Here is a 122198-nt window from a genome sequence, read left to right on the forward strand (position 1 = left end):
AAACAAACCAATAACCTTTCAAAATACTTCAGTAATATGTCTAGATTATTGCACATATTTCTTGGATTTTCAATTATCGATGCAGCTGCAATTTTAGCAACACGCTTCATAAAATCCGCTTACCTGCAGCGAGACAAACTGGCAGCAGCAGCCTGAAGATCAGTCCGCACACCACCTGGGAAGCCATTCCTTAAGATGTATAAAATATAAACAGGCAGCTGTCTTATTGTGATACGCTGCTATCTGGCATTGGGGAATCTTAATGCACCCGTCCAGCTCTCTCCAAAGTCCAGGTGAGAGGGCATTGTCCCGTTGGTGTCTCCAACATCCTTTTTAGAAGTCCAAATCCAAAACAGCGCTTTTGGTAAGTCATACCCAACAGCGGAGAAAAGTTTAGCCACAGCTGCTTCCTCTGCCCTTAGTTTCGACACCCCATATCCAAGACCCTAAACATCTGGGCCAGTTGGATAACAAACGTTACACGGAGTAGCACACCATTTCTAACAGGGGAACAATGTGGTTGTAACAACGATGTTGCAGTTTATCCACACTAGGCTACCTGTTGATAACGGTTGGACCACGCTTATAGTAAATAAATACTTCACCGTGCTTAAAACAGAAAATAATTATGAAATACTGCCAGCAAGTTGCAAATTCATAATCTCCGTCTGGATAGTTAACGGAGTTAGTCAAGCGTCCTGTTTCTTAATTCTCCTTCAGTTTTGTAAGAGAAGACACTTGGAAATGCGTAAAAGCGTGACTATAATTTCTTTCGGAGTAGCCTTAACAGACATCGCGCACGACCCAGCCCCGCACAGCTCTATGCTTTACCTCATATGATTACACTTTTCTCCTCCTCAATGAAAACTTCACAAGACCACCCTGTAACTGACAAATGACTCCACCATTCAGAAGTCAGGCAAGAATTAGGGAAAGATGTCTAGTCCCCAATGAGGAGGAGCGGGAGGCAGACGCAGGGCAGGGCTGTGAGCGTGTAGCCTAGCCTAACATGTTGCTCGCCCCTCCTCTTAGAGAGCCGCAGGCGTGGCTACCGCATTCCAAGCCCTCCTCTGGGTCAGGTAACTCCAACCCTCACAGATTCCAAGCTGGGCCGATTTTACGCGACTAACGGGAAAATGGGAATAAGGGTTGAGCCTTGCACAGGGACAGGTCATGGACTAGTAGTTCACTATTATATAATTTTGATATGATCTACACAATCTATATAATGTTGTTATAACCATAGAGATAGAGCATGTTTACACACACACACACACACACACACACACACACACACACACACACACACACACACACACACACACACACACACACACACACACACACACACACACACACACACACACACACACACACACACACACACACACGTTACCAGTCCAAAGTTTGGACACATTTACTCATTACAGGGTTTTTCTTTATTTTTACTATTTTCTACATTGTAGAATAATAGAGAAGGCATCAAAGCTATGAAATAACAGTTATGGAATCATCTAGTAACCAAAAAAGTGTAAAACAAATCAAAATATATTTTTGTATTTGAGATTCTTCAAAGTAGCCACCCTTTCACTTGATGACAGCTTTGCACACATTACATTACATTTAAGTCATTTAGCAGACGCTCTTATCCAGAGCGACTTACAAATTGGTGAATTCACCTTCTGACATCACACTCTTGGCATTCTCTCAACCAGCTTCATGAGGTACAGTAGTCACCTGGAATGCATTTCAATTAGCTGGTGTGCCTTGTTAAAAGTTCATTTGTGGAATTTCTTTCCTTCTTAATGCGTTTGAGCCAATCAGTTGTGTTGTGACACAGTAGGGTGGTATACAGAAGCTAGCCCTATTTGGTAAAAGATCAAGTCCATATTATGGCAAGAACAGACATGATGGTCAGTCAATGTGGAAAATGTCAAGAACCTTGAAAGTTTCTTCAAGTGCAGTGTCAAAAACCATCAAGCACTATGATGAAACTGGCTCTCATGAGGACCGCCACAGGAATTGAAGACCCAGAGTTACCTCTGCTGCAGAAGATAAGTTCATTAGAGTTACAAGCCTCATATTGCAATCCAAAACTATGCTCCATGGAGTTCAAGTTACAGACATATTTCAACATCAACTGTTCAGAGGAGACTGCGTGAATCAGGCCTTCATGGTCGAATTGCTGCAAAGAAACCACTACTAAAGTACACCAATAATAAGAAGAGACTTGCTTGGGCCAAGAAACACCCACGATGGACATTAGACCGGTGGAAATCTGTCCTTGGGTCTGAGTCCAAATTTGAGATTTTTGGTTCTAACCGCATTGTCTTTGCGAGACGCAAAGTAGGTGAACGGATGATCTCCACATGTGTGGTTCCCACAGTGAAGCAAGGAGGAGGAGGTGTGATTGTGAGGGAGTGATTCGCTGGTGACACTGTCTTCGATTTATTTCGATTTCAAGGCACACTTAACAAGCATGGTTACCACAGCATTCCGCAATACGCCATCCCACCTGGTTCAAGACAAAGGAGATGATTGTGGACTACAGGAAAAGGAGGACCGAGAATACCCCCATTCTCATTGACGGGGCTGCAGAGGAGCAGGTTAAGCTCTTCAAGTTCCTTGGTGTCCACATCACCAACAAACAGACATGGTCCAAGCACACCAAGACAGTCGTGAAGAGGGCACAATAAAACATTTTCCCCCTCTGGATACTGAAAAGATTTGGAATGGGTCCTCAGGTCCTCAAAAGGTTCTACAGCTGCACCATCGAGAACATCCTGACTGGTTGCATTACTGCCTGGTAGGGCAAATGCTCGGCCTCCGACCATGAGGCACTACAGAGGGTAGTGGGAACGGCCTAGTACATCACTGGGGCCAAGTCTCCTGCCATCCAGGACCTCTATACCAGGCGGTGTCAGAGGAAGGCCCTAAAAATTGTCTAAGACTCCAGCCACCCTAGTCATAGAATGTTCTCTCTGCTACCGCATGGCAAGCGGTACCGGAGTGCCAAGTCTAGGCCCAAGAGGCTTCTAAACAGCTTCTACCCCCAAGCCATAAGACTCCTGAACATCTAGTCAAATGGCTACCCAGACTATTTGCATTTCCCCCCCTCTTTTACACTGCTTACTCTCTGTTGTTATCATCTATGCATAGTCACTTTAATAACTCTGTTTTTCACAGGACACTGACCCAAAACACACCTCCAGACTGTGTAAGAGCTATTTGACCAAGGAGTTCTGCATCAGAAGACCTGGGCTGCATTCCAAACACTTAACAGACACACCCTCTCCCCTCAGCCCTCAAATTAAGTGGATACTTCTGATGACGTATCATGACGTCTGACGAGTAGGGCAATGGGCGGGGGAGAAAGGAATGATTTTTAAATGGACAGCCCTTGCCCGGAAATTCGTCATTAGTTCATCCCGCGATGATTGTGTTTTCAGCCACCAGTACCTTGTGGGTGCTTTATATGCATTACAGTCAATTATGATTGCATGTATACTTAAATTAACTATGTAAATATTAAGATACGTCTACTGTATGATAGCTAGTAAATTAATTAGCTAACTAACGTTAGCCTGCGTAGCTACTTCTGAAGAAGGAATATGTTTTATTTCTACAGTTTCCAAAAGCTAACTAAACAAAAACATCATTACTTTATGAGACGTGTTTGTGCATTAGTAGCGCATTAGTAGCACAATTTCTAACTTATTTACATTTGTTTTTACTTAAACTTGTACGTCCATACTGAAGTTGAGGTTTTAAGTTTTGGCGGACTTTTCTTAGCGGATGTACAATCATCACAAATTGAATTATGGGGCGTTTCAGGCCCCAAAGTGAACTTAATTGTACACTCACAAACAATGTTAAAAGCAAGGGCTGAGGGGCTTACGTTGCAAACTTCCCTTGCTTGGCTAATCTTTTGGACCGACGACAAATATGGCGACGTGGATTCCCCCAAGGACATAGGGCTGAGGGTTTAGGGCCGAGGGCTGTCTACTTTGAATTTGAAACGCAGCCCTGGTGTCACGTTTACTCGAGGCCCCCTCTCCGGTGCTAGACATCATTACTCACACCTACCACCATCGTTACGCGCACCTGCACCTCATGACACTCACCTGGACTCTATCCCCTTTCTGATTACCTCCCCTATATCTGTCACTTCCCTTGGTTCTGTTTCTCTTTCATGTCTCTTCGTGTTTAGTGTTTTGTACTATGTTCTATTTATTATAAAATTTGCACTCCCTGTACTTGCTTCCCGACTCCCAGCGTACACGTTACACATGGCTTCCACAATCACCTGACATCAACTCAGAGATGGTTTCGGATGAGTTGGACCGCAGAGTGAAGTAAAAGCAGCCAACAAGTGCTCAGCATATGTGGGAACTCCTTCAAGACTGTTGGAAAAGCATTCCTCATGAAGCTGCTTGAGAGAATGCCAAGAGTATGCAAAGCTGTCATCAAGGTAAAGGGTGGATACTATATAAAATGTATTTTTTCATTTGTTTAACACATTTGTGGTTACTATATGATTCCATATGTGTAATTTCATAGTTTTGATGTCTTCAATATTATTCTAAAGTGTAGAAAATAGTAAAAACCAAGAAATTCCCTTGAATGAGTAGGTGTGACCAAACTTTTGACTGGATTTGTGTATTGTATATTGTATATTGTCACGGATCCTCCGGAAATGCTGCTCACTGATCCTTGGTACTACATCTCGTCCCGTGTATTGTTATTACGGGTCTCGTCCTGTGTATTTATTAGAGGTTTAACCTCGCTCTTTTGTTTGGGTTACATCCCTGTGTTTTTGTATATGTGTTTATTTTGAACTTCGTCCCCGTGCCTTTTAATGGCATGTTGTATTTTTTGGGGTGGAATATTAAAACCCCATATTATTCTTGCGCCTGTCTCCAATCATTTATACAGCGTGACAGAATAATCGACCCTAAATGGAGACCGCGGGGATGGCCCGTCCAACACCGCTGCGTCCAACACCGCCACAACTTCGGCAGTAGCAACTGGCCCGTCCGACGCCGCCACAACTTTGGCAGCTGTAACTGGCCCGTCCGACGCCGCCACAACTTCGGCAGTTGCAACTGGCCCGTCCGACGCTGCTGTAACTGGCCCATCCGACGCCGCCACAACTTCGGCAGCTGCAACTGGCCCGTCCAACGCTGCTGCAACTGGCCCGTCCGACGCCGCCAAAACTTTGGCAGTAGCAACTGGCCCGTCCGACACCGCCACAACTTCGGCAGCTGCAACTGGCCCGTCCGACACCGCCACAACTTTGGCAGCTGCAACTGGCCCGTCCGACGCCTCCACAACTTCGGCAGCTGTAACTGGCCCATCCGACGCCGCCACAACTTCGGCAGCTGCAACTGGCCCGTCCGACGCTGCTGCAATTGGCCCGTCCAACGCCGCCAAAACTTCGGCAGTAGCAACTGGCCCGACCGACGCCGCCACAACTTCGGCAGCTGCAACTGGCCCGTCCGACGCTGCTGCAACTGGCCCGTCCGACGCCGCCAAAACTTTGGCAGTAGCAACTGGCCCGTCCGACACCGCCACAACTTCGGCAGCTGCAACTGGCCCGTCCGACACCGCCACAACTTTGGCAGCTGCAACTGGCCCGTCCGATGCCTCCACAACTTCGGCAGCTGTAACTGGCCCATCCGACGCCGCCACAACTTCGGCAGCTGCAACTGGCCCGTCCGACGCTGCTGCAACTGGCCCGTCCGACGCCGCCACAACTTCGGCAGTAGCAACTGGATCGTCCGACGACGCCACAACTTCGGCAGCTGCAACTGGTCCGTCCGACGCTGCTGCAACCAGCCCGTCTGTCCGAGGCCGCCGCAACTTCGGCAGCTGCAACCGGCCCATCTGTCTGACACTACCGCAACTTCGGCAGCTGCAACTGGCCCGTCTGTCTGACACCACCGCAACTTCGGCAGCTGCAACCGGCCCGTCTATCTGACGCCACCACAACTTCGGCAGCTGCAACGGGTTCGTCTGTCTGACACTACCGCAACTTCGGCAGCTGCAACCAGCCCGTCTGTCTGACACCGCCGCAACTTCGGCAGCTGCAACCGGCCCGTCTGTCTGACACCGCCGCAACTTCGGCAGCTGCAACCGGCCCGTCTGTCTGACGCCACCACATCTTCGGCAGCTGCAATGGGTTTGTCTGTCTGACACTACCGCAACTTCGGCAGCTGCAACCGGCCCGTCTGTCTGACACCGCCGCAACTTCGGCAGCTGCAACCGGCCCGTCTGTCTGACACCGCCACAACTTCGACAGCTGCAACTGGCCCGTCTGTCTGACACCGCCGCAACTTCGGCAGCTGCAACCGGCCCGTCTGTCTGACACCGCCGCAACTTCGACAGCTGCAACCGGCCCGTCTGTCTGACGCCGCCGCAACTTCGGCAGCTGCAACTGACCAGCACAGCATCCCTGTGGTCGTCCCCGAGGCCTGTGTCATTCCGCTGCTAGTGCAATGCATCGGGGTACTGTCACGGATCCCCCCAGTACTGCTGCTCATTCCGCGCACCAGTTCCGGAGGCCTACGTCACCAGCCTCGAGGCTTCCCTGAACTGTCTAATTACGCACTCCTGGTTCCCATTTCCCCTGATTGGTAATTGTATATATGTGCCCTCTGTATCCCATTGTCCTGGTTGTTATTGTTCCCATGTCTGTTGGTCTTGTGAGTACCTGTGCTTTGTTGTTTTGGCTTTCGTGCTGCATGTATTGTGTTCTCGTTATTACGGTCCCGTGTATTGTTGTGCACTTGTTATTACAGGTCTCGTCCCATGTATTTATTAGGGGTTTAACCTCACTCTTTTGTTTGGGTTACATCCCTGTTTTTGTATATGTGTTTGTTTTGGGCTTCGTCCCTGTGCCTTTCATGGCATGTTGTATTTTTGGGTGGAGTATTAAAACCCCCTATTATGTATTCCTGCGCCTGTCTCCAATCATTTATACAACTTGACATAGATAGATATTTATTAATACTCCGACATTGCTCAACGTAAATGTTCTTTAATTGTCTTCCATTCTTTTACTTTTTAGATTTGTGTGTGAGATATTACTGCATGGTTATTGCTATGAACACAAGCATTTCGCTACACCCACAATAGCATCTGCTAAATATGTGTATGCGACCAATACAATTTGATTCATATTATCTATGGTTATTGCATATACAGACATTTCTCATTCAGTAATTGTTAGGCCTACACTAATTGTCTAAAAATAGGCTAGTTGAGGATTATATTAGGAATAGGCTTTCATGCATATGGTTATGATTTTGTACTTCACTTATTGTATGAAAATAACATGTAGGCCCATGTAGGCTACACCTACATACAATAAATCATAGCCTAATCTATGGCTCAGCAACAGTAATCTAGTTGAGGTATTCATAGGCTACAAAACAGTTTGTGTAACAATTTATTTGAAGTAGAGTACAGATATAGGTTCAAACGCATTTGCTTTGTGTTGTTACACAACTTAAAACAAATAGCGCAGTAGCAGGCCTATTTGGTTTTAGAAGAACGGTCATGTATAGTGAAAGTCATGTATAGGCTACAACAGCGACATCTATCGGAATTTGAGTGGTGCAACACGAGCGCTTTGGAGCCTTGCTACAGTATCTGTGTTCCTTGGGACATCCCTACCCCGTTGAATTTGCATTTTAAAATGGTTAAAAGTAATGAACTGTCATGAAATGTGATATTTGGATGAAATCAGATCAAAGTATGAAAAATGACAGTTGCTTCTACATTGATAAAGTTGGATCATAAAGTTACTGGTCCCCTCCCCCATGTCAAAGACTTGGATTCAGGAGGCGGGATTATCAAGGGGATAGTGACATCACCCTAACTCTCGTTTTAATACACCAATGGTAACATGAAGTTCTCTTACCTAATTTAAATAAGTACCTTCTTGTAACCAACATCTGAGAAGGTGTGTTTGCAGAGGGGCGTGGTTTATATGTAAATAGCTACTCCACTCGTGCCAAAATGTGACTGTAGGGTTTGAGCAAATATAATTAAAAGTTTACACTATTGATCTATGGCAAAGATACTTATATGTTTCCCTTTTCATCTATGTCTTGTGTTAGCTAGTTACTGACCAGCATGGAACAAAAGGGGGGGAGGGGTTGTTCAAAACTCTGACACAGTTGTCATGTCAACACATCTGTCAGAGCTGCTGTGAATTGCATCACAAGAGACAGGCCAAACGGGATATGTATATTAAAAGAAAGTACATAATTGATGCAGTTTCAAGGTCTGAGCTTCTTTAAGTAATTTTTCTAAACTTTTGGGCATTTCTATCTCCCAAAAAGACGATGGGTGTTCCAGGGACAGGATTGGAGAGCCCTGGGGGAAAGGGCAAAGGTTAGGGTTTAGGGCAGGGACGTCACAAGGATTCGAGACAGCAGTAACCTTTCTACCTGTCACTGTCATCTGAGATATTCTCTTTCCAGAAGGCCTATAGGCCTATCCAGTTGTTTTTATTTATTTAACCTTTATTTAACTAGGCAAGTCAGTTAAGAACAAATTCTTATTTACAATGACGGCCTACCCCGGCCAAACCCTAACCCAGACGACGCTGGGCCAATTGTGCGCCCCCCTATGGGCTGTACCTAGTGTTATGAAATCTATATCAGTTGTATTTTCTTGGAATGTAATTTGGTGAGAGAACAGGGATTGTTAGTAGCATAGTCTAATATTGCTAAGCAATGCTACTGTACCACTTCTTGACCATCTAAAAGTGGAACGCCCGAGTGGCACAGCGGTCTAAGGCACTGCATCTCAGTGCTTAAGGTGTCACAACAGTCACCCTGTATCATGGTTTAGGGAAGACCCAGATGCAGACAGTTTCAAAGTAACACGTTTATTACTAGAACAGGGGGCAGGCAGTCTCAGGTTCAGGGCAGGCAGAGGTCAGTAATCCAGTGTGGTGGGACAAGGTACAGGATGTCAGGGCAGGCAGAATGGTCAAAACCAGGAAAACTAGAAACAGACAGGAGCAAGGGGGAAAACCGCTGGCAGGCTTGACAAACAAAACAAACTGGCAACAGACAGAGAACAAAGGTATAAATACACAGGGGATAATGAGGGGAGATGGGAGACACAGGTGAAGCAGATCAGGGTGTGACACCCTGGTTCGAATCCAGGCGGAATCACAATAACTGGCTGTGATTGGGAGTCCCATAGGGTGGCACACAATTGACCCAGCGTCGTCCGGGTTTGGCCAGAGAAGGCCGTCATTGTAAATAAATATTTGTTAACTGGCTTGCCTAGTTAAATAAAGGAAACACAATAAAACAATGTCATACAGCTTGTGAGAGCAAAGCAAGGCCTACCTTTAAACTCAGTGCCTCTTTGCCTGACATCATGGGAAAATCAAAAGAAATCAGCTAAGACCTCAGAAAATAAATTGTAGACCTCCACAAGTCTGGTACATCCTTGGGAGCAATTTCCAAATGCCCGAAGGTACCACATTCATCTGTACAAACAATAGTACGCAAGTATAAACACCATGGGACCACACAGACGTCATACCGCTCAGGAAGGAGGCGCGTTCTGTCTTCTAGAGATGAATGTACTTTGGTGTGAAAAGAGCAAATCAATCCCAGAACAACAGCAAAGGACCTTGTGAAGATGATGGAGGAAACCGGTACAAAAGTATCTATATCCACAGTAAAAGGAGTCCTATATCGACATAACCTGAAAGGCCGCTCAGCAAGGAAGAAGCCACTGCTCCAAAACTGCCATAAAAAAGCCAGACTACGGTTTGCATCTGCACATGGGGACAAAGATGGTACTTTTTGGAGAAATGTCCCCTGGTCTGATGAAACAAAAAGAGAAATGTTTGGCCATAATGACCATCGTTACGTTTGGAGGAAAAAGGGGGAGGCTTGCAAGCCGAAGAATACTATCCCAACCGTGAAGCACAGGGGTTGCAGCATTATGTTGTGGGGGTGCTTTGCTGCAGGAGGGACTGGTACACATAACAAAATAGAATGCATCATGAGGGAGGATAATTATGTGGATATATTGAAGCAACATCTCAAGACATCAGTCAGGAAGTTAATGCTTGGACACAAATAGATCTTCCAAATGGACAATGACCCCAAGCATACTTCCAAAGATGTGTCAAAATGGCTTAAGGACAACAACGTCAAGGTATTGGAGTGGCCATCACAAAGCCCTGACCTCAAACCTATAGAAAATGTGTGGGCAGAACAGAAAAAGCGTGTGCGAGCAAGGAGGCCTATAGACCTGACTCAGTTACACCAGCTCTGCCAGGAGGAATGGGCCAAAATTCACCCAACTTACTGTGGGAAGCTTGTGGAAGACTACCCAAAACATTTGACCCAAGTTAAATAATTTAAAGGCAATGCTACTAAATACTAATTGAGTGTATGTAAACTTCTGACCCACTGGGAATGTGATGAAAGAAATAAAAGCTGAAAGAAATCATTCTCTCTACTATTATTCTGACATTTCACATTCTTAAAAGAAAGTGCTGATCCTAACTGACCTAAGACAGGGAATTATTACTCGGATTAAATTGTAAGAAACTGAGTTTAAATGTATTTGGCTAAGGTGTATGTAAACTTCCAACTTCAACTGCATGTTAGCTGACATTGGCTAATTGATTGACTGTCAGTGACTGACAGAAGAGAAAAACTACTGATGCACTAACTTACACCTTGTATAAGTGACCTACTCTCAACAGTAAAATGAGACCCCGACTGAGTTCCTGATGTTCGCTTACGCCTTGGGCCGGCCCTGTGCGAGGAGCCATGTGAGTGTGAAGTGAATTAGATACGGCCATCATCACAAGGATAAGGCATCACACACCAATCCAGTGAAAACAGAACCAAAGATCTGCCTACTGTTGAACCAAAGAGCTGCCTACTGTTGAACCAAAGAGCTGCCTACTGTAGAACCAAAGAGCTGCCTACTGTAGAACCAAAGAGCTGCCTACTGTAGAACCAAAGAGCTGCCTACTGTAGAACTAAAGAGCTGCCTACTGTAGAACCAAAGAGCTGCCTACTGTAGAACCAAAGAGCTGCCTACTGTAGAACCAAAGAGCTGCCTACTGTAGAACTAAAGAACTGCCTACTGTTGAACCAAAGAGCTGCCTACTGTAGAACCAAAGAGCTGCCTACTGTAGAACTAAAGAGCTGCCTACTGTAGAACCAGAGCTGCCTACTAAAGAACTGCCTACTGTAGAACTAAAGAGCTGCCTACTGTAGAACCAAAGAGCTGCCTACTGTAGAACCAAAGAGCTGCCTACTGTAGAACTAAAGAGCTGCCTACTGTAGAACCAAATAGCTGCCTACTGTAGAACTAAAGATCTGCCTACTGTTGAACCTGCCTACTGTAGAACCAAAGAGCTGCCTACTGTAGAACCAAAGAGCTGCCTACTGTAGAACTAAAGAGCTGCCTACTGTAGAACCAAATAGCTGCCTACTGTAGAACTAAAGATCTGCCTACTGTTGAACCAAAGAGCTGCCTACTGTAGAACCAAAGAGCTGCCTACTGTAGAACTAAAGAGCTGCCTACTGTAGAACTAAATAGCTGCCTACTGTAGAACCAAAGAACTGCCTACTGTAGAACTAAAGAGCTGCCTACTGTAGAACTAAAGAGCTGCCTACTGTAGAACCAAAGAGCTGCCTACTGTAGAACCAAAGAGCTGCCTACTGTACTGTAGAACTAAAGAGCTGCCTACTGTAGAACCAAAGAGCTGCCTACTGTAGAACTAAAGAGCTGCCTACTGTAGAACCAAAGAGCTGCCTACTGTAGAACCAAAGAGCTGCCCACTGTAGAACCAAAGAGCTGCCTACTGTAGAACCAAAGAGCTGCCTACTGTAGAACCAAAGAGCTGCCTACTGTAGAACTAAAGAGCTGCCTACTGTAGAACCAAAGAGCTGCCTACTGTAGAACCAAAGAGCTGCCTACTGTAGAACCAAAGAGCTGCCTACTGTAGAACTAATGAGCTGCCTACTGTAGAACCAAAGAGCTGCCTACTGTAGAACCAAAGAGCTGCCTACTGTAGAACCAAAGGACACGTATGTGGATCCATATTTGTACAGACACACAGTACCAAGAAAAACATGTTTCCCAGTGATAACTACCGTACATCACAGTGCTATTCTATCAAAGAAAAACATGTGTCAAACAAATGAAAGGAACCACAAAATGCCTTAGACAATGTGTAAAATGAATATCCTTTCTTGTGAAATGCTTGTGGAAAAAAACACTATGAAAAAGGTGCTGTCGAACAGCACAGTCAATGAGAAACAGGTGAATACAACTTGCAAAAAACAGAACATAAATACTTTAATTGTTTATTTATTCATTTAAGATTACATATTGAATAAGTAAAGGTGCTGAAAATAACAGTGATTTTAGTGGCAGTGATTTAGGTCTTAAAAACATGAACAACCATCACTACAAGCCAAATCTCTAGCTCCCATACAAACCTGCTCCATCTACAGTATTTTCATTGCGTCATTGAAAACACTTCTACATTTTCCACCATTTTCCTATTTTCCTGTCTGTATGAGGATCCATATTTAGAAAAAGTTGTTTAAAAAAAGAAGGTTAAACATGGTTAACTTCAGTCAGTGTATAAACCGCAAGAAATTAGCGATAAATCATACAAAACCGTTTCATTGAGTTTCAGTAGTTAACGCAATGTAACAGTGTGTTTCATAATTAAAGGGACATTTGACTCACAAATAAATTAATACCTAGAACTTTACTGTAGATATATGCGTTGGATGAGGTCCAATTTGGAATATGATTGATCTACTCCTTTAATTTCCTATAATACATTTCTATCATGGCCTGGTACCACGTATGGCAAAGACTGTCAAACAATCTAGGTAATAACTACTGTAAATGTAGTCAAAAATGTATAACTTTCCTGTGTGTATATTATTACATATACACACATGTTAAACTGTAACAAGAGTTTGCATATTGAAGGAGGAAAATGGTGTTTCTTGCAGAGTACACCGCAGACTGTGAAAAGGACAGTGTGCTGCAGGATTTCATGATTTGAGGTAAAAGGCGGAGGAGAATCCACTGGAGAGATGGAGGTTGACTTTCACTTTTGCACACCGGGGTCACTGTCGTCCCGCTCGTAGCTGATTGGCTGCAATTGCTGGACGATGTAATTGGCCATCTCGTGGGTTCCCGCAGCGACCACTCTTCGGGACATGAGGTCAAGTGGACCCCCTGGAAAAAAAAAAAAATACATGTTATGTAACAAACACACTCATATAACCACATATTAAAAGAAACTATAAAAAATAAAACTATAGATAAATACATTAATCAGTCCTAACCGTCAGCACCAAAAGCCTCCCCACTAATAAATAAAAAATTAACTATTTCAATCACATTTCTATTCAGGCACCATAGCGACCCACTACTTGACTGTTGGAACTGGTTGAAAGGTTGAATGGAGTCTCTTCCAACATTACAGGGAAGGAACTGATAGCTTGGCTTCGCCTGGCCTCAGAGGGCTCTTGTTCTCTCTGGGCTACCAGAAACTGAACTGCAGCACACCCAGCAGCTGACCACATGATCCTGACCTCACGCCCAGACCAGTCCCTCATACTCTCAACAGTGGTCCTTTTGTGCAACACCCCGGAACTGGGGAAGAAGAGATGAACGAGGCGGGCAGTCAGTCACTTCTTCAGCCGGATATCAAGCTCATCCTCACAAAGGCTTCGGAAGTCCATTCACTCATACAGTATCACTCAGGGGATAGCAGCCATCATGTCAAATACAATACATTTTGGATTCTCTTTTTAAAAGTCAGTGTGTCCATCACAATAATGACAGCCTATAAGAACTGCTTTAATCATACTCTAGGGACTTTTCCATAATAACAGCATGCATTGTGGGGCCTCAATAGTTATTTTCTCAAGTGAAAGCTCAAGTTAATATATCCATCTCATCTCTGCCTCCTCCAGGAGAACCGTACAGCTGAGAGCTAAGTTTGAGACCAGATAACAGAGGACAGTCAGGACAAATTATTTAAACAAACATTGACTGCTTGTGAAACCGGTCCCTATCACCTATCGACCATCATTGACTAGCAGTAACATATTGTATTCTAGAACCCCCACCTGAGGTGTCTATGACGATCCCCCCGGCCTCTCGGATGATGACAGCTGCGGCGGCGATGTCCCAACAGTGCAGGCCGTACTGATAGTAGGCCTCAGCCGCCCCTGTGGCTATCAGACACAGGGCCAGGGTGGAGCTGCCGATGATCCTCACCCTGGAACACAAGAAGTAGCCTAGGGCTGTGTGTATCAAGCGTCTCAGAATAAGAGTGCTGATCTAGGGTCAGATCCCACCTGTCCATGTAATCTTGTTCATTGTTATCTAAAAGGCAAAACTGATCCTAAACCAGCACTCCTCCTCTGAGACATTTTAAATGTACGGCCCCTGGTCCCAGATCTGTTTGTGACAATGGCCATAGGAGTTGGCGAGAAAGATCAGACAGATCTGGTACCAGGCTATTCAAGGAAAGTCTAGGGCCAAAATACATCACTGTATTGAGATTTGGAGCGCGCCACATATACCGTGATGTGAGGCCCATTTGACCAGGCTCATGTTCATTAGGGAACACAACGGAAAATGAGTGTCAAGGTAATCCCTCCCTGTTTCAGTCTGTTTTCTTCCGTTTGGTGCCTAATGAAGATGACCCAGAATGACCACTGAAAGTATTGGAGAACAAACGGTCAGTTCTTACCCATGAGTTGGAGCACTCAGTAACTTCATGATGTTCCCTGAGAAAATGTTCAGTGTTGCTGGGTCCCGCTTGGCTCCGATCTCAGTCAAAATGAGCGCCTTGGAGACATCTAACAGTCGTTGGGAATAGAAAAACAGCTCTAGATTAGGATAATGGATACAGTACAGGTGTGGGAACCTAACTTGATCACTCTTTTGCTGCTGAGAATTTTCCTGCACCGCAGGAGACAGATCTTTGTGATTTACATACATTTACTGAAAAACCACAGTTATATTAACAGTATTGCACATTTCATGTAGTCTAATTTTGGCGAAATAAATACCCTAACCACAAATGTTTGAGTCCTATTACTGCAGGATTCTTTTGCTGTGACAATACAGGTCAAATGAAGATTCTATATCTGTACATTTTGGTAAACCAATATAGTTTTTTAACATAAATTAATCAACCAAGCTTTTGATAATTCTACATTGTACAATGTTTTTAGTTGCTTGCTTTGGTAGTTTAACACATTACAATCCAAGGAGAAGTTGACTTACCTTTTTCCTTTGATACTTGGATCCTTACACCATTGCAAAATGCCCCATGGCCTTTTCTAGCTGTGTATAATGTTCCATCGAAGCAATGGTAGATCACTCCAAACTCAAGCTACATTTGAAAACAAATTAATAATAATAATGAGAATATTTTCAACTTGATAACTTCTGTTTACCCACATTTCTCATGCTTACCTCTTTCTTGACAGCGAAACCAATGCTAACTGCAACCATGGGGAAGCTGAGAAAATCAAATCAAATTTTATTTGTCACATACACATGGTTAGCAGATGTTAATGCGAGTGTAGCGAAATGCTTGTGCTTCTAGTTCCGACAATGCAGTAATAACCAACAAGTAATCTAACTAACAATTCCAAAACTACTGTCTTATACACACAAGTGTAAGGGGATAAAGAGTATGTACATAAAGATATATGAATGAGTGATGGTACAGAGCGGCATAGGCAAGATACAGTAGATGGTATCGAGTACAGTATATACATATGAGATGAGTATGTAAACAAAGTGGCATAGTTAAAGTGGCTAGTGATACATGTATTACATAAAGATGCAGTAGATGATATAGAGTACAGTATATGAGATGAATAATGTAGGGTATGTAAACACTATATTAGGTAGCATTGTGTAAAGTGGCTAGTGATATATTTTACATCATTTCCCATCAATTGCCATTATTAAAGTGGCTGGAGTTGAGTCAGTGTGTTGGCAGCAGCCACTCAATGTTAGTGGTTGCTGTTTAACAGTCTGATGGCCTTGAGATAGAAGCTGTTTTTCAGTCTCTCGGTCCCAGCTTTGATGCACCTGTACTGACCTCGCCTTCTGGATGATAGCGGGGTGAACAGGCAGTGGCTCGGGTGGTTCTTGTCCTTGATGATCTTTATGGCCTTCCTGTAACATCGGGTGGTGTAGGAGTCCTGGAGGGCAGGTAGTTTGCCCCCGGTGATGCGTTGTGCAGACCTCACTACCCTCTGGAGAGCCTTACGGTTGTGGGTGGAGCAGTTGCCGTACCAGGCGGTGATACAGCCCGCCAGGATGCTCTCGATTGTGCATCTGTAGAAGTTTGTGAGTGCTTTTGGTGACAAGCCGAATTTCTTCAGCCTCCTGAGGTTGAAGAGGCGCTGCTGCGCCTTCTTCACGATGCTGTCTGTGTGGGTGGACCAATTCAGTTTGTCTATGATGTGTATGCCGAGGAACTTAAAACTTACTACCCTCTCCACTACTGTTCCATCGATGTGGATAGGGGGGTGTTCCCTCTGCTGTTTCCTGAAGTCCACAATCATCTCCTTAGTTTTGTTGACGTTGAGTGTGAGGTTATTTTCCTGACACCACACTCCGAGGGCCCTCACCTCCTCCCTGTAGGCCGTCTCGTCGTTGTTGGTAATCAAGCCTACCACTGTTGTGTCGTCCGCAAACTTGATGATTGAGTTGGAGGCGTGCGTGGCCACACAGTTGTGAGTGAACAGGGAGTACAGGAGAGGGCTCAGAACGCACCCTTGTGGGGCCCCAGTGTTGAGGATCAGCGGGGTGGAGATGTGGTTGCCTACCCTCACCACCTGGGGGCGGCCTGTCAGGAAGTCCAGTACCCAGTTGCACAGGGTGGGGTCGAGACCCAGGGTCTCGAGCTTGATGACTAGCTTGGAGGGTACTATGGTGTTAAATGCCGAGCTGTAGTCGATGAAGTACATCATCAGTAAATCATCTGTGGTGATAGTATTCTATCGACGACTGAGCATTCATCTTTAATTTTTATTAACAGCTATGTTCTCCTGACTTCAACATGTATAGTTCCAAATCTCTAATCTGAGGAAATGGCTGTTGTATATACATTTCTGAAGGAATCTGTATTGTACCTGTGAACAAAGTTGCAGGTCCCATCGATAGGGTCTATGATCCAGGAAGGGTCGTCTGTGAGGATGCATTTCTCCCCAGCTGCAGACGATTCCTCTCCAATGAACCTGTCAGGTCACAATTTACAGTGACCTTGATTCACGTAACAATAACGTATTTGCATACCCCATGGCTGTAGGGAAGCACCATTCACTACCACTCAGAAGTGTCAAAATGAGATGCCTAAATTCACTGGTGTGTTAAAATTCTTCAATTCACAAAGCAAAGTTAGCTATTAGCTCACTAACCCTTACAAGGAGATTATTTTTGATGATTCAGTTTACAACTACTCGCTTGTGAAGAGAGAGGCCAACGCTTACTATTTTTGACTCATTCCATTTAATTGCCTAGACAATTCCCCTCAACCCTATTTCTTTAGAATCCACAGATCTGAATGGACTGTAAAGGACGTTGTCAATATAGGGATGGCTACATGGCTGTGGCTCCACCTAGCCCTCCAATACAGCTAACACGTATTCAGTTAACACAAGAGATCTTTCAGATCTGGAAACGCAAAGGGACAAGGTTAAGGGGCTAGCTAAGGGCCAAAATGGAACCACCCCTGTATTGGGAAGATACCATTGGCATACATGTTTGAGTAGACAATTGGAATTCTTATTTACAATGACGGGCTACACCAGCCAAACCCAGACACCCTGGTTCGAATCCAGGCTGTATCACAACCGGCCGTGATTGGGTGTCCCATATGGCGGTGCACAATTGGCCCAGCGTCGTCTGGGTTTGGTCCGGTGTAGCCCGTCATTGTAAATAAGAATTTGTTCTTAACGGACTTGCCTGGTTAAATAAAGGTTCAATATTTTGGGGGGGAAGATACCATTGCATACCTGTGTGAGGGGAACTTGTCCCTGAGGGTGGAGATGATGAGCTCTTCCACCTGCTGGTCTGCCTCCGTCACCAGGTCAGTTGGAGTGCTCTTCGTGCTCACACTCTTCTCATGTTTCACTGCCTCCTGTACTACCTGGAGGGAGAGGGAACAAGTAACATATAACACACACCACCAACATTCAAGACTGGGAATCAGGACATGGGCTTTCCAAGCAATTTTTGAGGGTAAACCCGGTTTATACACTATCAATATATTAATGAATAGGCCTATTTTGAAGATTCTAATCTATGCAACAAGCTTTACTGGTCCCACGTTTTTAAATAGGTATCATATACGTAACAATGTGTACCTACACTGAATTACATGCGAGAGCATTTCACTAGACTCGCATTAACATCTGCTAACCATGTGTATGTGACAAATAAAATTTGATTATCTGTACCTATAACTGCAGTACCACAAAAACGTGGTCTTAGAGTCACTTCACATAAAGCGAGCCAGGTTATCTTGTCCACTGTTACAATGTCTGCTTTGGTCTGCCTGATTAAACAGGATAGGAAGATCGGAGTGGCAAGTTCTGCCAACCTCAATGTGTCAACACGGTGAGGCATAGCAGGTCATGAACATGCGCTGTGTCTAAAGTATAGCCCAAACGAAAGTCAATTGAATAATACCGCCATCTGCCGGCCAATTGGGCTATCTAAAGTAAAGTGCAATGGGTAAACTTACAAGTATGCATCAGTGTGCTATTCTAAATAGTCTGCACTGTATTGAAATGATTAAACACTTGTTGAAATACAGTGTTACCATGTAGCTTAAAATGTTGAAATACAGTGTTACCATATATATTTAAGCTACATGGTAACACTGTATTTCAACAAGTGTTTAATCATTTCAATACAGTGCAGACTATTTATAATAGCACACTGATGCATACTTGTAAGTTTACCCATTGCACTTTACTTTAGATAGCCCAATTGGCCGGCAGATGGCGGTATTATTCAATTGACTTTTATATATTTAACCTACATGGTAACACTGTATTTCAACAAGAGTTTAATCATTTCAATACAGTGCAGACTATTATAGCACACTGATGCATACTTAGGTCTGTGGGGCAAAATAACCCCTGCAGGTCCTCAATACAAAATAAAATAAGAATATGTTCTTAACTGACCTGCCTAGTTAAATAAAGGTAAAAAACAAAACAAAAACATTGTAGCCTTCTAAATGTAGCCAGGTTAAAAACATTTTAACCAGGTTCGAAACCTTGTAGCCAGGTTTGCAAAAATATAAAATGTCGTTTACCTACATTAAAAAAACGTTACAAAGAGCAACAGAGACATCATGGAATTGATGGATTACGGCGCCCTTGATTTACCTTGCCAGCTCTACATGCAACTTCTACAGCAACATCCATGCACTCCCGCCAGCACTTGTCGCTTTCCGAGGTTGCCATTTTATAATGAGGAACAGATGCTATTGTTTTGCCGTTTACATCACCTTATTCTAGACATCCAAGAGTCAGCAAATTATAACCTATTATGTGGCTTGCGTGCGGTGTAGGCTACGGTCTCTGGTATGGTCCCGTAATGGCCGTTGTCCTCTGTCGACTTACTCGGTGCTGCAGACGGGTGCTCTCGCCTCCTCTGTCCTGTTATTGAGTGGATTTGTGCGGCCTAGATCTCCGACATTCGATACAACAACATTTGTAAATAATGTACGATTCTACATCGGATGCGAAGGGCCTTGATAGACGCAAAAACAAGTCTCTAAAATAGTCCCGTCAACGCCGATGAGACATGACCAGTCTGTTCGGAACTAAATAAAAACAACTCCATGTTATTGACAGCCATTGTCAACCTGTAGACTATAAATAAATCCAAGAAATAACATTTGGCGAGGAAAACTCTTGATTAAACAATATTGTATTTAACTCAAGTTAGCTCGGCACGTAGAATGAAATATATTGCAGGTAACAACGATGTATCCAGAAGATGATGCCAGACGCATTTTCTCCAGTAATAACAAAAGAGATGCCGCAGTGAGAAAGGTAAGCGGAACTACCACTGCACCACGTGATCATGCCTAGCATGCTGTTGCCGCGGTCAACAATGGTTGTCACTTGCAACACCCTTTTGCTAGAGGGATAGCCTACAATTGTATCCACGACCAAGAATGTCTCCTAGCCTGGTAGACTGCATTACATTTGTGCTTGAAGATCAAAGTGAGGTCTCTCAATGCATCGAAAATATTTAGTATATGTACAGTGCATTCCAAAGTATTCAGACCCCTTGACTTTTGTTACATTACAGCCTTATTTTAACATTTATCAATCTACACACAATACCCCATAATGACAAAGCAAAAACAGATTTTTACAGAAATATACCATTTACATAAGTATACAGACCCTTTACTCAGTACTTTGTTGAAGCACCTTACCAGTACAGCCTCAAGTCTTCTTGGGTATGATGCTACAAGCTTGGCACACCTGTATTTGGGGAGTTTTTCCCATTATTCTCTGCTGATCCTCTCAAGCCTCTCAGGTTGGATGGGGAGCATTGCTGCACAGCTATTCTCAGGTCTTTCCAGAAATGTTAGATCAAGTTCAAGTCCGGGCTCTGGCTGGGTCACTCATTCAGAGACTTGTCCCGAAGCCACACCTGCGTTGTCTTGGCTGGGTGCTTAGAGTCGGTGTCCTGTTGGAATGTGAACCTTCACCCCAGTCTGAGGTCCTGAGTGCTCTGGAGCAGGTTTTCATCAAGGATCTCGCTGTATTTTGCTCCGTTCATCTTTCCCTCGATCCTGATTTGTATCCCAGTCCCTGCCACTGAAAAACATCTCCACAGCATGATTCTGCCACCAACATGCCCCATATAGACAAAGCAAAAACAGGTTATTTTTTAAATGTTTGCAAATTTATTACAAATAAAAACCAGAATTATCTTATTTAATAAGTATGCAGACCCTTTGCTATGAGACTTGAAATTATGCTCAGATGCATCCTGTTCCCATTGATCATCCTTTAGATGTTTCCACAACTTGATTGGAGTCCACCAGTGGTAAATTCAATTGAATGGACAAAATTTGGAATACTTATTAAATAAGTTTTTTTATTTGTAATATATTTTCAAACAAAAATAATATGCTTTCGCTTTGTCTATATGGGATATTGTGTGTAGATTGATGAGAAAAACAATGTATTTAATACATTTTAGAATAAGGCAACAATGTGGAGAAGTCAAAGGGTCTGAATACTTTCCGAATGCACTGTAAATATGAAAAATAAAATGTTTTTCTTGCATGAATGATTGTAGAGGAGGTCTTCATTGATCACACCTTTGATTGGATAGATATTATGGAAATGATAGATTTTCTGTCAATTTTGTTGGGTAATGTAAGTGTATTGTTTAATGTGAAAACTGTAATCTACTGTCATTTACAGTACTGTAGCATATTACTTTCGGCACTTCTATGGGTGATTTTAAATGCGTATCTTGCATTGTTTGCCTTTGGATTAACTGGTAGATAAAACAACTAAATTGAAAAGATAGCATTATGTTGTGTTTAAACCAATATTAAACCAATGTCATTACATTTCACAATAAACTTAGATTTTGAATCAATGGTTATGTGGCAAAATATGTTGTCACGTTCTGACCTTTATTTCCTTTGTTTTGTCATTATTTAGTATGGTCAGGGCGTGAGTTGGGGTGGGCAGTCTATGTTTGTTTTTCTATGATTTGGGTATTTCTATGTTTCGGCCTAGTATGGTTCTCAATCAGAGGCAGGTGTCATTAGTTGTCTCTGATTGAGAATCATACTTAGGTAGCCTGGGTTTCACTGTGTGTTGGTGGGTGATTGTTCCTGTCTCTGTTTTCACCAGATAGGCTGTTTAGGTTTTCTCACGTTTATTGTTTTTGTTAGTTTATTCATGTATAGTGTCTTTATTAAAGTACCATGAATAACCACCACGCTGCGTTTTGGTCCGCCTCTCCTTCAACTAAAGAAAACCGTTACATATGTTGACAATCCAAATGAATGCACAATGACAGGTTTTGAATAAAAAACTGGCTGCGTTACAATTGTGACCAGTTTGCAGTTTTATATAATTTCTTTAACCTTTATTTAACTAGGCAAGTCAGTTAAGAACAAATTCTTATTTACAATGACGGCCTACCGTGAGTTAACTACCTTGTTCAGGGGCAGAACAACAGAACGACAGATTTGTTTTTACCGTGTCAGCTTGGGGATTCAATCCAACAACCTCTTGATTGCTGGCCCAATGCTCTAACCACTAGGCTACCTGCCACCCCCAAAAGAGAATTAAGAGTTGTGAAAATGTGCAACATACTTGTAAAAATAGTATCAAAGCGATTTAAAAAAAAAATAATATTCCTAATAGGAAGAAAAGAAAATCAGCCAAACTGCTGATGAATGAAATGCTACTCAAATAGGGTCTGACAATTCCTTGAGAAGGATCTTGTCAGGGTGAGCACGCTTGTAAACTATTCTCTCCATAATCCCAATGCAATTCCCAGAGAAGGATCTTGTCAGGGTGAGCACGCTTGTAAACTATTCTCTCCATAATCCCAATGCAATTCCCAGAGAAGGATCTTGTCAGGGTGAGCACGCTTGTAAACTATTCTCTCCATAATCCCAATGCAATTCCCAGAGAAGGATCTTGTCAGGGTGAGCACGCTTGTAAACTATTCTCTCCATAGTCCCAATGCATTGCTGGATAGTGTTGAAGATTTAAGAAAGGACGATTAAAGAGATGGATTTAGAGCAATTTTATTAATTTACTTACAGATCTATGGGTAATATAGGCAAATATATGATAGATATTCCCCAAGGGTTAGAATTAGGTGGAAACACATGCAGAAATGCATTCTACAAGATATTTTGAAAGCAGTGGCTATAGTGGGGTGCCTCAATAGACTAATCCTCCCATTGTGCACCCAGTACATGGTGGGTTAACTGGCTTGACTGGATCTGAAACAATACAGATAGGTTTCTGTCGGAGATTACATAATAGGACTCATGAAACAGCATACCACTCTTCATCCCACTGCTGGCTTGCAGGATGGGAGGCCAGATGCTGCTGGAAGTGGTGTTGGAGGGCCAGTAGGAGGCACTCTTTACTCTGGTCTAAAAAAAATGAACTGTGCAGTGTGCCCTGTAGAGTGCCCTCTTTTAGATGGGACCTTAAACGAGTGTCCTTACTCAGTGGTCACTAAAGATCCCATGGCACTTATCGTAAGAGTAGTGGTGTTAACCGTAGTGTCCTGGCTAAATTTCCAATTTGGTCCTCATACCATCATGGTCACTTAATCATGCCCAGATTCCAATTGTCTCATTCATCCCCCTCCTCTCCTCTGTTTATTTTATTTAATTTAACCTTTATTTAACGAGGAAAGTCCGTTTAGAACATATTCTTATTTCCAAGGACGGCCTACCAAAAGGCAAAAGGCCTTCTGCCGGGATTAAAAATAAAAGTATAGAACAAAACACACATCACGACAAGAGAGACACCACTACGCTACATAAAGAGAGACCTAAGACAACAACATAGCATGTTAGCAACACATAACATGGAAGCAACACCACATGACATAGCATGGAAGCAACACCACATGACAACAACATGGTAGCAGTACAAAACATGGTACAAACATTGTTGGACACAGACAGCAGCACAAAGGCAAGAAGGTAGAGACAACAATACATTATGCGAAGAAGTCACAACTGTCAGTAAGAGTGTCCATGATTGAGTTTTTGAATGAAGAGATGGAAATAAAATGAACTATTCCCCAGGTCGTTGTTGTAAATGAGAATGTGGTGTTCTCAGTCAACTTACCTGGTAAAATAATGGTTAAATATGAAAAATTAAGTATAAAACAGTCTTTTTAATTTCCAAATGAAATTACATGAAATCACATAAAAATAATAGGCCTATTAATATCTCACATCTTGGATTTCCAAAACCTTAAAGAGAATTCTTGCTAATCATGTCACTATGTGTGTCCGAAGTGTATAAGGTCGTTTTTGTCTTTCAAGGATTAGTGTACTATCTAGTATGCATTGAAATACAATGTCATTTGCACTTCAGTGAAATAAGAGATAGAAAGACTCCAGTGGTGGCTGAAACAAGACAGGTCACTTTGGGTCTTCAGGTCACTTTGGGTCTTCAGGTCACTTTGGGTCTTCAGGTCACTTTGGGTCTTCAGGTCACTCTGGGTCTTCAGGTCACTCTGGGTCTTCAGGTCACTTTGGGTCTTCAGGTCACTTTGGGTCTTCAGGTCACTTTGGGTCTTCAGGTCACTCTGGGTCTTCAGGTCACTTTGGGTCTTCAGGTCACTTTGGGTCTTCAGGTCACTTTGGGTCTCTTTCAGTAAGCTATATATATCATCAGGAGGATAGATGATAGAATGGTTGAAAAATACAAATCTTATCATGTTGAAATTAAAACGATGTAGCTTGTCACAAATCAAGGGAAATGCACGTAACAAAGTAACGTACCAGTCAGGCGTGCACCATTGGGAATCAGATCGCTCTCTGAGGAATGTTGCTCGTCCTGCCTTTTTTAGAAGTCAAAACAGCTCTCTCTCTCCCTCTCTCTCTCTCTCACACACACGCACGCACGCACGCACGCACACACACACACACACACACACACACACACACACACACACACACACACACACACACACACACACACACACACAGGCTACACAGTCTTTGTTGTTGACCAGGCTAAACAGTCTATCTCACTCATGCTTTGAATACTTTGTAGCGACATTAAGCACGCAACAACAACAATTGTTGTTGCGACTAGGGTGCGCACATCGCACGCGAGTCGAATTTGGGAGATTGCTGTCGCATGACAATCCTAAACGGACCAAAAAAACTATTAACACCGACAAATATGCGTATTTCTTTGCCAGGGATACGGTTATCTAAGGCACGTTTTTCCATGATTTAGCAGGGTTTAGTTCGCCTCGTCCCGGTGTGGAACAGATTCACATTTCGTTCTCAGACATGCACGGACTGAGTGGCAAATGTAAATGGAGCGTACTTTTCACTCTGTTCTTATCTGTCATTTGCGTGTTAATCTTCTGTGAATATTTTATATATTACCCTGCAATTTTGCATTGTTCGTGGTCGGAGTTGAATGGGAACAGCGGCAAAGGACTCCCCAACCGCCCCAGCTTCGCGCTTTGTTTCTCTCGTGTAACCCACCTGCCAAGGTAGGCTGTGCACTCCTGTTCCAATTTCATGGTTTATGCGTTTATTACTTAGTTATCATACTGATAAGTGATAAAGAAGAAAGTTTACATAACCCTCATATTATTTGTGTGTTTTACATTAATTTAGGACTGTCATTTGTTGAATGTTTTAATGGAAGTGCATTTCAAACGTTTCATTGGTCAAAGCTCTAATGTTCATCTCAGATCATGTGACAGGAAAAATAAAACTCTGAAATAATGAACAGACACAGACTGCACAAATCAAGTCCTTGAAAATAAAAAGCATAAAGCACACATTTTGTTCATAGCTGATTGAGTCTTGACTATTGGAATTTGCATATCGTGGGGAAACATAATTTTGATCCTGTGTGCACTGAACACTTTGGGTTGGATAGTGGGCATTATTAGTGTTTTTAGGACAGGAATATAATTAATTGTCTTAATATCAGATTCTATGAATTCACCATGACATCCACTTCACCAGCTAGGGCAACCAGATGCCCCGCTGTGACTCCAATGTCTCACGTTCACATGGTTCACAAAATAAGTCATAGTGGTCAGTCTCAATAGTTTTCTTCATTGAGACAGGATGCTACCAGGTCATTGATTCATGCATTATACAGCATGATAGACAAGAATACTTTAAATCGGTGGTTGTCTCTTGGTAGTACTGGGCAGTCATGGCCTAAAGATCAGCCTAGTGGTTAGAGCGTTGGACTAGTAACCGGAAGGTTGCAAGTTCAAATCCCTGAGCTGACAAGGTACAAATCTGTCGTTCTGCCCCTGAACAGGCAGTTAACCCACTGTTCCTAGGCCATCATTGAAAATAAGAATTTGTTCTTAACTGACTTGCCTGGTTAAATAAAGATAAAATATTTAAATAATAATATGATCATAACACAGTCATGACCCACATTTCTGCCAGTTGTGACAAATATTGCATTATTTTATGACACCTACATAAGTGTCAAAACCCACATGTATTAAAATTATATTTTTTTCTGCCATGAAGTTTCCTTTGTTGTTGTAATGAATTCTTTACAGTCATGTTTTAATCATATTTGAAATAACATGTAGAAAATACACTTTATGTCACAAAGCATTATGACCATCCTGTGTCACTTTACTTGGACTAAGAAAATACACTTTATGACATTGTCAAGAAGGATTATGACCTTATTAATCATATAAGCCACATTGGCCTAATACATACAGTTGAAGTCGGAAGTTTACATACACTTAGGTTGGAGTCATTAAAACATGTTTTTCAACCACTCCACAAATTTCTTGTTAACAATCTTTAGTTTTGGCAAGTCGGTTAGGACATCTACTTTGTGCATGACACAAGTAATTTTTCCAACAATTGTTTACAGACAAATTATTTCACGTATAATTCACTGTATCACAATTCCAGTGGGTTAGAAGTTTACATACACTAAGTTGACTGTGCCATTAAACAGCTTGGAAAATTCCAGAAAATGATGTCATGGCTTTAGAAGCTTCTGATAGGCTAATTGACATAATTTGAGTCAATTGGAGGTGTACCTGTGGATGTATTTCAAGGCCTACCTTCAAACTCAGTGCCTCTTTGTTTGACATGGGAAAATACAAAGAAATCAGCTGGTCTGGTCTGATGAAATCATCTGGTCTGATGAAACAAAAATAGAACTGTTTGGCAATAATGACCATTGTTATGTTTGGAGGAAAAAGGAGGAGGCCTGCAATCCAAAGAACACCATCCCAACCATGAAGCACGGGGGTGGCAGCGTTATGTTGTGGGGGTGTTTTGATGCAGAAGGGACTGGTACATGTAACAAAATAGATGGCATCATGAGGGAGGACAATTATGTGGATATATTGAAGCAGCATCTCAAGACATCAGTCAGGAAGTTAAAGCTTGGTCGCAAATGGGTCTTCCAAATGGGCAATGACCCCAAGCATACTTCCAAAGTTGTGGCAAAATGGCTTAAGGACAACAAAGTCAAGGTATTGGAGTGGCCATCACAATGCTCTGACCTCAATCCCATAGAAAATTTGTGGGCAGAACTGAAAAAGCGTGAGCGAGCAAGGAGTTCTACAAACCTGACTCAGTTACACCAGCTCTGTCAGGAGGAATGGGCCAAAATTCATCCAACTTACTGTGGAAAGCTTATGGAAGGCTACCCAAAATGTTTGACCCAAGATAAACAATTTAAATGGCAATGCTACCAAATACTAATTGAGTGTATGTAAACTTCTGACCCACTGGGACTGTGATGAAAGAAATGAAAGTTGAAATAAATCATTCTCTCTACTATTAATCTGACATTTCACATTCTTAAAATTAAGTGGTGATCCTGACTGACCTAAGACAGGGAATTTTTACTAGGATTAAATGTCAGGAATTGTGAAAAACTGAGTTTAAATGTATTTGGCTAAGGTGTATGTAAACTTCCGACTTCAACTGTACATGCCTTTATGTCAGTCATCAATCAAAAATAGGGTGTCTTGTCCTGCTTCTGAAATCTGCTCCTGCATTCATCAGCAACAGATCATTGGGTGGGTCTGATATTGATGTGTATACAATTACAATGGTCATTTTATGTGGTCAATTAAAAACATATACAGTACCAGTAAAAGGTTTGGACACACCTACTACTTCCAGGATTTTTCTTTTTTTTAAAACTATTTTCTACATTGTATAATAATAGTGAAGACATCAAAACGATGAAATAACACATATGTAATCATGTAGTAACCAAAAAAAGTGTTAAAAAATAAAACATTTTTTTTACATTTGAGATTCTTCAAAGTAGCCACCCTTTGCCTTGATGACAGCTTTGCACACTCTTGGCATTCTCTCAACCAGCTTCATGAGGTAGTCACCTGGAATGCATTTCAATTAAGCATTCTGCAGCAATACACCATCCCATCTGGTTTGCACTTAGTAGGACTATCATTTGGCGATCACATCCCCACAGCATGGTGATGGCAGTATCATGCTGTGGGGATGTTTTTCCAGCAGCAGGGACAGGGAAACTAGTCAGAAACGAGTGAAAGATTAACGGAGCAAACTACAGAGGACCTCAGACTTGGGTGAAGTTTCACCTTCCAACAGGACAACAACTCTAAGCACACAGCCAAGACAATGTAGGAGTGTCTTCTGAATGTCCTTGAGTGGCCCAGCCAGAACCCGATCGAACATCTCTGGAGAGGCCTGAAAATAGCTGTGTAGCGACGCTCCCCATCCAACCTGACAGTGCATGAGAGGATCTGCAGAAAATAACGTGAGCAATGTATTATACCCAAGAAGACCTAAGGCTGTAATCACTGCCAAATGTGCTTCAACAAAGTACTGAGTAAAGGGTCTAAACTTGATATCAGTTTTTTTATTTTTAATACATTTGCAAAAATGTCTAAAAACCTGCTTTTGCTTTGTCATTATTGGGTATTGTGTGTAGATTGATGAGGGGAAAAAAACGATTTAATACATTTTTTAATAAAGCTGTATCGTAACAAAATGCAGAAAAAGTGAAGGGGTCTGAATACTTTCTGAATGCACTGTAAAGCAAGCAGACAGGCAGAGGCATTGAGTTATTGTTCTATTGTACATTAGAATGGGCAAAACAAGTGACCTAAGTGACTTTGAGCATGGTATGATCGCCGGTGCCAGACGTGCCGGATCCAGAATCCCTCCTGGGCTTTTTACACACAACAGTGTCTAGGCTTTTTCGAGAATGAAGCTACAAAAATAAAAAATCTGGGTGGCGGCAGTCCTGTTGGCGAAAATAGTTTTTTGATGAGAGAGGTCGAACGAGAATGGCAAGAATCGTGCAAGATAACTGGCGGGCCTCAAACAGACAAATTACGGCACAGTACTACAGTAGTGTGCCTATTGGAACGCACAACTCGTCGATCCTTGTCATGGATGGGCTATTGCAGCAGAGGACCACACCGGGTTACATTCCTATCAGCTACAAGCAAAAAGTAGCTGCTCCAGCACAGGAGGATGGTGGGACCTTAATTGGGGAGGACGGGCTCGTGGTAATGGCTGTAGCGGAATAGGTGGAATGGTATCAAATGCATCAAACATGGTTTCTATGTGTTTGATGCCATTCCATTTGCTCCACTTCAGTCAATATTATGAGCTGTCCTCCCCTCAGCAACCTTCACTGGGCTCCAGTGGGTACGCGATCACCAACACTGGACAATTGAGGATTGGAAAAACATTGCCTGGTCCGACGAATCCCAGTTTCTATTGCATATTCTGATGGCAGAGTCAGGAGTCAACGGTATAGGCTGGTGGCATAATGGTGTTTTCCTGGCACACTTTAGGTCCCTTGATATCAATCGAGCAACGATTCAACGCCACAGGGTATCTGAACATTGTTGCTGACCAAACCCAAGAGTATATTTGGGATGAGAAGGAATGGGCTGTTTGCAGCATGAATGTACCGCCGTCCAATCTGCAGCAACTGTGTGATGCCATTGAGTCAATATGGACCAACATCCCTGTGGAATGTTTCCGACACCTTGTAGAATCCATGCCCCGAAGAAATCAGTCTGTTCTGGAGGCAAGGGGGGTCCAAGCCAGTACTAAATGGGTGTACATAATACAGTGGCCACAGTGTATTTGACCACATCTGTATCATTAGCATAGTTCACTCATGTAATGTTTTAAGTGTGGCTGGTAGCCTAGAGGTTAGAGCATTGGGCCATTGACTAAAAGGTTGCTGGTTCGAATACATGAGCCAACTAGGTGAAAATCTGTCGATGTGCCCTTGAGCAAGGAATTTAATCCTAATTTTCTCCAAGGGTGCGTACTTGGTCCAAACACATCAAACAGTCGTGAAGAGGGCACAACAAAACATTTTCCCCTCAGAATACTGAAAAGATTTGGCATGGTTCCCCAGATCCTCAAAAGGTTCTACAGCTGCACAATCGAGAGCATCCTGACCAGTTGCATCACCACCTGGTATGGCAACTGCTCTGCATCTGACCGTAAGGCGCTACAGAGGGTAGTGCGTATGGCCCAGTATATCACTGGGGCCAAGCTTCCTGCAATCCTAGACCTATGTAATAGGCGGTGTCAGAAGAAAGCCCATAAAATTGTCAGAGACTAGTCACCCAACTCATAGACTGTTTTCTCTGCTACCGCACGGCAAGCGGTACCAGAGCACCAAGTCTTGGACCAAAAAGTCTCCTTAACAGCTTCTACCTCCAAGCCATAAGACTGCTGAACAATTCATCAAATGGCCACCGGACTCTTACATTGCCCTCCCCCATTTGTTTTGAACACTGCTGCTACTCACTGTTTATTATCTATGCATAGTCACTTTACCCCTACCTACATGTACAAATTACCTCTAACCTGTGCCCCCGCACACTGACTCGGTACCGGTGCCCCATATTTTCTTAACTCTTCTTGAACTGCACCTTTGGTTAAAGGCTTGTAAGTAAGCATTTCACAGTAAGGTCTACACTTGTTGTATTCGGAGCATGTGACAAATAAGGTTTGATTTGACTACTATGGCCGACTCTTTGAACAACACGTTCCACTGCATCTATCTGGTGTATGTGACAATAAACATCTATCTACTGTTTGTTGACCTTTTCTGTGGGTAGCACTACCCTGTGTACCACCTGAACGATGCAGAGTGCACTGGGAAGGATGTCGCCTCTCCTGAAGAGCGCCACCAGGTGTTCCATGAGCATTATGACATGCTATACCAGGAAGCTTCTCAAAGGGTGAGTTTAAATACACAGAACTATCACTCACACATGCGATTCATCTCTATTGTCTGAAGTGGCATCTGCTTGCTTTCATAATTCATTTTTTTCCAGATCAGTGCAGATGAAGGAAAGGTCCCAACAGAGGAAGCCACTTCAGACTGAGATAAATCCTTAAGAATCATTCTGAAGGGTATCTTTCTGACTGAAAACAATAATAGGTTGTCACTTACAAGCTTGTGATTGGAGAAATATGATGGATTCTTTTGGTTTCACTCTACAGTTACTTTGCTAGTTTCAGCTCCCCCTTATCCTGAGTGGCCACACCCACAGTGCCAGTAAGGTGGTTCATGACAAGCACCCAGAGATCAGCGTTCCTTCCTTCAGCTGGAGAAACTGCAACAACCCCAGCTTCATCCTAGTAACTGTCAGGGTTGGGGTCAATTCCATTTCAATTTAAGTTTACTTCATGAATTTAAATAGTGTTAGAAGGGTAGAGAATCGGGACACAACCTCCCACTCCCTCTCTCTGCAGGGCACCTTCTTTCCTGCTAGAGGAGAGCAGCGTGGTGGCCATCTACTGCGCCACAGGCATGGTTGTCTCCCTCATGCTCATGGCCCACCTCCACTTCTCAAAGAGCTTCATGCTCCTAGCCACCAGCCTCATGGGCAAGCACAAGGGCCTGTGACTGTTATAGTGAGTGTTTCCCCTAGATCAAATAATGATTTCCTTGGCAGGCCACATAAAAAAAGGTTTCAGGTTAGCAAATACACCAAAAGTGTGATTGAAATCAAAGTAACAGTAGGGGACGTCTCATCTGTGTGACCGGCCACCTTTGACCTCACCCTGACCATGTTCATCCCTGAGACCAAAGAGACAGTAATAGGGTTGACACTCCTGACATCCAAACCAACAGCACCTTTTAAAGGCCTTGGTCACTCTTTGTTGGTGCATTTTAATAGCGTGCAATGATATGTTATCCGTTTATTCTCTTTATAAATTATTGGCAACTGAATGTTTTATTTTTTTATCCCGGTGAGTAAGCTATGGCACGGCCATCATTGACCTTTAAATGTGACCCGGACGAAAACAGTCGAGGGAAGACGGCAGAACTGGGTTTCTTGCAACTGTAATTTATGCATATACAAAGTGTACATAAGTATCATTTTCCCAAAAATTCAGTTTAGACAAACCAAAACCAAAAAACAAAGGTCTTCTGATGTGCCTCTTTATTAAAATAAAAATACTTTTTGTATTCCTTAAAGGCCTGAAAACACAAACATTATCACATCTACCTCCTCGCGCTCAGAATAGACTTGCACATTGAAAGCTTCTGTTCAGTGTTAAGAATATCCTGTCTAACTGTGCCCACACGCTCACAATGCCTGTGCCATTGTGAAGGGATCTCTATGACCGAAGGATCACTACTTTATCATCTCGTCTCATTCTATATAAGTTGATGCCTATACATCTGTATGCATACATACGTTCTAGACATTCATAAATATGTATACGCATAGGTACACACATTACTATGTATAATTGTACATATAGATTTATAGAATATATGTATATCTTTATAAATGTATATGTACATATATATTAATACAAAATGCACATGTACAATGTAGATATACAATGCATGAGTACATGTGTGTATATATGTTTTACAGTACATGCATGCTTTGAAGCACACATACACACACATTTACTGGTACGCGCATGTATACATCTCATACACACTTCATATCTAAAAAGATGCTTCCTACTGTAGTAAAACAACGCCAGGTTGCGATTTGGACACGTCAATGGATCTTCCAATGTATTAAAGCTGAGAATCAGAAATAAAAATATACATTTTCACCGTCGAAACGAAAGAGGATGAAGGCATGTCTCTGGCTGCGACCTGCGGTCACTGCGGTAGGTAAGTGGTTAATTTGCATAATGTATACAGGATTTGAGTGTTTGTTTTTTTTACACCGCACAAATTTTTCCGCTGTTTTCTACTAAAGAACATTTTATTTTTTTATAAACCAGAAAAACTAACCGAGAGAGAGAGAGAGAGAGAGAGAGAGAGAGAGAGAGAGAGCGAGAGCGAAACTCCCTGCCTGCAGTCTCTACTGTCAGATAGAGTTTGACATCAAGCTGTACAGCGCAGTCAAAAACATACATCAGAGCTCAATTTACAGGTACAGCCATTATCAAGGCACAAAGATATTCTACAAGAAGTTTTCTCTCAATAAAGTTGTACAAAATAACATTACATTTTGCAGTCTGTACAAGATAATCAACCTTGCACAGTGTGCAAGATAACAAAAACAAAAATATATTATATATATTTATATATATATAGAACTATTGCCCAAGAGGATCTAAGTCAAAAAGGACTGTCTGTGGGCAAATCAAAGTGAGTGTGGTATTTCTCTTTCCATCTAGACACGTGGCAGAATGCTGCTGCCCTACGACAGGAGGTGCATTGGACTCAAATTCCCAGCATCCTCCTGGTCCTCCCACAAGCCCCACCCCCTCTATGCTAATTCTACGGCTCTCAGCATCCACACAAAAGCAGTCTGAAAGCCTCTCCTTCCATGTTGCAATAAAAACAAACAAACCCAAATAAAAAGTGACAGAGTAATAAATATCTCGGTGCTACATCATGTGTATACTTCCTTGACGGCGTTAAGTTACCTGATGCAAAGTGCATTACATCTCCTGCCCGCCCCACCGCCCCACTCCTTCATCAAGTACTCAGAGCAGAATAGAGAGAGGGAGGGAGAGAGCGAGCAAAGCGGAGTAATCCATGCAAAGGAGTGTCGGAAGGTTGATTCCAACTCTGGAACCAACACACACAGGAGTTACCTCATTAGATACCTCAACTCTCTCACGCACAAAACGTACACACACACGCACACACCCTCTGACAACATCAGCTGGTCCAGGTCCAACCACAACAGAAACTACAGAAGACTAGTTCAAATCAAAAACCACAAAACAAGATGTCTAAAAAGGCTTAGTGGAATGAGCAGAATAAAGGCATTTGAAATAAAAGACTGAGGCACACACACATCCTTTCCCATCCCCGCTTATACCTACAAAATAACAGTAAAAACAAATGGGCCAAAATTAAAGAACAAAATAAAACCAAAAATGGCAAACAAAATGACAGCATTGTGATGCTTCAGTAGTTCTCCTGGTCCCTGTGGTGAAAGGAACTTGTGTTTTGGGAGTGGAAACAAACTGCACCGGGATTGGCCCAGAGCCGACTGGATGGTGGGCTACGACCAATCACAAGAGTTCGTACTGGCGCAGGTGCATCCTCTGGATGATGTCTCGGCAGTCGTTGAAGACACGGCGGATGTTCTCCGTGTCCACGGCGCAGGTGAAGTGGGGGTAGCAGTAGTGCTTTCCGTCACCGCTCGCCGTGCTGATCCTCTGTGGGGAGACACATTTCTGTTAACTTCCTGAGTTGGAACAGAAAATGACCCCAAACCTGAAATGGTTAACACTACAATACAAGCATCTACAGTCAGTACATAGAATGAAAGCTGTACGTACAAGGAACTCATCTCGAATGAAAAACTTGGCCCGGGTCACTTTAGGGTCCTCTCCGGGGTCTGGAACGGCTGTTCAGAAAGAGACAAACAGAAGAAATCCAGGTTCATCAGTACAAGGATACCATATCATTAGGACTGGATGTAGTGCAGTGCCTGATGACAGTATCTGCAATCAAATTTTTATGGAACATCTCTAACTGGTGCTCTCCGTGCTCCAAACTATTCTGTGATTTCATTTGACGATGGGGAAGAAAGGCATGTTTATGCTATTACATCCTGCAATTGAGTACCTGGGATATCTATAAGTTAGAGGGTCATATGAGGGCTAAATAAAGGTTTATTCCAGGGCCTGCGCAAATGACTCCATTTGAGTCACAAATTTCAAAAGTGTGAGTCGCCAAAATGGGTTAACCTTTGTATACATCTTGTGGATCGGTTTGGAGGTCCTTCACTGTGAAGCAACAACAACGATTTGGTGCACGCTTCGTTGCTGGAAGAGCGTAATGTGTGGGTCTAGTAGTAGATCTTCTTAATTATTATGATCAAGTTTTATTTAAAGAGTGTTTTCCGCACTTCTCAGCACCCACCTTCGGCCGGCACAGTATAGCGAGCGTACTCAGGGAAGTAGTCTTCAAGTTTGGATTTCCCTGCTAAGATCTTGTCAGCCAGCATGTCCTGCTTGTTCAAGAACAGGATGACTGAAATGGTCCGTAAAAATCTGAAAAGAAAGATTGTAAAGAATGACGTGACTGGACAGGCATTTAAACAATGACACTGTGTCACAGTTATTGGAATGTGAATGGATGGGTTTAAAAGTAAAATATCTCCATCCAACTCATGTGTTGCTTCCGTTTGACCGATTCACACTGATATCACCACGTTGACTGATTAAAACTAAAATGGGAAGCATGCTTCAGTCTTACCATTATTACTGTCAATCTCTAAAAGTACATCCTCTTACAATAATATATACTCCAGAAGTCATTATTATACATGTAGTGTTGCAATGTACTTTAAAACACATTTTCACCAAGAATTTGCTACAGAAAATAAACAAAGCTGCTTTAAAATTAATTCAGTTTGCAACTGTATTGCAAGTATATTGAAATCACAACAAAATGGAATGCAGACGTTACATTCGCCTATTACTAAATCTGGTGTGAAATTTTAAGTAGGGCATAATTGAGTCGGGAGAGAGCAGAGAGCTTGATTAGGTGACCATGACCAACCTGTTATTCCAGATGCTCTTGAAGAGATCCAGGGATTCCCGGAGTCTGTTGGTGCTGTTGTCTTCCCTTATGACCATGTTATAACTGCTGCTTGCCGCCACAAAGATGATCGCCGTCACGTCTAAATGAAATAAGAGCACATTAAATGGGTTTATTAAGCATGAAATGGTGCATATTGGTGCATAATCGTGCACATTATGAGGATCAGACGCAGTGACATCGTAAACCATGTAATGTTAAAGGAAAATTCCACTAAAAGACTATCTTTAGTCATTTGTTTCATTAGTCCACTGTTGATACAGTCCAAAAATGTCATACTATGACACCTTCTGTATTTGTTGTTACTTGGTAGCAACTAGCTACAGACCCTGTGTTGCGGATCATTTACAGCTATTTTGGATTGTCCAAAGCTGTAACATTAACGTTAATCTCAGGCTTCACTAACTAACGTTACGGTGTTAAGTGGAGATATTCTTTGCTACTTTTCAAACGAAGACCAAGTAGTATTTTACGTAACAAGTTGCTATATATGCCTTTTGTTTTGTTCATGTGGAGTAATGGCCGAGAAGGCAGGAGACACTGTTTTGTTAAGCGTCACATTAGTTAGACTGCTCACTGTAACGGCTCAGTCGTCCACCAGACTACACTCTACGATTAGAGGGAGGTGGGAGAGGAAGCGCTGGGTGTCTCGGTTAGGGAGACAAGGGAATGGGGTTCAGTGTTTTCCTGTTAGGATAGATTTATGTTTGTTTCAACAGATCTTTACATATTTTCCTCACTACAAAGTATTTATGCGGTCCTTGTGGTTACTAAACATACACTATCACCCCTGTTAACCAACCCGTTCACACACCCCAATATCCCAGACCTGTGTGTTAATTGTAACACAAATTTAGGCACCTTGTATCATTGCCTATGGGAGTGTGCCGACATAAACATTTTGGAGCTCAGTGCTGCGCGATATCTCTGAGATTACTTCTACCCCAATACCATTAATCCCTAAACTTTGCAACCTAAATCTTTACCCAGAGAATATCTCTTTACATAGGAGAGAGAGAAGAAAATAGTTGACCTCTGTCTATTACAAGCTAGGCGTTCAATTTCTCTCCTTTGGAAGTATGTCAGTTTCCTCTCACTTGGTCATTGGTTAAAATAATTAACGTCAAGCTGAGCTCTTGAAAAATTCACTTATATAGTAAAAAAAAACAAAGAAAAAAATCCCCGGTCACTGTTTCACCTGTCCCTGTGATTGTCTCCACCCCCTCCAGGTGTCGCTTATTTTCCCCAGTGTATTTATCCCTGTGTTTCCTGTCTCTCTGTGCCAGTTCATCTTGTATGTTTAGTCAAGTCAACCAGCGTGTTTTTCCCCATACTCCTTTTCCATTCTCTTTTGCTAGTTTTCACGGTTTTGACCCCTGCCTGACTGGACTACTTTCCCGCCTGCCTGATCATCCTGCCTGCCCTGACCTTGAATCTGCCTGCCCTTCGGTACATATTGGACTCTGAACTGGTTTTGACCTTTTTCCTGTACATGACCATTCTCTTGCCGACCCCTTTTGGATTAATAAACATTGTAAGACTCCAACCATCTGCCTCCTGTGTCTGCATCTGGGTCTCGCCTTGTGCCTTGATAGCCCCAGAGTTTAATGTTATTTGGGATCTGTTTATTTTCTACAATTTTATTTTACCTTTGTTTAACTAGGCATGTCAGTTTAGAACAAAGTCTTACTTTCAATGACGGCCTAGGAACAGTGGGTTAACTGCCTTGTTCAAGGGCAGAACAACAGATGTTTACCTTGTCAGCTTGGGGATTCGATCTGGCAACCTTTCGGGTTACTAGTCCAACGCTCTAACCACTAGGCTACCTGCCACCTATAAACCAGTGATATTGTAGAAGCATTGGAACTGTATATCTGTATATTCTAAAGAAATGTATATGAATATTGGCTATAGTTCAAGCGTAATCCGCATGATAATGTGAGGACTTTTTTTCTATTCCGTTTATCTGTTGTTAATGTTGGATTGTTAAGTTTTTGTCTTTGGGTTGGATGAAAAATATTAATTGTATTTCTGTAACTGTTGACCGTCTTATTTGGAACTAGTACATAAGTGTAAAATTATATATATTTTTTAATTGACTAATTAAACAAATAGCAAAATAGATTTTTTTAGTGGAAGTGGATCCAGATGGTATACAGCTACTGTGACACAGTCCCTGTTCCACCACAAGACGGTCAGGAGTTAACGCAGCTCTTCCGGTTTCAGGTAAGGTTACTCATTAAGCAAGCATGGTTCACTGAACCACCAACAGGACACTTGCAAAACAACATTGTGGGCAGCAAAATTGTCCACATAATCCAAACTTACCATTGAAGCACTGAATCCATTTTCTCCTCTCGTCTCTCTGGCCACCTACATCAAACATACTGGGAGGGAAGAGAAAAAAAAAACGTTTTAACAGACTTCTGTATGATCCAATGTGTGAAGGTGCCTATTTAACTCAAACACGTCTTGATCTCAAAACATATCTTATTTGTCACATGCGCTGAAGACTATAGACTACATGCACAGTAGACTATATCGTGAAATGCTTACTTATACAAGCCCTTAACCAACAATGCAGTTTGAAGAAAATATTTACAAAATAAACATTTTAACAAAATAACAAGACTATATACAAGGGGTACCTGTACCGAGTCAATGTGCGGGGTACAGGATAGTCAAGGTAATTGAGGTACACATCATGGACAAATTGAAATGGACAGCGTGGTGAAGAAGGCGCAATAGCGCATCTTCAACCTCAGGAGGCTGAAGAAATTTGGCTTGTCACCTAAATCACACAAACTTTACAGATGCACAATCGAGAGCATCCTCTCGGGCTGTGTTGCCCCCTGGTACGGCAACTGCACCGCCCTTAACCGCAAGGCTCTCCAGAGTGTAGTGTAGTCTGCACAACACATCACCGGGGACAAACTACCTGCCCTCCATGACACCTACAGCACCCGATGTCACAGGGAGGCCAAAAAGATTATCAAGGACAATAACCACCCGAGACACTGCCTGTTCACCCCGCTATAATTCAGAAGGCGAGGTCAGTACAGGTGCATCAAAGCTGGGACCGAGAGACTGAAAAACAGCTTCTATCTCAAGGCTATCAGACTGTTATACAGCCACCACTATCAGAGTGGCTGCTGCCCACATACAGACAAATCTCTGGCCACTTTAATAAAAGGACTTAATAAAAGGTATCACTTATTCACTTTAAATAACGCCACTTTATTAACGTGTACATATACTACATTACTCATCTCATAACTAAAACTGTATTCTTTACCATCTACTGCATCTTGCCTATGCCGCAGAGCAATATATTTATATGTACAGTTGAAGTCGGAAGTTTACATACACTTAGGTTGGAGTCATTAAAACTTGTTTTTCAACCACTCCACACATTTCTTGTCAACAAACTATAGTTTTGGCAAGGCAGTTAGGACATCTACTTTGTGCATGACACAAGTCATTTCTCCAACAATTGTTTACAGACTAATTATTTCACTTATTATTCTCTGTATCACAATTCCAGTGGGTCAGAAGTTTACATACACTAAGTTGACTGTGCCTATAAACAGCTTGGAAAAGTCCAGAAAATGATGTCATGGCTTTAGAAGCTTCTGATAGGCTAATTGACATAATTTTAGTCAATTGGAGGTGTACCTGTGGATGTATTTCAAGGCCTACCTTTAAACTCAGTGCCTCTTTGCTTGACATCATGGGAAAATCTAAAGAAACCGGCCAAGACCTCAGAAAAATAAATTGTAGACCTCCACAAGTCTGGTTCATCCTTTGAGCAATTTCCAAACGTCTGAAGGTACCATGTTCATCTGTACAAACAATAGTACGCAAGTATAAACACCATGGGACCACGCAGACGTCATACCGCTCAGGAAGGAGACTCATTCTGTCTCCTAGAGATGAACGTACTTTGGTATGAAAACTGCAAATCAATCCCAGAACAACAGCAAAGGACCTTGTGAAGATGCTGGAGGAAACCGGTACAAAAGTATCTATATCCACAATAAAACAAGTCCTATATCGACCTGAAAGGCCGCTCAGCAAGGAAGAAGCCACTGCTCCAAAACCCGCCATAAAAAAGCCAGACTACGGTTTGCAACTGCACATGGGGACAAAGTTCGTACTTTTTGGAGAAATGTCCTCTGGTCTGATGAAACAAAAATAGAACTGTTTGGCCATAATGACCGTCGTTACGTTTGGAGGAAAAAGGGGGATGCTTGCAAGCCAAATAACGCCATCACAACCGTGAAGCACACGGATGGCAGCATCATGTTGTGGGGGTGCTTTGCTGCAGGAGAGACTGGTGCACACAACAATAGATGGCGTCATGAGGAAGGAAAAAATATGTGGATATATTGAAGTAACATCAAGACATCAGTCAGGAAGTTAAAGCTTGGTCGCAAATAGGTCTTCCAAATGGACAATCGCCCCAAGCATACTTCTAAAGTTGTGGCAAAATGGCTTAAGGACAACAAAATCAACAAAAGTATTGGAGTGGCCATCACAAAGCCTTGATCCCAATCCTATAGAAAATGTGTGGGCAGAACTGAAAAAGCGTGTGCGAGCAAGGAGGCCTACAGACCTGACTCAGTTACACCAGCTCTGTCAGAAGGAATGGGCTAAAATTCACCCAACTTATTGTGGGAAGCTTGTGGAAGGCTACCCGAAATGTTTGACCCAAGTTAAACAATTTTAAAAAGGCAATGCTACCAAATACTAATTGAGTGTATGTAAACTTCTGACCCACTGGGAATGTGATGAAAGAAATAAAAGCTGAAAGAAATCATTCTCTCTCTATTATTCTGACATTTCACATTCTTAAAATAAAAAGTGGTGATCCTGACTGACCTAAGACAGGGAATTATTACTTATTAGGATTAAATGTCAGGAATTGTGAAAAACTGAGTTTAAATGTATTTGGCTAAGGTGTAAGTAAACTTCAGACTTCAACTGTACATATTCTTATTCATCCCTTTACATGTGTGTGTATATAAGGTAGTTGTTGTGAATTTGTTAGATATTACTGCATTGTCGGAAATAGAAGCACAAGCATTTCGCTACACTCGCATTAACATCTGCTAACACATAATGTGTATGTGACCAATACAATTTGACTTGAATATAGTGCCTTCAGAAAGTATTCAGATCCCTTGACATTTTCCAACTTTTGTTACGCTACAGCCTTATTCTAAAATTGATTTAAAAACATTTCTCAATCTACACATAATACCCCATAAAGACAAAACAATTTTTTTGTTGACATTTTAGCTCATTTACAGCAATGAGCCTTCATGGGTATGATGATACAAGCTTGACACACCTGTATTTGGTGAGTGTCTCCCATTCTACTCTGCAGTTCCTCTCGCGCTCGGTCAGGTAGAACGGTGAGAGTCACTGCACAGCTATTTTCAAGTCTCTCCAGAGATGTTTGATCGGGTTCAGGTCCGGGCTCTGGCTGGACCACTCAAGGACATTCAGAGACTTGTCACAAAGCCTTGGCTGTGTGCTTAGGGTCGTCGCCCTGTTGGAAGGTGAACCTTTGCCCCTGTCTGAGCTCCTGAGCACTCTGGAGCAGTTAAAAAAAAATCATGATCTCTCTGTACTTTACACCGTTCATCTTTACCCCGATCCTGATTAGTCTCCCAGTCCCTGCCGCTGAAAAACATTCCCACAGCATTATGCCGACACCACCATGCTTCACCGTAGGGATGGTGCCAGGTTTCCTCCAGACGTGACACTTGGCATTCAGGCTAAAGAGTTCAATCTTGGTTTCATCAGACCAGACAATCTTGTTTCTCATGGTCTGAGAGTCTTTAGATGCCTTTTGGCAAACTCCAAGTGGGCTGTCATGCGCCTTTTACTGAGGAGTGGCTACCGTCTGGCCACTCTACCATAAAGGCTGGTTTTGTGCAGTGCTGCAGAGATGGTTGTCCTTCTGGAAGGTTCTCCCATCTCCACAGAAGAACTCTGTCAGTGACCACTGGGTTCTTGGTCACCTCCCTGACCAAGGCCCTTCTCCCTCGATTTCTTAGTTTGGCCGGGTGGCCAGCTCTAGGAAGAGTCTTGGTGGTTCCAAACGTCTTCCATTTAAGAATGATGGAGGCATCTGTTCTTGGGGACCTTCAATGCTGCAGAAATGTTTTGGTACCCTTCCCCAGATCTGTGCCTCAACACAATTCTGTCTCGGAGCTCTACGGAGAATTCCTTCGACCTCATGGGTTGGTTTTTGCTCTGAACTGCACTGTCAACTGTGGGACTTTACATAGACGTGTGCACCATTCCCAATAATGTCCAATCAATTGAATTTACCACAGGTGGACTCCAATCAAGTTGTAGAAACACCTCAAGGACAATAAGTGGAAACAGGATGCACCTGAGCTCAATTTCGAGTCTCATAGCAAAGGGTCTGACTATTTATGTAAATAAGGTTTCTGTTTTTAATACATTTGATTTTTTTCGAGAGAGACTTGTTTTCGCTTTGCCATTATGGGGTATTGTGTGTAGATTGATGTGGAAAACATTTAATTTAATCCATTTTAGAATAAGGCTGTAACGTAACAAAAGGTGGAAAAGGTCAAGGGGTCTGAATACTCTCCAAATGCACTGTAGGTGACTTATAGTATAGGGATTTCTCAATAAAGACCTTGCAATACAGTTGATTAGACTAGTTTTCTACATGGAGTGATGATGGAAACAGAGCTCCTGTGGGTAAAGTTAACCACTACAGTAAGTAAACCACTTGGCAGTATGTTGAGTGCCTGTGTCGTGGTGTTCTAGAGCAGAAACTGCTTTCCTATTTAGTGTGCATATATTAGACAAAATGGTCATCTAATCAAGGAGCAACGGTCTGACCCCACATTAGAAGAGTTGCGTGACCAAATTGTGCTTGTGGAACAGTTTGGAGATGTCGCCCATGGCTATTTTCTCCAGGATGATGTCCTGATGAGAAAGTGGGTACCTCATAGTAGTTTTGTGGGGGAGGCTAGTCAGGTTGTTGTAACAGTTAAATTGTGTGAGTTGGTGCTGAAAACTTTCCACGAGGATGTTGCTGGTCATCTGGGTGTGAGGAAAACCTACAATCGCATATCGAGAAATTTCTTTTGGTCTAGGTTAAAGAGGGATGTTTCTGCGTTCATCAAAACCTGTCAATTAACGGGTAAACCTACTCAAGCTATTTAGCCGGTACTGCTGTTTCCTATTCCCGTAGTCAGCCAGCCTTTTGAGTATCTGGATTGTTGACTGTGTTGGCCCTCTGCCTCGCTCGAAGGTAGTAGTTACCTGTTCACTGTGATGTGTGTCAGACCACTAGGTTTCCTGTTGCCTATCCAGTCTATCACAACTAAGTCCGTGCTAAAAGCTTTGACTCAGTTTCTCGCTGTTTGGAATCCATAAGTTTATTCAGAGTGACCAAGGTTCTAATTTGTTTGGTCAGGTTCTCCAACAGCTCCATATTAAAACAATTTGTATAGTGCCTGTCCCGCGCAGAGTCAAAGAGCGCTGGAACGTTACCATTAAACACGTCTTTGTTGAGAGCTTATTGTACGGAGATGGATAAGGATTGGGAGGAGGGGTTGCCATGGTTACCGTTAGCCACCAGGGAGGTTTCAGAGGAGTGCACAGGTTTCAGTCCAAAGGACCTAGTGTTCGGACATAGTGTACGTGGGCTTCTAGCAGTGCTCCAGGATGAATGGAAGTCTCCTAAGCCACCTCAGTCCTGTTATCCTATGAGTGTGATTTCCGGCACCGCCTGTATGCCGCTGGTGAGATGGCCAAAAGAGAAGCTATCATCTTCACAGGGGAGGATGAAAGGAATATTTGATCGGCGGGCTGAGCCTCGTCACCTGGACTAAAGTGACCAGGTTCTTGCTCTGCTGCCAATTGTTGGTTCTCCTTTTCAAGCCAAGTTTAAGGTCCATATACGGTTGTGCGCCAGTGCACTGAGCAAAACTATCTAGTTGCCACTCCGGGAACGGAGGGAAAAAAAAGCACCATCTGTGTCATGTCAATCTGCTAAAACCCTACTACACACGTTCCTCTGGGGACGAAGAGTGGGAGTTTGCAGAGGACGGTAAACCTGTTGTTTCGGCCAGTACTGTTACATTGCTGGGTCCTTTCTGTCATGCTATGTCCGTGAGTGGTGAGGAGGATGTCCTTGGTCCTGACTATTGTGTACTGCAGGGTAGATACAGAAAAATACAGAGTCACTGGATGTTTTGGAAAGCCTTCTTGCTCATCTACCTGCTGATAGGAGAGACGAGTTGGTCAGTCTGAGTTTTCCAGTTTTGTTTTCTGATACACCAACATGTACAAACGTAATAGAACACGATATTGATGTTGGGGATGCTGACCCCATCCGTCAGCGGTTCTATAGTTTCTTCAGAGAAACAGCGTTATCTGGATGCTGAGATCGGGTACATGCTGGAGAATGAAATTGCAGAGCCTTCTTTCACCAGCTGGGCTTTCTCCCTGTATCTTGGTCAGTAAACCGGATGGGACAAACAGATTTTGTACGGACTACCATAAGGTAAACAGTGTCACTAAGCCAGATTAATTTCCTCTTCCTCGGATGGAGGACTGCGTTGATCAGGTCGGAGCAGTGAGGTTTGTGAGCAAGTTTGACCTATTAAAAAGGGCTATTCGCTGGTGCCACTGACGCATAGGGCATGGGAAAGCTCTGCCTTTGTTACACCTTCAGGTCTGTACACGGTTATGAGCTTCGGCCTGCGTAACGCACCTGCCACTCTTCAGCGCCTTATGAATAGGGTTGTCTTCGGTCTAGTCGGGTGCGCTGTTCATCTGGACGATGTAGTGGTTTCTGCAGATATTTGGGAGGAGCATCTGGCCTGTATTCAAGCCTTGTTCGACCGCCTGGCTGCGGATTCCCTCAAATCTGGCAAAATGCGAGTTTGTACCTTGGTAAGGTGGTTGGGCAGGGTGAAGTGTGTCCTGTTTGGTGGTAGCTACTGATACTTTTCCACCACCAACCACTGAAAAGGAACGGATGAGTTTCCTGGGAATGGGAGGTTATTACCATAGATTACTTCTCTACCGTAGTCGCTCCCCTGAAAGATTTTCTGAAAGCTATGGCGGTTTACGTCAGGTCTCCTCTCTGTCAACAGGCTTTTGAAGATGCAAAGAGTTTACTTACCTCAACTCCGGTGCTGGCTGCTCCTCGTTTAGATTTGTCATTTACCTTACAGGTGGATGCAAGTCACATGGGGGCAGGTGCAAGCAGATGTGTCCGTGTTGAGAGGCCTGTTAGTTAAGTTTCCAAGAAGTTTATTTTTTATCAGTTCAACTTCTCCGTGTTGGAAAAACACTCATATGTGTTCATATGGGCGCTACGACACTTCGAGGTGTAGGTCGGGTTGGGTGTAGACCTTCTTGAGGTCTATGATGTGTGCTAACCTGAGGATAATGGAGATGGTGTTTGTTTTTACAGGCATTCTATCTGGATGTGCGGCACATGTCGTTGCCGACACGCTCTCGTGCGCCCTGTTCCTATTGATGGGTGAACATGCGTTCTCATACGCGTTGTCCCAGAGTGTGTATGCGTGTCGTCCACGTGACCGGACACTTTATTTTGTGTTGTCCTGTTGTGCCCGTCTTCTGTTCCCTGCTGTCTTCATTTGTTTCTTTCCTTTTAAAAAGGTTGCTTCCTGTGTGCAAAGGTTGCTGAGGTCTGTGGAGGCTGAGGTGGGCAGTGGGGTAGCGTTCACCTGGGCTAGGGTCTGTCCCGGGGATAAATACACCTTTCCCCCCATTGAGGAGACTCTCTCCACGCAGACGCGCTGTTGTTTTTGGCATTTTGGAGCTTCTTTGTGTTCATTTATTTTGGTACCTCTCAACACCCCTTATTATCACCATCTATGCAGTCATCCACTCACTTACACTACACACACACACAAAAAAATGTTATTTGTATATAGTTTACTTTTTAAAATATATTTTTGTTACTTCTTTATCTCTGCGTTGTCTCTCTCTTTGTTATGGAATACGAGCCGGTTCGTAACAAACTGAAATGAAAAACAACCCTAAGTGACCAAAAGGTGGGGACATTTCCAATATAATATGAAACCACAATGGCCATTTACAGTACACTGTTTATACAGTTAATAAAACAGACCACAATGGGCACCATAACATCACAATGAAGGGGACACTTACTGAAAGTTCACTTTGTCGACTTGAAATCTTGTTTCGAAAATCCCTGAAGTCAAAACTCGGCAGCGAAGCAAGTCCTAGGGTTTAAAACAAGAGGAGCACAGAGATGAAGATATGCACTAAAGGATTGAGTAGAAAAGAGAGAGCGAGAGAGAATGAAAGAGAGAGCGAGAGACGGAGAGACTAAAAGTGTATGATGTTTTCCTACACAATGCTTATTGATAAAGCAATACAGTTACAGCTATGGTTGGTAACATTTGGCATGTCATTTTATCACTACATTTTTAGCCATGCTCTAGAGCGTTGAAAAGTCATCTTACCTGATCTGTTGGTGTGTAGTCATTCGACCTCACCGACTCAATTCTGTCCAAGAAGCTGCAAAACACAAAACATCATTATATGACACTGGCCTGGATCTTAAGAACAGTAAATATCACTGTCATTACAGTAGATATAGCTTAAAGATCTGACTCTACACATTTAAACTAAGAAAAGGAACTAATGCAGGCACTAGCGTAGAACAATCATATCCGGAATATATCTCATCACACAGAGCAGAACTATATTGTAAGATATAGAATGGAGCCCAATCTATCCACTGCATTTCTATCTATAGCCTTTTGAATGTTTCACCTCAGTACATAGCTAAATCCCTATGACAACAGACTAGAATACTACTGTAGGGGTGATCCCAGCACTGCACCATCCTTCCCCAGCAGAGGGCATCAGAGTACATCCCCCGCCCATTTATGTCCCCCTTTTCCTGTCCCATTACATAAGACCGCAATTAGTTCCTGCCAGAGCTAGACGAGAGCCTCTCGCTCTGGTGTGCACTGTGCATGAGCTGTATGTTCCCTGGGTGTGTGTGAGTGTGTGTCCCCGCGGTAGAAGAGATGGGGGGGGGGGGGAAGACACACACACAGGGCTGCCTGTAACCATTGAACAGCATGGTGATATCACCAGCACTGTCACCAGTCTAAACCAGCAGATACCACACTACAAATCCCTATTCTGTTCTGTTCTATTCCGTTCTACTCTGTTCTACTGTATTCTAGGAAGCAGCCACAACACAGAGCAGTTCTGTACAGGTTTATTTGACGTTGTGTTTTTACCTCAGAATTCAGTTCTAGGAACTGACTGATATGTAGGTATTTGTGTGATGACAATGATCACACTATGAGCCATAGGGAAGTCCAACTGACTCAGTCCTCATCTCTAAGTACCTAGAAAAGAGCCAATCGGGTATATTATAAAGTTATTTAACCAGTCACTGTTCACAGACAGTTGGATCCACTAAAACCTTTATTTTACTGTAAAGAAAGAACCAGTTAGTTACTGAGGTTCAGAATGTACAGCGTATGATATAAAAAAAGGTAATAACCTTTACCTTTTGGTTTATATTGGAATTATTCAAACTAGCACCCGTCGGCATCATTTGGTACAAGGCAGTTACCAATAGAATTCTTTAGCAAGTACCATAGTTAATAAAGTGTTAACAAACCTCTGATACAAGTGACAGATTGTTTACACACACACACACATTTTTTTTTGTTATCCATGACTGTAAGTGACCCGCCCCCCATCATCCCCTGCTACCAACACTCCGCTAGGTTGACCTGTTAATCCACAAACAGACCAATGCTGCCCTGCTTTTTGACTCAGACTTGTCCATAGCCTAGATCTACTGGACTGATGCTATTAATTGGTTGAATGGAAAGATGGAATCAATAGTTTCCACATTTTGAGTGGCTGTTGGGGTTGATGTGAACATCTGGTCAGTCACCAAAACAACAACACAACGTACAGGGAATGTCTTTATCAGAGCCTGACAGTTCCAAATAACAGGCAAAGAAATATAGATATTCTTCCAATGGATCTGGACGGCCTATACTGTAGTCTTTTCTACTTCTATTAATACATTGAAGAAAATGGCTGTATTTTATGCCACAAGTTATAGTATAAAGGCAAATATGTAAGCTTGAGGAGTTTGAACCCATTTCACACTAGGAACACTAGGATGCTGAAATGCTACATTTGTACTTTGTCATTTAGTAGATGTATCCACAGCAACTTAGAGTAGTGAGTTCATACATTTTCATACTTTTTGCATACTGGTCCCCATGGGAATAGAACCCACAACCCTGGCGTTGCAAGCACCATGCTCTACCAACTGAGCCCCCCCCCCACACACACACACATTCTCAGTTACACACGAGAGCAGTACACTAAAATAGCTCTGTCTGGTTCTAGTGTTACATGTCTGAATAGCTGCTGGGTGTTTATGTGTGTGAGTCTGGCCTGCTTATCTCTGGCTCTGCCAGAAAACGACAGAAATTTACACAACTCCTATATTCCTGGTAGCAGCAGTCGTTTAACATTACGAACTCTATCTCCATCCAGGTCTGTGTCTGAAATTAAACCCTAACCCTATAGTGTACTACTTTTCACCAAAGCCTAGCTCTGGTCCAAATTAATGCTCGTCTGAAATTATAGACCCTATTTTCATAAAGTGTGCACTATCTTTGACCTATATGGGCTCTGGTCAAAAGTAGTGCACTATATAGGAAATAGGTTGCCATTGATGTCTAGGGGGGAAATGAGGGAAATACATGAAGATTTAGTTGACAAGATTGATGTTAGGAGTCTTAGTGCTACTAGAAGCTATGATAGGCGCTCTCGTTCTCCCTGGCAATAGAGAGAGTTTATACGAGGAAAGACGGGGCCATTTTGCATCCTAACAGATACCACACAGACAGACACACACACACACACCCCCACCCAGCTGCAGGGGAGCTGGGGCTAAAAATATCCCTGGGAATGGATCCGCTCTGAAAAAGACAGATTATACAAGCCCCGAGCGGGCATATACACACACACACACACACACACACACACACACTAGAGCTGGGAACGATAAACTGAACATTTGACACGGACCATCACTTATCACAGGCATTTTGCTGATATTAAGTAGCTCTATGCTAGGAAAATTGTTAATGACAATTGATGGAGAAAACCATCAAACTAGTAGTAGTAGTAGTTGATCTTGCTACCATGGAAAGGTAAATCTGTCTATTTGTGGAAAAATCGCCCTTATTAATTCTTTAGTCACATCCCAGTTTACTCATTTACTTATGGCCCTGCCTACATGGAACAACTTTTTAAAAATACATGACTAAAAAATATCCCACTTTATTTGAAACGGCAAACCTGACAAAATTAAAACAACCTATTTATATAATGCATATGAATTTGGAGGGCCAAAATGATTAAATATTAAAGCATTAAACCTCTCACTAAAAGCTTCAGTCATGCAAAAGTTAATCCGAACTGGTTCTCCAACAGATTAGTAAGAATGGCTCACCTAAGGTTCAAAAATAGCCTCTTTCCCTTCATTCAGATTACAACCTTTAACTTAATTTGACAATTAAATAATCTCCAAAATATAGCTTTTTTATAGCCATAGAAAAGCTGATTGCAATTTCAGTTTAATCCACCAGAAAAGACGAAACAAACACAGCAACAATTATTATGGTTAAACTCAAATATACCAATCGATTTTTTTATCAAACATTATTTTTTAGATATGATTTTTGTTACTGTAAAAATCTGTCAATTATATCATAAATAAGACTGTTGGAGTTGTCATGGCATGCAGCTAAAAATGGAGGAGGAAAGTAGAAGTGGGAGAAGCTAGTGAACTTGTCAGCCCTGCATTAAAGACTAAAATTGGTGAAATGTTTTAGTTGAGATAAATAACAAAGCATACCAGTTCCACATGAAGACCAGAAAAGTGACAGCTACGCCATACAAGTTGCCACACAGTTTAAAACAGATTTGCGATGTCTCGATTCCATCGCCCATGGTTTATAAAATGATACACAAATCAGTTTTTCAATTTCAATTATAAAAAATAATTCTAACCAATAGAATGTTATGTATATGGAGGATACAACACAACAATTACCTAATGCTAACTCTGCAAATACCACAGCTGGGTGACTTGAAAAGCCATATTCATTTGATCACTAATATAATAATACTCTTTGTAAAAATTGTCATCTTTAATTTACAATCTGTAGAAACTATGAGAATGGAAAAGTTTAGAACTTTTGTGAAACATCACAGAACATTTGAAAAGATATATGGCAAATAGAAATCAACTCTGGGTGGTTTTCAGAGATAACCCCTCCCATCTAAGGGTAGCTGAAGGGTGGGACAAAAAAATGGATTACTAGTGTAATATGTACCATGTCTGTAAAATGTATATAGTATGTATAAGCTGGAAGTAGAAGCCTAAGTGTTGTTGTCCATTAGTTTACTCCAATTAGGGGAGGAGTGGTAGGGTTAGGGGAAGAAAGAAAACATTAAAAAAAATATATATATATATAAAAAAAAAACATTAATATATATATATATATATATATATATATATATATATATAGGGGATACAGACAATTACATTGATAGAAACCACAATTTACCTGCAATTTTAAAGCTGACTACCCCCCCCCCAAAAAAAAAAAAAAAAAAAAAAAAAATGGTAAAATAAAAAGTAGTAGTAGTTTAAAGGATAATTTGTGCACTGCATATTAATGTTATAAAACATTCTATTTAGGGAAGTACAGCTCAGCACATACACTGCGCAGGCCCCACCAGTTTGACACACATACACACAAACGACTAGATTTATAGACACACTTTTGAGAAACTGCTCATGGAGAGAGAGAAAAAGCGAGAGAGAAGGAGAGAGGTCTGTAGTATCTCTACAGTTGGTCCAATCACTAACTTCCATAAATAAAACGGGGACGGAAATAGAAGCAGAGCCATGATAGGATGTTTGATTTATCCAAAAGGAACAGGGCCAGCTTCTTGACTCTTAACTGACCGAACCCAGCAGACGGCTAGGCTCTGTTTGTGTTATTCCTCTAGTGGCCACTGGGTGGCACACCCTCTGACTGAGATGGGTGAAGCCAGAGCACCTCCTTTAGTGACTGACTGTGCCTGCTCTGAGCTGCAGCTGGGTTGCCATGGCAACCTCTGTCAGCTGGGTCGATAGAGAGCGCTCCTCCTCTTCCTTAGCTGGCTTGCGCTCACTCACACACAACCATAGGCAATGAAACAATCACAAACAAACCCACACGTCTACAATAGCCTAGATCAGAATAAAATGTAAACAAAGACACACTCGCGAGTACACACACACACACACACATCTCTTGCCCTGCACCACACTCTCCTACTCCACCTCGGGAGGAATGCAAGTATGTCAAAATTCAGTCCAACAATATGAGAAAAGAAGCCATAACAGCTGGGCCTAGCTGACTGGGGAGAGAAGTCATAAACTAGCCAAAGAATCACAGTGTACATCACACACGGGCTTCAGATTTTATCTGGCTACAAACATCTGCACATGGACAAACAATGACCAAAAGATATGTAGGGAATGATGAAGGTAAACTAGAGAAGGAATGAACTGATGAGGACCAAGTGGTAGAGAAGAAGGACGGGCCTACTCTATCCTCCATTTTAGATGAATTACCAGCAGTGAATTTCAAACACAGATACAACCAAAAAGACCAGGGAGGTTTTCCAATACCTTGCAGGGCACCTATTGGTAGATGGGTAAAATAAAAAAATAAAAAACCTGACATTGAATATCCCTTTGAAGTTATTAATTACACTTTGGATGGTGTATCAATACAGAGTCACTACAAAGATACAGGTGTCCCTCCTAACTCGGTTGCCGGAGAGGGAGGAAAACGCTCAGGGATTTCACCATGAGGCCAATAGTGACTTTAAAACAATGATATAGTTTAATTGCTGGGATTGGAGAAAACTGAGGATGGATCAACAACATTGTAGTTACACTACATTACTAAATAATTGACAGAGTGAAAAGAAGCTATATAGTATAGTTGCCATTTGGGGCCTATATACAGAAGTTGCCGTACACATTAGTCAAAACAGAGTCAAATATATATATGTATATAATCCTAAAGCGCAGCATATCTTCTGATCATGCAGTAGGTGTGTGTGTGTGTGTGTGTGTGTGTGTTTGCCTGTGCTATATGACTATAGCAAATGCTCTGTGTATGTAGCCTGTGTGGGGCCGTCCCCTCCACTTTTCCTAAAACAGCTCGCTTTCACGTCTCCTTCACACACACACACACACACACACACACACACACCTTGTCGCACTCCTGAGTGACAGAGGAGGGGGTGGAAGGCACTGGGGGCTCCCTATCACTGATGAGGCTTCACACAAGGATGAGCAGACTGAGCACACACACACACACCTCAAAAGGCCTACCGATCCCTCTTCACGACCATCACAAATGTGCGTGTGCCTGTGCTGCTATAATCAGAGACGGTGTCACAATGAGATCCTCTCAAGGCCTTCTGCCCATGAACAGAAGAAGGTTCTGTGAACCGTAGGGTTGGAGTGTTTGGCAGGACTGTGTGAGTGCACAAGCCAAGCTATGTGTATGTGCACGTCTCTCGGTCTGAGTAGGTGTGTGTGTGTTTATGCACTGCAGACCACCTCATATGTGTAAGTAGTACAGTCGTTGTGTCTGTTAATCTGCCCAAACACCATGGAATACTATCTAGTATGTGTGCAGACCACCTCGGTGGCATAGTCCCTGCCTCCTCTCTCTCTCTCTCTCCTTCTGTGGCTGACCTTCCTTTGTTTAGAGCCTATTGGTGGGTTTCTCCCTTTGATTTGGCCATGCAGCCATGTGACCCTGTAGCCAGTTTGTACTCGGCAGCACAGCGTGGCTAAAAATAGCTCCAGCTTGCCCCGGCTCCACAGCTCGTTTACATAAGCTCTGAGGAAGGGGGAGGAGAGACCCCGTGGAGAAGAGGGGAGAAGGGGATGAGGGAGGACAGGAGCATTGTACAGAAGTCCACAGGCGCTGGCTGGGGCCTAAAATGCAGCCCTGCTGCTCTGCCCTTCTCTTCCTTCCTTAAGATCTCCCTTTTTTTCACTCTCTCCAGTCTTCTCTGTGTACTCGTGGGCTGGGGCCTGGTGCACGCACACGTACAGACTGTCACAGAAGCACATACACAAACACACTCTAGATGCAGACACCCTGCTGCCTGTGCCTCTGCACCTTGTGCTAGCTAGCGCTATAGGGAGGTGCTCTACTTGACCTCATTTAACATAGCTGCTTTGAAACAGGAGGCATTACCTAGGCCTAGATTCAATTAGATCAAGCTTTCACCGGCGAGAGCAGACACCCGCATAGCGGATGTTGTGGCTGTGTAGAGAGCAGCTACTCCTGATCATTGTCACAGCCACACCCATCCCACTTGTGTTAGAAGTTCAGAACGAGAAAGTGTAGGCTATATATATTGTAGACATAATTATGCTCAAATGTATTATTAATTCAACAAAACAATGAAAATTTCTATCATCCTAATCAAGGTATAGATTACATCTCACATTCCAGTTTTCAAACTTGTAAAGAACGCTGCATGGGATTTCTGTTAATGCGACTGCGTAGAGCCAATGGCAATTTCCGCTTTAGGTATAATGCCGGGAGCCACTTGTGGATTTCTCAGCTCTAACTCAGTTCCTCATCAGACACCTCCAAAACCAGCGCTATGCGGATGTTGGCTAAAGCTGATCTTATTGAAATGAGCCCCTAGTCTGTCCTTATGGTGATATGTTCCTCTGCTGCTAAGCACAACCAATCACACACCACAGATGTGTCAAAGTACCAAATCAACCAAACTACAGGTGTAGGATCTTAAATTTGATCACTTTTGTTGCTGAGAATTGTCCTGCAATGCAGGAAATGCCGATGATTAACATAAAATCACTGAAAACCCACACTAACAGTATTGCACTTTTCATGTAGCCTAATTTTTGGCCAGCTAATATCCTAACCACTGATCAAGCAACATTATGAACTAAAATGTTCAAATCCTGTTGTTGCAGGATTATTTTGCTGTGACAATATTGGTCAAATTAAGGTCTTACACCTGTAGCTTGTATCGTGCCGGAGTAACATCTGTAGTCCTAAACTCTACTAAACTGTCATAGGATGTCATAAGTTGATACATTAAGCATTCACTTGTGAAAAAAGGATCCATATCAGGGGATATCTTTACATGACATGTTTTTGATATTCTAGAACACATATGTCAGAGTCAAGGCCCGCGGGCCACATCCGGCCCGCGAGAAGGTTTTTTACGGCCCCTGGGATGATCTTGATTTATTATTAGAACCGGCCCGCAGACCGCAGCAAGCCGGCAGCCCGCAGATCTTTTACACGCACCAATACTACATTTCCCACAATGCAACGGTGACGCACCGAGCAGTAGGCTGCTTCATTTCAATATTTATTGGCACAGCAGTCGTCAGCATCACAGTAAAATTAACGGAAGGTGGACACTGAGAACCGGGGGTTTCAAACAAGGTGGGAGTCGGAGTATATGTTCACGGAGGTAGCTGGAAAACCTGTGTGTCTTCTGTGTGGAGAAAGTGTGGCGGTACTGAAAGAGTATAATCTGAGACGACATTATGAAACGAAACACGCGGACAAAAACAAGAATATGGACATGGAACAAAGGCTACAAAAGGCAGAGGAATTAAAACGAGGCCTCAAATCTCGACAGGCTCTGTTCAAAAAAAAAGCCAAATCACAAGGCCAGGCTGCTGTCAAGGCCAGTTTTATTTTGGCAGAAGAGATCGCTAAATCAGCCCGGCCATTTACGGAGGGGGATTTCATCAATTCTGAGGATTTCCTCAGCTCAGAGCCTTACCCCGAACATTGATGAACTTGTGGAAAAGATGGGACACCACCAAGTATCACCCTCAACCTCAAACAAGTGAACATTACTGTGCAATCACATATTTAGAGTTTTTACTCAGTTCAAGTTTAAATTAAAGTTTAATATTTGTTTTCACTGCATGTTACTTCTCCTTAAACAAAGTGTTGTTTTTGATTAATAGATTTTTGCACTTTATTTTATTGTATTTCAATCCAATTATATTTTAAAAATATTTCAGTTGAGTGGATGATAGAAAATTGCTATTATTGTTTTTTTCTTTGAAGTAAATTTAGCCCACTTTTGCTAAAATAGAAAATATAGGCTACTGATGGTGCCTTGAATACCGGTTTCTTTCATTTAATGTTCATGTTATGGGGATTTTTATATAAAGGAAATTTGTCTTTTGTGTCTGTTGAAAATTAAAGATTACTGACAGAGCCATAAGAAAATATTGCTTTATTTATCTGATCATATTGGAATATATTTGTTAGGTTTTCAGTAGGTTCAATTAGGTTCACTAGACTATATGCGTCATTTAAAAATTTTTCAATGAACATTCGAACAGTCCGGCCCTCGGCTTGTAGCTAAATTTTTTATTTGGCCCTCCGTCCATTTGACTTTGACACCCCTGTTCTAGAAAATACAGACCATTTCCAAATGCATATTTAGAGTTTTGTGGCTTTGCACCATATCCTTACAAATGATGAATCCAGATGTGTCTTATACATGTACTGTGCCTTTCGAAATTGTTACATTCTAAATGTTTTAATTGATTAAATTGAGATTTTCATGTCACTGGCCTACACACAATAGCCCATAATGTCAATGTGCTGTTTTTCAAAAGTTTAACTAATTAATTAAAAATTAAAAGCTTATAATGTCTTGAGTCAATAAGTATTCAACTATACTTTTTATGACAAGCCTAAATAAGTTCAGAAGTAAAACATGTGCTTAACAAGTCACATCTACTATGTGTGCAATAAAAGTGTTCAACAAGATTTTTAAATGACTACCTCATCTCTGTACCTCACACATACAATTATCTGTAAGATCAAGCAGTGAATTTCAAACACAGATTCAACTAAAAAGACCAGGGAGGTTTTCCAATGCCTTGTAAAGAAAGGCACCTATTGGTAGATGGGAAAAAAAACCTGGCATTGAATATCCCTTTGAGCATGGTGAAGTTATTAATTACACTTTGGATGGTGTGTCAATACACCCAGTCAATACACCCAGTCATTACAAAGATACAGGTGTCCTGCATCCTGTTTGCAACAAGGCACTAACGTAATACTGCAAAAAATATGGCAAAGCAAAAGTGTTGTATTGGATTTGCACCAAACATATTACAGAGTACCACTCTACATATTTTCAAGCATAGTGGTGGCTGCATCATGTTATGTGTATGCTTGTAATCGTTAAGGACTGGAGAGTTAAGGATAAAAAACAAAACCTTGTTCAGTCTGCTTTCCACCTGACACTGGGAGATTAAGTCACCTTTCAGCAGGACAATAACCTAAAACACAAGGCCAAATCTACACTGGAGTTGCTTACCAAAAAGACAGTGAATGTTCCTGAGTTGGCGAGTTACAGTTTGACTCAAAATCTGCTTGAAAAGCTATGGTAAGACCTAAAAAAAATGGCTGTCTAGCAACGCTCAACAACCAATTTTTTAAATAATATTGTGCAAATACTGTGCAATCCAGGTGTGCAAAGCTCTTACAGACTTACCCAGAAAGACACCGCTGAAATTGCTGCTGCTGGTGATTCTAACATGTATTGACTCAGGGATGTGAATACTTATGTAAATGAAATATTTCTGTATTTCATATTAAAACACAGTTGCAAAAATGTCTAAAAACATGTTTCACTGTCAGTATGGGGTATTGTGCGTAGATGTCAACAAAACATATATTTAATCCATTTTGAATTCAGGCTGTAAATAAGTCAAGGGGTATGAATACTTTCTGAAGGCACTGTATGATACTGGGATTACTCAGAATATTACACATGGACATTTCCTATCGCCGGATATTGACTCATTCCATATCCTGAGATATGTGACATCCTATTTTCTCTCTTCATGTTGACAAAAACTGACTGTATACATCACATATGTGTTTTCTCAGCACATTCAAGATATGAAGCTATTTTGATTTCAGATATGCTTCTCTTGGCTGAGGACCATATCCGGATCTTGATAGGATTTTCGATATGCTGAAAATAAGGACCATTTCTGAGTTTTCAACACATACTCAATAATTTGTCAAAAATAAAATCCATATTTATTATTCACAAATCATTTTTGGATTCCGTCTGGATATCATACATGGTATGGCTGGATATTGACTCATTAGATATCCTAGATAGAGAACATACAATGTCCAGATGGGCCTATATGAGGAATGACACTGACACAGTATATTTTCTCAGCACATACAATGCATAGGCTCTTGACGGAGGTCCATATCAGGATCTTGATATGCTAAATAATAATGACCATTTCTGATGCTTATGAGTTGAGCACATACCCAATAATTGGATAAATATTAAATCCATATAATTGTTTTTGTTACTCAAATTTCACATTAATACACATTAGACATGGGAAAATGAATAGAATTGCAAAAAAAAAAAAACTGCTTTAAAACTGCTAAATTCTCTCCACCAACAAGAGGGGTGAGAACAGTTAGTCATGAACAGTATTATCATGATATATGGTCATTTTGATGTATTTAACTGTATATCCAGTATGTGACCTATGCAGAAGTCAGTACCACCCAGCTGTTGCAAGCACCATGGTCCAATTAGAATTAAAAATAACAACTGCAACTCAATGGTCTTTAAAACAAGTCAGGCAGTCTGCCATTTTGTAGATGCTTTTATCTAAAGTGACTTACAGTCATGTGTACATACACTTCTTGCGTATGGGTGGTCCCAGGAATCGAACCCACTATCCTGGCATTTCACACCTCCGGTGTAGGCTACACACTTGTGTGAGTGCCACCTCTTTGTATAATCTGGAAGAAGTCCAGTGCAACGGCAGAACCACATGAACAGTATGGTAGAACAATGACATAGTGTGATTGAATTCAACTGTACTGAGTAATTGGGCTGCATTGCACATGCTAGGGAGCCCTTGTATCACAGCTGGCCCGCTCATTAGGGAGGATTAGGTGGCCGTCTATGGTGGCAGATTGACACATTTTCTGGGCTAAACTGACCAAGATGCACCTTAAACAACACATAAAACCTCACAAAATTCTGCCAATGACAATTTCTCTCAACCAGTGGCATGTGGGCACTGATGCCGCCCTTTGATAAGCTGTGCCCACTTTGTCAAAGACAGGGGGGGAAATGATTTAGCTTGTCTATTCCCAGTGCGTCCTTCCAGGGTGCTGTTGGAGAGATGGATCTTTTTATTTTTTATTTAACTAGGCAAGTCAGTTAAGAATACTTTCTTATTTACAATGACAGCCTACCCCCGGCCAAACCCTAACCCGGGCAACACTGGGCCAATTGCGCACCGCCCTATGGGACTTCCAATCACGGCCAGTTGTGATACAGCCTGGAATCTAACCAGAGTCTGTAGTGACGCCTCTAGCACTGCGACGTTGCGCCAACATTCCGCCAAAAATGATAATCAAACATAAATCATGTAGCAGATCTAGGATATGGTAGAAAGAGTATGTAACATTTTCTGTAGCCTACAGGCTGGAGATACATTGTATAAATTACGCTTTTTACATCATGCAGGTTTCTCAGATCAAATAGCCTAACCTTAAATGGCGCTCAATCAAATAAAAAAAATGTACTGTCATGTTAACAAACATATCCTAAAAACAGGACAGGTCAAAATTGAATGGACAATCAACGTTTGTCCAGACGTTTCACCTCATTGTCATGATCAGTGGTTTTAAGTTTGTATCTGTACATTTTTTGACAAGCTGATCATAGTGAAAAAGAAAATACTCTTGCATTTCCCGCTGTGTAAACATTGCAAATGTGCTCGCGATAACTCCTGATAAAATTAGGTAGATGATATTCAGAGCTTATTTAGCCAAATTGATTAGTCACAGGAATCAGGATTAATAAAGTCAATTCAATGGCCAGTTTCAAAAACGGTGGGCCTACCACATGGATGGGCCTACCACATGGGTGGGCCTACCACATGGGTGGGCCTACCACATGGGTGGGCCTACCACATGGGTGGGCCTACCACATGGGTGGGCCTACCACATGGGTGGGCCTACCACATGGATGGGCCTACCACATGGATGGGCCTACCACATGGATGGGCATTCATAAAATGATATTGCGGTCCGACGTGGGAGGCTACACCCCAGTAAGCACGAGCCAACGTCTTTTTTTGGTCTTGTCCGGAAGTCGTTTTTTTTTGGTGTTTTACAACCGGTAGGCTTACCACATACAGTAGATATATGGGCATTCCTAAAATTACATTTCAGGCAACACTGTAGGCTACACCTCAGTAAGAACGGGCCGATGCCTTTGACATAGTTTTTTTGGTGCAGCTCAGGACCGGCCTTGATATCCACATCCACTGATATTTGTTTTTGGTCCGTTTATGTTTGGTTCAGATGTTGTCCGGTCTAGACCAGCCTTGATTTGGTCCAATCATAGACGTCTATAAATGACTTACTTTCAACTTTCATTCAAAAGCAAAAATTGTCCTGGAAATACGTATTTTTTAACATCCGTTTAAGATGCCTTTTCAACGTACTGTAAAATGTGTATTTAAAAAAAAATAGGGAAAATACCTTTAATTCAGAAGTGAAATTGAAATTGAAACTTCAACGTCTGTAAAATACGTATTTTTAAAGTCTGGGACTATTCCGGCCCTGCCTTGTACGGCAAATATTAGCATAGGAAGCCTGATATTCCTGAGTTCATTGAGAAAACAAGCAATCGCACCCACTTCAACAAAATAAATATTTGATCTGAAGTTGAAATCTCAAGACTGTTTTGATATTTTTCTTTTGTACAATGTAGGCTATACGTGTTTAGCCAAAGTTCATACCAAACTCCCTGGATTACCAGAATTAAGGGTGAAATACAGCTGAGACAGAAACCTTAACTCAACTAATGGCCTTATACCAACCTGGTTTAGGCAAGGAAAAACAAACTAGATTAACTAGGCCAGCCGGGAGAGCGAGCGACAGCGAGGACAGAAAGAAAGCGAGAGAGGACAGAAAGAAAGCGAGAGGACAGAAAGAAAGCGAGAGAGGACAGAAAGAAAGCGAGAGAGGACAGAAAGAAAGCGAGAGAGGACAGAAAGAAAGCGAGAGAGGACAGAAAGAAAGCGAGAGAGGACAGAAAGAAAGCGAGAGAGGACAGAAAGAGACAGCGTGCGTGAGCGAGCGTTTGTGTATGCACAATGCTCTCCCCAGCTAGGAACAGAACAGGCCAGTCAGAACAGGATTCCTATTGTGCTCCCACAGGACTATATTAAGGCCTTATCAGCCTGCAACATCAACAGTGTCCTCTGCTTGCCCACTGAGCACACAAACCAGGATATGCAGCTAGCGCAGACAGTTTTAGCGTGCTAGGCTAACGCTAACGTTTATCGTGCTAACGCTAAAGTTTTTGAGGTGGCGATGCTGTTGCTATTGTGGCGATGGTAGCTATTAAATACATGGCTACTTGAGCATCAGTGACATACTTGAGGGGAGTTGCTGTGTAGCTTTGAGAGTACACCATACGGTTGCTATGTGTATATTTGTATACATGTTGTTGTGGAAATTATGTTTTTATTTAGGAAAAACAAGGTTCACACACACATGACATTTTCACATTATCATGGAGACTTCTCTCACACCAATCCATAGATCAGCAATAGTCCATAAGCAAGTCCAGTTATGCAACACAGCCCTCAGGGCCACCCCACCAAGTCCATGCATGGAATGTACATAGTTGCCACCACTAATTAACAGTGTGAATATGCAAGATGTCTACAATGAAAAGTAAAAGAGCACAGTAAAAGTTGAAAGCATAAAACAAAAAGTTAAGAAGTTCAGTGAGCGTCAGGAATTCAATGTGTCATAAAGTACAAAAGTCTTAATAAATCTCCATATGCCAATTCTTATTTCTTTGTCTTACATTAACTATTGTGCTAGGTTGTTTTTATGCAAATTCAAACCTGAAGTCACAGACGGGGTCCATTTCGACGAGCTTAAATCACAGTTTTGTATATTAGGATAAAGTAATCGACTAGCCTGAAGCTAACATTACCAGAGAGTAAGAGGAAGAGGACCCTCTGTGTACTTGTGCTGGTATGATATCAGTTACTGAAATATACAGCAAGCTAATGGATAAACTCAATTGGTACACAAACGACAGTGTGTCTAGATGCTAGCCTTCAAGCTACGGTACAGTATGCTCACAAATTACATAGAAAACTAGAAAAATATATGAATCTTTGGTATAGTTGCTGGCAAGTAGTCAAAATGTTGGACTGCCCCCCTATATCAGTTGCTTGGTCGTTTTGTACATGGCATTTAGGTCACTGTAGTTTCAATGCAGTGTGATACGCCTACAAACTGACCGTTTTCTGGGATTGATATAGTAGGAAGTAAATACGTAACACGATTGTTACTAAACAAGACACTTCCCAACAAGTTGAGTCAATCTCCTGACAACACTCCAATGGATAAACAAAGTGGAATGAAACAAACTAGCCATTCCATGACATTTATGGGCTTTCAAAGGCACACAACGATGCATCAATGCACGGTCCAACGGCTTCGAACTGTACAACAGAACAGAACATTGAAATCAATTTAAATGAAACAGAAAACGGATCTCCCCACCTCCCAAAAAAACCCTAGATGCACTATGTACAGTCTAAATGTACAATGTACAGTCGGTATTGATTGGCTTATAGGATTGTGGAATGTCAATATGGGCCTCCTCTTTGACACAAGCACTTGGATCTGCCGACTTGTCAATCTGCCCATAATCATTTAGAGTTTAAATTGAGGTTGAGAGATAGCAGCGGCTAACTGAAAAAGCTAAGTTGAAAAGCGGGTGCTACTGGACACTGACTACTGAGCATTTTCCATTGCTTTACATAGGTCATTGGAGGACTTAAGAATAGCACCATGGAGCCATCCTGGATACTACACAGGCTAAATGCAGCACAGAGAAGAGGGTAGGCTATGCTGGCTGCCTAGATACAATATGTGTTCTGAACCAGCTACCACTGGTCGATCACAACTTAAAGACTCAGCAATATGACATAATCATAACAGAAGGGCGACTTCTTGCTTACAGTCATCAACAACAGATTTTAAAACAGCCAATAGTGGCAGTCTTGTCAGATTTCACTATAATGATGTGATATTGCTAAATCTACCTTTAAAGCTAAACAAAGTGAGCGGACTAGAAGAAACACGCTATCATGCTAGCTACGGCTAAATGGACAGGAACAGGGAGTTGAAATGCCAGCTTGTGCTAACTTAGCGCTAACCATCAGTTATGGGCCCTCACAGATGGCAGTTTCCTCCTCCTAGCCCAATGGGTGTCAATGGAAACGAGATAGCCGGTGAGCAGTTGAACATGGATACAGTGGAGCTACTGTGCGTCATGGTATTGAGCGATATGTGCGTGCGCACACACAGACACACAGACACTCACACACACACTCAACCAGAGCAAACACTCAGATGGGTGTGTGTCTGCCTTCAGTAAGCCTCAGCATAATGGGTGACTTCCTGGGAGAGGAACAACAAGGGGGTCTGACGTCACATATGTCACTCCACTCGACACAACCCGCTGCCATGTACAGAATGACTGGAGATTAGAAGGAGGACAACTTGTTTGTATTTCACAGTCACAGTATTTGCCAGGGGTATAATACACTGCTTCACAGCAAAGAGGGGAGCACAAACAGAGACTAGACCGCGGTAAGCCAAGTGGCGTCCGTAGCGCTTCTCCTAACCAAAGGAGTGCTTCTCATTCAAGCACATCATCGACAACAACATGTATGTTGCATAATATGTATGTTGCATAATGGGCTGTACCATCGCCTATGGAAATGGTATGGTTATTAATGAGGGTCAAATAAAGACCAAATAAGGGGTCGTGTTCTGCGAAGTGCACACAAAAAAAGTGTATACACATATAGTACCAGTCAAATGTTTGGACACACCTACTCATTCAAGGGTTTCATTATTGTTAATATTTTCTACATTGTAGAATAATAGTGAAGACATCAAAACTATGGAATAACACATATGGAATCATGTAGTAACCAATTTTTTTTTCAATCAAAAGATATTTTATATTTTCATTATTCAAAAGTAGCCACCCTTTGCCTTGATGATAGCTTTGCACACTCTTGGCATTCTCTCAACCAGCTTCACATAGAATGCCTTTCCAACAGTCTTGAAGGAGTTCCTACACATGCTGAGCACTTGTTAGCTGCTTTTCCTTCACTCTGCAGTCCAGCTCATCCCAAACCATCTCAATTGGGTTGAGGTCGGGTGATTGTGAAGGCCAGCTCATCTGATGCATTACTCCATCACTCTCATTCTTAGTCAAATAGCCCTTACACAGCATGGCCGTGTGTGTTGGGGCAAACAAATGATAGTTCCACTAAGCTCAAACCAGATGGGATGGCATATCGCTGCAGAATGCTGTGGTGGTTTCTTTGCAGCAATTCGACCATGAGGCCGGATTCATGCAGTCTCCTCTGAACAGTTGATGTTGTGATGTGTCTGCTACTTCAACTCTGTGGAGCATTTATTTGAGCTACAATTTCTGAGGCTGGTAACTCTAATGAATGTATCTTCTGCAGCAGATGTAACTCTGGGTCTTCCTTTCCTATGGCGGTCCTCATGAGAACCAGTTTCATCATAGCGCTTGATGGTTTATGTGACTGCACTTGTAGAAACTTTCAAAGTTCTTGAAATGTTCCAGATTAAGACATGAAGGTCAGTCTGTGGCGAAATCTGCACGGAGCCTTCACCGTGCACTGCCACTTTAAGAGAGCATGAGCAGTAAGGAAGGAGGAAATAATGAGCGCTCGTTCAGCTCTTTGGGGAGTAGCTCTTGGGTGGCGCGACAGTTTGATTGTATGTGCTGTGCTACAGAAGTTTTGTTTGTTTTCAGCGTGTAGTTCATAAAGTATTTAACTCAATCACCGTTGTGTTCGCTTTAGATCGTGGTTGTTTTTGTTTGGGACCGCGCCCGTTATGGATTGCATGGATTAGTAGCAACATTGTTGCGAAGCTTTAACATACAAACCAACAAACCATTGGACAGTCAGACAGTACACCGGCAGGCCTGAAGACCACAGCTAAGATTTCTCTTTTTCTCTCCCTTTCTCTTCCCTCTCGTTCCAGTGCTTTACCCTGCAACAGCACTTCCCATTGAAGTTCATTAGAGCTGGACTATTATTGCCCTGCCAGAAGTATTTGGATGGACATTTTAGTTAAAAGGGAGGTTGCTTGCAAGTTGTGTATTGTTATGTGAACTGTATTGAGGTGAGGTGTACTAATGACATGTGGCTGAGAAGACTGTGGACATTTTTAAGGCCTTTGTTGTGTCGATGAACAACCCCCACATTCATACCCTCTGCACTCATCCACTAGAAAATAATACAGATTATTGCAAATCCTCTGTTGATGACTGGGTTCGTTCTTGTATGAAGTTGCTGTTGAATTGCTCTGCCATTATTAGTATTATTGTATGAGGTATTCTTGTTGGGGTTACCCCTGTGCTGTGATGTGGGTTTTATATGGTGTGTGTTCTCTTTTCTCTCCACTGGCTATTTGGTAAACAGGCTACACTCTAGGCAGTCTCTTCTGCTGATGTGTGTGGGTCTGGTAGTGGTACTCTCTCTATTCTACTCTTTTCCTTTCGGCATGGTTAATACCTGCCTGGCGCCCGAACAAAATCTTTCTTTACCCCTCTCTCATAAAAGTCAAAGTAATGATGGACTGTTGTTTCTCTTTACTTATTTGAACTGTTTTTGTCATAATATGGACTTGGTCTTTTACCAAATAGGGCCATCATCTCACAACACAACAGATTGGATCAAAAGTATTGAGAAGGAAAGAAATCCCACGAATTAACTCAAGGCACACCTGTTAATTGAAATGCATTCCAGGTGACTACCTCATGAAACTGGTTGAGAGAATGCCAAGAGTGTGCAAAGCTGTCATCAAGGCAAAGGGTGGCTACTTTGAAGAATCTCAAATAAAATCTATTTTGATTTGTTTACTACATGATTACTACATGATTCCATATGTGTTATTTCATAGTTTTGATGTCTTATTCTACAATGTAGAAAATAGTAAAATAAAGAAAAACCCTGAAATGAGTAAGTGTGTCCAAACTTTTGACTGGTACTGCATACACACACGCGCTCAAACACACACACACAGACACAAACGCCTAAAACATCAATCTCCATTAAACCTCTGAGAACTTGGGTGCTTATGTGAGGTCTAAAAGGCCAAATCAAAATGCCTTGAGGGTCCAGGACACATGAGGAGAGTCAATGGAGACATGTCATTGGCCGAGAAAGCAACCAGGGCTGTGAGTGGATGGAAACCACAAAACTCTTCTACAGCTGTATGATCTTAATTGGATCAACGTTGAGAACTTTCCCTTACTAAATATGTATCAACTCCTACAAAAAGATCCATCAATTATAATCCACATTTCCTGTTGCTGCAGGATTATTTTCCTGCTGAAGAAAACTAGCTCAAATTAAGTTACTACATCTGTAAGGACCCAGCTTTCATTAAAGAGGATGCTTGAGTAACACTCATGCACACACACACACACACACACAAATGGATATTCTCACCCGTAACACAACCGGACAGGCTTAATTGAAGTTGCACTATGTAGAAATCGCTTCTCCATTTCCTGGTTGATAAAATTGTAATAGTTTACATGCAACGTCAGTGGAGAGATGGGGAGTCCACAGGGACAAGAGAGAGGGGAGATAGGATGAGGACGGGGGGAGAATGATTGGGATGGAGGATGAAAGAGGCAACGAGGGATGGATGGAGAAAGAAGGAAGAGATGGGAGAAAGGGAGGGCATGAGGGATGGGGGGGGTTACTCACTACTGTGCGCAGTCGATGAGCTGGTACTCGTTGGAGCGCTCGAAGCACGCCTTCACGCCTTCATCGTCCCAGAGCTGCTTGGCATGTTCGAAGAACTCCTGTTTTTCCACGAATGAAAATAAGAGTGAAGAACAGAGGGTTAGGATGAGGAGAGACGTGACAGCCCAGGGAGAAACCTGTGTTGTCAAAGCAGAGTGTCTTCAACAGGGGATTTTGTTTAAGACAAGAGAGCCAACTTATCATCACTTTTGAGTTCCATGTATATTTGCATGATAGCTTAAAGTACATTTCATGTAAGTGCCCTCTGTAGCAGCAGGTTTGATGATCACAAGTGTCTTCCATCATATATTATTCACATGTTGCACCACGTGAAAAGTGAAAAGATTGGTCGTAAGGGATGAAATAAATAAAACTAAGGTGGAAAACATCTGATCCATTCACAGCGTGAACACAAAAACAAGAAAAAAGGGGGGTAAAAATGATACCGCTCGCGGAGAAAGAGCATCCCCATAATTACCAATTCAATGAGGGGCTAGTGAGTGGAGGAGCAGTCTGGTTTGTAAGGACAGAAGGTGTGTGGTGGAGGTTGGGAAGGAAACTTGTATCATATGAGGACAGGGCTAATCTCACATGATACCGGTGGCTTTTAGAGAGCCAGAGAGACATACTATATAAAGATTAACTTTTAATATCCAAACCGAGAAAGACAAGGCAATAAAATGCTGAACTTTTAGGGACAAACCAGCGCTAAAATCCAAAACGCTTTTTTGGACAACACAAACACACTGTTCGCTGTCTTCTGCCTCTGAAGTATACCAATAGGAAAGAGGGAGGGAGGGAGAAGGGAGGGATGATTGGAGGCAGGAAGACGAACAGAGGAGAGGGAGGTTCTGAGAAACAGAGGCTCGTTCCTTAGAGAGAGTCGAGAGATGGGTATAAAATAATTAGTCCCCCGGTGGGGTCATCACATAATAACCACAACACAGGCAAACAAATGGCAACAGACACACAAAACAAACTCAAATGCTAAACAGGGCTTGACATTAACTTTTTTATCTACTTGTCCATCGAACAAGTCAGGACCGATTTATCACTTTCGAAAGTCACTTGTCCCAACAAGCTCACTTGTCCCAATAACCCCAAAAGTTTGCTAAAGTGGTGACATTACTTCTCAACACCCAATTTTGAGAGACGGTTTTACAACCGGAGTATGAAGCATTGGTTTCATCAACTCGCTCCCCCTCCCCGGCAACAGCACACTGGCACGTACGCAGTTGATGCCAACACCATGACTTTTCCAGGATTTTTATTGCTGACCTAAAATTTGTTATAACTGGGTAAATAACTCACTAACTAGCAATGAAAATCAACAAATGTGCACATGTGGCTCGTTTTTCAAAAACGTATGTCAGACTAGAGGTCGACCGATTAATCGGAATGGCCGATTAATTAGGGCCGATTTCAAGTTTTCATAACAATCGGAAATCTGTATTTTTGGACACTGATTTGGCCAATTTTTTTTACACCTTTATTTAATCTTTATTTAACTAGGCAAGTCAGTTAAGAAAACATTCTTATTTTCAATGACGGCCTAGGAACGGTGGGTTAACTGCCTCGTTCAGGGGCAGAATGACAGATTTTTACCTTGTCAGCTCGGGGGATTCAATCTTGCAAACTTACAGTTAACTAGTCCAACGCTCTAACCACCTGATTACATTGCACTCCACGAGGAGACTGCCTGTTATGCGAATGCAGTAAGACAAGGTAAGTTGCTAGCTAGCATTAAACTTATCTTATAAAAAAACAATCATAAATCACTAGTAACTAGTAATATCATCAACCATGTGTAGTTAGTGTGTCCTGTGTTGCATATAATCGATGCGGTGCGTATCATTGCTCCAATGTGTACCTAACCATAAAGATCAATGCCTTTCTGAAAAATCAATACACAGAAGTATATATTTTTAAACCTAAAAATAAAATAAATACAGGTCACCAGGTGAAATTGTGTCACTTCTCTTGTGTTCATTGCACGTAGAGTCAGTGTATATGCAACAGTTTGGGCTGCCTAATTTGCCAGAATGTTACGTAATTATGACATAACATTGAAGGTTGTGCAATGTAACAGGAATATTTAGACTTATGGATGCCACCCGTTAGACAAATTACGGAACCTTTCCGTATTTCACTGAAAGAATAAAGGTTTTGTTTTCGAGATGATAGTTTCCGGATTCGACTATATTAATGACCTAAGGCTAGTATTTCTGTGTGTCATTATTTTATAATTAAGTCTATGATTTGATATTTGATAGCGCAGTCTGACTGAGCGATGGTAGGCACCAGCAGGCTTGTTAGCATTCATTCAAACAGCACTTTCGTGCATTTGCCAGCAGCTGTTTATGACTTCAAGCATTGAGCTGTTTATGACTTCAAGCCTATCAACTCCGAGATTAGGCTGGTGTAACCAATGTGAAATGGCTAGCTAGTTAGCGGGGTGGGCGCTAATAGTGTTTCAAACGTCACTCACTCAGACTTAGAGTGGTTGTTTCACTTGCTCTGCTTGGGTAATGCTGCTTCAAGGGTGGCTGTTGTCGTTGTGTTTCTGGTTCGAGCCCAGGTAGGAGCGAGGAGAGGGACGGAAGCTATACTGTTACACTGGCAATGCTATAGTGCCTATAAGAACATCCAATAGTCAAAGGTTAATGAAATACAAATGGTATAGAGAGAAATAGTCCTATAATTCCTATAATAACTACAACCTAAAACTTCTTACCTGGGAATATTGAAGACTCATGTAAAAAGGAACCAGCTTTCATATGTTCTGAGCAAGAAACTTAAACGTTAGCTTTTTTACATGACACATATTGCACATTTACTTTCTTCTCCAACATTTTGTTTTTTCATTATTTAAACCAAATTGAACATGTTTCATTATTTATTTGAGGCTAAATTGATTTTATTGATGTGTTATATTAAGTTAAAATAAGTGTTCATTCAGTATTGTTGTAATTGCCATTATTACAAATAAATAAAAATAAAATAGGCCGATTAATCTGTATCGGCTTTTTTTGGTCTTCCAATAAATCGGTACCAGCGTTGAAAAATCATAATTGGTTGACCTCTCGTCACGACTTCATGATTGAATGTGACTGAATGATTGAAAGACTGCTCGTGCCTGTCAATGAAGGCCTACAATAAATTTTACAGCGATGCTCTCTGCAAAGATTGGGAGGACAAATGGCGCTGGAGAATGTAGAGGTTTTACGTGCCCCCAGCCGATTGTTTTTTGTTTGTTTATTTGCAGCTTATTTTTTACTTATTTTGTGCATAATGTTGCCACTACCGTCCGTCTCTTATGACCGAAAATAACTTCTAGACATCATGACTTACTCAGCACATACTAGAGAATCATTTTTTTCCTTTCACGACTCTGACGAGCCCGACAAAGGATAAACTGCTTCCTCGGGAACAGGCCCCGATCCCCGTGATCTGTGTGAAGAGGAGGCAGAGAAAGAGGGGCCGAAGGTCAGGCTGCTATTTGAGAATTCATAGGCGATTGAATAAACCCCCACTTCCCTGCAATCTGCTAGCAAACTTGCAGTCTTTGGAGAAGAAAATCGTCGAGTTACGCGGAAAATTAAACTACCAACGGGACATTAAAAACTAACATCTTATGCTTCATGGAGTCGTGGCTGAATGATGACAATATCAACATACAGCTGGCTGGTTATATGATGTACCGGCAGGATAGAACAGAAAAAATGCGAAAGGCCCAGTACATCACTGGGGCCAAGCTTCCTGCCATCCAGGAGCTCTATACCAGGCGGTGTCAGAGGAAGGCCCGAAAAATTGTCAAAGACTCCAGCCATCCTAGTCATAGACTGTTCTCTCTGCTACCGCACGGCAAGCGGGTACCGGAGCGACATGTCTAGGTCCAAGAGGCTTCTTAACAGCTTCTACCTCCAAGCCATAAGACTCCTGAACATCTAGTCAAATAGCTCTCCAGACTATTTGCAGTGCCCCCCCCCCCACACACACCTCAACTAACCAGTGCCCCCGCACATTGACACTATCAGTACCCCCCTGTATATAGTCTCACTATTGTACTGCTGCTCTTTAATTACTTGTTACATTTATCTCTTATTCTTATCCGTAATTTTTTGAAACTGCATTGTTCGTTAGGGGCTCGTAAGTAAGCATTACACCTGTTGTATTTGGCGCATGTGTCTAATAGAATTTGATTTGAACACATCGCACTTTGATCCGATTCTGACCGGGGTAGCCACATTTTTGATATTGTGATGTGTTTTTTTTAACTTGTCCATTCAGACAACTTAAATATATAATCTGCTATAAGGTCAATTTTGATAAAAGCGAAATCTTTCCGTTGTCTGTCTTTGCCCATCATACCATCAAGCACCTTTTAGATGGTCGCCTATGGGCTTCACATATTTGGGCATAATGGTGGATGGTAATCTGAACAACCTCTATAAACTCAATCTGGCCAGTTTGTTGCAAAAGGTGGAGGGTGACCTTTGTAAATGGATGGACTTACCTCTCACTCTACTGGGTAGAATCAATGTAATTAAAATGAATGTCCTGCCCAGATTTCTATATCTGTTTCAATCTCTCCCTATCCCTGTTCCCGCAGCATTTTTTTTTTCCTCTCTCGACAAGCTGACCAGACGGTTTATCTGGCACGGCAAAACCCCTAGGGTTGGCCTGGATAAACTGACTCTTGATTACAGTCAAGGGGGCTTAAACCTCCCCAATTTTAGAATGTACTACTGGGCTGCACAGTCTAGGTTTCTGGCTCAGAGGTTTGACAATGGGCCCTCTCCCTCATGGTTGAACATTGAAAAGCTTGAGGTAAATGATGACACTGGGGCAGAATTGTTTTACAAATGGGACAGAAAATCTATAAAAGCCATCACAGACAACCCTTTAATCATACATTCTGTCCTGCCATGGTGAAAACTGCATGAGCTGTTCGGACGAGGGGGATTCCTTTCCCCCAAAACCCCTTTATGGAACAATAGATTGATCTCTATGTTTTTCCAGAATAGTAACTTTAGACCATGGTCTGATAAGTGGATCACTCTTCTGGAACATTGTTATGAGGAGGGAGTTCTTATGTCTTTTGATCAGCTGAAACAGAAATACCACTTGCCTAACAGGGACTTCTTTAGCTACCTACAACTACGAAACTTTATTAGGGTGACTCTCAAGGGACAATGGAACCTACCTAAGATGTCACCTATTAAACAACTCTGCCACGCAGACCAACCACTGTTCAAGACCATTTCCTGTGTATACGATGCTCTTATGTCAGGACTAACACTGCCTGGGCTAGATAAACCCCGAATTAGATGGGGAAAAGATCTGGATCTTGATGAGGATCTATGGAGTGACCTATGCAGGGATGGTGTTACATCCACATTGAACTCCAGATACAGACTGATCCAGTTTAATTTCCTCCATCAGCTCTATATCACCCCATCTAGACTGCACAAGTTCAACCCAGATATCTCCTCCCTATGTTTTAGATGTGGCTCAGATGAAGGAACATTCCTCCATTCCACTTGGCAGTGTTCAAAACTACACGGTTTCTGGCAGGGGGTATACGATACCATATTCTCAATTCACGGGGTTGCATTCCCTTTAGACCCGGAGGTCTGTCTACTGGGCAACTTTACTAACACCAATCTTAGGCAAAGCCATACTATAAAGCGAACAGAAATATTGCTAGCGATTGCCAAGAAATGTATTGCCTTGAAATGGAAATTGGATTCCTCCCTGCCAGTTGCAATGTGGCTATTGGAAGTTAATAGTTGTATCCCTTTGGAGAAAATCACTTACTGCTTGAGGAATAAGTTAGACATTTTACAGAATTTGGCAACCTTTTATTGACTATATGGAGAATCTCCCCCCACATCTCATTGATTGAATCTCTATATAATCCTCACATGTTTCACACGTAATGTATAATATGTAGCCTACGGCAGGTGATCCAATGTCTCATAATTTTTTTCTTATTGTATGTATGTATGTATGTATATAAATAATCCGCTTGTCCAACAATTTTTTTTAATTGACCCAGAAAAGTGCTAATGTCAAGGCCTGCTAAAGTCGCTGACACCGATGCAACAAGGACTTGAGCAAAGTTTGATCCAGCCTTGTTCACGATTCTGCTAAACAGTCTGCACTGAACCACTGTGCAGTATCGACCATGTATCTGCTATCTATTAGGGATATAACATTGTTTTCCCAATTCAAATATTTAAAATTACAAAGTGCACCGGTCTGCAGCCCCCAAACCGATCCAAATGTAGCATGCAATTCACTTGAATTTTTTCCTCATATTACATTCTTTATCGTCCAATTGTTATTTTTTTATTATCTTATTTTGTGACAACTGATGCTTTCTCTCCTTTAGTGTCGAACTGCATGTATCTGTTGATAGTCATTAATGTACAAGTAATTCTGCATGCTGAACAACCCAAAGCAATTTTCACTGTTCAGTAGCCAAGTCAAACTGCGCACTATACCCAGCTTCGCAGGCTGAACAGCGCAGGATAGGCGGCCTGTTCCTGATCTTCCACCCCAAAATGGCTTGTGTGATATTAGGCTTTATTAGTTGAGTGACAACCTATATTATTTGCTAGGTTATTATTATCTATGTGCCGTTGAAAATGATATTTTACCGTAATTAAAAGTAAGCTATCGGAGACAACTCATCTGGCTATACCTGCTGATCAGGACTTACAATATATTTTATTTTGATTGTTCAGGTTTACCATAGGCAATAGTTTTGGTAGTTTTGCTTTAAAACAAATCAGTGTATATGCTATTTTTTAGATATACTGTACAAGGTAAAGCTTATAATTTCATAATGGGGAACACAATCACTTTTGCAAGGGCACACTGCATGGCCGAAGGGAGAGAAGATCAGTTCATTAAAACTTCCAAACAGTCAAAACAATTAGATTTTGAGATGGGGGTGTGCTATATATTGATATGTCATAGTTAATTTGTAAACACATATTTACATATAGTGGGTGATGGTGATGTCAGAACCAAAGTAGGGGGGGACAAGAAAAACATTGCCCCCCCTGATCTGATTGGTAGTGGGTTGGTAGATCCCTAGTCTACCTTATAGCTCAGATCAGTTGCCTACATAGAACATACACCACAGACATTGTTTTCCCAATTCATAGACAGACAGACACACACAGCTCAGAGAGGCCTAGCTCATGAGCTCCATCAGAAGCAGATGTTAATGTACAATGGAAATGGAAAATGTGTTTATGCAACAAATGTTAGTGCATCGAATCATATCGCATCGATTCGTTCCCTAATCAAAACGAATTGCACAAAATATAAATGCAACCATAAAGATTTTACTGAGTTACAGTTACTATAAGGAAATCAGTCAACTGAAATAAAATGTATTAGGCCCTAATTTGTGGATTTCACATAACTGGGCAGGGGCGCAGCCATGGGTGGGAGCCAGGCCAAGCCAATCAAATTTACTTTTTCCCCACAAAAGGGATTCATTACAAACAGAAATACTCCTGAGTTTTTTCAGCTGTCCAGGTGACTGGTCTCAGACGGTCCCACAGGTGAAGAAGTCATGGCTGGAATGGTTACACGTTGTCTGTGGTTGTGATGCCGGCTGGACATACTGTCAAATTCTCTAAAATGACGTTGGTAGAGAAATTAACATTCAATTCTCTGGCAACAGCTCTGGTGGACATTCCTGCAGTCACCATGCCAATTGTGCGCTCCCTCAAAACTTGAGACATCTGTAGCATTGTGTTGTGTAACACATTTTAGAGTGGCCATTTATTGTCCCCGAGCACAAGGTGCACCTGTGTAATGATCGTGCTGTTTAATCAGCTTCTTGATATGCCACACACATCAGGTGGATGGAAATGCTCACTTAAAGGGATGTAAACACATTTGTGCACAACATTTGAGAGAAATAAGCTTTTTGTTCTGGGATATTTTATTTATTGCTCATGAAACATGGGACCAACAATGTTGTGTTTATATTTTTTGTTCAGTATAAAACATATCGTTCCGGTATCATATCAGAGCCCATCTATCTAGAAACGTATCGATTGGTCTTAAATGGAAAAGATGGACATCTCTACTATATACCATGTGTCAACCATTCCCCAGAAACCCAACACAGTAGGAGGACATTTAGTCATATTGTCATAGTTTACTTTCATACGGTGGTAGAGAAAGGTTTTCAGCACGCCTCAAAGCTGCCATCAGAGGGAAAACAAAACATCCTTCTACACTGGAATGTGCAAATTGCAAGAAAAATTCCTACATAGTTCCTATGATATTTCATAAATAAAAAACGCTCCAAAAACAACTTACTAAGCGTCACTTATCAGGTTTAATGTCTCCACTGAAATAAAGCTCTGTATATGATCACCACCGCACCTCTCGAACTTCCTCTTTGCCTCCATTAGTCCCAGGTGACATTTTGATGTACTGACCCAGCAGAGTCGCTCTCTCCACAAAGCAGAGTCAGGATGTCTTGCTCTCTCCACAAAGCAGAGTCAGGATGTCTCGCTCTCTCCACAAAGCAGTGTGTGGATCTCTTTCTCAACAAAGCAGAGTGTGGATCTCTTTCTCCACATGCAAAGCAGAGTCAGGATCTCTCGTTCTCCACAAAGCAGAGTGCGTCTGTCTGCCAGGGCAGTTTCCTAGTCAAGGCTGATGATCTTACCGCGGGAACAGGAAGTTGATAAGCGGAGAGGAGGAAAGAAGCGGGAGGACACCGAGCCAGTTCATATGCTCTGCTGCCTGTATCAGAACATACAGGGATGTTGCTTTAATGTGTGCCATGTTATTATGTTACAGCAACACTGAGCCAGGTTCTATCTGTCTTGTGACTGAGGAAAATGATATGTTTTTTTCCCAAATGAATGAGTTATTACTTGCACTGGACCAAAACAGGGAGCACAATGAGGTGCTCTAAAATGTTTTACAACTACTAATTCCAAGTGACAAACACCCAGCCCATCTGTTTCTAAAATTTTGTCAAATTGTTTTTGACATAGCAAGTGAATGATCAAGCATTGTGGTGTGTAGAAATGAGGGGGTACCCAGCCTATTTAAATCCAAAATCCAAAAATCTAAAAAATAAATTACTCCGGCTGCGTTTAGACAGGCAGCCCAATTCTGATATTTTTTTCACGAAAGGATCTTTTGATCAGATCAGCTCTGAAAAAGATCTGATGTGAAAAGATCTAATGCGATTGATTGGTCAAAAGATCAATTAGTAGAAAAAATATCAGAATTGTGCTGCCTGTCTAAATGCTGTTTATGAAATCCAAATTTACACCAGTTTAAATTGCTGGAAAAACACCTGAGCTAAAAACAAAGGAACTGTAAAGAACGTATGTAGCCTGTGGCAGGCAGCATATCACAGGGCTGGGGATCACTAAAGCGGCACTGTGGGTCCCCACAGTCAAAACTCACAAGGCCCAACACTGAGCCCTGGGGAACACCTGGTGACACAAAAACACGTTAACAAAACCCTGATGCCCATTTAACCAGTATGTCCTTTACAGTACCTAGGCCTTCATTAGCGATGAAGCAATGGCAAAAAGAGTAATTAGGAGTGTGTTAAACAGAGCTAGTCCTGTGCCAACGAGCTTTGGCTAATGGCGTGCCTGGCTACTTTGGGGCTTCCTCCAGTCCCTCCACACCGCTACCCTAGTCATCAACACTCCCCCTTGTATACCCTCCAGTGGATCAGTGAGGGAGATTGTGCTAGGATACCACTGTCTGTAGTGCCACAACATTTGAGCTCACAGGGCAGGGTCTCAATCTATGGCGTGTTTGTTCATTTTTAGGGCCACAGTTCTGTCCAGGTGGGTGCTAAGTGATGGGTTAGGCAGGGTTCAGGCAGTGCCTGTGGTCTGGTACCTGACCTAGAACTCAGGAAGGCTGTTTTCACTGGAGATGTTCCATTCAAAACAAGTGTGTGTGGGGGTGGTTGGAGGGAGAGGGGGGGTTACTAGCCGTGTCTTCTGCAACACTTTAACAATGTTATGGTAGCTTTTACAGACAAATCTAAATTCTGGTGAGACGACATCCTCAGCCATGTGTAACAAGTAATGAGCACACTTACAATGAAATAATAATTTTTGGTAGCCTGCCTGTCAGCTACGGTTTGCTGTCACTAAACGCTCAATTAAATGTTCAAGTTTTTCAGTTGTTTGTGCGTATGGATGCAGGGTTGAATACAATTGTATGCATGTTCCATAAAACTCAAGTTGCAATTTCCACATTGTTAGTCATGGCCATCCTTTTTTGAATGAGATGGTTCATCAACTTTATGAAAACAACATCAAAACAAGAAGTCCCAAGAACAACTCCCTTGAATGAATTTCTGCTCAGAAACCAAATTTCAGAGTACAATCAGACAAAGAATTCTTAGATATATTTGTCAACCCACAGCTATGCATTATGCAATTTCTCAGGAATCCCACTCTATCACAGAGCCTGCTTTTCTGCCCCAGGTTTAGCTTTCCTGTCACACATGAAGCTACGATGAGTCATCAACAAAATGAAGAGGATATTTTTAGCTCCTAATAGTTCTCGAACACAACACACACCCTCAGACAAAACCGTCAGGGGAGACATAATGCTGGTCAAAACGCCAGCGAGGCATGATCCTGCGTCTCTCAGATACGTCCTGTTACACTTCAAAACACCCCTTCCTGTCAAACACACACACACACACGTCTCCCTGCTCTTTTGCCTGTCTGTCAGTCTGTCACTAAAATAATCTGGTGTAAATGGCTGCCGTCAGGAAATGGTGATGCAGGCCAGAGCAAAGGAGCCCCAGACAAAGGATTAACAGGAAGAGATCTAGAGAGAAGGGGAGCGAGAGAGAGAAGGGGAGCGAGAGAGAGAAGGGGAGCGAGAGAGAGAAGGGGAGCGAGAGAGAGCGAGAGAGAGAAGGGGAGCGAGAGAGAGCGAGAGAGAGAAGGGGAGCGAGAGAGAGAGAGAGAGAAGGGGAGCGAGAGAGAGAGAAGGGGAGCGAGAGAGAGAGAAGGGGAGCGAGAGAGAGAGAGAGAGAGGGGAGCGAGAGAGAGAGAGAGAGAGAAGGGGAGCGAGAGAGAGAGAGAGAGGGGAGGGAGAGAGAGAGAGAGAGAGAAGGGGAGCGAGAGAGAGAGAGAGAAGGGGGGCGAGAGAGAGAGAGAGAGAGGGGGAGCGAGAGAGAGAGAGAAGAGAGGGAGCGAGAGAGAGAGAGAGAGAGTTGGGGAGCGAGAGAGAGAGAGAGAGAAGGGGAGCGAGAGAGAGAGAGAGAGAGAAGGGGAGCGAGAGAGAGAGAGAGAGAGAAGGGGGAGCGAGAGAGAGAGAGAGAGAAGGGGAGCGAGAGAGAGAGAGAGAGAGAAGGGGAGCGAGAGAGAGAGAGAGAGAGACAAGGGGAGCGAGAGAGAGAGAGAGAGAGAGAAGGGAGCGAGAGAGAGAGAGAGAGAGAGGGGGAGAGAGAGAGAGAGAGAGGGGAGCGAGAGAGAGAGAGGAGGGGGAGCGAGAGAGAGAGAGAAGGGGAGAGAGAGAGAGAAGGGGAGCGAGAGAGAGAGAGAGAGAGAGGGGAGCGAGAGAGAGAGAGGGAGAGAGAGAGAGAGGAGAGAGAGAAGGGGGAGCGAGAGAGAGAAGGGGAGCGAGAGAGAGAGAGAAGGGGAGCGAGAGAGAGAGAAGGGGAGCGAGAGAGAGAGAAGGGGAGCGAGAGAGAGAGAAGGGGAGCGAGAGAGAGAGAGAAGGGAGCGAGAGAGAGAGAGAGGGGAGCGAGAGAGAGAGAAGGGGGCGAGAGAGAGAAGGGGAGCGAGAGAGAGAGAGAAGGGGAGCGAGAGAGAGAGAGGGGGAGCGAGAGAGAGAGAGAAGGGGAGAGCGAGAGAGAGAGAGAAGGGGAGCGAGAGAGAGAGAGAGAAGGGGAGCGAGAGAGAGAGAAGGGGAGCGAGAGAGAGAGAGAAGGGGAGCGAGAGAGAGAGAGAAGGGGAGCGAGAGAGAGAGAGAAGGGGAGCGAGAGAGAGAGAGAAGGGGAGCGAGAGAGAGAGAGAAGGGGAGCGAGAGAGAGAGAGAAGGGGAGCGAGAGAGAGAGAGAAGGGGAGCGAGAGAGAGAGAGAAGGGGAGCGAGAGAGAGAGAGAAGGGGAGCGAGAGAGAGAAGGGGAGCGAGAGAGAGAAGGGGAGCCCGAGAGAGCGCGCGAGAGAAGGGGAGCCCGAGAGAGAAAACGAGAGAAGAGAGTAAGAGAAAGAGAACATCTGGTCCTGTTACCAACTCTTCTTGATGTATGAATTCTTCACTAGCAGACAAAAGAGAAGAATAGCACTGAAATGGATCTGTCGGTGACAATGTGTTGAAATGCAAGCCTGACATACACACCCCTTAGACCAAAAAAGCCCTATGAGGTAACATTTTACTAACATGTCACACAGCACTTCAGGATTAATCCACAATTAGCAATGGTCGCTTTTAATCGAGTTTCAGAATGTTCGGAGGGCACACAATTATACAGTAGTATTCAGTCTTCAACAAGCATTACAAAACGCCATTGCTGAGGCATGTCTGAAGACGAGAGGTCTGTCTCTCATATGATCATTTTATTTGGATTTTAAAGCATATCGGTCTTCAACTTGCCATCATTGGCCTACTAAAGCACGTAGGACTGATCTGACGGTTTACACATACTACAGGTAACTGCCCCAAAATAATGGAAACACATGAGTACACAAAGTATATTGAAAGCAGGTGCTGCCACACAGGTGTTGTTTCTGAGTTAATTAAGCAAATAACATCATGCTTAGGGTCATGTAATATGATAGTGGGCAGGCCATTATTTTGCTACCATGGCTAAGCCCCCATAGGATGACAATGCCCCTATTCACAGGGCAGGAGTGGTCACTGAATGGTTTGATGAGTACGAATACGATGTAAACCATATGCCATCTCAGTCACCAGATCTCAACCCAATTAATTGAATACTTATGCGAGATTCTGGAGTGGTGCCTCAGACAGCGTTTTCAACCCTCATCAACAAAACACCAAATAATGGAGTTTCTCGTGGAACAATGGTGTTGCATCCCTCCAATAGACTTCCAGACACTTGTAGAATCTATGCCAAGGTGCATTGAAGCTATTCTGGTTCGTGGTGACCAATGCCCAATATACTGTGTGTATACTATGTAGGGTTAAAGAGAGGCAGTTTACTCCATATCGTACTGTATGGTATCAATCCCGTTCACCATTCCAACCCTGTCGTCCATTACACTCTGGAGCGTCCCTCCAGCCGACAATCTAAAAACCCACTGGCGCTTCGCTCTCCTCTTCCGATGGCTTAACAAAGGAGGCCTAATATGATCAAGCTGTTTGTGTGTGTGTAGAGAAGCAGGAGACACTCCTCAGGGCTCGGGTTTAGGGAGGCTCGTGACACAGCCTGAATAAACGCAGTGTGCAGTTTACGGTCTCTTAATGGAGGGGCCCATGAAAGACAGCAAACGGGACAATGTGTACTTAGCTTACGTCTCCTTAACCGTTTCATACCTATGGCCGGGTACCGCACTCGCACCATATTGGGAAAGCCCATTCGTATGTTTTCTATTGACAATTCTGTAGTTGTCTCAAATAAATGTATTCATTGGTAGATTCCGCAATTTACAGGAGATATTAACGTGCGTTTTATATCATTGATAGTTTTCGCTTAACACCTGCATCTGCCATCAATATTTCCCCTAAATAGAATAAACAGACAAGTAGATAAAGTGTAGTCGTGATGTTGCATAATGAAGTATCACGTCAACTTCAGGCAAAAGCAAAAAGCAGAGCAAACTGAACACGAGAATGCATTGGAGCCAAGTCGCAGGCCCCAAATACTATCTACGATTATTCTAGTCTAGCCGCTACTGGCACCATGTCAAGAAATCTTGGAATGGATGAAAAAAATTAATGCTCTTCAATTATGTAACCACAATCAAATGCTCAACTGCTGAGGCGTTATTTAAAAAAGGGGCAATCTGTAGTTGCTACATCCATTTTTAAACTTATAAATTAATTATATATTCTTCAAGGATCAATGGGTATATATATATAACTTATAAATTCCTCATGAACTTAGTTCAACTGTGGCACCTGGTCAGAACCCAAGGTATAAGATTGTTCTACTCCAATGTTGTTTGATAGCACTATGGACTGACCATCCATGATATCTATGAATTTGAGAGTAATTACATTTCTCCAGGACCATCCTTCAGCTTTTTACCAAAACAGATGTGGGGTGACCCACTTTATTATTGTTTCAACTGTTGATTGGGCCTTTAAAGCAGTGGTTTTAACCAAGGGTGTATGTCACCTGCTGCCAAAATAATAATTTGAGCCAGGGCCACAGCAACACAAGCCATATATTTTGCTATATTATTTTTTTGCCTAAATAATCACTGAACAATCTATGAAAAAAAAGAAACACGTCTATTTGCGGTTTCATATTGCAGTATGAAAAAATGGACTACTGTGATTCTCAATTATCAATAAATGCGGGTGGGTAAAGATTAAAGTGTATGGTATGCAGACTCTGCATTTTATTGTTTTAATAATCTGAAGGGAACCATTTTGAAAGTGCGTGCTTGCGGGCATGGTGAATGAAGTTGAAGGCATAATTTCATTAATTCAGGTTTAAATTAGAAAAAACGTGGTTAAACCCATTTATTTCTCAACTTAAACACAGGACAATTGCTCTTTTTAAAGTATTTTTTAGCAACATTAAAAAGCTAATTGGGTGATATGATTTACCTAAAGGCCTATATAGCCTAGCATGAAAGTAAAGACATCACATCAAATCTTCAGCAGAGGCCAATGCTGAAATGTATTATAAAAAAAATGTAATCCGATTTGAGGAAAAATTGCATTTTGAATCTCTGCTGTGGTAGACAAAGGAGGTTTTGAGTCCCAGCAGAAACAGGGCCGTACATGTGACATGGGAGGCCAGACATAAAACACAGACCTGCTTTAGAGGGAAATTATTAAGTCGTTTGGTTGCTGGGAGGGCCTCTCTTTGTCTCAGCCTCGAGCCAGCATGTTTACTAAGAGAAATCGATGCGCCATTACATAATAGGCCTAATTAATGAAGCCTGTGTTTTGCAGCCAAAACATCTACTGTTTCTACTGTCCATGTTTTGACATACTAGTATAGAGTATGCATCTCCACTAGTATAAATACATAGACGGACGGACCGACACCTCCAACAACTGGGCAACATGAGAGAATAGGACTGAAATGGCGTTCTAATCAGCTTTACTTTGAACGCCAAAGCAAAAGCACTCGGTTGAAATATCCAATCCAACTCAATCTCTGACTTGAACAACGTGGACATGTTTGAGACGCAATGCAATAAACTTTATGTGCCCCCCTATTCTTATAACGTCCCGTTATAAAAACAAATAGAAAACACTAAACAGAGGAAACGTAAGCTCTTAACAAATATCCTCATCTTGGGGTCAAATAAACTTTTGAAAGTCCCATATTTCAAGTTTGTCGGCCAATCACAACCAGTGCTTATCATTAGCAAGCCAATGTCAAATTCACAACGGCCTTCATCAGGGCTCGTACAGTACACAGTTAAAAGCATTAGATAACTCAGCATCAACACATCCTGGAGCAGAACCATACTCTCGTCATCCGTTTCATGTCGTCTGCAACGTCTCAGAACTAACACAGGGAATCTAAAACACTAAAAGAAACTACTGTTTGGATTCTTTCGTAACACCTCGGCACCAACAGACCAACGCTTTGTCTGCCTTGCCTTGACCCAGTGAACGCAGAGAAGGCATCAAACAATTCCTTGTGAGGAAGAAGGGACGCTTTAATTTAAATGTCTAACGATGCGCTCCCCCAAACTCACCCCACCTCCAAAAAAGGCAAATTAGGTTACTAAAAGCTTTTTCTAGGAAGCAGACTCATCATGTAACAGTTGATTAGTATTTATCTAGTCCAACAGATGTGCCCAGATTGCACACTGGGCCAGCCTACCCTTACTCACTGTCTGAAAAAACAAGATTACTGATTGGAGCAAACTTTTGGACCTGTCCTATTTTGTGGACATTCCAATGGGAGGACGTAACAACAAATATCACAGCCAATAGTAACTCTTGTTTTAGTTCAATCATGTCATGTTACTCGTTTTTATTTATTTCAAGCCTTTCCAGAAATGAGAATTACCACAAAATAACATTTACATTTAGCAGATGCTCTTATCCAGAGCGACATATTTTTTTAATGAAAGCAATAGTGAACAGTTCGATGAAAAAGCTTTAAAGATAAGGGTAAGCTCAAGGTCATGTGACATGATCAAACAAAACCCCTGGGCCCTACGTTATAGGGTATATACTGTGTATAAGGCGGCAGGTAGCCTTGTGGTTAAGAATATTGGACCAGTAACTGATAGGTTGCTGGTTTGAATCCCAGAGCTGACAAGGTGATTTTTACCCCCTCCATGTGGCCTTGAGTAATGTACATAACCCCTCATCGCTCTGGATAACAGCATCTTCTAAAATTACACATTTCTAAAAGATCATATATTTCCAGGGAGTCAAATACAGGTCTATCTATTTTCTTGGGTACTCATACAAAGTACTGTTAACTTCATACAACAATTCAATTCATAGCTGGGAGATATCATTGAAAGCAAACACCAGGAGTGATGTCATCTATTTGCCCACATCAGGCCCTTTCATTCAAATCCAAAGTAAAGAAAACATCCAAGGTGTCCACCGTAGCCTACTACTGGGCATTTGCAGAACCTGTTGCAGAGCTCAGGTAGTCATACACATTACACAATTTAGTAAAGCATTTACAACTTTTTTTAAATGATTAAACCCGGCAATGGTTCATACATTTATAAATGACCAAATCATGTAGCTTATGGCTCAGAAGTTTGTGGTTTTGACTGGAATCTGATCCTTTGTGAGTAGGATCTGAACACTTCTCTGAACAAACTTGAATAACTCGCTTCTCGTTGTTTCCTCAAGGAAGTAATTGCAAATAGTGCTGTGGTTGATTGTCTGAAGCAAATGACTCCTCCCCATTGGCAAAAATGTCCATCCACCAGGCCTACTAAACTAGTCTGATTACAGCTTTAAAAAAGGACACTAGTGAATGTGGCTAATTTAGAAGACTGCTCTTGGAGTATAGGCCTACATAACCGCTTTTTCATGGTGACCATATATTTGGCATCAGCATTTAGACTCCACATTGAACAACTTGACTATAAATAAACTTAGAAAACGTTTGTATTAGAGTGTCCACTGAATGAGTAAATTCAATCAGTTGGATAGTCTATCAATAGCAGGCCTGATCAATGCCTTAAAGTTGCTTCTCAGGGCATAACTAACAGGCTGTAGAGTGACAAAGACAGAAATCAGCTTCAAAGACTATAAAGCATTAATGACAGTGTTCGGTCAGTCGCCCTTACCTCTGTGTAGTCGAAGTCCGAGAGAGGTGCTATACTTTTGATGTAGTCAATTCTGGACTCGTTCGATGGGTTGCCTATTGGAACTGGGGGTATTAACGTGCTCATCGCCGAAACTACCGTCTAAAAAGCAGATAAAACCAAAAACATTAGACATTAAGCTGGATAAATGTGGGATAAGCCAGTCTAATCAGTAAAATGGGATTGCAGGAAACAATCTCATAGGGTGTGACCATATTCTATCATACAAATCTCAGCACATCATCAACTTACCACAATGGCATCCTTCACATTTTTCCGAATATCCAGGACTTTCTGTTTCTTTTCTCTGGATGGGGAAACAACATATATAAATGGGTATGTTAAACATGAATTAAATACCTTAAAAATTATAATTGCATTGATTAAATGAATATTTATGCTGCACCACAGAAAGGAAAGGTTGTCTCATATCACCACTAATGCAAACCATCATAGGTCTAAATAGCCTATTTAGTAATACTCACTATTTGTAAATTAACAGTAAGGATGTATTGTGCTAAAATGTTATTTGAAAGTTTACTTTTTAAGCTATTACATTAGGCTAGCCTATGCTACAACAATATTCAACGAGATGCGTCTCATTTAGAACTAAAGGTAGCCTATATTTACTTGGTCCATTTCCTCAAATAATATCAAATGTATTATTAAAGATATAAATATTGAGGACAGTTTAGGATTGGTATCATTCATTCATTTCCTAAAAAACGTATTCAGTACACTACAGTCTATACAGAAGCATATATTACAGTGCACAATGTAACCAAATCAAACTACAATGTAACCAAGTCTAGATTGAATATAGTAGGATATCATAAACCATAGAAAGATCCCACTGGGCACACACACTGGTTGAATCAACATTGTTCCCACGTCATTTCAATGAAATTACGTTGAGCCAACGTGGAATAGACCTTGTATTGACGCCTGTGCCCAGTGGGATACATTGACACATGCATATAAAGATACATCGTTTTAAAATACCACTGCACACATTACTCGCGCAGAACAGTTTTTTTTTTAAACACATGAATTCAGTTGAGATTTTGTTTGTTTGTTGGGTCCACATTATAATGCAATAGCAACTGTAAATACAGCGTAACATATATCTGTCAGTGTTTTGACACATAATCTCGACCACAAGTAGGTCTAAATCTGCTACTATGTCGTCTTTATCACTGTGACAGCTATTTGAAATCAGTTGGACATAGCAGGCTTGTTGCCATGCTGTTGTTAAACCATTGGGCCCGATGGACACTGCAGTGCTACAGAGCAAAGAAACGTCTACCCAACCCTCGGTCTATTTCTTATCCTACATCAAACAAATCAAAATGACAACAAGAAAATATATTTTAATACTCAACACTATCAAAATAGAACAGGAATACGTCCAATTTTGCACGTAAATAATTAAAAATAAATGAAATAACGGGTACTTACTCCGCATTAAAGCCATTGACGTGCAGAATCCGCATCTGCTTGACAATCGTACTTTTCCCAGACTCTCCGGCCCCTTCGAAATAAAACACAGATGAAGCATAAGGAAATGGAGCCATCGCTAAAATATAAGAATGTACTTGGGTGCCGCATATGCTGGTGTCTAAAATCCATGCCAATTGTACAATCCATCTGACGATTCAGTCAGCGCTCGCCTGCGAGACCTGTCAACATATGTGGGCTGGGGGCGAATCTGAAAACATACATGATACCTATCCGTTATCATATCCACCTTCTGGACCTTACCCAATAAAAGCAGTCGATGTGTGGCTTTATATGCTTGTCTTTCCTTTTGTAATTGTTTCTCGATTTTTTTATTCGCTTCTCTTTGTGCCTTTTCATCGATGCGTTGATCTTCAGTCTTGCTGTTGCCCAAACACCCCATCTTCCGCTGAGCTCTTCTCGTAAAAATAAAGTATAAAATAACAGCTAATGCAATTCCTACTTTCAATATAAAAGGAGAAGAAATAGGGCGAAAAATCCGTGCGCCACTTCTCCGTCGCTCAGAAAAAAATCTTCCCCGTTACAATTTCGTTTTAACCCCTTGTCAAACCCAACCCAGTGGATTCAGTCGATTCTAATAAATATGTGCATCATAAATAGAACAAAAAGATACATTGACTTCATAAATATGCAAAGAGTGGAGCGGGGCTGAATCTGGAAGCCAGCCAACTGCTCTTCTCTCTCTCTCCTGCTTCCCACTCTCTATTTTTCCGGTCTAAAATTCTGTTTGTGTTTCGGTCCCTTTAACTCAGCACTGCCTCTCTCTGTAGCACCAGGAAGTCACACTGCACCGAAAGAGAAACACCTCACAGAGCGCGCGCCACCTTACCACTGTTTGAATACCCAGTTTAAAACAACATTTCTTAATTTCACATGTACAACAAACACAAAAAGATAGGCTGCGTTTTCTAATAAAATGTGCGCCGAAAAGTTTCGTTTCAATATGCTGTTCAGTGTAAAATAATTGGTGAATAATATAGTACAATTGTTTCCAAAAACGGGTATATGTTTGATCACGTTTCCTACACAAATCATTTCCCAATCCACATTGCGCGCGTAAATCATTTCACAGGTGCTTGCAAACACCGGTAAATGGAGGTTAACCAGAGAGCGCGACCGTAGACAATCAGGGCCGCGCACCAGCGTATAATCACACAAACCATATGGATCATATTACAAAACCAAATAATAACACTGTTAAACTCGATACAAAAGATAATGAAACAAGTAGTTTGCTGCTATTCAAATTTCTCTGAAGTAGCCTATTAACTTGACATAGGGCTACTCTATAGCCTAGTAGGTTCTCTTTCATCTGTAGCAATACAAAATGACACACTATAATAATAAACTCAGCAAAAAAATAAACGTCCTCTCATTGTCAACTACTTTTATTTTCAGCAAACTTAACATGTGTAAATATGAACATAAGGTTCAACAACTGAGACATGAACTGAACAAGTTCCACAGACATGTGACAAACAGAAATGGAATCATGTGTCTCTGAACAAGGGGGGGTCCAAATCAAAAGTAACAGTCAGTAACTGGTGTGGCCATCAGCTGCATTAAGTACTGCAGTGCATCTCCTCCTCCTGTACTGCACCAGATTTGCCAGTTCTTGCTGTGAGATGTTACCCCACTCTTCCACAAACGCACCTGCAAGTTCCCTGACATTTCTGGAGAGAATGGCCCTAGCCCTCACCCTCCGATCCAACAGGTCCCAGACGTGCTCAATGGGATTGAGATCCATGCTCTTCACTGGCCTTGGCAGTACACTGACATACCTGTCTTGCAGGAAATCACACACAGAACGAGCAGTCTGGCTGGTGGCATTGTCATGCTGGAGGGTCATGTCAGGTCATGTCAGGATGAGCCTGCAAGAAGTGGATGTCTTCCCTGTAACGCACAGGGTTGGGATTACCTGCAATGACAACAATGATGCTGTGACACACCACCCCAGACCATGACGGACCCTCCACCTCCAAATCGATCCCGCTCCAGATTACAGGCCTCTGTGTAACACTCATTCCTTCGACGATAAACACAAATCTGACCATCACCCCTGGTGAGACAAAACCGCGACTCGTTAGTGAAGAGCACTTTTTGCCAGTCCTGTGGTCCAGCGCCGGTGGGTTTGTGCCCCTAGGCGACGCTGTTGCCGGTGATGTCTGGTTAGGACCTGCCTTACAACAGGCCTACAAGCCCCCAGTCCAGCCTCTCTCAGCCGATCGCGGACAGTCTGAGCACTGATGGAGGGATTGTGCATTCCTGGTGTAACTCAGGCAGTTGTTGTTGCCATCCTGTACCTGTCCCGCAGGTGTGATGTTCGGATGTACCGATCCTGTGCAGATGTTGTTACCCATGGCCTGCCACTGCGAGGACGATCAGCTGTTCGTAATGTCTCCATGTAGCGCTGTCTTAGGTGTCTCACAGTACGGACATTGCAATTTATTGCCCTGGCCACATCTGTAGTCTTCATGCCTCCTTGCATCATGCCTATGGCACATTCACGCAGATGAACATGGCCCCTGGGCATCTTTCTTTTGGTGTTTTTCAGAGTCAGTAGAAAGGCCTCTTTAGTGTCCTAAGTGTTCATAACTGTGACCTTAATTGCATACTGTCTGTAAGCTGTTAGTGTCTTAATGACCGTTCCACATGTGCATGTTCATTAATTGTTTATGGTTCATTGAACAAGCATGGGAAACAGTGTTTAAAACATTAACAATGAAGATCTGTGAAGTTATTTGGATTTTTACAAATTATCTTTGAAAGACAGGGTCCTAAAAAAGGGACGTTTCTTTTTTTGCTGAGTTTAGTAGAGAATCCAAAGGTGTGAATATAACATCACCTCGAGCTTTGAGAAAAAAAAGTCACAATGCAAATGCAATGGAATATATGCAAACGAGTTCATGTGTTTGCATATCAGCATCCATGTTCTAGCAGCACAGCTGGGCAGTGCTCCCAGCAACAGTGGAGAGTATATCCATGTAGTGAGCGAGAGACAAAGACAATCTCCCAATATGATAGGATGGAGGTGGTGTCTGGGTCATTTTAAGGTTAGTGTGGATGAACATGCCCTGACAACCAATAAAAGCCATCCTCAAAGTAAAGCATTGTTGGGAAAATGAATCATTAATGAAGTCCTTTCAAACCCCAATAAGATGTAGTCAACTAATTCAAAGATGACAGATACAATGACTAAAGTAGTACTTTGTGATCTAAAGTAAGTGAGGTAGATGTGTTTGACCATTTCAGTGGCAAACCAGACTTAGAAGGACTAGAATTAATTACATCAATTGAACGATTGATTTCAAATCATTAGAAAAATAAATCAGACATATCAAAAGTAGTGTGAGGCAAACTGGCAACTGAGGGGCCATATGTGATGGTTATCTGTCGTGATGTGTCACTGTTTAGAACATTAGCAGCCTCCAGAACAATGGAAAGATTTTCCAGTACAAAAAAAAATATGAAAACAAGATGCAAATGTGATGTTATAGGTCGAGTTGGCCAGTGTGTGGCTCCTCTGGATGCAAATTTAGCCCGCGGAGCTTACTAACTGTTAATGTTGTGTGTTGGTTGAGAGTGTCGGCTCTACCTACCTCTAGCCTCGTTCAAACCATCCTGATCTCATGAGCTTACGCTCTGTTACAGAATGTAAACTCACAAGATCAGGATGGTTCGTACGAGGCTAACCTACCACTCTACTATTCAGAAATGAGTAATTTACTGTATGTCTCCCTACAATGCCATGGGGAGTTAAGACAATCTTTGCTTTCACTTGTTTTGGTTTTTGTCACCGGTTTGCATCAGGCCAGTCACAACTATGTGAACTACAGAGCCAAAGTTCTTTCCCTGGCAGGAGTTACAGTGCCTTGCGAAAGTATTCGGCCCCCTTGAACTTTGCGACCTTTTGCCACATTTCAGGCTTCAAACATAAAGATATAAAACTGTATTTTTTTGTGAAGAATCAACAACAAGTGGGACACAATCATGAAGTGGAACGACATTTATTGGATATTTCAAACTTTTTTAACAAATCAAAAACTGAAAAATTGGGCGTGCAAAATTATTCAGCCCCCTTAAGTTAATACTTTGTAGCGCCACCTTTTGCTGCGATTACAGCTGTCAGTCGCTTGGGGTATGTCTCTATCAGTTTTGCACATCGAGAGACTGACATTTTTTCCCATTCCTCCTTGCAAAACAGCTCGAGCTCAGTGAGGTTGGATGGAGAGCATTTGTGAACAGCAGTTTTCAGTTCTTTCCACAGATTCTCAATTGGATTCAGGTCTGGACTTTGACTTGGCCATTCTAACACCTGGATATGTTTATTTTTGAACCATTCCATTGTAGATTTTGCTTTATGTTTTGGATCATTGTCTTGTTGGAAGACAAATCTCCGTCCCAGTCTCAGGTCTTTTGCAGACTCCATCAGGTTCTTCCAGAATGGTCCTGTATTTGGCTCCATCCATCTTCCCATCAATTTTAACCATCTTCCCTGTCCCTGCTGAAGAAAAGCAGGCCCAAACCATGATGCTGCCACCAGCATGTTTGACAGTGGAGATGGTGTGTTCAGGGTTACGGGCTGTGTTGCTTTTACGCCAAACATAACGTTTTGCATTGTTGCCAAAAAGTTCAATTTTGGTTTCATCTGACCAGAGCACCTTCTTCCACATGTTTGGTGTGTCTCCCAGGTGGCTTGTGGCAAACTTTAAACAACACTTTTTATGGATATCTTTAAGAAATGGCGTTCTTCTTGCCACTCTTCCATAAAGGCCAGATTTGTGCAATATACGACTGATTGTTGTCCTATGGACAGAGTCTCCCACCTCAGCTGTAGATCTCTACAGTTCATCCAGAGTGATCATGGGCCTCTTGGCTGCATCTCTGATCAGTCTTCTCCTTGTATGAGCTGAAAGTTTAGAGGGACGGCCAGGTCTTGGTAGATTTGCAGTGGTCTGATACTCCTTCCATTTCAATATTATCGCTTGCACAGTGCTCCTTGGGATGTTTAAAGCTTGGGAATCTTTTTCTATCCAAATCCAGCTTTAAACTTCTTCACAACAGTATCTCGGACCTGCCTGGTGTGTTCATTGTTCTTCATGATGCTCTCTGCGCTTTTAACGGACCTCTGAGACTATCACAGTGCAGGTGCATTTATACGGAGACTTGATTACACACAGGTGGATTGTATTTATCATCATTAGTCATTTAGGTCAACATTGGATCATTCAGAGATCCTCACTGAACTTCTGGAGAGAGTTTGCTGCACTGAAAGTAAAGGGGCTGAATAATTTTGCACGCCCAATTTTTCAGTTTTTGATTTGTTAAAAAAGTGTGAAATATCCAATAAATGTCGTTCCACTTCATGATTGTGTCCCACTTGTTGTTGATTCTTCACAAAAAATACAGTTTTATATCTTTATATTTGAAGCCTGAAATGTGGCAAAAGGTCGCAAAGTTCAAGGGGGCCGAATACTTTCGCAAGGCACTGTAAGTAACAAACATATTTTTAAAGTCACTAGAAATGATCACCATCATCTTATCTAATTCTCTCTATAGTGTCAACGTAGAGCAGCCCATTGACTATCGTCTTACATTGCCTTTTGTCTCCCTCTTGTGGTTTAGATTAATACTATACACTTCAGTGTGTGCGTGTGCGTGCGTGCTTGACGACAATATGCATGTACAACAAAGGAATGGTCAAGAATACATGCATCCTTTACTAGAAAGCTATGACTGTATGACTTTCACCCTTCCTCCTTGTACCCTGTTGCCTGGATAAAAATAGCTTGTGTATGATAAGTTAGTATATAGCTCAGGTCATACCTTAGGCTGGAAAACTGGTATTCTAGTTTCTCTTTCCAGTGAGTACACAGAGAAGGTTAGAGATTAAGAGGATACCTGGAATGGTAGCTAGCTTTCTAAAAGCTCTCCGTAGTCATAACATGCCATTCCTAAAGGCCCAGTGCAGGGTCATGTTCATTAGGCACTAAATGGAATAAAACGGCTTGACAAGGGACTACCTGGACTTGTCCAATAACAAACAGTAATTTTTGTTTTCGGTTTTCAAAACGCTTTGCTATGGTGTGCCCTACTGAACATGACCGAGGAGATCTGCAGGTTAGTATTGACCAGATAAACTTGCAAAAGCAACTGCTTGCGGTCAACTGAGTTGAGAGTGCATCTAAGACAATCATTCCCTTTTTATAGTAGGGCAGTCTGTCAGCAGGCTGGTGGCCAAATGAGTGAATTTGGGATAATACTGTCCTTTGTCACACATTCCTGGTGCGTGATCTTTTGATTTGTTTTGGTTCGGGGTGAACTTTCAACCCCGCTGGACAGCCCCGGGCTAGTTTCCGTAGGACGTGGGGCCCGATTTAGAAAGCGAGAGTAAAAAAAAAACAGGATGCACATTTTCTCCCCAGAGAACGGGAGGTGTAAGAGAGGTCTGATGAGGTCAAGATGAGGTCATAGCTGCTGGTTGGTGGGTTGGATGGTAGGTTCACCACCACTGTCTGTCTGACAAGAGCAGCACAGGACAGAGAAAGTGAAACCATTTCCAGGGAAGACATAACTTTACAAAAACATCCAACCATAATTAAGTCACCTTAACTTGAACCCTTCATAGGAAGGGCTACATATCACTGACATAGTAATTATGTAACAGATTTCATAAATATATCTGTCTGCTGGATTGCTGTCAGCTTGCAAACAGAACTAATCCCAAGGTTTAATGATAGCCAATTTGCTTACCTCGGTACTATTTTTTGTCACGAGTAAAGTCAGTTGACATAAGCACCCCTTACGGAACACATGAATGTCACGTGAACACATGTGAAGTGTTCCAAAAACACACTTTCATGTGATCACAATGTGACAACATGTAAAGCAAAATGTGATAACATGAAGCTACATGTATAAACATGTGAATTGTTCTAAATAAAAATGTGAAAACATGTTTTTCTGTAAGGGACAGCTATATGTAACCCTTGTGACTTAGATTTCCACTTAAATGTAACCAGCAGACGTTTCAATATATAGACAGAGAATAACATTTAACTGTGTGCATGTCCGTCAGCCTTGATAATTAGCCTAAATAGCTGACTAAATGTTCTTATAACATTTTCGGATCCCAGGTCAGGTCTACTGGTCTAGTGACTGAGGGTGAAAACTGATTAGGGATGTTGACGTCAAAGAACATTAAAGGATGTTAGAAGAAGTCAGCAGTGAGAAGGAGGCTTTTGTCCCAATGACCAGACCGGCAGTACATGCCGATAAAAATGTAAATAAAATGACAGTGCTATTTTTCCTATTACCAAACAAACAGAGAAGGCATGAACAATAGATAAAACTGTTTGGAGACATATTTTGCCTTTTCACATGGCAGGTTCTTAGCTCAGAACTATCCTGAATGAATATTGCAATTAAGTGACGCCGGGAAACACGGAACTCATTAGCTAGCCTAGCCCTGACAATGTGGTGTTGTTAAGAGCTCTCAATTGTTGATTACTTTCTCACTTAGAAGGTTGAATGTATATGACTTTGATGTTACTTTTTCAAAAGATGGCTGCTATATCCATTCAGGTAAATCACAGCTACTTGAGGGGATAGGATCTTTCCCAACTGATCTCCGAACATTTGCATATTTGGATGGAACCTGAACCTGCTTGAGAGCATCTCTGTTCCATATCTTGAAATTCCGTAACCCAGATTCCATCTGGGCTAAAAATAGCTCCCCCAGAGAGCGTCTCTCTCTGCAGCTCTGATATGGAATGATAACAGAGCCAACCTGCCCCTTAGCGTGCAGAAAAACACATGCATGCAGATAGACGTGTTACACAGCACACAGACGTGTTACAAAGCACACAGACGTGTTACAAAGCACACAGACGTGTTAAAGCACACAGACGTGTTACAAAGCACACAGACGTGTTAAAGCACACAGACGTGTTAAAGCACACATACTTAAAGCACACATACGTGTTACCCTGCACAGAGACGTGTTACCCTGCACAGAGACGTGTTACCCTGCACAGAGACGTGTTACCCTGCACAGAGACGTGTTACCCTGCACAGAGACGTGTTACCCTGCACAGAGACGTGTTACCCTGCACAGAGACGTGTTACCCTGCACAGAGACGTGTTACCCTGCACAGAGACGTGTTACCCTGCACAGAGACGTGTTACACTGCACAGAGACGTGTTACACTGCACAGAGACGTGTTACACAGCACACATACGTGTTACCCTGCACACATACGTGTTACCCTGCACACATACGTGTTACCCTGCACAGAGACGTGTTACCCTGCACAGAGACGTGTTACCCTGCACAGAGACGTGTTACCCTGCACAGAGACGTGTTACACTGCACAGAGACGTGTTACACTGCACAGAGACGTGTTACACTGCACAGAGACGTGTTACACTGCACAGAGACGTGTTACAAAGCACAGAGACGTGTTACAAAGCACAGAGACGTGTTACAAAGCACAGAGACGTGTTACCCTGCACAGAGACGTGTTACCCTGCACAGAGGCGTGTTACACTGCACAGAGACGTGTTACAAAGCACAGAGACGTGTTACCCTGCACAGAGGCGTGTTACCCTGCACAGAGGCGTGTTACCCTGCACAGAGACATGTTACACTGCACAGAGACGTGTTACCCTGCACAGAGGCGTGTTACCCTGCACAGAGGCGTGTTACACTGCACAGAGGCGTGTTACACTGCACAGAGGCGTGTTACACTGCACAGAGACGTGTTACACTGCACAGACATGTTAAACTGCACAGACATGTTAAACTGCACTCAGACGCATTTACTCTTCCCTTTGTTTCCTCACAAACATCTTCCACCATACACACACCACACTTGAACTCAAACTCCATATTAATAACAAAGGAAAATTGTATGAATGATCAATGAACATGCACTATGGCGCTCTGAGGCCAAGCCTTTCCCCTCAATCTCTTATCATTGGCCATTGGTCATCCCAGATATGAAAGATTACAATAGCTGAAAACGTGGCTGCTATGTTCAGGTCATGAGACTGAGAAAGCAAGGTGGGGAAGGGTTTATGGGATGGGCCGGCAGCAAAAATAGCACAGACTTTGGACTATTCCCACTTGAGTTTATATATGGCATCATGACACAAGGATGGACCCCACTCTCAATAAACATAATATCATAAGAATGACACGTGCATTACAAAATGAGAGTTTGGAGTTCTTAGTCAAGGAAAGAATAGGGCTAATCATAATAATTTCAGACCTTATTTGGTTACAGACAGACCTGCATGCCAGCAGTAAAGTATGCTAGCAGTAGCAAGGTAAAGTAGCAATATTTGTAAAACTTTGATCCATACCCGCCAGGACAAGTGTACTGTATGCAGTGAAGGGTACATATGTTGGATCTTAATTTGAGCCAGTTTGCTACAGCAGGAAAATAATCCTGCAGCAACGGGAATTGTAAATTATTATGTGGATTATAATTTATGGACATTTTTGTAGGGTTTGATAAATGTTTCACTATGGCAAAATCAAGTCTGACATTTAAAAGTGGAAATGACTAACTTTAGAAGGATTTTTAAACCTCTAATACACTACACTAATTTGCACTTCCTGCAATCTCAGCAACAAAGTAGTGATCAAATTAAGATCCTACATCTGTAATAACTAAATACACAATCATAGAGTTTTTCAGAGTAGTAGAATGGGGACAGGGCGATGTGTGCGTGTGAGAGAAAGACAGAGAGAGAGTGGGAGATAATGTGTAACATACACTAACTGTTAATGTCACTTACCCACATAGGATAAAATTGCTAGCTGTTCAAATAAAGGATAAAATGAAGTGTTAAACATTTCAGTCAGTTTTCCTAGAGGCTGCATTTGTGGCCTTGTTCCCCCACCTGAAAGTACATGTGGGGTGAGAAATTGGTTTAGATGCACACAGGCAACCAAGAGATATGAGTACCAACAGGTATCATGTATGTACCATTTTCTAACTATTACGAGACAAACCACAAATCTGATATTTTCTTTTCACATTTCCCTTCTCACCACAGTTCCAGCAATATGGTGGATGAGTAACCAGGCTAGTGCAGTACAACTCTGTTTGGGTTAGCTCAGTAATGTGGAAAGGGTCAGGTATCTAGAGCAACTAACAGTAGTGAGAGGATACATTTAAATTTGTACTGGTCCCCCATGGGAATCGAACCCACAACCTTGGTGTTGCAAGTGCCATGCTCTGCCAATTGAGCAACACAAGACCTCCGACCACTCTCAACGTTAAATTCCATATGCTAACGTCCTGACACCCATGGTTGCTAGGCGCCAGTCATATAAACCCAGCTGAAGTTATGTCAACTTCCTTCGACTTCCATTCTGCATAAAAAGCAGGTGTCATTTCTAGTGTCCTTATAGTCTCAGCAATAAAATGCTACAGCCTGCACTGTATAACAAAATGACCTACAATATATATAAAAAAAAAAATTAAAAAAATATATATATATTTTTTATTTTTAAATAACACACACACACACACACACACACACACACACACACACACACACACACACACGGAATGTACTCACCCCTTGACTTTTTCTACATTTTGTTACGTTACAGCATGTCTAAAATGTATTAACTTGTTTTTTTCCTCATCAATCTAAACACAATACCTCATAATGACAAAGCAAAAAAAGGTTTAGACATTTTTGCAAATGTATTAAAAAATTAAATATTACATTTACATAAGCATTCAGACCCTTTGCGCAGTACTTTGTTGAAACACCTTTGGCAGCGATTACAGCCTCGAGTCTTGTTGGGTATGATACAAGCTTGGCACACCTGTATTTGGGGAGTTTCTCCCATTCTTCTCTGCAGATCCTCTCAAGCTCTGTCAGGTTGGATGGGGGGTGTCGTTGCACAGCTATTTTCACATCTCTCCAGAGATGTTTGATTGGGTTCAAGTCTGGGCTCTGGCTGGGTCATTCAAGGACATTCAGAGACTTGTCCCGAAGCCACTCCTGCATTGTCTTGGCTGTGTGCTTAGTCGTTGTCCTATTGGAAGGTGAACATTCACCCCAGTCTGAGGTCCTGAGTGCTCTGGAGCAGGTTTTCATCAAGGATCTCTCTGTACTTTACTCTGTTCATCTTTCCCTCGATCCTGACGAGTCTCTCAGTCCCTGCTGCTGAAAAACATCCCCACAACACAATGATGTCACCACTATGCTTCATTATAGGGATGGTGTGAGGTTTCCTCCAGATGTGACACTTGGCATTCAGGCCAAAGATTTCAATCTTGGTTTCATCAAACCAGAGAATCTTGTTTCTCATGATCTGAGTCTTTAGGTGCCTTTTGGCAAACTCCAACCGGGCTGTCATGGGCCTTTTACTGAGGAGTGGCTTCCATCTGGCCATGCTACCATAAAGGCCTGATTGGTGGAGTGCTCCAGAGATGGGAGAAACTTCTAGAAGGACAACCATCTCTCCATTATGAACTCTGGAGCTCTGTCAGAGTGACCATCAGGTTCTTGGTCACCTAACTGACCAAGGATCTTCTCCCCCGGTAGCACAGTTTGGCCGGGCGGCCAGCTCTAGGAAGAGTCTTGGTGGTTCCAAACTGCTTCCATTTAAGAATTATGGATGCCATTGTGTTCTTGGGGACCTTCATTGCTGCAAAAAAATGTTTTTACCCTTCCCCAGATCTGTGCCACAACACAATCCTGTCTCGGAGCTCTACGGACAATTCCTTCGTCCTCATGGCTCGGTTTTTGCTCTGACATGCATTGTCAAATGTGGGACCTTATATTGACAGGTGCGTGCCTTTCCAAATCATGTCCAATCAATTGCATTTACCACAGCTGGACTCCAATTAAGTTGTAGAAACATCTCAAGGATGCACCGGAGCTCAATTTTGAGTCTCATAGCAAAGGGTCTGAATACTTATGTAAATAAGGTGTTTCTGTTTATTTATAATAAATCTGGAAACATTTCTAAAACCTGTTTTCGCTTTGTCATTATGGGGTATTGTGTGTAGACTGGTGTGTCCCAAAAATGTTTTAATCCATTTTAGATTTTTTTTCTTTATTTAACTAGGCAAGTCAGTTAATTAAGAACAAATTCTTATTTTCAATGACTGCCTAGGAACAGTGGGTTAACTGCCTGTTCAGGGGCAGAACAACAGATTTGTACCTTGTCAGCTGGGGGATTTGAACTTGCAACCTTTAAGTTACTAGTCCAACGCTCTAACCACTAGGCTACCCTGCTGCTGTAAGGCTGTAAAATGTGGAAAAATGTGATTGATTTCAGAACAGAAACTATACCATGAAGTCCAAGGAACTGTCTGTGTGGAAAAAGTCACTCCACTAAATCAGGCCTTTATGGCCAGATGGAAGCCACGTTCCTGTATAATATATACCGTATATAATAATATAAACCATTTAGCAGATGCTTTTATCCAAAGCAACGTACAGCATACATGGTCCAAGGATTTTTTTATTTAACTAGGCAATTGAGTTAAGAACCAATTCTTATTTTCAATGACAGCCTAGGAACAGTGCCTGCCTGTTCAGTTGTATCTTGTCACCTCGGGGATTTGAACTTGCAACCTTCCGGTTACTCTAACCAGTAGGCTACCCTGCCACCCCAAATTAAACCCACAACCCTGGACATAACAAGCACCATGCACTGCCAACTAAGCTTCAGATATATAGTATCATGGTATAGGTCATTTCTCAATAGCCCATGGTAGTTTATTAGTCAGCAATGTATTTTCTGATATTCACTGCCAGCTATCAATTAATTTTTTATTCAAAAACAGTAAATACAGATTGCTACCCTAATTTAAAATCCAGACTCCATCTGAGGTCATAAGGGGAACTGACTGACCGATTGCCATGTTCCAGGACACTAGCAGGTCACATGCACTAGCCTACTGCTATGGCTAGTTAAGCAGCTCTTGATGTGTGCTTCTTGGTCTTTGATAAGCTAGTTCTTGGAATGCTGAGATACTACCACTGTGACGGTTACACACAGCCTGGTTCCAGATCTGTTACCACAGTCTTGCAACAGCTATATGATAATTGTCCCGCTAAGGCAAGAGATCACAAACAGATCTGGGGCCAGGCTAGGTAACCTAAGAGCTGTCATTATGACATGGTTAGACCTCATGTTATATCAGAGGTTTCATGATGAATTGGGATTTGAGGTAGGTTATAACTGTCACTAACGAATGACTAGTGACTGCATATTGCCATTGGTGTGCTTCACGCCTGTGAGCCACAACTTCAGGATAGCATGTAATGCTTTCAGAAAGTATTCATACCTGTTGACTTATTCCACATTTTGTTGTGTTCAGCCTAAATTCAAAATGGTTAACATTTTTGTTTTTCTAATCCAGCTACACACACACACACACAATACCCCATAATGACATTTACATTTACATTTAAGTCATTTGGCAGACGCTCTTATCCAGAGCGACTTACAAATTGGTGAATTCACCTTATGACATCCAGTGGAACAGCCACTTTACAATAGTGCATCTAAATCATTTAAGGGGGGGTGAGAAGGATTACTTTATCCTATCCTAGGTATTCCTTAAAGAGGTGGGGTTTCAGGTGTCTCCGGAAGGTGGTGATTGACTCCGCTGTCCTGGCGTCGTGAGGGAGTTTGTTCCACCATTGGGGGGCCAGAGCAGCGAACAGTTTTGACTGGGCTGAGCGGGAACTGTACTTCCTCAGTGGTAGGGAGGCGAGCAGGCCAGAGGTGGATGAACGCAGTGCCCTTGTTTGGGTGTAGGGCCTGATCAGAGCCTGGAGGTACTGCGGTGCCGTTCCCCTCACAGCTCGGTATCTCTCCAGGAACAATTGCTTTGTCACATGTTTTGTAGTTTTACTTTAGTTCCTTTTTGCAAACAGGAAGAATGTTTTGGAATATTACTATTTATTTTATTTGTATTTTTTTCCAATTTCGTGATTATTATCTTGTCTCGTCGCTTCAACTCCCCAACGGGCTCAGGAGAGGCGAAGGTAGAGTCATGCGTCCCCCGAAACATGACCCGCTTAACCACGCTCGCTTAAACCCGGTAGCCAGCAGCACCAGTGTCAACTGATGACCGAAGTCAGCTTGCAGGTGCACGGCCTGCCACAAGGGGTCGCTAGAGGGCGATGAGCCAAGTAAAGCCCGCCCCTGACCAAACCCTCCCCTAACCCGGAAGCCAGCAACACCAATGAGAGGAAACGCTGTACAACTGACGACCGAAGTCAGCAGGTTGTGACGCCCGACCCGCCACAAAGAGCCGCTAGAGCGCGATTAGTCAAGTAGAGGATCGAACCACCGGCTGTAGTGACGCTGCAACACAGCGATGCAGTGCCTTAGACCACAGTGCCCTTTGGGAGGCCAGGGATATTTTGTATCTGTACAGGTTTCCTTCTTCTCACTCTATAATTTAGGTTTGTATTGTGGAGTAACTACAATGTTGTTGATCCATCCTCAGTTTTCTCCTATCACAGCCGTTAAACTCTGTAACTGTTTTAAAGTCACCATTGACCTCCATGGTGAAATCGCTAAGCGGTTTCCTTCCTCTCTGGCAACTGAGATAGGAAGGATGCCTATATCTTTGTCATGACTGGGTTTTTTAATACACCATCCACATTGTAATTAATTACTTCACCATGCTCAAAGGGATATTCAATGTCTGCTTTTTACCCATCTACCAATAGGTGCCCTTCTTTGTGAGGCATTGGAAAACCTCCCTGGTCTGTGTGTTTGAAATTCACTGCTCGACCAAGGGACCTTAATTCTATGTGTGGGGTCAAAACCCATGCAATGTATGCTAATTTTGACTCCTGAACTTATTTAGGATTACCATAACAAAGGGCTTGAATACTTATTGACAAGAAATTTCAACTTTTTAAAAAACTTTTATTATTTACATTTTTTTTAATGGCGAAAAACTATTTCACTTTGACATTATGGGGTATTGTGCATAGGCCATTGACAAAACATCTCAATGTAATCCATTTTAGATTCAGGCTGCAACACAATGTGGTATAAGTCAAGGGGTATGAATACTTTCTGAAGGCAAAGTGAAAGCTGATTTTTAGACATCTTAGCACATTTATTGAAAATGAAATACAGAAATATCTCATTTACATTATTCACACATGTGCATCCAATTTCCTTTGATCATCCTTGAGATGTCACTACAACTTGATTGGAATCAACCTGTGGCCAATTCAATTCTTTGGAGACGATTCAGAAAGAAACACACCTGTCTACATAAGGTTCATCTGCATTGCCAGCTGATTGGGGTTTAAGGCTGGTTTTCTGTACAGCACTTTGTGACATCGGCTGATGTAAAAAAAAAAAGAAGAAAAAAGGGCTTTATACAGTGCCTTGCGAAAGTATTCGGCCCCCTTGAACTTTGCGACCTTTTGCCACATTTCAGGCTTCAAACATAAAGATATAAAAATGTATTTTTTTGAGAAGAATCAACAACAAGTGGGACACAATCATGAAGTGGAACGACATTTATTGGATATTTCAAACTTTTTTAACAATCAAAATTATTCAGCCCCTTTACTTTCAGTGCAGCAAACTCTCTCCAGAAGTTCAGTGAGGATCTCTGAATGATCCAATGTTGACCTAAATGACTAATGATGATAAATACAATCCACCTGTGTGTAATCAATCTCCGTATAAATGCACCTGCACTGTGATAGCCTCAGAGGTCCGTTAAAAGCGCAGAGAGCATCATGAAGAACAAGGAACACACCAGGCAGGTCCGAGATACTGTTGTGAAGAAGTTTAAAGCCGGATTTGGATACAAAAATATTTCCCAAGCTTTAAACATCCCAAGGAGCACTGTGCAAGCGATAATATTGAAATGGAAGGAGTATCAGACCACTGCAAATCTACCAAGACCTGGCCGTCCCTCTAAACTTTCAGCTCATACAAGGAGAAGACTGATCAGAGATGCAGCCAAGAGGCCCATGATCACTCTGGATGAACTGCAGAGATCTACAGCTGAGGTGGGAGACTCTGTCCATAAGACAACAATCAGTCATATATTGCACAAATCTGGCCTTTATGGAAGAGTGGCAAGAAGAAAGCCATTTCTTAAAGATATCCATAAAAAGTGCTGTTTAAAGTTTGCCACAAGCCACCTGGGAGACACACCAAACATGTGGAAGAAGGTGCTCTGGTCAGATGAAACCAAAATTGAATTTTTTGGCAGCAATGCAAAACGTTATGTTTGGCGTAAAAGCAACACAGCTCATCACCCTGAACACACCATACCCACTGTCAAACATGGTGGTGGCAGCATCATGGTTTGGGCCTGCTTTTCTTCAGCAGGGACAGGGAAGATGGTTAAAATTGATGGGAAGATGGATGAGCCGATCAAACTGAGCAACTGGGCAAGAAGAACCTTGGTCAGGGAGGTGACCAAGAACCCAATGACCTCTCTGGCAAAACTACAGAGTTCCTTGGCTGAGATGGGAGAATCTACCAGAAGGACAAGTCTCTATAGCACTAAACCAATCTGGACTTCATGGGACAGTGGCCAAACGGAAGCCACTCCTTTAGAAAAAAGGCACGAGAGCACACCTTGAGTTTGCAAAAAGGCACTTGAAAGATTTTGAGATTAGACCACATCCTCTTTTGCCTTATGACGAGACAAAAATGTTGCCCCTTTGCATGAATGCAAAGCATTGTCTGGAGAAAACCAGACACAGCTCATCACCTGTCTAACACCATCCATACCGTGAAGCATGGAGATACTTTTCAGTGGCAGGGACTGGGAGACTGGTGAAGATAGAAGGAACAATGAATGGCGCATGATACACACAATTCCTTGATGGGAACAAACAACCTTAGACGGGGGTGAAGATTTACATTCAAACAGGACAATGACCCCAAGCATACAGTCAAATAGATGCTGGAATGGCTTCAGAACAAGAATGTGAAAGCCCATGAGTGGCTCAGCCAAAGCCCAGACTTGAATCCCATTGAAAATCTGTAGAAAGACTTGAAGATTGCTGTTCACAACTGCTCGCCATCTAACTTAACAGAGCTTGAGAAAATCTCCAAGGAAGAATAAGAGAAAATCCCCAAATCCAGACGTGCAAAGCTGATAGACATACCCAAGATGACTCAAAGCTGTAATCGCTGCCAAAGGTCCTTCTACAAAGTATTGCCACAGGGGTTTGAATAATTATGTAAATTAGATATCTGTATTTAATTTAATACATTTGCAAAAATGTCTCAAAACATGTTTTAACTTTGTCATTATGAGGCACTATGTGTAGATGGGTGAGAGAAAACAATATATTTAATCCATTTTGAATTCAGGCTGTAACACAACAAAATGTGGAATACATATGTTAGCATATTTAACTGAAAATATCATTTGAAGGTTTAGGGTGAAGTGTCCCTTTAAAATCTTCTGTGTCTTGTATGGCATTGTGCTATAATGATTAATCCATCGCTTATCTGTTGTCCTATAGTCCAAGTGCATTTTCAAGGACATTTTGCACGTATAATGCTTCAACCTGGAATGAGAACCAGTAGCCAACTTAATATTCTGTTATCAATGCATTACTGTCCATACTCCTGTGACTGTATTAATCACTGGTAGGCTATATTGTCAGGCCTAATGAAAAATGTCCATTCATTAATGCAAATATATATGAAATATTACAGCTGAATTAATTGGTAGAGGAGAACTAGACCATAGGCCTCAGGGACCACCATGACGTGTGTTGGAGGTATGCCGTGCATTAGCCTTCTACTGCACATCATCGCCCTCAGGCAACAGAAAACCCTTTTTCCCCCTCACCCGCCCACCATATTAAAACAATCCTATACATGACAATATGTGATGACATGTCTGTAAACAATCCAATGAGGTGCAGAAGTTGATATGATGTATCAATTGGGGCAGGAACCTTCTTTCAGGGAAAGCAGAGCAATGTTAGTGCATGGTGTGAGTGAAGGGTACAACACATTTCATTATTTTACATGTTTAAATAGAGAAGTACACATTTTCTATTGTCAAGTTGTGTAGTAACCTCTAAAGAAGCATATTTGATAGGTTTTGAACACACACACACACACACACACACACACACACATACATATATATTCAGAGCAACATTGTGCAGTTAGGCTACATTTCAGGGAAATATCATGCTCGATGAAATACCATTTGAAAGCAATTTGATGTAAAATTATGGCCTTGGTCAATGTTTTTGCCAACATATCCACTGACATTTACAGGCAGTGGACACCGGGACATTATATAGTTGATAGGACCCTAATCAGGCAGTTAGGAGGCTCATATCCTCTGATAGTAAGAACAGAGAGCTTGACTACAGTGGCAGCAAGGAAGAATGGGCCCCAGAATCAGGATTGAGAGGAAGTGAAATACTAGTTTATTCCCAATTTGAATTTATATATTAAAATATCAAGATGTTCTTTGTTTTTTAGTACCCTTATGGCACATCATTGCCCTGAGGCAACAAAACTAATTATGGGTGTGGGGGTTAAAAGTATTTTATTATTTTTGATACATCAAATTAAAATAGGATGGAATATTTATTTTCCCAGAAAAAAAAATGTGCGCAGTAGAGGGATAATTACACTGGCCGTTTATTTTCATAGCGTGGGAATACAAGGTTGAGGGGTTCTCGAACCTGGTGGACATAGTTTATTCCATTTAATGTATTTATTTTGATAAAGCTAGTGTATAGATTCAATACGTTAGCCTATAGCCTATTCATGACCTGACATACATATCATTGGTTTGTAGAAGGGTAACATAGCCTGGGCTGGTCAATGTATTAGCCCCAGCCATCTATCTCACACACCTACCGAGTAAAAGCAGACGATGCGTCTGCTCGTATTCCCGTTTCTGCTCCTTCAGAGTTCGGTCAATATGTTTACTGACTTTCTTCGCCTGTTTTTTGACCTCCTTCTCCTCCGATAACTTTTTGTCCAAGGTTTTCTGTTTCTGTTTGCTGAGCTTCTTCTGCAGCAAATGTTGCCGCTGGCTGCGGTCAGCTCCAACATTGTCCCCATTCTGTATGGGCACGCCTTTAGTCGTGTCCCCTCTACCGGCATCTCGTGCATTCGGCTTGCCTTTGCTAGGGCCCCCGCTGCGACACCAACAACCACGGAGCAGTGTCATGTCATTATATGCCTCTGTATCCTCGTGGTCAAGGTCCTTGGAGCGTAACGATACAGAGCAGTCCGCCGGTTTCTCGGTGTCACTGGATTCCTCAAGACTAAGACGCAGGCTGTAGCACAGTCCCATTGTGGGGTTTGTTCCGTTAGTAAAATGGAAGGGAAATTTTCAAGTGAAAAGCGCAAAATTCCTCGAGAGATGGTAGGCCTACCTGCTCGCCTATACTCATTGTGGCATTTCCCCTGTCCTGGGATGCTTGTTGAATTCAAACTGCAGAGGTGATCTAATCACGGTCCTGGACTTGCCACCATGTGAGCCATTTTGCATTTTGTCCCGTCTGTCAATGCCAGCCTGTAGTTGGTGGATAACCTGATTGTGACAGTGGCCACCGCTGGTCCACCTTACCGTAAATAAATCTAAAGTACAACCCAAAAAATACGCAAGGTAGTGTGCGCCCAGGACTGGCTCTCGAATTATAATACTCTCTAGGGGCGCCAGTAGTATGTGCATCCCCCTCATTGTGTGAGGCGTCAGCGTTAAATTCACTACTGGTGTAGTCATGGACTTTAACTATTCGTGTGCCAGGACAAAGTAAAAGCTCAGTTGTTAGAATTGTTTTCAAATTCTCTCCTACAATAGCCTAACCTAAATATTTTGGTAACTCTTTATCAAGAGATATGATTTATTACTTGTTATTTGTATGAGCCCATATGATCTTATTATATATCGAAATAATAGGTAATTTATAATAAAACAGAATATATACACACTTTACTGCATATTTTTCTATGGAAATATATAATTTTGCTGTCACAATACCCAACCACACACATATTTCAGGATAAAGTGTAGGGTGCCTTGCTCAAGGGCACAATGGCAGTGATTGGTTGGCTATCTTGGATGAGGGTCCTACCATCAGCTCTCTGGTTGCTGGTGTAGTTTCCATTTGTACCTTGCCCAAAGATAGAAATATGAAAATAGATGATATTTAACACATTATGAGGTGATATTTAAGACATTATCGGGATCATACATGTTTATGAAAAGTCTTACAATGCAGATAACAGCATCCCAATGCATTATACAGGTCAGATTAAAGTAAAATGTTACCAGAAAACTAAAATGGCACTTCTCACTACATGTATGAGTGTAGATTCCTGTGTAGGTCTACACCATTCCTACTGTAGCAATGACCAAAGGTTCCAGCTCAACAAAGGCTGTCAGCCTTGAATGGTGATCTCAACATTTATTGGGCAGTTCACCAATAAAGCCTATTTGATACCACAGGGCTGAAGTAGACTGTACAATGCAGGGGTAATAAAACATTGTGTCAGCACCAAATACTGATAGGTGTTGATTGCCTGAATTGTCTGTGAACTTTCCCCAAAGGAGATATCCAGAATGTTCTGTCTACAGGTGCAGGATCTTAATCTGATCACACTTTTGTTGCTGAGAATTTTCCTGCACCTAAAGTAGCCTACAATTTTGGCCAGCTATTAACTTAACCACCAATAAAGCAATACTATGGACTAAATATTAAAATCATGTTGCTGCAGGATTACTTTGCTGTGACAATATAGGTCAAATTATGATACCACATATGTACTACCTTGACTTTTTACAGTGTGAGCAACTAGTTGTGTAATGCAGGGCAGTAGACTCTTGAACAGATAAGAAGAGCAACTTGGAGCCAAAGAGATTGGTATTGCCTGGTAGAGGTGTGACACCCACAGCTCTGAGAATAGATGTTCTACTCAGTCGGTCTGTGGATTAATGGGGAAAGTATACTGCCTCTACCTCACAGTCCAACCAAGGTGTATGAATTGAAGAATAAACTGAATGTTCCAAAAATTGGACAATTTAAATTAAATATAAAGTTATTCTTTATTAACTTAAAAAACATTTTGGTATTAAAGCCTTCATCGGGGTGATTGATCTCTTTGGATATGCAATTTAAGCACTCAGAAAATAAGTGAGAGGTTGGCACCAATGCATTTTCCTCATAAGACCATGCATTTATCAGGGGTGTTTTAAAAGACTATGATGATATCATATTACTACGAAAAATAAACGTCATCTTTCTAGATATCTTGAGTTACTTCAGAAAGAATTATAATCTGAGTCCATGGGGCCATCACACACATTTTGTTGTGTTACAGCATGAATACAAAATTGAGGAAATGTAGATTTGTCACTGGCCTACACACAATAAGTCATCATGTTAAAGCGGAATTATGTTTTTCAATTTTTTTTTACAAATGAATGAAAAATTAAAAACCAAAATGTCTTGAGTCAATAAATATTCAACCCCTTTGTTATGGTAAGCATAACTAAGTTCAGGAGTAAAATAATTCTGAAGAAGTCACAGCTGCATGGACTCACTTTGTGTGCAATAAGAGTGTTTAGCACAATTGTTTAATGACTGCCTCATCTTTATACCCCACATATATAATTATCTGTAAGGTCCCTCAGTCAAGCAGTGAATTTCAAACACAGATTCAACCACAAAGACCAGTGAGGTTTTCCCTTGCCTCACACAGAAGGGCACACAAAAAGCAGACATTGAATATCCCTTTGAGCACAACAAAATTTGGAATAAGTCAATGGGTATGAATACCTCCTGAAGGCACTGTAGCTTCCTTATCGAAACAGTTCCATGACTAGACAGTATACAGTCCTGTTGATTGGTAACCATAACTCATATCTTGGAAAATAAACAATGTTGTGTGGATGGGCCAGTGCAGTGCAGTGCAGAGAGTGAGGTGTGTCACAGTACAAAGGTCATAAAGGGATTCCCATGGAATGGCTATCCTGTGTCTGTGGGTAGGCCATCACAGGTGCATGCTTTAAAACGATACATTGTTGTCACCTTGTGGAGACATTTTGTACATGCAAGCCTAGTTTCTACATGTCAAGGCACACTTCTTCTTGTAAGCAACCCATTGAACGCAATGGAGGACAATAATTGTCCAAAGTAAACAAAAATGAATTACTCATGAGGGTTTACATTAGCCTGGGTGCCAGTCTGTTTCTGCTCTCCTGCCAACTCAAAATATAATTGTATTTGTCACATGAAATGCTTACTTGGGGGCCCTTTTCAACAATGCAGAGAACAATAATGGAAAAATAATAAAACCTAATAATAAATACACAATGAGTAATGATTGGATGCCAAGCAAATGCCATACCAAGCGGTGAGGCACCCAGCCAAAATATTCTCAATGGTGCAGCTATCTGAGGGCACATGCCAAATCTTTTCAGCCTTTTGAGGGGAAATATGCCATGCCATGCCCTCTTCACGACTATGTTGGTGTGTGTGGACCATGATAGATCCTAAGTGATGTAGACACCAAGGAACTTGAAGCTCTCGACAAGCTCCACTATAGCCCCATCGATGTGAATGGAGACATTCTCGGCCCTCCGTTTCCTGTAATTCACGATCGGCTGCTAATCTTGTTGTCGTTGCGAGGAAGGTTTTTGTCCTGGCACCACACTGCCTACCACCGCTGTGCTGTCAACAAAGTTCATGATGGTGTTGGAGTCGTGCACTGCCATGCAGTCGTGGGTCAACAGGGAGTACAGGGGGCACGCACCCCTGAGAGGCCCCATGTTTAGGGTCAGCGTGGGGGATGTGTTGTTGCCTGCCCATACCACTTGAGAGCGGCCCATCATGAAGTCCAGGATCCAGTTGCAGAGGGAGGCGTTCAGTCCCAGGGGCCTTAGCTTAGTGATTAGCTTGGAGGGCACTGTGGTGTTGAATGCTGAGCTGTAGTCAATTAACATGTTTGGCTTGACAATGACAGCGGGTTAGACAAAAGCACAAACGGACCAGGGACCAGGCTAAGTTGACCGACAACTGAGTTTCATTCCAAACACATCACTTCCAATCCATGTGACTGTCAACTGGTAACCACCACAAGACCTTCAGCTGCATATCCACAGGGTGGCAGCACCATCAAAGCTACAGATCATATTCTCCTCCCAGATCATTCAGATCATTACAATCAGCTCACACACATTACGATCAGCCCAGCCTGCACTGCAGCATTTACAGGTGTAGGATCTTAATTTGACCTATATTTTCACAGCAAAATAATCCTACACCAACAGGATTTGAACGTTTAGTCCATAATGTTGCTTTTTTTGGTGTGTTAGGCTATTAGCCGGTCAAAAGTAGACTACATGAACAGTGCAATAGTGTTAATACAACAGCGTGTGAGTGCAGGTTTTCAGTTCATTTATGTAAATCACAAAGCTCACCTGCATTTCCTGCAATGCAGTGTCATTTTCAGCAACAAATGACAGCCAATTAAGATCTTACCTCCGTGCATAGGCCCTAGGGCAGGTTTCTCCAACCCTATTCCTGGAGAGCTACCGCCCTGTAGGTTTTCGCTCCACCCCAATTTGTAAATAACCTGAATCAGTTTATCAACCAGCTACATATTAGAATCAGGTGTGGTAGATTAGGCTTGGAGTAAAAACCTACAGGAAGTTAGTTATCCCTGACCAGGGCTGGAGAGCCCTGCCCTAGTGGAACATACTTTCTTGTAAATATTTTCTTATGCACTCTCCATTATGTTTAGTCTTGTATTTCATAAATAAATCATAAACTCTAAACATATATACTAATGCCAATCATATTAGGCTAATATATTATAAACGTTAGTAATTGTCTTGTCGGGGTAGAACTACACTGACTGACAGCATTGAGAATGGGTTTATGGCAACACTTGGCACTATGCAAAGTGTTTTCAAATCAACAACCACACCTTGAAGTTCGATTCATGGGTCAATGGACATTTTGTGTGTCATGGGTAAAGATTCCATGTTTGGGAAGTTTGCCTATTCAAATTAATCCTAAAGGTCGATATTAAGCCATGCAATGTGTGTGTAAGAGAATTTATAAAAAATATTCCTATTGCAAAAATAGCCCACATCATCATCATGTTTTCTCCATTAATTTTTCATATTCCACTCATTCCCCGAGCAGTCGAAAACAGTCTGAAATGCATTTGGAGGTATGAACGCTAAGCTGCCTGAATGCACTGAAAAATATAGTATATTACATTGCTGGATAAGGCCATCTGAATGCACTAATTGCATTATAGGGGAGATACAGCCGTTCACATCCCACATTGCAGAAAATGAGCATAGTAGGTTTATCCCGCAAAGTGTTCTGTCTTTGTCGGGTCAATAACGTTGCCTTTTTCCTGCCCGCAGCCTATACTCAGGTGTCATCCATCCAGTGGTTCTCTCTCACACATGAATACCCGATTCAGTAGCATCATCGACGTCAATACAAAAACAATGCCGTCCCATTCATCCCTTCTGTTCCGTCATGTCCAACCCCGGCAGCCTCCAAGGTATGATTAGATTGCCTTGCCGCCACTGCTGGAACCGCGCCCACGCTGGCGTGCGCCTTGATTGGTCCCTGTCGGTCATTTCAGCATCCCCCAACCGCCCAGTCGTGGCTTCACAGACCGGCATATGACGGGCCATACTTCGTAGGGTCTGTGGAAGCGTGCCACAGCGAGCTATAAAGGCGGATCCCGAGATACCCCGGACAGCGCACCTTCTGTTTCCTTTAGCTTATCTGTCTCTCTTCAGGGTAACGTGCCTCACAATCTTAACGCTATTTGACCTCCGCTGTACCAAATACTCGTCTTCTTACACCCAGCAAAAAGAGATGGTAAGCACACTAGCCTATAGGCTATAGCCTACTGTCGGCATCTATTGGAAATGTTTGGGCGTAAAGAGAGGTTTGGCACAGACTTCCCACATATTCTAGGGTAGATACACTCTCACATCAACAAGGGGTACTGTTAGGGATTTGATTGCACTGGATTCTTGTGCTTGTCTAAATGTGCGTTGAATAGGTGGAAGTATTGTCTGACTTGAACTAGAGTCAGTATCTCTTTTTAACACTTTGAAAAGTTGAACGTCACAGCAAGGAATGTGGACCTCCAATTTGACTTGAAAGAGGGTCAGGGCAATGGGAAGCAGGTAATAGGAAGTGCAAATTGCAAACTCGAATCACTACATGTTTATTACATTGGCACTGATTTTGTTTACTGTAGAAGGCTGAACATGTAAAAAATATATGAATTAGCCTATTCATATTTGATTTAAAAGACGTGTACGTTGTAGCCTGCTATTATTGCATGGAGCCTATTCATCTGTGCAGTGTGCTCACTGTCAACTAGTCTTCTATCAGATATAAAATACTAGGTATGATGAAAACATTTAATACGGTATTGTTTTTTAAATCATGCCTTGCAATGTATTGCTTGTTGGTCACTTTTAGTTGAGTGCTTCTATCAGCAAGAACCAATTACATTGTTTAAAGGAATCTACATTTTTGTTGGTTATGGCCTGGTTGACCATTGACAACAAACCCTGTTCAAACACAACAATACTTCCAAATCCACCTGAATGAGTTATTAAACACCTTAAACAAGAGCCAGAGTGACTTCATACTGTAGATGCTGTCAGCCAGGAGCTGGTAAATCAGGAATTACAAAGCTGCTCTGGGCTACTGAGATGCACACTAAAATGCTTCCTGTCCTTCCAGTCACAGCTAATCCTAAATCCTGGCCCTTCAGATGTGACCACCAATTCAGGTTCTTACCAATACATACCACCATTTCATTCCTTGATTAAAAATACAAAGGAAAAAAATTGGGCTAACTATTACCTTGTCGATGCCCAAGGGGGAATTCTTACGGAAACACTGCACTTCGTGTAGGGAGAGACACTGACAATCTGAACCAAATTTGAGTAGTTATAGCTTAGAGTGCCTGCTAGAAGCTAACCCAGGTAAAAAAAAAAAAGACAAAGAGTAGACAAGACAGCCAGGTAACAATGTAAATAATCTGAGAACAAAAGAGAACACCATAGGGCAAAGTTTCATACCTAGACCTACTTCACAACAAGCTATGTATTTCAGGCCAATACCACAGGCATGTGTACCAAAATGTATGAAAAAGTTACTTTTCGCCTATCTCCTCGTGACTGCACAGCTGATTTGTTTCTGGGTGCTGAGATGACATTTCTCATTGATATATTATTTGAATAACCCAGTTGTTTTCGTCACAAAATGCTCAATAGTTCTTGCTGAACTGTGTTATGGCTTATCAACAATATGAAACATGGTTATTCGGAGAAAGCAAAATGAATGGTGTGCTCTGACTCTCATTGATGGCTCTCTACCGAAGTGGCCAGTCCTGCCTGTCTGTCTGTAGGCCTAAGGGATAGTTCAACCTCTCAGCTTAGTTTAATGAGATAAGTGACACTAAGTGCTGCTGGACAGGACAGGAGTTGTCAATATGGTGACACCAAAGAGCCGAGGACAGGCCACAAGTTGTACTCCTCACCTCTGTATCAGAAATCCATCACCCCATAACAGCTTTGATCGGTTGGGTCATCTCTCCACAGGAGGTGGAATGCAATTGTTTTGATAACACTTCACTTATACGTGGGAGATCGTTTTCATGGAAATAAGCAGGTGTTTTAACCTGATTATGCTCATGTCAGAGCTGGGGGCCATAGATCAATGGATAATTGAAGGTCACTTGTCCAGAGTGTAGGCCTAGTATGGCCAGCTCCCTGGACCAGAGGTAAGAGGACAAGAATGGAGTAGAGGAAAGCATAGGAGTGCAGAGGAGAGGCAAGGAGAGGATAGGAGAGAGAGTAGGAAAGGAGAGGGTAGAAGAGGAAAGGAGAGGGTAGGAGAGGAAAAAAGAGGGTAGGAGAGGAAAGGTAAGGAGAGGGTAGGAGAGGAAAGGTAAGGAGAGGAGAGTGGAGGAGAGGGTAGGAGAGGAAAGGAGAGTGGAGTAGGTTGGAGAGGAAAGGTAAGGGGAGGAGAGTGGAGGAGAGGGTAGGAGAGGAAAGGAGAGGGTACGAAAGGTAAGGAGAGCGAAGGAGAGGGTAGGAGAAGAAAGGAGAGGAGAGCGGGGGAGAGGAGTAGGAGGTCAGACAGGAAGGAAGGACTTCCTTCTCCTGCATGGCTAGAGTCCATGTTGTCCATTGCTTGATAATACATAGCATTTATATAGTGCTTTGCTAAAACCCAAAGACGCTTAAAGAACAGGAGTCATCATTGAATGTGATATAGACCACTTTTTAGGCGTTTATCCCATGCATTTGAGGACCTTGATGCGTTTGTAATCCAATGCATAATGGCATCTAAAATCAGACTGTTTACATGAAAATGGGTTTTATGATGTAATGTACATTATTTTGATAACTGCCATAGAAACAGACACACGGTGGCACATACGCACTCATTTATTGCAAGTGACTTCATTTTTCTTTTGCTTTCCGAACCATTTAGAAAGTTTGGACAAGCGGTTAAACACGTTTTTGTACTACGTTTTTGGAGCGAGAGGTATGTACTTCCCAATGAAGACTGCAAATATGACTGTTGAAAAACTACAAATATGTTTTTTGAAAAAATAAGTGTGCTCAGACTACAGCGTAGCATCAGCTGATGTGTGACTGACATTACAGTCCTTCAAGGCTCACCTCATGCAGGAGAGTAGCAGTCTAGATCCAGAAAACTGTATGTCATCAGACTGGCCCTTCTGAATACTAGGAATCTCCACAGCGGTGCCTTATCACCTTGTTAAGTAACCCTATTAGTATTTATACCTCTGTAATTAAGGTGTAATAGCCTATGTCATAACTCTAATAGAGGAGTAAATACATACACTTATGAAATACTTACTTTTGATAAAGACGTAATATGTAACTACCTATCTGCACATAACAGGTTCAAGGTAAGTTATGATAGAAGTGCTGCCCGAAAGTTGTGATGGTAATTAGTTTATAGTCGTAGCCTCTACTCAGCTCAACAAGATCCATTGGCCAGAGTCAAGGCGAAGCCCCCACCCCCCACCCCCCAATAGCAGGAAAACAACACCCTTAACTATGAAAATGAAAGCAGTGACAGCTTGCAAAGCAGCTTGTTCACGCCCCATTAGTTCACAAACATGGTGACATACTTTATATATATTAACAATTAGTCCGTCTAGTTATTCTTTATAGATTTTTCTCATATTCAGTTTATGAACCATTAAGTTCATAGACAAGGACATAGTGAAATTCAATAAACTGATTTGAATGTACATTATCTGGTACATAGATCATGTGTAGGACGTTTCTGGTCATGTATAAACACAACTCTATTTATATTTAAGTTTGTTAACAATTCGTCAACAGTCTTGTTATCCTTTATAGCAGTATCTTGTATTTAGTTATAAACCATTCAACTAGGCTACTATAAGGGACTCTAATCATATAAAAATGATATTAACAACAGACTATATATGTTTATAATCAGTTCAAATAGAGTTTAATATCAGATCTTTTTGCCTATGACCAGTTGAGCAGTCACGGTTTCAATGGAGTAATAATGAGATGTGATTGGATGACAATACCAGCGGTGTCAAGGCTTAGGAGAAGACCCAGATGCAGACAGTTTCAATGTAACAAAATGTACCAAAAAAGGGGGGCAGGTAAACGACAGGCAGAAGTCAGTAGTCCAGGATGGTCTGACAAGGTACAGAACTGCAGGCTCAGGGTCAGGGCAGGCAGAATGGTCAAAAACTGGGAAAGCTAGAAAACAGGCACTAGAGACAGACATCAGCCCGGGAAAAAACGCTGCTAGGCTTGACGAAACAAAACGAACTGGCAACAGACAAACAGAGAACACAGGTATAAATACACTGGGGATAATGAGGAAGATGGGAGACACCTGGAGGGGGGTGGAGACAAGCACAAAGACATGTGAAACAGATTAGGGTGTGGCAAATGGCGATCGTTCACTGTGTTCTCTTTCCTTTCCTGAGACTCCAGAGTACGAGGATGGCTTCTGTTGGACTCGTACCTCCCCACCCTCTCCTTCACCATCGTCTACCTCCTCATAGTATACCTGGGACCAAAATACACGAGGAACAGACCATTGTACTCACTCAAGGGTGTTTTACTAGTGTAAAACTTCTCTGTATCCATGCTCTCCCTCTACATGCTGGTTGAGGTAAGTTGTTCTAAGACAAACCGCATGAAGAGAGAATTCTGTGGATGAGTTGGGGCTATTGAGTGCCTTGATACCCTGGGTCATGTTAATTAGGGATCAAACGGAAGAAAAAGACTGAAACAGGAATTACCTAGACTTCTCCAATAAGAAAGACTAATTTTATAAATGTTACATTGCAAAATGTTTTAAAAGGTTTTCCATGGCATGCCCTAATGAACAATACCCTGAGAATGGATATCTGGTGGTAGAGTGTGTCTTACTGAGAAACTGTAGGTATAAAAGAGCCTTTGACTGTCAGACAAGTCGGAAGACATCTATATTAAAAACATCCTAGTATTATACAGTGGGCAAAAGTGATGATTCGATAAATGATTCACTCTGAAAACAAAGAGATGATGCCTCAAAGTGATGTTTCTTCACCCCTCCAAACGTGTGTGTGTGAAAAGGCCCCCTGGCAATAAAGGAATCTACAGTGTATGGAGGTCATAGAAATCCTATTAGATTTATTGTATTCATTTATTTATATACAGTACCAGTCAAAGGTTTGAACACACCTACTCATTCCAGGGTTTTGCTTTATTTTTACAATTAGTGAAGACATCAAACTATGAAATAACACATAGGGAATCATGTAGTAATCAAAAAAGTGTTTGTGTGTGTATATATATATTTTTTTCTTCATATTTTAGATTCTTCAAAGTAGCCACCCTTTGCCTTAATGACAGCTTTGCACAATCTTGGCATTCTCTCAACTAGCTTCACCTGGAATGCTTTTCCAACAGTCTTGAAGGAGTTCTCACATATGCTGAGCACTTGTTGGCTGCTTTAAACTTGTTTAACACTTTTTTGGTTGCTAATGATTCCATGTGTGTTATTTAATAGTTTTTATGTCTTCACCATTATTCTACAATGTAGAAAATACTAAAAATAAAGAAAAACCCTTGTATGAGTAGGTGTGTCCAAACTTTTAACAGGTACTGTAGATATTTACTGTATTCTAATTCTATAGTTGAGGTCATGTTACACTTTTGCCTTCCGGGAAGGGAGAAAGGGAGGGATGGAGGGAGGGAGGGATAGAGAAATGAAGGGATAGAGAAAGGGAGGGATGGAGAAAGTGGGGATGGAGGGATGGAGAAAGGGAGGGATGGAGAAAGTGGGGATGGAGGGATGGAGAAAGGGATGGATGGAGAAAGGTGTGAAAGTGTGAAATAAGGTTTGAGATGGGTTTTTTGTCGCTTGTATTGTTAGCTTCCGGGCCCCGGCATCTTGCCTATGGATGAGCCCAGTTGAAAAGGCCTGATGTACTGCATTATGTGCTTCTAACATATTCTCCAGTTGAACTGTTGGTGTCCACCACTTTTTCATTTGACTTAATGTATATTCTGTATGTTTCACTGCATAAAACTCTCAGTCTCACATCACAATCTTATACCCCTATGAAATAGTACGTTTATAAACCAGTTGTCCTAAAGACATACTGTATAGGGATGGTTTCCCGGACACAGATTAAGCCTCGTCCTAGACTAAAAAGTGTGCTCAATTGCGAATCGCCATTGTTTGGGGCAGGGTGGTGTTTGTGTGTTACAGGGAAATGGTGCACAACTGTGCGTATGTGTGTTTGGTGAGAGACACTTTGACGTGGTGTTTTGGTTGCAGCTCATCTGTGCATCGTGGTCAGGGAGGCTACCGGCTACAGTGTTTGGGACTCCATGAAGCATGGGAAGCGGATGTCAGGGTTAGTGAGATGATGGCTGTGTGTGTGTGCTGACTCACCCCCTAATCCTTTGCACCATCCTTCTTTCGTCTCTCAGTAACACTTCTGTGGAGCTCTGCTGTCTACTCCTTGACTGGCCAATGAAAACCACTGAAAAAGACATGTAGAAATATATTTAGCGAACACACATCCACTATTCACATTTTTTAAAATATATATTTTTACATTTTACCCCGTTTTCTCCCCAATTTCGTGGTATCCAATTGTTTTTAGTAGCTACTATCTTGTCTCATCGCTACAACTCCCGTACGGGCTCGGGAGAGACGAAGGTTGAAAGTCATGCGTCGTCCGATACACAACCCAACCAAGCCGCACTGCTTCTTAACACAGCGCGCATCCAACCCGGAAGCCAGCCGCACCAATGTGTCAGAGGTAACACCGTGCACCTGGCAACCTTGGTTAGCGCGCACTGCGCCCGGCCCGCCACAAGAGTCGCTGGTACATGATGAGACAAGGACATCCCTACCGGCCAACCCCTCCCTAACCCGGGCGACGCTAGACCAATTGTGCGTCGCCCTACGGACCTCCCGGTCGCGGCCGTTTACGACAGAGCCTGGGCAGGAACTATTCACATTTTTAAGCAAGGAACCATGTAGTGTTAACTGTTGTGCCCTTACTACTTATTATAAATGTTATACATTCTATATATTCTTAGAAAAAAGGGTTCTGAAAGGGTTCTTCAGCTGTCCCCATACGAGAACCCTTGTCACAGGTTCTACATGGAACCCCAAAAGGGTTCTTACCTGTAACCAAAAAGGGTTTTCCTATGGGGACAGCCAAATAACCCTTTTAGGTTCTAGATAGAAAAAAAGGTGCAAAGAGTGTAGTTAAGAAATGCAATATGTTGTACCCACTGTGACTATTAAAACCTACCCTAACCAGAAACCGTGGATGTATGATGGCATTCGTGCAAAACTGAAAATGTGATCCACCGCATTTAACCATGGAAAGAAGTCTGGAAATATGGCTGAATTTCAACAGCGTAGTTATTCCCTCCGCAAGGAAATCAAACAAGCAAAATGCAGGGTCTACAGGAAATCAGACTACAAAAACAGCCACGTCACGCTTCCAGGCAAACTAAACATCTTCTTTGCCCGCTTTGAGGATAATACAGTGCCACCGGCAGGGCTCGCTACAAAGACAGCATCCACCCCTCTCCTTCTCAGTGGCTGACGTGAGGAAAACATTTTAACTTGTTAACCCTTGCAATGCCGCTGGCCCGGACGGCATCCCTAGCCGCGTACCCAGAGCATGCACAGACCAGCTGGCTGGTGTGTTTACAGACATATTAAATCGTTCCATATCAGTCTGTTGTCCCCACATGCTTCAAGATGGCTACTATTGACTATCACCTCGTAGCACTAACTTCTGTAATCATGAAGTGCTTTGAGAAGCTAGTCAAAGATCATATCACCGCCACCTTACTTACCACCCTTGACCCACTTCAGTTTGCATACCGCACCAACAGGTCCACAGATGACGCGTATCACCATCACACTGCCCACTGACCTATCCCATCTGGAAAAAAATAATACCTATGTAAGAATGCTGTTCATTGACTACAGCTCAGCATTCAACACCATAGTACCCTCCAAGCTCATTATCAAGCTGGATGCCCTAGGTCTCAACCCCGCCCTGTGCAACTGGGTCCTGGACTTTGACGGGCCGCCCCCAGGTGGTGAAGGTAGGAAACAACATCTCCACTTCGCTGACCCTCAACACTGGGGCCCCACAAGGGTGTGTGCTCAGTCCTCTCCTGTACTCCCTGTTCACCCATGACTGTGTGGCCATGCACGCCTCCAACTCAATCATCAAGTTTGCAGACGACACAACAGTAGTGGGCCTGATCCCCAACGTCAACAAAACAAAGGAGATGATCGTAGACTTCAGGAAGGAGCAACTCCCTATCAAATGGTCCACCCACACAGTCAGTGTGATGAAGAAGGCGCAACAGCGCCTCTTCAACCTCAGGAGGCTGAAGAAATTTGGATTGTCACCCAAAACCCTGACAAACGTTTACAGATGCACAACCGAGAGCATCCTGTCGGGCTGTATCACAGCCTGGTGCGGCAACTGCACCGCCCTCAACCGCCAAGCTCTCCAGAGGGTGGTGCAGTCTGCACAACACATCACCGGGGGAAAACTACCTGCCCTCCATGACACCTAAAGCACCTGATGTCAAAGGAAGGCCAAAAATATCATCAAGGATGATAACCACTTGAGCCACTGCCTGATAACCACCTGAGCCACACCGCTATCATCCAGAAGGCGAGGTCAGTACAGGTGTATCAAAGCTGGGACCGAGAGATTGTAAAACAGCTTCTATCTCAAGACCATCAGACTGCTAAACAGCAATCACTAACTCAGTGGCTGCTGCCTACATTGAGACCCAATCACTGGACACTTTAATAAATGGATCACTAGTCACTTTAAACAATGGCACTTTAAATAATGGCACTTTAATAATGTTTACATATCTTACATTACTCATGTCACATGTATATATTGTATTTTATACCATCTACTGCATCTTGCCTATGCCACTCGGCCATCGCTCATCCATATGTTTATAGGTACATACTCATTCACTGTTTTAGATTTGTGTGTATTAGGTAGTTGTTGGGTAATTGTTAGATTACTTGTTAGATATTACTGCACTATCGGAACTAGAAACACAAGCATTTCGCTACACTCGCATTAACATCTGCTAACCATGTGTATGCGACCCATGAAATTTGATTTGATGTTGCTTGCACTCACATATAAAGCGTCTTATATACGAGTTCAATATGAGGTGAAACTATGGAGCTTGCATGAACCAGTTCTCCATGACTCAAGTAAATTATGTTAAAGCCCTTTCTGTTTAGCCTCGTACAACCAGCCTGATCTTGCAAGCTTACATAAATGATTCGCTATATGGACACAAAATAGCAAATCATTTATGTAAGCTGGCGATATCAGACTTGCCGATTCTGGAGTGGCGCCTGACACAGCGTTTTCCACCATAACCAAATTATGACATTTCCAAGAGTGTGCAAATCTGTCATCAAGGCAAAGGGTGGCTATTTGAAGAATCTCAAATATATTTTGTTGTTTAACCCTTTTTTTGGTTATTACATAATTCTATGTGTGTTATGTCATAGTTTTGATGTCTCCACTATTATTATACAATGTAGAAAACATAAAAAATAAAGAAAAACCCTTGAATGAGTAGGTGTTCTAAAACGTTTGACCAGTAGTGTATGCCAGGGCCACGCAAGTGGCGCAGCGGTCTAAGGTACTGCATCACAATGTTGCAGAATCACTAGTTGTGTCACAACCGGCCGTGACTGTTAGTCCCATTTGGCGGCTGTCACACCCTGGTCAAAATATATTATGTTTATCTTCATTTATTTGGTCAGGCCAGGGTGTGACATGGGTTATTGTGGTGTGTTTTTGTCTTGGGGTTTTGTGGGGTGTCTAGCATAGTACGACTAGACATGAAATAACTGAATGTACAAAACAACAGACGGAACGTGAAAAACTATACAGCCTATCTGGTGAACATAAACACAGAGACAGGAACAATCACCCACGAAACACTCAAAGAATATGGCTGCCTGAGGCGGTTCTCAATCAGAGTCAGGTGATTATCATTGTCTCTGATTGGGAACCATATTTAGGCAGCCATATTCTTTGAGTGTTTCGTGGGTGATTGTTCCTGTCTCTGTGTTTATGTTCACCAGATAGGCTGTATAGTTTTTCACGTTCCGTCTGTTGTTTTGTACATTCAGTTATTTCATGTCTAGTCGTATTTTCATTAATAAACATGAGTAACCACAACGCTGCATTTTGGTCCGCTCCTCCTTCAACAGAAGAACGTCGTTAAAGCGGCGTACAATTGGCCCAGCATGGTCCGGGTTAGGGGAGAGTTTGGCCGGGAGGGCTTTACAAAGACCAGGCGGTTGGAACCAAAAACTTCAAATTTGGACTCATCAGAACAAAGGACATATTTCCACCTGTCTAATGTCCATTGCTCATGTTTCTTGGACTAAGCAAGTCTCTTCTTATTATTGGTGTCCTTTAGTAGTGGTTTCTTTGCAGCAATTTGACCATGAAGGCCTGATTCATACAGTCTCCTCTGAACAGTTGATGTTGAGTTGTGTCTGTTACTTGAACTCTTATTTGGGCTGCAATTTCTGAGGCTGGTAACTCCAATTAACTTATCCTCTGTGGCAGAGGTAACTCTGTTTTTTTTTTCCTGTGGCGGCCCCCATAAGATTCAGTTTATTCATAGCGCTTGACGGTTTTTGCGAATGCACTTGAAGAAACTTTCAAAGTTCTTGAAATTTTCCGGTATGACTGATCAGGTCTTAAAGTAATGATGGACTGTCATTTCTCTTTGCTTTATTTGAACTGTTCTTGGCATAATATGGACTTGGACTTTTACCAAATAGAGCTCTCTTCTGTATACCACCTCTACCTTGTCACAACACAACTGATTGGCTGAAACACATTAAGAAGGAAAGAAATTCCACAAATTAACTTTTAACAAGGCACACCTGTTAACTGAAATGCATTCCAGGTGACTACCTCATGAAGCTGGTTGAGAGAATGCCAAGAGTTTGCAAAGCTGTCATTAAGGCAAAGGGTTGCTACTTTGAAATATATTTGGATTTGTTTAACATTTCTTGGTAACTTCAAAATTCCACATGTGTTATTTCAAAGTTTTGATGTCTTCACTATTATTTTACAATGTAAGAAAAGTACAAATAAAGAAAAAAAACACTTGAATGAGTACAGTTGAAGTCGGAAGTTTACATACACCTTAGCCAAATACATTTAAACTCAGTTTTTCACAATTCCTGACATTTAATCCTAGGAAGAATTCCCTGTCTTAGGTTAGTTAGGATCACCACTTTATTTTAAGAATGTGAGATATTAGAATAATAGTAGTGAGAAGGATTTATTTCAGCTTTTATTTCTTTCATCACATTCCCAGTTGTTCAGAAGTTTACATGCACTCAATTAGTATTTGGTAGCATTGCCTTTAAATTGTTTAACTTAGGTCAAATGTTTTGGGTAGCCTTCCACAAGCTTCCCACAATAAATTGGGTTAATTTTGGCCCATTCCTCCTGACAGAGCTGGTGTAACTGAATCAGGTTTGTAGGCCTCCTTGCTCGCACAAGCTTTTTCAGTTCTGCCCACAAATTTTCTATAGTTTTGAGGTCAGGGCTTTGTGATGGCCACTCCAATATCTTGACTTTGTTGTCCTTAAGCCATTTTGCCACAACTTTGGAAGTATGCTTGGGGTCACTGTCCATTTGGAAGACACATTTGCAACCAAGCTTTAACTTCTTGACTGATGTCTTTAGATGTTGCTTCAATATATCCACATTATTGTCCTCCCTCATGATGCCACGAGGGAGCAAAGCACCCCGACAACATTATGCTGCCACCTCCGTGCTTCATGGTTGGGATGGTGTTCTTCGGCTTGCAAGCATCCCCCTTTTTCCTCAAAACGTAACGATGGTCATTATGGCCAAACAGTTCTATTTTTGTTTCATCAGACCAGAGAACATTTCTCCAAAAAGTACGATATTTGTCCCCATGTGCAGTTGCAAACCGTAGTCTGGCTTTTTTATGGCAGTTTTGGAGCAGTAGCTTCTTCCTTGCTGAGCGGCCTTTCAGGTTATGTCTAAATAGGACTTGTTTTACTGTGGATATAGATACTTTTGTACCGGTTTCCTCCAGCATCTTCACAAGGTCCTTTGCTGTTGTTCTGGGATTGATTTGCACTTTTGGCACCAAAGTCCGTTCATCTCTAGGAGACAGAACGCGTCTCCTTCCTGAGCGGTATGATGGCTGCGTGGTCCCATGGTGTTTATACTTGCGTACTATTGTTTGTACAGATGAACGTGGTACCTTTAGGCATTTGGATATTGCTCTCAAGGATGAACCAGACTTGTGGAGGTCTACAATTTTTTTCGGAGGTCTTGACTGATATATTTTGATTTCCCCGTGATGTCAAGCAAAGAGGCACTGAGTTTGAAGGTAGGCCTTGAAATACATCCACAGGTACACCTCCAATTGACTCAAATTGTGTCAATTATCCTATCAAAAGCTTCTAAAGCCATGACATAACTTTCTGGAATTTTCCAAGCTGTTTAAAGGCACAGTCAACTTAGTGTATGTAAACTTCTGACCCACTGGAATTGTGATACAGTGAGTTATAAGTG

The 122198-nt window shown here is 42.2% G+C and overlaps 3 protein-coding genes across 4 annotated transcripts in view; all 3 read right to left on the reverse strand.

Annotated features, from left to right (window-relative positions):
- Window positions 1-820, reverse strand: part of LOC135517315 (piezo-type mechanosensitive ion channel component 2) — a 156865-nt gene extending 156045 nt beyond the window's left edge. The window contains exon 1 of the mRNA XM_064941506.1: window positions 124-820. Within this exon, the coding sequence (XP_064797578.1) occupies window positions 124-187 (64 nt within the window). The 5' untranslated portion in view covers window positions 188-820. The remainder of the gene's footprint in view (window positions 1-123) is intronic.
- An 11515-nt stretch (window positions 821-12335) lies between these two features.
- On the reverse strand, window positions 12336-20166 carry impa2 (inositol monophosphatase 2). Its single transcript, XM_064941508.1, has 8 exons — window positions 19464-20166; window positions 18081-18214; window positions 17199-17303; window positions 15523-15568; window positions 15331-15439; window positions 14792-14900; window positions 14163-14314; window positions 12336-13263 (listed from the first exon to the last, which is right to left on the reverse strand). Exons 1-8 carry the CDS (start codon window positions 19539-19541, stop codon window positions 13133-13135), a joined length of 864 nt encoding a protein of 287 aa, XP_064797580.1. The 5' UTR covers window positions 19542-20166; the 3' UTR covers window positions 12336-13132.
- A 12091-nt stretch (window positions 20167-32257) lies between these two features.
- On the reverse strand, window positions 32258-104664 carry gnal (guanine nucleotide binding protein (G protein), alpha activating activity polypeptide, olfactory type). 2 transcript variants are annotated; one of them, XM_064941509.1, is made up of 12 exons: window positions 103857-104664; window positions 84917-84989; window positions 83711-83765; window positions 83441-83560; window positions 65944-66041; window positions 46385-46439; window positions 46068-46141; window positions 38196-38254; window positions 35829-35949; window positions 35187-35317; window positions 34601-34668; window positions 32258-34477 (listed from the first exon to the last, which is right to left on the reverse strand). In XM_064941509.1, the coding sequence occupies exons 1-12, from the start codon at window positions 104296-104298 to the stop codon at window positions 34331-34333; spliced, it is 1443 nt and encodes a 480-aa protein (XP_064797581.1). In that variant the 5' UTR covers window positions 104299-104664; the 3' UTR covers window positions 32258-34330. The 2 variants fall into 2 exon arrangements, with proteins under 2 accessions (XP_064797581.1, XP_064797582.1); XM_064941510.1 differs by lacking the exon at window positions 103857-104664 and adding an exon at window positions 85220-85711.
- Window positions 104665-122198: the final 17534 nt, after the last annotated feature.

Source organism: Oncorhynchus masou, chromosome 28 (genome assembly GCF_036934945.1).
Source record: "Oncorhynchus masou masou isolate Uvic2021 chromosome 28, UVic_Omas_1.1, whole genome shotgun sequence".
Classification (NCBI taxonomy): Eukaryota; Metazoa; Chordata; class Actinopteri; order Salmoniformes; family Salmonidae; genus Oncorhynchus; species Oncorhynchus masou.

Coding starts and splice junctions, on each gene's coding strand:
- impa2 (XM_064941508.1), bottom strand. CDS start 19,541: ATGGCAACCTCGGAAAGCGACAAGTGCTGGCGGGAGTGCATGGATGTT. Junction 15,440..15,522: donor GTTTCGCTGTCAAGAAAGAG/GTAAGCATGAGA, acceptor TTTCAAATGTAG/CTTGAGTTTGGAGTGATCTA. Junction 14,901..15,330: donor CCAAGTATCAAAGGAAAAAG/GTAAGTCAACTT, acceptor AACGACTGTTAG/ATGTCTCCAAGGCGCTCATT.
- gnal (XM_064941509.1), bottom strand. CDS start 104,298: ATGGGACTGTGCTACAGCCTGCGTCTTAGTCTTGAGGAATCCAGTGAC. Junction 83,561..83,710: donor ATGTGAAGGATGCCATTGTG/GTAAGTTGATGA, acceptor TCTGCTTTTTAG/ACGGTAGTTTCGGCGATGAG. Junction 34,478..34,600: donor TCATTCGAGATGAGTTCCTT/GTACGTACAGCT, acceptor GTCTCCCCACAG/AGGATCAGCACGGCGAGCGG.